The 111,793-nt window shown below is 41.4% G+C and overlaps 2 protein-coding genes and 1 long non-coding RNA gene across 3 annotated transcripts in view; 1 reads left to right on the top strand and 2 right to left on the bottom strand.

Moving 5' to 3' along the window:
- Positions 1-1,422, bottom strand: part of avpr2b.1 (arginine vasopressin receptor 2b, tandem duplicate, 1) — a 10,863-nt gene extending 9,441 nt beyond the window's left edge. Inside the window, exon 1 of the mRNA XM_020523039.2 lies at positions 519-1,422. Within this exon, the coding sequence (XP_020378628.2) occupies positions 519-1,422 (904 nt within the window). The remainder of the gene's footprint in view (positions 1-518) is intronic.
- Positions 1,423-12,532: 11,110 nt separating this feature from the next.
- LOC125485411 lies at positions 12,533-20,125 on the bottom strand. Its single transcript, XR_007264144.1, has 2 exons — positions 20,034-20,125; positions 12,533-12,651 (listed from the first exon to the last, which is right to left on the bottom strand). It is a non-coding gene; the product is annotated as an uncharacterized LOC125485411 (long non-coding RNA).
- pnpla8 (patatin-like phospholipase domain containing 8) lies at positions 19,643-75,701 on the top strand. The gene is made up of 10 exons (XM_020516419.2): positions 19,643-19,835; positions 25,091-26,317; positions 29,215-29,364; positions 35,656-35,807; positions 39,963-40,057; positions 44,339-44,510; positions 46,600-46,657; positions 58,099-58,293; positions 71,286-71,481; positions 74,745-75,701. The coding sequence occupies exons 2-10, from the start codon at positions 25,481-25,483 to the stop codon at positions 75,017-75,019; spliced, it is 2,130 nt and encodes a 709-aa protein (XP_020372008.1). The 5' UTR covers positions 19,643-19,835; positions 25,091-25,480; the 3' UTR covers positions 75,020-75,701.
- Positions 75,702-111,793: the final 36,092 nt, after the last annotated feature.

The following is a 111,793-nucleotide window of genomic DNA, read 5'->3' on the forward strand; positions in this document are numbered from 1 at the left end:
AAGGTCCTTTTGGCACTAATGGAATATCAGTTCTCCTTCCAATACTTAACCCTCGACCAAGGGCAACGATAATCAGCCCTAAACTATGGCAGTGCTGGGATCTTGCTGTGCGCCAATTCCCTGCTCGCTCCCTGCATCACTGCACTTTAAAAGTCATGCTTTGACCTCTGGGCGACTGGCAATGGCGAGAGGCGTTATGTGTCAATGCAAGCTCTTGTTCCCTGCAACCCATCCGAACACCACACTGACCGAGGGATTGCCCAGCACGGGGGTGTGCCCACTTACCCGAGGGCTTCGCGTGGAAAAGTCATACATGGATGAAATTCCCACCAACGCGTGCTCGCCCCATGCTGGCGTCGGTTTATTGAGCGAGTCGTGTTGGACTGAGGTTAAGTGATGGGGAGTTTGGGAAAGATTTGAATTGGAGGCACTGGGGAAAGTGGAACCAGTGTGCGCGCTCAGCGATATTTTCCTGGAAGGGAGGTGGGCTATTTGAGAAAATGAATGGCAGGACTCACCCTCATTGAGGTCACTGGGATACCAGGCGGTGCTAAGCTGCACTGTGAAGTAGGGAGCCCAACACAGCACATAGGCGAGCACGATGACCACAGCCATTTTCACCGTCTTGTTCATCGCCTTTGAGATGCAGTTAACGTTGCTGGCTCTGGAGTGCACTCCCTGGCTCTCTGTCAGCTCGGATTGCTGGTGAGTCTTGGTGTAAATGTTCAGTCGAATCACCGTGCAGATCTTGACCTGGCATATGGTGAGGACGACAGTGGGGATGAAGAAGATGGCCATGAAGATCCAGGTCACGTAAGCCTTGAGTCCCCAGGGCTGGATGAACTCGGCCCAGCATTGCAGCACCCCAGGGGCCACCTCGGTCCTGGAGAAGATGAAGAGTTGGGGGACGCTCAGGGCCAGGGAGAGGAGCCAGCTAGCTCCGATGGCCGGGTTGCAAAACGCCTTTCTCTTCTGGAAGGTCACCATGGGATAGCAAACGGCCTGGAAGCGGTCCACCGTCATCGCCACCGTCACGTAGGTCGAGGCGAACATACCGACCAGCTGCAGGTAAGCCACCGCCCTGCACAGCACATCTGGCCCCAGGAAGACCTCGGTGCTGTCCCAGATGAGCTGCGGGAGGACCTGGAAGACGGCGACCACCAGGTCGGCAATGCTGAGGTGCATGAGGAAGACGTACATGCGGCTCATTCTCCTTCTCCTGCTCCACAGGAGCCGGACCAGCACGCTGTTACCCACCGTGGCCGCTACAAAGATGATAGCCAGCACTGCAATCTCCGCTTGGGCCAACTGGTCGTCCCGCTTCGGGATGCCCCGGGACTCTAAGTCACCTGTGGCGTTCGGGGAGATGTACCACCCGCTGTGGATCGCAGCCTCATTCAGGACCAGGGACAAGTTCTTCATCGCTTCTTGAGATAACTTTATTCCTCTAACTCGGTGTGTGTGTGTGTGTGTTGGTGAGCGCTGGCGACCCTTTCCTCCTCAGCTCGACTGTGAGTGCCCAATATCCATCAATATGGTGTTGCAGTCCCTTCTCCCCATCCGTGATGTTGCAGCGCCGGGCAGCTCCTTCCGTCCCTTCCTCTCACCCAGGGCAGGATGCCAGCAGCTCTGAGGACCAATCATTTTAGTGCCCCCCACCCCCACCTCGATTCTCTTCTCCTGCGGCCGCGAAGGGGTTTTAGAGACACGGCTCCGGATCGAGAGGAAATTTCAGAGCCAAGATGTACCAATCGGCGCGCAGAGTAAACGGGTAATTTAAGCCCCCGGGAACCTCACCTCGGTGTGGGCTGGGGGATATGGGAGGTGGGGGTGGGGGGGAGGTTGGAAATCGCAGATTAACGGGAGAAAACGAACGGATTGATTGGGCACTAATTACTGTTGAATTTCGATCTCATTCCTGCTGATGAATCGCACTCCGGCAGGTTAGCTAGCAGTCCGTGGCATTGAGTTGGTCAGTTTCTTCTTCCCCGTGGGTTTCGCTTCAAATGCAGCCGAAGTGCTCGCAATAATGGCAAATGTACTCACTTTGACTCACGAAAGGTCTGCATTGTAATTTTCACATCTGTGGAAACGGGGTTCTACTTGCGCAGATCATTGCCACAAGTGTACAGCTGATTTCTGCTAAAGCTCCCCAAATAATGGAACTCGTATATCATCTCACTGATTGTGATCGTTTCCTTGCTTCCATAAAATTTTGGGAAATGAAATTAAAATGTTAACTGTGCGTGCGAATAGCCTTTTGCCTTCATCTGTTTTACGCTTCTCTAATGCAAGGATTTAATTCCTTCTTCTTAAAGCTTTTTGGATTACCACTGAGCTTCCGGACAAATATATATTATTGCAGGGACACCGGCCTCAACAAAGTCGGACAAGGCGAGTGGGAATAATGGGCAAACGAAGGATGGCTCAAGTATTACCGAGGAAACAATTTGCAAAACTAAAACCTAGCAAGTGCAGATTAAAATGCAACAGGTTAAGTGCGTGTGCATGCATGTCAGACAGAATTTACAGTGGATCTGGTGTCAGTCAGCGGGCACATTTGAGAGGATTGATTGCTTGTAACGTTATCACATTTAGTCCTTGGTCGTTTTTTTTCCTCCCAATCCTGATCTTGTCTGCAGCAACCCAGCAAAAAGCAAACGGTGGGTCTCTTTGACGGCGTTCCTCGTATTTTGATGAAAATAATTTTTTCCTTCTTCGACGTAAATGAGAAATCCCCCAGAAATGGTAACCACAAACCTAGCATCGACTGGCACAAAATCCCATCTGGTCCACTTACGTCCTTCGGACAAGGAAATCTGCTACAAAAACGAAGTTGCTGGAAAAGCTGAGCAGGTTTGGCAGCATCTGTGAAGGAAAAAAAGAGTTAACGTTTCGGGTCCGGTGACCCTTCCTCAGAACAGTTCTAAAGAAGGGTCACCACACCCGAAATGTTAACTCTGTTTTTTCCTTCACAATGCTGCCAGACCTGCTGAGCTTTTCCAGCAACTTCTGTTTTTGTTCCTGATTCACAACATCCGCAATACTTCCGGTTTTTATTAAGGAAATCTGCTATCCTTGCCTGGCCTGGCCTAGGTGTGACTGCACGACAACAATATGGTTAAGTCTTAACTGTCCTGTGAAATGACACTAGCAAGCCACTCAGTTCAAGGGCACTTAGATAAGGGTAACAAATGCTGGTCTTACCAGCAATACCACATCTCATTAAATAATAAATGTTTTTTAAAAAAGTACAGAACTAGACAATTACTGAAAAAGACATACTTTGACAAGTGTTTTCGTCTTGTACTCATCAGAACAATTCACAAGAATATCAACATAAAGCAGAACTACATTTTATACTGTATGAGACAGTTGGCAAGTGAACTCAGAATGGTAGAGATATGACCAGGCAGAATGCACCCTGAGTGGTGGAGGAAGCAGTCTTGGGGGCTGCTTTGTCCTGGATGGTGTCAAATGTCTTCAGTATTGTTGAAGTTGCACCCATCCAGGCAAGTGGGGAAAATTCCATCATACTTCTGACTTGTGCCTTGTCAGGAGTCAAGAGGTGAGTTACTCACTGCAGGCTTCCTAGCCTCTACCCTGTTCTTGCAGCCACAGGAATTATATGACTAGTCGAGGTCAGTTTCTGGGCAATGTTAACTCCCGGGGTGTTGAGAGAGGGAGATTCATTGATGGTGATTCCATTGTATGTCAAGAGGTGATGATTAGTTTCTCTCATGTAGGAGAAGGGTATTGTCTGGCATTTTGTGTGTCCAAATGTTACTTTTCACTAGTCAGCCCAAGCCTGAATATTACACAGGTCTTCCTGCATTTGGATGTGGACTGCATCAATATAAGGAGTTGCAGATGGTACTGAGATTGTGCAATCATCAGTAAACATCTGACTTTATGACAGAGGGAAGGTAATTAATGAAGCTGATGAAGATGTCCTTGAGCTGAGATGACTATCTTCAATCATCAGAGCCACCTTCCTATGTGCTAGATATGACTCCAAGCACTGGAGAGTTTTTCCTAATTCCTATTGACTCCAGCTGTGCTACAGCTCCTCGATGCCATATTCAGTCAAATGCAGCCTTGATATCAAGGACTGTCAATCCCACCTCACCTCTGCAATTCAGCGCCTTTGTCTATGCTTAGACCAAGGTTGTATTGAGGTCAAGTACTGAGTGGCCTTAGCAGAACCCAAATCAAGTGTCAGTGAGCAGGTTAGTGCTGCTTGATAGCACTGTTCATGCCACTTTCCATCACTTTACTGATTATCAAGCATAGACTGATTGGGCACTAATTGGCCAAGTTGTATTTGTCCTGCTTTTTGTGTACAGGGCATACCTGGGCAATTTTCTACATTACTGGATAGATTGTATCAGCATTGTAGCTGTACTGGAACAGCTTAGCTGGAGGTGTTGAAAGTTCTGGAACACAATTCTTCAGGACTATTGCCAGAGTATTGTCAGACACCATAGCCTTTGCAATATTCAATGCCTCCAATTGTTTCTTGGTATCATGCAGAGTGAATAGAACTGGCTGAAGATTGGCATTTGTAATATTGGGAACTGCTGAAGGAGACTGACATGGATCATCCACTCGGCACTTCTGCCTGAAGATTCATACAAATTCTTGAGCCTTCTCTTCTGCACTGATGTGCTGGGCTCCCCATAATTGAGGATGGGCATGGATGTTTGTGGACCATCCTCCTCCAATGAGTTGTTTAATTGCACTACCATTGATGACTAGATTCAGGATTACAGAGTTTAGGACTGAACTGTTGGTTGCAGACTCGCTTAGCTCTGTCTGTCATTTGCTGCTTATGCTGTTTGGCACATCTAAAGTCCCATTCTGTAGCTTCACCAGGTTGACATCTTATTTTTAGGTATACCTGGTGCTGCTCTTGACAAGCCCTTCTGTAATCTTCATTGATCTCCTAGCTTGATGGCAATGGTAGAGTTGGGAATATGCTGGACCATGAGGTTGCAGATTGTGTCGGTGTATAATTTCCACGTTGCTGATAGCCCACAGTGCTTCATGGAGTTTTGGGTTGCTACCTTTGTTCAAAGTCTATCCCACTTAGCATGATGATAGTGACACATGACATGATGGAAGGTATTCTAAATGTGAAGACAACTTCATCTCCACAAGCATCATGCACTAGTCATTTCGTGTTCAGAGGCAACTGTGGTAGGCAGATTGGTGAGGATGAGGGCAAGTATGTTAACCCATCTTGTTGGATCCTTCACTACCTGTTACAGACCCAGATTAACAGCTATATCCTTTAGAACTTGACCAGCTCATCAGTAGTGATGTTGCTGAGCCACTCTTAGTGGTGGATATTCAAGTACCCCACCCAGAGTGTATTCTGCACTCTTGCCACACTCAGCACTTCCTCTAAGTGCTGTTCAACATGGACTGGTCCTGATTCATCAGCTTGGGAGGGGAGAGGGCAGTATGTGGTATTCAGCAGGAGGTTTCCTTGCCCATGTTACACCTGAACCGTGAAATTTCATAGGGGCCAGAATCAATGTTGAGGACTCATAGAGCAGCTCCCTTCCAATTGTATGGCACTGTGTTGGCACCTCTGCTGGGTCTATCCTGTTGGTAGGATAAGACATACCCAGGGAGGGTGATGGTATTGTCTAGGATTTTGTGTGAAAGGCATGATTCTATGTAAAAGACTCTTTCAATTTTTGCATTTGCCCCTATCCCCCATGTAAATAAGGAACATTTTGCAGGATTAACAGGGCTGTGCTTACCATTGTTGTGCCCAGTGCCTTTTCTATTGCCAGTTGGCCCATCCAGTTCCATTCCTTTTTCCCTTTATGGGAGTTGATCCAACTGAATGGTATGCTGGGCCATTTCAGAGGGCAGTTAAGAGTCAAGACTTTGCTGTGGGTCTGAAGTCACGTGTAGGCTAGACCAGAGGAGAAAAGCAGCCTCCTTCCCTAAAGGATATTTGCGATTGAATCTTAAATAACTTAATAATTCAGTCTCTACAGTTAAGAATTCCACAAATTCATTGCCTCCAAGAGAGGAAATTGCTCCTTGTCAATTGTAAATGGTTGATCTCTTTCTCTGAGATTATGCCCTCTGGTCCTAAATGCTTCTAACTCCCCACATTTATCCTGTCAAACCCTCTAAGAATTTTATATTTCAATAAGGTCTCCTCTCATTTTACTAAATTTCAATGAGTACAAGCCCAACTGACTCAATCTTTCCTCACAAGAAAATCCTTCCAGCCCAGGATCAACCTAGTGAAACTTCTCTGGACTGTCTCCAAAGCTAGGACTTTTTTTCTTTGATAAGGGACCAAAACTGTTCATGGTATACTAGCTGTGGTCTGACCAGTGCCTTGTACAGTTTTAGCCAGACTTCCCTAATTTTCGTACTCTTTGAAATAAAGGCCAACAATCCAGTTGCCTATTGTGTTCTGTTGATTAACCAATGATTCTCATATTGGTGGTTGGGAAACGATTGGAGAGAATTCTTGGGGGTAAGATCTATGCGCATTTGGAAAAGCATGGTCTAATTAGGGACAGTCAGCATGGCTCTGTGCAGGGCAGTTCATGTCTTACTAATTTGACCAAATTTTTCAACGAGGTGACAAAGGTGATTGATGAGAGTACAGCAGTGGATGTTGTCTACGTGGATTTTACTAAGGCTTTCAACAAGCTCCTTCATGGTAGGCTCATCCAGAAGTTTAAGATGCATGGGATCCGCCGTGACTTGGCCACTTGGATTCAGAATTGGCTTGACCGTAGAAGGCAAAGGGTAGCGGTGGAAGGGTGTTTTTCAGGATGAAGGTCCATGACTAGTGGTTTTCCACAGGGATCCATACTAGGACCTCTGCTGTTTTTGATATATATAAATGACCTGAATGAAAACATAGAATGATGGGTTAGTAGGTTTATGGATGTCAAGAAGATTGGTGGAGTTGTGGATAGTATAGAGGATTGTCAAAGGATACAGTGGGATATAGATCAGTTGGAGATATGGGCAGAGAAATGGCAGATGGAGGTTAATCAATGTAAGTGTGAGGTACTGCACTTTGGGAGATCAAATGTTAAGGAAAACTATACTATTACTATTGATTTTATTATCACGTGTACTGAATACAGTGAAAAGCTTTGTTTACGAGCAGTACAGGCAGATCACAGCAAGCAAAGGATGTACAGATCTAAAAGACATAGAGGCATACACATTCCATTGCAGGCCATCTTATGTGAGGATAGAGTCCATTCAACAGTCTGATAATGGCCGGAAAGAAGCTGTTCCTGATCTGCCTGTGCATGTGCTCAGGCTTCTGTATCTTCTGCCTGATGGAAGAGGTTGTAAGAGGTCATTACCAGGGTGCGATGGATCTTTGATGATGTTGGCCGCCTTTCCACGGCAGCGAGCTGTGTAAATAGAGTCCATGGATGAAAGGTTGGCTTCTGTGATGGTCTGGGCTGTGCACACCACCTTCTGCAGTTTCTTAAGGTCCTGGGCAGAGCAGTTGCCATACCAGGCTGTTATGCACCCAGACAGTATGCTTTCAATGGTGCATCTGTAGAAGTTGGTGAGGGACCTTATGGACATGCCAAATTTCCTGAGCCGCCTGAGAAAGAAGAGGTGTTGTTGTGCCTTCTTGACTGTTGCATTTACGTGGGAAGTCCAGGACATTGGTTATCGTCACTCCAAGGAACTTGATGCTGTCCACCCTCTCAACCTCAGTTCTGTTGATGTAGATGGGGGCGTGTTCGCCTCCTTTCTTTCCGCAGTTGATGATCAGTTCTTTAGTTTTGCAAACATTGAGAGATAGATTGTTTTCATTGCATCATAGTATACAGTTAATGGCAGGACCCTGAACAACATTGATGTACAGAGGGATCTTGGGGTTCAAGTCCATAGTCCCTGAAAGTGGCCACACAAGTAGATAGGGTGGTAAAGAAGGCATATGGCATGCTTGCCTTTATTGGTCATGGAATCAAACACAAGAGTCAGGATGTCATGTTGCAGCTTTATGAGACTTTAGTTAGACCACATTTAGAGTATTGCATTCAGTTCTGGTCGCCACATTACAGGAAGGATGCAAATGCTTTAGAGAGTGTTCAGAAGAGGTTTACCAGGATACTGCCCGGATTAGAGGGTATGAGCTAGAAGGAGAGGTGAGAAAAACTTGAGTTGTTTTCTCTGGAGCAGAGGAGGCTGAGGGGAGACTTGACAGAAGTCTATAAAATTATGAGATGCATAGATAGGGTTGATGGTCAGAATATTTTTTCCAGAGTTGAAATTTCTAAGACTAGAGGCATGCATTTAAGGTGAGAGGGGGAATGTTCAAAGGAGATGTAGGGGGCAAGTTTTTTTACACAGAGAGCGGTGGGAGTTTGGAACACTCTGCTAAAGGTAGTGGTAGAGGCAGATACAATGGGGCATTTAAGGGACTTTTGGATAAGCACATGAATATGCAAGGAATGGAGGGATATGGACCAAGGGCAGGCAGAGCGATTAGTTTAATTTGGCATCATGTTCAACACACCATCGTGGGCTGAAGGGCTTGTTCCTGTGCTGTACTGTTCTATGTTCTAGCTAATCATCTATCTAGACTGACATGCCAACCCCAACATCAGAGGCTCTTATTAAGGAACTCCAAATCTACATCTGCTGGTTTCTCTTTACCTATCCTGCTTGCTACTTCCTCAAATAATATCAATAAATTTGTCAGGCATGATTTCTTGTTCATGAAACCATGCTGACCACACTTGATTATATTATGCATTTCCAAGATCATTTCTTGCTTTTCATGTGGTCCATTAACTAGGCCTTTTCTTCCCTGCCTGTCCTTCCAAAAATTCACAAACTCGTGAATGTTTAGTTCTGACTATGATATTCTTGTAACCAAATGTAAATAATGGTTATAAGATCATACAATTAACCTCTATTTCCACTGTTAATCCATTTATTTTGTTCCAAATATTCTGGACACTTAGGAGCCTGTAATGTTACATTTTTACTGCATATTTCCCCTTTGACCCTATGTTTAATATGCTTATAAACTCTGATCTTCCTGTCCCATTCTGCGTATCTATCTAAATAACTGCTCTGCAATGCTGTTACATCCATTTGCTTTGTAAACCAATGTTTCCCTTTTCCCAAAGTCTCCTCTCAAGCCCCCTCATTTAGTTTAGAATCCTCTCTACAGCCTTAGTTACTTCATTTACTAGGACACTGATCCCAGCTTGATTAAAATGAAGCTCGGGCTAACGGTACTGGTATCAGTGCCCCATGAAATGAAACCCATTCCACCCAAACACATCTTTCAGCCATGCATTTAACTCCTTGATTTTATTTACCTTATGTGAGTTTGCAGATGTCACGGGTAGTAAACCTGAGATTATTACCTTAAAATTTCAGTTTTATAATTTAGCGCCTAACTGTTCGGTCTTTCAGCAATATCTCCTTTCTAATCTAATCAATATCACTGGTACCAATGTAGACTGACAACTGGATCCTTCTCATCCCCTCCCATTTCAAGTTCCTCCCAAGTCCAAGGAAATGTCCTTAACCTTGGTGCCAGGCCGACAACACTGCCTTTGGGACTCATGCTTACTGCTCATGGAACGGAATCTATCCCCTTAGTTATATTGCTCCCGAACACCACTACAATTCTATTTCCTCCCCGACTAGAATAGCTCCCAGCACCACAGTGTCATTACCAGTTGGCTCAACTTCCTTGCAGTTCCCACTCATATCCACACAGTTTGCAAAAACACAGCAGTTGGTGGATATTTGCAGGGACTCAGGTACCTTGAGAGTTCCCTTGAGTACACCTGTATCACCTGCAATAACAACATCCTGTCCTTGATCAGCAATCATATTTAAATTGCCTCATTTAAGGGGTATGACCACATCCAGGAGCAAAGTATCCAGGTGACATTCTCCCTCCATGATTTGGAGCAATGTCTACTGCTCAGTCTCCAGCTCATCAACTTGGATCTAAAGTTGCTCAAGCTGCAAACAAACTGTAGAAATGAGAACCGTGGATCACTTTGATGTCCAGCAGCTCTAACACCACATCTGACCTGTCGTCTCTATCATATTTTGTTTGTTATTAATTAATCACTCTGGTATCCAGCTCTTTGTGCATTAAGAATCTGCACTCTTTACACTTTATTGTTATTTTTTATGCTCAGGTATCAATTTTATTCTTAACAAGTTATAGGAAGGATGTGGAAGCTTTAGAGAGGGTGCAGAGGAGATTTACTGGGATGCTGCCTGGACTGGAGGGCAGGTCTTATGAGGAAAGGTTGAGCGAGCTAGAGCTTTTATCATTGGAGCGAAGAAGGATGACAGGTGACTTGATAGAGGTGTACAGGATGATGAGAGGCACAGATAGAGTGGTTAGCCACAGACTTTTTCCCAAGGTGGAAATGGCTATCATGAGAGGGCATAATTTTTAGGTGATTGGAGGAAGAAATAGGGGAGATGTCAGAGGTAGGTTCTTTACACAGAGAGTGCGTGGAATGCACTGCCAGCAGTGATAGTAGAATCAGATACATTAGGGACATTTAAGCGACTCTTGGATAGGCACATGGATCATAGTAAAATGAAAGGTATGCAGGTTAGTTTGATCTTAGAGTAGGATAATAGGTTGGCACAACATCATGGGCCAAAGGACCTGTACTGTGCTGTACTGTTCTATCTTCTTTGTTCTAAGCAATTTGTAAGAACAAGACAAAAAAGAGCAATTGAGAGCTGAGCACAACTGAAGACCTTATTTAAACTTAAAAGACTACAAATACCACCAGTCAGCTACTTTGTTTTGGCAAAAGCAATCCAATACCTCTCTCCTTCCTCTGCTTAACTCCTTGAGATGCTCTGCTCCAAAGTTCTATTGTAAGCCACACTCTCAAGTACTAAATTATATATCATCATCATTGGTGGTCCCTCGCAGACGAGGATGACTCTCTTCCACTCTCAGGCCAAGTCCATAGGTGGCTATACAGACTGATGCAGCTTCCACTGGCTGTGTTATACCTGGGCAGAAAGTGGTCGTGGGAAGGGGTGCGTGGGGCATTGGTGTGGCAGTGTGCTTCCATTTTCTTCCCAACGGCAAGTTTCAAGGTATTTAAATGCCTTCCCGGATGTGCCTCCTCCACTTTGTAAAGTCTTGGGCTAGTGATTCCCAGGTTTCTGAGGCCTTGAGCTTATCAATGAAGCATCATGTCTGTTCACCCGAGGATCCCCTTAAATATACACTTTAAATATACTTAAATACTTGTATATCTACTCAAATATGCACCCAAGAAAAAGGCGCTTTCTGAATCAGTTAATGAGGATTCAGTTTAATCTAGTTCTAAATTAGGCTGCTCCACCAATGGAACCCTTGAAAATAAACCTACTCAAATAACACAATTTACTGAATTTAAACTCCTGATTTCACTTAAAAGCCAACAACATACTACAAACTAAATTAAATGTGCACAAATTAAACATCTAAACATATCTAGACAACAAATGCACACACTCAGTTGAAGCTAACATGATTGTTTCAGAGCACCGTTGCGAAGACTAGCTTTCAATTAATTGAATTCAAATTGATTAATCACCTATCCAGTCACATTACCACTATATGACCACCTTATAATGAATGCACTGGATGTTGAGATGTTTCCATTAATGGGCGACTCTCAAACTAAGGGGCACCATTACAGAACAAGGGGATACACATTTAAAACTGATGTGAAGGAATTTCTTCTCCGAGAGAATAGTGAAAGTCTGGAATTCTGTACTTCAGAGAATTGTGGACGCTAGATCATTAAAAGTATTTAAAGAGGAGAAAGTTGTCTGGGTCTTGCTGCACACTGATATGGACTGCTACAGATCTTTAGTTATTGACTCTTTGCCTGTCATTGTGAAGAAGTGGCTAGGTGGCAACTGACCTGTGAATGGACTGATGCTTGAACTTGTACACGACTTTCCGGTAGCTCAAATAGTCTGTGCTTCCCTTCACATTTTCAGTGAGCATTAAAACTAAGCATTCTGCACGCTGTCTTCTGCACAAGCATGTGTTCAAGACCTGTTTATCAAGTAGGAAATCTGCACTGCCCTGTTAACATAAAGCTGCTTGCTTTTGGAAAATAAATCATCCAATAATTTGAATGAAACAATTTAAGTAAAATGACATTGAGGGCTCTTTGTATGAGAAAAAATGAATTAAATTAATTTAAACTAATTGACTTCCAATTACTATGAGTAAACTGTATGACTGGCTCAAAACCAATAAGTATACTTAATTCAAATTTGAAAGTAGATTGGCAGGTTGCAAATGTGCAGATATCGATGTGTGCAGCCTCTTTCTTCCTGGTCAGATTGTTAAATGAAAAACAGCTTTGTAGTTTGGGTACACTGACCAGGTGGTGTTCTACACCAATGCAGATCAGAATAGCAATATCCTCAGTGTCCAAATGAAGTCAATACAAAAGATAACATGGCCATTTGTGATGGATAGGTGTCTGACATTTCTAGGTCTTGTTTCTTTTTCATTTAATTTTAATCCTTTCCGCCGCAACTCTCCACTATTTAGATTAATCTCAAAGATTCCGTTGTTTGATTCAAAGAAGGGCAGGCTGTTGTGGACAATATTCCTCTGTCAACCTATTTAAACAAGAAAAGGATTAAGCTGACATTCCTTCATGTTGGTGCAGAATGGCTGCTGTGTTTACCTATTTTATAACAATTAGATAGATAGAAATTTATTGTTATTTGTATTGTGAAAATACCATAAAATGGGTATTACTCGCCACAGAAAAGCGCCATTTAATTACATAACTTTGTTCACTGTTTTTACATATAATTTAAGATAAGTATCATTTTTCATTCATTCTATGGATCTTGGGTTCACAAACCAGTTACTGCCAAAGACCGAGGCCTGCCCAACTGCTGAGATCAGCTGCTACAATTGCCAAGGACCAGGGGCTTCTCGAAACTGCCAAGAACCGGGGGGGGCCTATCAAAACTGCCCAGGACCAGGGCCTGTTGAAACCACCGAGGATCAAGGACTTGCTGAAATCATTGAGGACTGAGAGCCCGTCGAAACCACTGAAGACTGGGGCCTACCAAAACTGACAACGACCGGGGGCCTGTTTAAACTGTCAAGGACCAGGGCCTGTCAAAACTGCCAAGAACTGGGGCCTGTTGAAACTGCCAAGGACCCACCAACATTGCCAAGGGTTCAGAGCTGTTCTACCAAAACTGCTGCACCTCAGTCGCAGAAAGGAGATGAATTTGATACAAAAGGTGAAATTAAGATATAATAATAAGAAGAAATAATTACAAAAAAGGATGTGGCCTTTTAGCCAAAAGAGAGTGGGGTGGTTCAGGAGCATGAAGACTACCTAACCTGCTGTCTCCGCCATTAATTTTACTGCATTGTAAAAGTGTTTTGAGATTATTTCATATGATGAATTAAATTCATATTTTCTTCTTGCTAAGTCAGGCTTCTGAAGAATATATTTGGTGAGTAATATGTTTTCATCACTTTTTGTATGGCTGTGAAAAATGAATGACTTACAGCTAGCAATGAAAGAAACTCAGCAGTTTCTATCTTTGCTGTTTGTAGCACACTATGGTGTATCCTGACAAGACAAATTCACAAATGTTTCAGTCCTCTCAAATCCCATGGTTGTTAGCGCTCAACAAAGAGAAGTGGTTTTCTTGGCTTGGGCATGACGTAGGACAGAAGATATTAATGTATCAAAAGAATTTCTGTATGGTGAGGTATGTGCAGCTAAAACACTAGTAGGTCACCCAAAGCTCTGCCTCAAAGAGATTTACAAGCATGACACATGCTCAATGTTGGTTATCTCACTTGGGTGTCACGAGCTGACGACGGAGGAAAATGGTGACAAGGCCTACTCATCACCTCCAATGACCAGTGGCTAGCATGGCTTGGCAACAGACACCGACAGCTGAAAACATTAAACCACAATGATCCTTGGTAGATTCACGTGTGGCACTTGTGGCCGAATCTGCATCTCAAGGATTGGAATCTTCAGTCATCACCAGGGATTCAACACATGAAGACACCTCGTCTGTTTGAAATGAATTGCTTGCTGATTGTCCATCATCTTGTGCAGATTAAAGAATGTCAGCTGAGCTTCCAGTCAACCTGCTTCATTGCCAGTTGCTGTTTACAGCATACTTTCTGATACTTCCTACCAATTACCGAAACACTGTAAAACATGTTCCTAAATGACAGGGGAGTCATTCAAGGCTGCTGAAGTGCTGAGCTGAATTTCTTATGCTACTTTCAATGAAATGTCCTTAAGTAGCTAAACTTAAGGCCTTTGAACTGATCACTTCACCAAAGGTGGAAATACCACAAAGACTCCAAAAGCACTGAACTGTACTTATCTGCCTAGAAAGTCTCACTTCTGCAACGTTCTTCACTTTTCTGTTTCACTGAATGTTGTAATGTTCAGTATAACTGTTATCACAACTGTAAGAGGAACTATTCGGAATTTTATTTGCCCTGAAGGATACAACAGGCCCTTTTTTTATAGGGTTGAGAATTCAAGGCTTTTGAGGCAACAAACAAAAGATAGGAAGGAAGAGTTTCACTATAAATAACTTTGCTTTGAGGGACAAAGATTTGGAAAAAGCTAATATAGCAGACATCTTAAGATTTAACTATATAAGACTGTGACACTAAATTTTTAAACCGCATTTCTCCAAGAAGGTCTGAGGCAATATCCTCAGAGAAAAGAGTTCTCAACGCAAGAAAAAGATTTGTATCAGAAATCAACTACAGTTTTGCCAAAAAGGTGTCTGAGCAATTTGCAAGTGCTTTTACGCCAGAATTAAAAGGGAACAAGAAATTTCCATGTTTAAGTCTGGCTTCTTTCCAACTTTATTGTACAAACAATCTCCAAATATTCAATGATAGAAGCTATTGGACCAGTTGGAGTCTGACTTCAAGTTTTTGACTGTTTCAAGTAGGAAAGTAAATCTTCAAGCAAATAATGGGTCTGCCAAGTTAATGGACTGAACTTTCTTTTGCTTTATAAATATCTTTTATCAATCCCTATCTATACTTTTATCCATAGAAGTGTCTTTTCTCTCCCTAATTATAAACATTGTCTGTATTTTATCTGATAACTCTGTCACATTTGTAACTTAGTAACTTTAGCAATTGTTGTACCATAAATCAAATATTGAACCAGGGTGCAAGGGAGAATACTCCTTCACATCTCCAAAAGAATATTATAGGACCTCTTACATCTGCCAGAGAGGGCAGATGGGATGCGAGTTCATGTGTCAATCAGAATAGGGCACCTCCAACAGTGCAACACCGCCATGGCTAAAAGGTAAGAGCACAAATACTGAACCCTAGTTGACACAGAAACACATACAGTGACTTGTAGTAATTCACACTTACCCAATACATGCTGCTCTAGGTTAGCTCTGGTGAACCAAATGCTCAAATTTAAAACTCTAATCACTGAATAAGATCTGAGCAGATACTATTGAGAATTTGATATAGTTAGATTTTTAAGTGGCAAATTAATTAAAACCAGGAGTTGTATGCTGAAACATTGGATATTTTTTCATCTACTGACAGCGTTTATATTTTCCCCATCAATGCTGCTGCAGATGGTAGCTGCTCCTGCCAGGAGATCTGCTGTCATGTAATGTCACACTTGTCTTACATCATCCTTGCATATCCATTCTAGCTCATCTGCAACTGTTCAGTGACATCCATCATCCATCTATGCCTTGTTCAACCAATCTTTGTGTTGTCCTCCACTCTCTTGAACACATCTGAGGCTCCTAAATACAGTCATCACTGGGATTGATTCATAGTGTCATAGGGTGATCCAGCATGGAAATGGACCCTTTAGTCCAACTAGTCCATGCCGATCAAGTTTTCCAAACTAAACCAATCCCATTTGCCTACATTTAGCCCATATCCCTCCAAATCTTTCCTAATCATGTACCTGTCCAAATGTCTTTTAAATTTTGTAACTGCGCCTGCATCTACCACTTCCTCTGGCCATTCTTTCCACATATGAACCACTCTCTGCATGAAGAAGTTGCCCCTCAGGTCCCTTTTAAATCTTTCTCATCTCACCTTAAAAATATGCCCTCCAGTTTCGGACTTCCCTACACTAGGGAAAGACCTTTGCTATCCACCTTATCTGTGCCCGTCATGATTTTATAAACCTCTATAAGGTCACACCTCGACCTCCTATGATTCAGTGGAAAAATGTCCTGGCCTATCCCGCCTCTCCTTGTAACTCAAACCCTCCAATCCTGGCAACATCCTTGTAGATCTCTTCTGCACTGTCTCCAATTTAGTTATAATCTTCCCATCGCATGGTGGCCAGACTATACACAGAAGCTCCTTATCAATGTCCTGTACAACTGCAACATGACATCCCAACTCCTATACTCAGTGGTCTGAGCAATGAAGGCAAACGTGCCAAGTGCCTTCTTTACCACCCTGTCCACCTGTGATGCAACTTTCAAAGAACTATGTACCGGAACTCCTAGGTCTCTCTGTTCAACAACACTACCCAGAGCCCTACCTTTTAACTGTATTTGTCCTCCCCTTGTTCTTCTTACCAAAAAGCAATATCTTGCATTTGTCCAAAATAAACTCCATCTGCTGCTCCTCAGCCCACTGTCCCAATTGACCAAGATCCCTTTGTAAACTTAGATAACCTTCTTCACGGTCCATTACACCATCAATTTTGGTGGCATCTGCAAAATTACTAACCATGCTTCCTAAATTCTGATCCAAACAGTTTACATAAATGACAAACAACAGTGGACCCAGCACTGATCCATGTGGAACACTGCTGGTCACAGGCTTCCAGTCCAAAAAACAACCCTGCACCACCATTTTCCTACCGTCAACCTAATTTTGTATCCAATTCAATCTCTCTGAATCCCATGTGATCTAACTTTACCAATCAGTCCACCATGCAGAATTTTGTGAAAGGCTTGACTGAAATCCAATTTCTACTGCTCTACCCTCATCCATCTTCTTTGTTGCATCCTCAAAAAAACTTAATCAGGTTTGTGAGACACAATTTCCCATGCACAAAGCCATGTTGACTATCTCTAATCAGTCCTTGCCTCTCCAAATGCATATAAATCCTACCTGTCAGCATTTCATGCAACAACTTACACACCACTGATGTCAGGCTCAGCAGTCTGTAGTTCCTAGGCTTCTCCTTGCAGCCTTTCTTAAAATTTCAGTCAGGTTGGAGCGGAGTAGGACGCTCCAACCGGAGCCCTTCCACTCCTTCTGTTTATTTCTTGTTTCCTTCCCTTTATTCCCCTTGGTTTCTCTTTTTCTCCCTCTTTTTGGTGTTTTCCCCCTCTTGATGTTCATCTCCCCCATGGCAGGTCTTGGCCTGGTCTCTCAGCCTGGACTCTCGGTGGTATGTCAGCTGGTCTCTTGGCGGGCTCATGGCAGTGTCTTGGCTTGGCATGCGAATGGATCCTGGCCAGGCATGTTCCCGAGGCACTGGGGGAGATCGGAGGGGCAGCAGTTTCAGCAGCAGCCATGACATCTGTGGCAGCGGCATTGGGAACAGACAGATGAGGTCTCCCCAGAGAGCGAGATAAGCGGAGAACTCATCAAAGACTGTTGAACTTTTAGCTTATTCCTGTATTTTCATAGTTAAACTACGAAAGACTTAAGTTTAAACTATTACCTATTTCTTTATTTTCTGCTATTCTATGAAGTAATGCTTAACTTTTTAACTCTCGTTTCTCTTACTACTTTGTACCTAAGTGTTTTTTGTACCTAGATACCTTGGTACCTAAGATGGCACTATGTGTGGCGACATTTTACACTTTTCATTGTATTCTTGTACTTGAGTACACGTGACAACACAATCTAAAATCTAAAGGCACAACATTAGCCACCCTCCAGTCCTCTGGCACCTCACCCATGGCTGTAGATGATATAAATGTCTCTGTTAGGAGCCCTGCAATTTCTTTCCTGGCTTCCCACCATGCTCTGGGATACACCTGATCAGGTCCTGGACATTTATCCACCTTTATGTTTTTTAAGACCTCTAGCACCGACTCTTCTGTAATGTGGACTGTTTTCAAGACATAAATATTTATTTCCCAAGTTCCCTAGCCTCCATATCTTTCTCCACAGGAAATACTGATGTGAACTATTTGTTTAGTATCTCTCCCTTCACCTGTGGTTCCTGACATAGACAACCACATCCTCCACACGGTCACCATTGGGTCTGAATTTCTCTTATTCTCCACCAGGTCACCATAGAAAGCAATTCTCCCAAATCCTCCACCCAGCCAGTATTGTCGTGATTGGAATGAGGGTCAGCCAGCTGGACCTCCTAGAATATGAGTTCCCCGATTGGGGCTGTTAAGCTGGTCCAAACAAAGAGTCTGACTAACATAGAGTCATAGCATCATACAGCATGGAAACAGACCCTTCAGTCCACGCATCTGCGCCAACCAGATATCCAAATCATCCGAGTCGCATTTGCCAGCATTTGGCCCATATTACTCTGAACCCTTTCCATTTCATGTACCCAAATTTTACCCACCTGCACCACTTCCTCTGGCAGCTTGTTCCAGACATGCACGACCCTCTGCATGAAAAAGTTACCTCAAGGGTTTTTAAAATTTTTTTCAACTCACCTTACACCTATGCCCTCTACTTTTGGACTCCCCCACCCTAAGAAAAAGACCTTAGTTATTCACCGTATCCATGCTCCTCGTGATGTTATAAACCTCTATAAGGTTACTCCTCAGACAATAATGCTTTAGGGAAAAAAGTCCCAGCCTATTCAGCCTCTCCCTACAACTAAAATCCTCCAGTCTCAGCAACACCCTTGTAAATCTTTTCAGCATCCTCTCAAGTTTAACAACATTCTTCCTGTTGAAGGGTGACTAGAATTGTATGCAGTATTCTATAAGTAGCCTCACCAATGTGTCAGGGCTAATGACAGTCTGGTACCTGACTCTGAATGAGGCAGTACTAAAGTCAAGAATTGTTCGTGTGTAAATAAAGGGTGACTTGGTGATGGATATTGGCCTCTGTGGAGTTATTTCAACTACGGAGAACGACTCCCCCACATCCTCCACCTGCTTACCATGAAGACTGACTGTCCCATATAGAGTCATACAATCCGAAAAGAGACCCTTCGATCCAAACAGTCCATGCTGAACATAATCTCAAACTAAACTAGCTCCACCTGCCTCCTCCAACCAATCATCATGGTGACTGCCTTTCCCCACCTAGTTACCGTGGAGACTGACTCTCCCTCACCTGGTTACCATGGAGACTGACTCTCCCTCACCTGCCACCTGGTTACCATGGAGACTGATTCTCCAACACCCTCCACCTGGTTACCATAGAGACTGACTCACCCACAGCTGCCACCTGGTTACATGGAGACTAACTCTCCCACACACCCCACCTGGTTACCATGGAGACTGACTGTACTGCACACATCACCTAGTTACCATGGAGACCGACTGCCTTCATCCCACAGCGGTGATGTCACAGCCAGCTGATGGGCGTGGCCGGCCGGAAGTCCTCCCCGTCTGTGATTGGAGGAGGCCTGTTGATTCGGGCCAATAGGACAGTGTGTTACGGTGTGATTGACAGGAGGCGGCTCCAGGCCCAGGCCGTGGACCCTCTGGCAGTTTCCAGCGGCAGGAGCTCGTTGCCTCGGCCTGATCGGTTCGAGGAGGCCGCGGATTCCGCACAGGGACGGGGGAGGTCGGACAAGCTGCTAAAAGGCCGTCGGGTGGTGGGACGGTCATGATGTCCGATCACCGAGTGGGTAAGTGTTTTGTCTCGGGCCTTTCTCGGACGGAGGGTTAGTCCGCAGGCCGGGCGGATTTGCTGCCCCTTACCCTGTCAGTGCTCTCCTGTTCCCTGGAATTGTCACACATCAGAGTCTCCGTCTCCTCTGCCAAATCCCCCGAGCCGCTCCCCATTGCCCAGGTACCTTCCAGCCTCTGCCCCCAGTGTCACTTACCCCTCTGCTCAGCGGCGGCCAGAGGCTGCTGGTTCATTGCTCTCCGGGGTTGACGCCGTACCGCGTCCAAGCGCTGTCCCTCCCCCCCCCCCCTTTTTCTCTTCACATCACTTCACTGGCCTGTCCGAGCTCACCGTATCCGTGAACACCTGCCGCCTACATTTCTCAGTATCACTGCCCCTAAACTGCTAAATGTAAAACTTCCGCCCCCCCCCCGCTGACGTTGTAGGAGAAGTCTCTGTGCTCAAACACTGACCCCTCCTAGTTTTCTTTTAACTGCTGTAGTCCCTTCTCTTCCCCCTCCCCAGTCCATCAGTGCAGAGAGTTTTCACTGCCTCTGCAGTTCAGAGCAGCCTGTCTCTGATCTTGCTTCCCAAATTACGAAGAGGCTTTGTCTCCTCTCAAGTTGAAGCACACCTTTGTTGCAGTTCATAAGACTGAAGAGCAGAAGTAGGCTATTCGGTCCATCGAGGCTGCTTCTCCATTCTGCGAGATAAAGGCTGATCTGATCAGTCTCCACTCCATTTTCCTGCTTTTGCCCCATGATCCTAACTGGGTAACCACTGATCTGAGATTAAGACCTCTGGTTCTAGATCCTTCCCAAAGGGGAACAATCTCTTAGCATTTTCGCTGTCAAGGCAGTTAAAGAATCTTGTGCATTTCAGTAACGTCATCTATCTTACTCTTTTGAACTGCAGTGTGAACAGGTCAACTCAACCTCTCTTCATAAAATCATTCCCCAGTTGAGGTAACAGTGAACCTTCTCTGGTCTGTGTCCATATTCTGTATATTTCCACTGATAAAGGGACCAAAACTTTTCATAGCATCTGAGCTGTGGTCGGATTGTTTTGTTTAGTTTTAGCAAGAGCTCCCTATCTTTATACTCCATTTCCTTTGAAATAAAGAGCAACATGCTATTTGCCTTCCTTATGACCCACTGAACTGGTATGCCAGCTTTTTGTGAGAGTACTGTGTACAGTTCTAGTTGCCCTGCTATAGGAAAGATATTATTAAATTGGACAGGGTTCAGAAAAGATTTACTGGAATGTTGCTAGAACTGGAGGTGTTGAGTTACAGGGAGAGGCTGGATTGGCTGGGAGTTTTTTTCCACTAGAAGTCTTTTTGCATTTAAAAAATATTCAGTTCCTCTGTTCTTTCTGCCAAAATGCGTAACCTCACGTTTTCCCCCATATTCCAATAGCCACATATTTGCACACTCACTTAATCTATTTATATCCCTTTGCAGACTGTGTGTATCACCATCACCACACGCCTTCCACCCACTTTTGTGTCGTCCATAAACTTGGCTATAGTGTATTCCTCATCCAAGTCAATTAGATATTGTAAATAATTGTTGCACCAGCACCTAACCCTGCAACACTCCACTCATTGCATGTTGCAGTCTTGAAAATGCCCCCCAATGCCAACTGTGTTTGATTAGTTAGCCTATCTAACAATTCTAGTTTCCTACTCCCATAGCCTTGAACTCTTATTAAATAGCCTTAACAGACTGACTCAAATGCCTTTTGTAAAAAACTTCTTTAATTCTTGGTATTCAGACTTTTGCCACTGCCACAGCATGGGAATGGCTTTGATTAAAGTCACACATGATGTCTCCTGTCACTCATACATTATCGATACTTATCATTTTCATTTGCCTTGCTGCATTTGACAACTGATGAGGCCAATTCATGTCTCATTTGGCTTCCATGCATGCAGGCCTGAGAAAGTAACCCTAGTGGTTCATATCTCCAAGCCCCCCACCCCAACTCCACCCAAACCACCAATCCCTACTAACCAACCACCCACATCCCCCTTTGGTTTGGGAGGGGTGTTGAGATCGATCTCAGTGTCCTAACTGGTACACTTGTTAGTCTGGTTCAGACAGCATATTGAGCATATTTCTAGGAATTAAGGGGACTGTATTTTGCTTTTCATAAATTTTTAAAAATTACTTCTGTTTTTGGGATGATGTTTGAGGTGTATCATCAATATTTCTCTTTTTTTTATTGGAAACCAATTAACAATGAAAATAACCACAACCTTCAGTGTGAATGTACTATATATTTGATATGTTTACTCTCATGTAACAACTTTGATCATGCGCAGTATAATGGAGATCCAGATTTTGTATCTCATTACCTTGTTATATCAGAGGTGGCCTCTTATTGAGGAGTATTGAATCTGCGTCAGGGGAAGATGATAGCCTTGGTGTTCCCAATGTTTAACTCTCAGAAATTATTGAAGACTAGATGTCAGCAAAGTAGCCTGAAATCACAGAAGTCGTGGTCGAAAAATAGACTAGGCTGTTACTGGAAAATGTGGAAGCTAATATTGTCTGTAGATGATGGTATAGATGCGGAGCATTGAAATGAAGGATAGATCATAGAATGACTCCCAGCGTGCTAGTGGGAAGATGCTTTGACTGTGATCCGTTGATATATGAATACATCAGTATTTTGAATTTGTTTTGCCTCCTACAATCAGATTCCATCAAGCTTTTCAACCTAATTTACTACAGTACAATCAGGCATTTGCTGCCTTCAATGTTTTTCTTCATAATCACAAGATATTATGAACTGTAAATTGCTGGTGAATCTCTGAACTATGGAAGATGACTTACAATTTTAATTCTCTTGACAATTTGACTGGATTCAAGATTCATCTCTTGAAAAGGCTGCATTTATGTTGACTTTTATAAACCAGTGGAACTTTGCTCTCATTGTTCACTGATCGCAATCTTATGACAGCATCAAACAAAAACAGAAACTCAGCAGGTCTGGCAGCATCTATGGAGAGAAAATAGTGTTGATGTTTCCAGTCCAGTGACCCTTCTTCAGAACTAGACATCTGGCTGGGGTGGATTTGGACCAGCCTCCCTACCGTGGGGATGTGGGGCTGTAGATTGGACGTGCCCTCGGGCAGCAAGAACTCAAGAAGAAAATGACGCTTGCCTCTGCTGCCTGTTGTGGTGATCACTCCATATGTACTGTGACTCATGAAGGCAAGGGCCATACTCTGGTAGAGTTTATGAGAATGAGTCAGACTCTTGCGGCAATTGAAAGAGGAAAGTTTTAAAGTGAAGGAAGCTTTTTTATAAACTTATCCCAAGCATTAATTATTTTGCAAGCATTACTAAAGACCTGTTCCCTCTAGAGTTCCTGTTTATTGTTCAATGTCATCAAAGCCACTGTTCCATTTCCCTTGTTTGAGGAGCATGAGATGTGTGCCTGAAATGTGAACTAAATATGCTGGAAATGGTCTGAAAAGGTGAACTCTGGTTTCCCTTTGGGGTGGTTGTCAAAAGGAGTTCCAAGTTATTCTGTTCAGTGACTTGTTCTGAATTGTTAACATTTTCTGTTACTATGTTTGATACTCTATTGTTTACAGTCTTGCTTCTGTACTGTGCTTGTATTTTTCTTGTTCAATTCAGCATCAGGAATATGGAGAGCAAAGCACATGATCTCGATGCAAACCAGAACCTTGGATTGGTTTCATTAGGCTTCAGTGCTTTTGTAGAAGTAAAGTTAAAGTCGCCAAAGTTAAGTTGCTCCAGTGATAACGCTGAATATAAGTTTGCATGTTTTAATCCCTTTTACATAACAACCTGAAAGCAGTGATCCATGTGATATAGACTGTAGTGACACGCTGTCATTTGAGAGAGAGAGAGGGGCGACTGACGGTGGTTTAAATTCAGATGAGGGGAGAGATTGAGAAGGAGCGTCCTCAATCTCAGCCAGTTCAGGAATTGATCCCATGCTGTTGGCATCACTCTGCGTTGTAAGTCAGCTGTCCAGCCAACTGAGCTAACCAGTATGAGGTGAAGTAATCAATTAAGTATACGGTGCTTTTTTTTTGTCACCAAATTTCTTATGACTATCTGTATCAGTGCAAAGACTTGTAGCATTTCATTCAATGTGTCCTTCATTAGAGAGTAAGGACTGCTCCAAAGTGCTCTCTCACCAAACAAGTTACAACATTTGTAATTGTACCGCTGGGTGGTATTTGCAGTTCAAAGAGGTATGGTAAGTAAACTTTGTGTATCAAGCACATGCTGGTGAATATCTTACTGGCAGTGCTGATTATATGCATTCTGAACCTCTGCAATGGTATAAGAGCCAGGTTTGAACCTTGAAAATGGAAATCCAGCTGAGGCTGTTTTTCTGCACTAATTTTTGTAAGTTTCTGATGTGAACTGCTATCAAGAACTGGGTTGAAATTTTGTTTTGAGCAATTGAAGCTATAAAAATGAAGTGTCCAAGCTCTCAACCAGTGAGAAATCTAGTTTATAGCCAAAGAAAAATATGTATTACATGTAAGAATGTTAGTATATTTCAAACAAGCTGATTTGCAGTGGCCATTTTTCAATAAGAGCTTTCCTTAATTTATCATCGGGCAATTGGTACACACCATCATTAACAGCAATTCAACTGAGTTTTTCAGTGACCAATCATCAACTAATGTTTGTTCTTAAGGATTGTTACACTGAATTACAAAATGTCCTTCCACAAAGGAGGACTTCAGCAGTCTGCCTAAGACAGAAATGACTTAATACTGTGTTGTGAGAGTTGAGTTCAGTAATGACATGAAGGATTGTAATGGCCGGCACCTTTAAGAAGGGAGAATGTCACTGCAATTTCAGTGAAGCAGAATATTGTGTGTGTAATTCTTGTGTCAGTGTGACTGAGATCAGACATTAAATTACAGCTAGTTTCGGCTCAATGGCACAAAGTTCAGATATCTCTATGTACAGGCTTTACCCAGTGGTGAGAGTATTTTGAGTTTTGTTTTAAAACATGAGAATATATTGACTTGAGATTTTATTCTTTTTCCCTTATTGGTGCCAGCATATTAAGTTGCTCCAGTGTTTTGGTGAACTTAAGTTCACATGTTGTAATCCCGTTAACAAAACAACCTGAAAGCAGTGATCCACGTGCTATTTTTCTATGATTTCAATTACAAAGAGAATTTGCACTTTCGTTAAAGCTATTTTGTAGAGACCATTCTGTTTTATTTAAATAAAACAATCCACAATTGATATTTGTTCTATTTTTCAGAAACAGAGCGCAAGACCAGGTGATGTACAAAGCACAGGATCATTGTGGAAGCTCTGCAGCCTCCCAGTTACGCCTGAGTTTGCATCTTGAAAAACCTATCTGTGTATTCCAAATGGTGCAAAGCCTTCAGTTAGGTTGTTATCTAAGACGACAGCTCACTTGAGACTTACTGTGCAAATAGATAATTCGAGACATTTGAGACTATTTCATTGAAACAGAAACCACATAGTTAAAAAGGGCCCAAGCAATCCTCATGCACATTCACTGAAAATAGAAACAAAGACGCATAGCATTTAATAGAGAACTAGCTTAAAGGCATAGACTTTGTTTTTTTCCTGCACTGCACAACAGTACCTCTCCTCCAAAGGGTATAGCCCCCTGAGGCATCGCATGTCGCGAATCAAGAGCACTTTAGACTCTGTGTCAAAAGCCGTCAGTAACACACACACTGAGCTCATTGGAAAACTTGTACGATTGAAACCAACTCTTAGTATCTCGGAGAAATTTTCAGAAACCCAGGTAGGGGTGCCACGTGAAAACTCAAGGAAAGGAACCACTTCCAAGCCTGGTCAAGTTGAGGACGCTTCAGATCTGAACCGGTTAATAGAGAATTCCGTCCACTCAGTTTCCACATCTTCTCTTAGCCTGGAACCTGAAGATAATTCAAAGGAACCATCCAGTAACTGTGATAAAGAGAATGATGGAAGATCAAATCTTTTCCACATCAGCTATATTGCTACAAATTTTGGAGAAACATATAACTTTTTGGCAAACCATATCAACAGTTATTTTGGGAACGCAGGACAGGCAGATATAGAGAAGCAAGATAAATTTCCTTCGTGTGATCCTGGGACTGGGACTGGGACAGATCCCACATGGACAGCATCTTTTCAATCAAAAGACGATGGAACAGTCAAGCAAAATATTGATCATTTAAATACATGCAGTGCTCATACCACTGTGCTTGGCGAATCTCCTCCAACTCCATCTACAAAAAAGAGTTTTGCTAATTTACTTTCATACCCAACAAACAGTGTCCAAGCATTTGTGGATACTTGCTTTGGCAGTTTTGTCCCCAAGCTGCGTGTTGAAATGAAGGAGAATTCTGAAGTCAAGAATAAAAAGCAGAAAGATGTAAGTGCAGGCAAAGATGTGGAGCAAGCTAATGAGAAAGAAACCAAGCCAATGGATGATAAAGCCAAGCATCTGAGTCTTCAGCGAGAAAAGGTAATGCTCTGAAGTTGCTTCACCTCATCCATACAAAATGATTTTCTTTATCTTGGGCCTGATGATGAAGCCTAAAGGTTGCCCTCTCTTTACTGTCACCTTTCTGTAATTTTGATTTCCAGTTTTCTTGCTGTACTTTTTAACCTTTAACATTTTTAGCATGAATATTGAATTTGCTAAACTACTCAAATTACATTTTCATGATTTATGAACTGGAATATAAAGGCTTGATTGCTCAATCAGTCTCTATTTGCATAGTAAATGTTTTAAATAACTAAATTCAGTTGTCACAGAAGTCAGATGGGTTCTGTTTGGGTTACATAATCGCCACAAAAACATACATGATTCTCCAAAGCAAACAATTGAAATACGCGCACAGGTCAAATTTCAGCTTGTTTTAAATGGGTGACCACTCATTTAGTTTGGACAAACATTATTGACTTGTCTAACGCCAGTGAGCTCTGAGACGCACACCGCCAGAAGCAAATAAGGGCCAATATGGCTATTCAGTCATCATTCACGCTCTGATGGATAGGTGCCCATCTACTTGCCGTACAGTTTCGCTTACATCTGGCATCGCAGGTTGAAGACTCATTCTGTAATCACCCTCAGCTCCAAAAAGAATATGATTTCCTACCACTACACCCTCTTGGTAACTCCCACCCCATGAAGTTTAATCGGACTTCAAATGCATGACTATAATGTGAATTGATACACCCCAAGTTTGATGATAGCGTGGAGAATTCGAGGCTCTTGATTTTGGGAAAAAATATCCGGATGAGTCTATCTGCACCTCGTTCAGCATTTTAAGGATTGTTTCTTTCATAGAATCCCTACAGTGTGGAAGCGGGCCATTCAGCCCATTGAGTCCATACTGACCCTCTGACGAGCATCCTACCCAGATCCACACCTCAACCCTATCCCTGTAATCCTGCATGTCCCATGGCTAATTCAACCAACCGACACATCCCTGGACACTACGGGATAATTTACCATGGGCAATCCACTTAACCCTAACCCTATCCACATCTTTCGACTGTACAAGGAAACTGGAATACCCAGAGGAAACCCACGCTGACGTGGGTGGAATGTGCAAATGCCACACAGATGCCTGAGGCTGGAATCAAATCCAGGTCCCTGGCGCTGTGAGGCAGCAGTGCTAACTGCTGAGCCACCATGCTGCCCTTTGTTATTTTGATCAATCTTGTTATCGCAATGTAATTGCACCACTTCTGTTGCACCAAAGATGTTATCTAACTGCAGCATATATTTCAGTGCTCCATTCACTGTAAAAAGAATTTTACAACTGTTATTCACATGAACTTTTAAATCTCACCTCATGGATGGCACTGCTCCCGTGATCACTTGAGAGGGATGATTCTGCTCAGATTCATCCATGAATGAAATAACTGAAGTCTCTCTTTGCAACAGTAAATGTTTTAAATAAATAAGTTCAACTGTCGTATAAATCAGATGGGTTTTATCACAGTATTATACATCTACCTGACCAGAACTAAGACCGATATTTTTTTTTTTTTTTTTTTTTTTTTTTTTTTAAATTTTGATTACCGAAGAAGTTCAGCTGTAATGTGGTTTCAGTTCTTGGATCCCACCTTCCATTTTACATCGGACTTCCACGATAGTTACTGTAATTGTTCTGGATGATCATTAAATATTCTGAGCTCCATTCAGTGGATGGCATGTTCTAAATTATAAGATTGCAGGTTTGAGCTCATAATCTTGTTTTATTAATGGAATGCAGTGACACTGAGTACTGTATTTGTGGAGAAATCCAGGAATCTGCTTGTAAAGGTAATTATTCTAATCAGAATAATTCTGTTCTGTTCAGACATGTTATGAAACATATTTGTGGCAGGTGGTACTGAACCTGGTCCTTCTGGTGCAGAGGTATGGCCACGACCGCTGTGCCACAAGACTCTAGAGTAAAGTGGACACAGGTGAGAGTTGGAAGGGTGGTGGGGGAAGGGGATTTGGAGGTTGGTCTAATGATGCTGGAGTGACAGTGTACTTTAAGAGGCAGTAGGCCTGGAGCAGGATTTGTGCAAACAAGGAGCATTCCTAAATGATTCTGTAAAAATAGTTGCTGTTGGTACTAGGAAAGCGGTTATGGTCCTCAACAGAATAATCTGTGTGGGTTCACAAGGAGCGATTTCCAGTGTTTTAGTGTAAGCTAGTTCCCTGGCACCTGCTGTGCCGTGGTGGCTGTCAGCAGGGCCTCTGCATTCAACCCTGTGGGGATTGGAAGATCTGTGTTTCCTTTGTGGCTGGGGAAAAGCGCTTGAGACCATCGATGTAAGATAGTCACCAAGAAATACAACGGGGAATTTAAAAAAACAAGCTCTCCACCGGCAAATGGGATTACTGGGTCATAACTATAGCGGTAGCAATCTGTGATTGATTGTAGCAATCTGTCTGTTTATAGCTCCTCCCATGGTTTTGGCTTTCTTGTGCATGGTGCATGGTGCACTCTGTCACTTTGGTTCAGCAGACAATTCAACTTTTGTTTCTAGCAATAAGCCTAAAATTTTCACGTTTAATGATGTCACCGTTTCATTGCCCAGTATTTTGATGCATGTGGGTACATTTTTCCATTTAACATAGTTTGTTTTTTCTGTAGTCAGCTCTATTTGCTATGAGACAATGCATTGACTTAACTCGTTTTGAAGGATCTTCAGCTGTTCCTGTAATTTGATATTGTCTATGACTTTGCTTGATTTGCTTAACTTAAGATTGTCACGATTTTCCAACATTTTAACTTGGGTAAAAATACAGAATAAAGTTACATGACCAAGACCCCCCAAAGTCCAGGAGAATTGCTGTGACATGTTTTTATCTCTCCAGTCATTGCGTTATCACTTTTTTTTTTCCCTTTCTAGATCATCGCTAAGTTCAGTGTAGACAACCGGACAAGAGCTTTGGTGCAAGCGTTACACAGAGCCTCGGATGTCAGGGTGTATATTAATCGAGTTGAAGAGCTGAATTACCACCTCCTGGAATTTCCAGAAACCCGGGCTGTGGCTGTCAAAGTAAATGAGAGGCTGCCATTCTTCTTTGTTTTATTCAAATGAGTTTGTTGAAATTTGCATTGTGGGACTCTTTGAACTCCAACATAAAAGAAACCCTGTAACCCCACCCTCCCAATGCCAACGCCACCACCACCAACTCATTGCTTTGTTCCACTACACACCAGAGAGGAATTGAACACGAAGCCATTTCCCATAGGTGTCAAGTATGCACTAATTGACCTCCTGTGGCATTGTACATAGGGTGTTGAAACAAACTATAGTATTGATTCCAAGCTGGATATTAGCATGGTTGGAGGACTGGTAAACTAATAGAAGACGGGGAGTTGGGATAAAGGGTGCATTTTCAGGATTGGAACGTGTAGCTAGTGGTCTACCACAGGGATCAGTACGGAGGCTGCAATTATTTACAATGTGTATTGATGACATAGATGAAGAAAATGAATGTACTGTGTCACATTTTGTAGATGGCACAAAAATAGGTGGGAAGGCAAGTGGTGATGATAAGAGTCTGCAGAGGGATATAAGAAGATTAAGTAAATGGACAGAACTTGCCAGATGGGATGTAATATGGGACATGTGAGGTTTTGCACATTGGCAGGAAGAAGAGGAGCTGAATATTATATAAATATACAGACAGCTGCACCGCAGAGGGTTTTGGAAGTCTCTTGCATGACTTTCAAAAAGCATACAAGTTCAGCTGGTAATAGGGAAAGTAAATAGAATGTTGACCTTTATTTCAAAGGGAATCTGGCACAAAAATAGGGAAGTTTTGCTAAAACTATACAAAACACTGGTCAGATCAGACCAGAATGAAAAACTTTGGGTCCCTTATCTCAGGAGAAGATCATGGAAATCTCAATGTGCAAGTAGGCCATTCAGCCCGTCAGTCCGCACTGACTTTCTGAAGAGCATCCCTCCCAGGCCCACCCTATCCCTGTAACCCTGCATTTCCCATGGCTAATCCACCTAGCCTGCACATCTTTGGGCTGTGTGAGGAATCTCATACAGATACGGGGAGAATGTGCAAACTCTACACAAACAGTCACCCATGGCTGTGAGACGGTAGTGCTAACCATTGAGACACCGTTGGGTGGGCCTGTACTCATTGAAGTTGAGATGAATAGGAGGCAACCTTATTGAAACATACAAGATTCCTGGGGTCTTAACAGGGAAGATGTGGAAAGGTTGTTTCTCCCTTGTGGGAGAGTCTGGGACCTGAGGGGATAAACTCAGAATAAGGGGTTTATTTTTTTTTTAATCTATGTTGCTTTGCCTTATCAAAAATTCTAATAAGTATGTCAGGCATAATTTCCCTTTCATGGAGCTGTGCTGACTCTGCTTGATCATGCTATGTATTTTAAGTACTCTGCTATTATGTCCTTCGTAATTGACCAACGTTTTCACAATAGTATGTTAAGCTAACTGGCTTGCAGTTACTTTATTTTTGTCTCCTTCCTTTTATAAATAATGGCAGTTTTCCATTCCTGTAAAGACTGTTGGAAGATAGCTACTACTTTTCATATTCTATGATACATCCCATCATGTCATTTCTGTCCCACTTTCTGGCATTTAGCCAATAGCCGTGGATGTTTTGAGTGTTCATCTTAGCTCTTAAAAGTCTTGAGGGCTACTGCCCCTTTTAGGCAGCGCGTGCCAGATACCCAGAACCTTCTGGTTGAATAGTTTTTTGTTGTCCCTCCAATCCTGCTCCTTGCCTTAAAACTGGATTCCCTCCATTATTGTTGCCTCTGCTAAGGGGAAAGGTTTTTCTCTACTTGCCTTGTCTCAGCGCCTCAGAACTTTGTACACCTCAATCGGATTCCTTCTCGGCCTTCTCTACTTTAAGGAAAATACCCTCAATTTATCTATTTGTCGTATAATTGTATAGCATGGAAGCAGACTGCCTTGTCCAACTCGTCAATACCAACTGATATCCTAAATTAATCTCATCCTTTTTGTCAGCATTTGGCCCGTGTCCCTTTAAACCCTTTCTACCCTTTCTATTCATGTGCCCATTCAGATGTCTTTTAAATGTTATAATTGTACCAGCCTCCACTATTTCCTCTAGCAGCTCATGCCATACACACATCACCCTCTGTGTGAAAAAGCTGCCCCTGAGGTCCCAATTAAATCTTTCCCCTCTTATCTTAAACTATGCCCTTTCATTTTGGACTCCCCGACATTGGGGAAAATACCTTGGCTATTCATCCTATCCATGCCCCTGATGATTTTATAAACCTTTATAAGGTAACCCCTCAACCTCCTACTCGGAAGTCCCAGCATATCCAGCCTCTCCTTATGACTCAAACCCTTCAGACCCGGTAACATCCTTGTAGAAGTTTTCTGCACCCTTTCCAATTTAATATCTTGTTTCTCTTCGTAGCTGAATCACTCCAGACCAGGCAACATCCTGGTGAATCTCTTCTGTTCCCTGTCCAGTACATTCACATCCTTCCAGTGACCAGGATTGCACATAGTGCTTCAGCTGTGGCCTAGCTACTATTACATATGTAATTCCATCATTTGCTCCTTGCTCTTATATTCAATTCCCTGATTAATAAAGGCAACTATCCCTTAGTGCCTTAACAATCTTATCTACCTGTCCTGCTGCCTTCAGGAATCGATGGTCATCCACACCAACATCCTTCTGATCCTCTGTACTTCCTAGGGTCCTATCATTAAATGTATACTCCCTTGCCTTGTCACCCTTCCAAAATGCATTATTTCGCACATCTCTGCATTGTTTCATTTTCCACTGTTCGGCCTGTCTATAACATCTCATATCCAAGGCTATAACATCCCATAGTCTAAGTGGAGATTAATCCTACCCCTCTGATTTTTTTCTTTTTGCAGTGGATTCCTTGCCACAGATGTTAGACTCACTAATCTGTAGTTTCCTGGTTTATCTATACCACCTTTTCTTGAATCTTGATGCCACATGAGCTGTCCTGAATCCTCTGACACCCCTCCTGTGACTAAAGAGGATTTGGAAATTAATGACTGTGCCCTTGCAATCTCTCCCTTGCTTCCTTCATCTGGGCCTAGGGATTTAGTCACGTTCAAATCTGATAAAACCTCCTCCCTGTCATGCTAATTCATTCAAATATATAACAGACACCCTCCCTGATTTCTGCACCTACATTTGTCCTTCTCTATTGTGAATGCATATGTAAAGCACTCGTTTAAAACCTCAGCTAAAACCTTTTCTTAAAATTCATTTGTGGGGTGTGGGCATCATTTATTGCCGATCCTTAGTTGCCATTGAGAAGGTGGTGGTAGCTCCCTTGTACCACTTCAGTCTATTTGCTGTGGGTTGACCCGTAATGCCATTAGGGAGGGAATTCCAGAATTTGACTTAATGACAGTGAAGGAACGGCAATATATTTCTGAGTCAGAATGGTGAGTGGCTTGGAGGGGAACTTACGGGTGACGGTGTTCCCATGGATCTGCTGCTCTTATCCTTCTATATGGAAGTGGTTTTGGTTTTGGAAGGTGCTGTCTGAGGATCTTTGAATTTCTGCAGTGCATCTTGTAGATAGTACACGCTGCTGCTACTGAGCGTCAGTGGTGGAGGGAGTGGATGCTTGTGGATTTCGTGCCAATCAAGCGGGCTGCTTTATCCTGGATGGTGTCAAGCTTCTTGAGTGTTGTTGGGGCTGCACCCATCCAGGGCAAGTGAGGAGTATCCCATCACACTCCTGACTTGTTAGTTGGAGCTGGTGGTTGAGTGTCGGGGTGTCAGTAGGTGAGTTACTAATGTAAAATATTAATATGATGCAGACACACTCACTAATTTCAATTCAAATTATATGCATTTTATATTTTAATGTTCGAGTTAATGTGAAAAATATCAAGCTGGGATGAGAATATGAAAACCTGATTGGCTGTGCAAGAAATCAGGGTGGGGAAGTGAACATGCCCCTTACAGAAAGGGAAGGGAAATAAACAAAATTGACAATATCTGTAGATGAAGTATTGTTTTAAACTTTGTTAATGAGTCACTTGTTTGCTCAGTATGTGTTCACATACATTCAGGCCATGTGATTCCAAACTGAGAGGACTCTTGAGTGCTCCACGATGTGGTCAGAATGTGCAACTACAGATAGACCAAAACCACAGTGTGAGATGTGGAAAAAGCGTTTTGAAAAATGAACAGATAGGCATCATCCAGTTAATGTGGGAAAGTTGGTCTAGAACTTTTGAATGGAATGATGACTGCTGATGACATTCTAAACACTGTGAATACTCTCAATTATAATTGCTGTCATTAGGATTTTGATAAATTATAATTCATGAGTTGTGGGTCAGCTGTTTAGTTGAATGAAAGCACCCAACAGTATACTTAATTATATCTTTTGTCCTTTTTTAAAAAAAAAAGTTGAATCCTGTCTTGAAATCAACATTTGAGCTTCATACTGGCAGGGTAAAGTGCAAATGGCTACAAGAACTGCAACTAGTGCACATAATCATCTGAGTAATATGTAGTGATGAAACCAGACTGTTAGATTAGAATCAAGCTGCACATGTTCAAATGTTCTTGATTACAATCTCTTACCCCACTCCTCCTTTTTCACCTTATTACAATGTTCAATAACGTAGAATTTCTTCTCCCTCATATACTCGTCCAACCTCCCTGCAAATACATCTGTTTTAGTTCGCTCAACTTTGTTGGTGAGTTCCATATTCTTGCCACTCTGCTGAGTAAGGTAGGTTCTTGCTCATTTGATTTCTATTTTGGTGACTGCCTCATTTTAGTGGCCTTTAGTTTTCCTTCCCATCCATGAGGGGCAATGCTTGTGCCAATTTATCGGAACCTTTCATAAGTTTCCAGATTTCAATTTGGCTGCTTTTAGCCTTCTCTTCTCGGGTAGAAAGTCCTTTCGTTCATCTTTTGGTGATGGATACAATCTTGCACTGTGGTGTCACGTTTGTAATTCTATTTTACATCTTCTCCACTGCCTCTCCTTATCGTTAAAATAATGAGCAGAACTATACATGGTACTCCCAATATTTGGCATGTATTTAGCAAAGCTATTTTGCTTTTCAATTCTAGAAATAAACCCTGGAACTTTGATTACTTTTGTTATGTCATAATTAACCTGCGTTAAAAGTTTTGTGCATTCGCACTCTCAAATCCTTTTGCATATCCAGTCCAGTTAGTTAATTGTCTTTTTTCTCAAAATGTAACACCTCTCACTTCAAACTGCATTTGACTTTTTTTGCCACTTGTTTGCCCATTCTGCTAGTTTATTAAATATAGATTAATACATGTGTCCATCTGAAGTAGAGAAATTTGAGTCATTTATTTGATATTTCTCCTATATTAATGTAACTATAGAATTTTTAGTGACTATTTCTGATGTCTTCTGCCTCTAAGTCCTGAAAGGAAGTGTTTATTTAATATGTCTGACATTTCACTGTCACTGTTGTTCCTAACAATGGCCCTTTTCCCATCCTGACTTTACATTCATGCATGTGCCTGTGGAATGCCGTATTATTTTGTTTCAAGTTCCTTGCTGAGTGCCAGTGGATTAAATAAATGGGCAAACTTGGAAAAATTGATGATGACTTCAAGCAAAGAGTTGGCTACTTCTAACAAAATAATGATAATAGAGGTTTCAATCTCATTGCCGTATACACCTGACTAATATTTGATTTGCTAGTAATATTTTCAGCGGTTTAGTTAGTTCACAAAAGAACAGCAAATTATACAAGTCTAACTTTTGAAGAAAGAGGCAATTTTTATGACCTTGTTTGAACAGGCTAGTACTCCAAATTTTCCACTGAATATAATGTTCACATACTTTGAAAATGCACGATTTCATCACGTAAACAAAAAGTGATTTATCTTGGATTGTTCAGTTGTAAACAATAGCAAGTTGCAATGTAGCCCTCAGTGGGAATTTCCTGTCAACTTCCTGTCTAGTTGGCTGTCAATGATTGATTAGGCATGGCAGTTAAAATGCTAACATTACTGCTCAATCTGCTCAAAATAGACCTACAGTTAAAGTTGGAATGAGCTTTTAAATATCTTTTCCAGTAAAAAAAAAAGCTAAATTTAATTGTAGTATATTAGATGCTGTTATTACATGCTGCAGAACACATTGGAATACTTAAGTAACTTCCCTGGAGAGCTGACAGTGGGTAAGTACAAGCCACTTTTTTTCATGGATATTTCTATTTTAGCAAGAATTGCTAACCATACTACCTTTTTAATCATGTTAAATATTTGCTTTAAATCTTGTAATGAAGACTTTGAGTTTTTAAGATGGTCTTATCCTTTCAAAACAGGAGAAGATAATTCCTTGCTTGCTACGATTGAGGCAAGCAAATAATGAAACTCTTCAGAACGCAGTCAGGGAGGCCCTGGCTTTGATTGGATATACAGACCCGATAAAAGGCCGTGGCATTAGAGTTCTGACTATTGACGGAGGAGGAACGAGGTAATTGAATTTCTGATTTTAATGTTTCAAGTGAGGCTTTTATATTGCATCAAGATAACTCTCCCATTTGTCTTTGTCAACCATCATAGTAAAGTCCCAGGGCACCATAGGGCTGTTGGTGTGTTTAACCTGAGGGTCTGGAATTCCTGGTACGGGGACGGAACCCACGCCATTGGAGTCATGCTGTATCGCAAACCAGCCATCCAGCCAACTGAGCTAATCAACCCCAGCTAAGGTCACCTTGAAGGTTCTGCCTTCTCAACCTCGCCCCTTGTCTCTGAGGCATAGCAACCCTCCGGTTAAGCTGAACCGCAGTCGTGTGTCTCTAATGAGAGAGCAGCCTAATGGTCCTCTGGGACTCTGGTGACTTTACTGACCTATAATCTGATCATCAAAATGAGCCCTTTGTTCAAGGTTTCTGCTGCTTTCCTGGTTGGCTGCTCAGAGGTGACTTTGAAGATCCACTTGATTTTTCCCTTTGGAGGGTTGGTTGCTACATTCTGAGCTCAGTCACTGCTCAGCTTTTGCGAGGTCCATCCAAAGCAAAATGACTGATTTTAATCTATAGCATTCTGCAACAATATTGTTAGTGAACTGGGGAAGGAATGTTTGTTAGTTGCATTGCATTTTTACTGGCACCTAGATTTAAATCCATTCCACATCTATGGAATGATGATTTCGCGCTAAGGGTGCTGCATGGCAAGATACTGGCCAACCTCAACCTGCTTAAGCAGATGGTGTAGGTTGGTCATTAGGTGTCTGCAATTGAATGCAAGTGGAAGACTTTCTTGAACTCAATAATGCAGGTAGGGAGAGTATAAATATCACACTGGTGCATTGGGAGTTCTGAAGTTCTCTTCCTGGTGAAGAGAGTAAGGTTTGAAAAATCCATTTATTAGGAGTATAAACGAGTCTTAAAGTTCAGAATTTTAATTGATGCAAAACAAATAACACCAATTATAATTACCCATTTGTTCAAAGCAAAGCTAATGGTATTTTTTTAAACAACCACATAGATATTTTAATTCCTTTAAAAAGAACTGGAAACCCATTTGTATTTGGGGTGAGGGATCTAGGCTTTTTTCCATTTCACAGAAACTCTCGCTTTATTTTGTGGGTCTAACAGCAGAAGGACTTTTCAGTCAATGGTCATGCATTGTGAGGGATGGCAGTTCTAGATGCTGACTCGTATGTTCACTGGAAGCTGAAACGTTTACAAATGAAAGATGAGAGAATTTATTTCTTGTTTAAAGGGAAAAGTAATCCTGCTGCTGGTTGTGTTTAGACAAGGTTAAAAGTTGAAATGGTGAATTATGATTGAGCTCAGTTAAACAGAAGGGAGAATCTGCTGCAGCTCCAGTGTTGGAGAATGATGTCAACATGCATTACCGCTGTCAAAGTAGCCACCATGAACTTTCTGGCCCCTTGCACATGCTCTGCCATTTGATAAGAAGGGAGACAATGCTCATTTAAGTCGACAAGAGAGGGGATTTAAAGCTATGTCTGGTCAGTCCTGAGCTTATTGATTCTTATTTCATTTTTATTTTTATTTTTTTACCCTTCATTTTTGTCACATCGACACCAGCATTTGTCACCCATCCTTAACTGCACTTGTACTAAGTGGCTCACTACTCCATTTGAGACAACTGGTAAGTGTCAACCTCATTGCAGTGGGTCCATAGTCACAAGTAGGCCAGATCATATATGGACGGTATGTTTTCCTTTCCTAAAAGACATTAGTTAACCAGGTGGGCTTCTATGACAATAGAACGTCGACAATAGATTATAGTTTTGTGATCACCTTACTGGGACTAACTTTCAATTCCAAATCTAATCAATTATTTTTAAAAATTTCACCAGGGCTACTAGTAGGATTTGAACCAGAATGCCAGCCAACTAATCTAATGGCTTGACCATGACATCATGGTCTCCCCGTGAATGGCAGAGTGAGCTAGATGTCCTATTCCTGTCCTTTTTCAGTTATGTTGATAGGATAGCCATTGTAGTTAGTGGCTCTCTGAATTTTCTCTTCTGACAAATTAATGAATAAATATCGATCTGGTGAAAATGTCGCGTAAGTAGTGGTCCATTCCTTGAAGCATCAGCCTGTATTCAAAACAAGGCCCGTACGTTTTTCGTTTTACCTTATCACGGCAGTTACTACACCCCTGTAGACCTTCAAAGACACTTTTTCTCTCAGGGAATAACTGAGAGAAGCCATCATAAATTTGTATATCATTTTTATTACCTGCAGATTATTTGGGTTTACAGACAAAATGCAATAAACAGGCACATAGCTTCCATTCAGAAAAACATCCAAAGCCACCACCGTTTTACAATTGAGTTAAAACTTGTATCACCAATATATTCTTTATGACCATAAGATATAGCAGCAAAATTAGGCCGTTCTGCCCATTTGAGTCTGCTCTGCTATTCAATCATAGCTGATACGTTTCTCACCCCCGCTCCCTCCCCACCCCCACCCCTTTCTGCTGCCTTCTCCCTGTGATGCTTGATCCTTTTACTCATCAGGAACCTATTTATCTGTTTGCTGTCCATGGCCACTATATCCAGGCATCTCATTGTTCTTTAAGTTTCACTAAGATCTCCATCATCCTTCTAGACTCCATCACACAGATCCAGAGTACTCAGCTGCTGCACATATGACAAGCACTTCATTCTTAGGTCCTCCAAGGCCAGCATACCCTTCCTTAGATACAGGGTTCAAAACTACTCATGATATTCCAAATGCAATCTGACCAGAGCCTTATACAGTCTCAGGAATACATCCCTGCTCTTGTATTCTAGACCTCTTGAAATGAATGCTAACATTGCAGAGTTTGGTAGAGTTCGTGGAACCTCCATTGGTTCCAACAGTTCAGAGAGCAGCTCACCACAAGCAGTTCAAAGCTGATTAGTGACGTTCAATAAATGGTCTAGCCAGCAATACCCCTACCTCCGAAAGAATTTTTAAAAACTGTGTAGAGAGCTGACAGATAAATTTCTGACTTCTGGCTCTCCACTTGAGGTATTAGACTCATTTGAGGCCAAGTTGGTTGTATGTGGTCATTGAATTCTTCACTGGAGCTCTTCTTAACTTACCATGGGTGTTTTGCCTTCTAGATGATGGCACCTTGAGCTATCACTTATTTTAGCAATGTTGATATCAAAAAGTGAGACAAAAATGTAAGAAATTCAAATTTTTTTTTAAACACTTGCATAAAATAGTTTCCCAACTGTGGTTAGCTATTACGTAATAAGTATTTCATTCTCAGCAGGATTTTCACAAATGGCAAATATTCTGCCATTGTAGCAGACTGCTTTATAGAAATTTATCCATTACTTACATTGTGAGCATTAGGAAGTAATTTTTGTGGTGCAGTGAGTAGAATGGAACATTTTGTTTGCAACAACAGTATTTGTTGCACCACCTGACTTAGAATTGGACCGCTTTGCAGAACACCTATGCTCGGTTGGCACTAAACAACTGCACCTCCCAGTCGCGAACCATTTCAACTCCCCCTCCCATTCCTCAGACGACATGTCCATCCTGGGCCTCCTGCAGTGCCACAACGATGCCACCCAAAGGTTGCAGGAACAGCACCTCATATTTCGTTTGGGAACACTGCAGCCCAATGGTATCAATGTGGACTTCACAAGCTTCAAAATCTCCCCTCCCGCTATTGCATCCCAAAACCAGCCCAGCTTGTCCTTGCCTCCCTAACCTGTCCTTCCTCCCACCTATCCCCATCTCCTACCTACTAGCCTCATCCCGCCCCTTGACCTGTCCGTCCTCCCTGGACTGACTTATCCCCTCCCTAACTCCCCACCTACACTCACCTTTACTGGCTCCATCCCCGCCTCTTTGACCTGTCTGTCTCCTCTCCACCTATCTTCTCCTCTCTCCAGCTTCTATCCGCCTCCCCCTCTCTCCCTATTTATTTCAGAACCCCCTTCCCCTCTCCCATTTCTGAAGAAGGGTCTAGGCCTGAAACATCAGCTTTCCTCCTGCTCTGATGCTGCTTGGCCTGCTGTGTTCATCCAGCTCTACACCTTGTTATCTCAGAATTTTCCTTAACGTTTACAGAAAAGGTATGAACTTAGACATATAAGTGGCTCAAACTGGTATTGAGAGAAATGTTTTATTTGTCATAGGGGACTGGTTGCTCTTCAGACCCTTCGTAAACTTGAAGAACTGACAGGAAAACAAGTCTATCAACTCTTTGACTACATCTGTGGGGTTAGCACAGGTAGGTTCTGTGTGACTATAAGACAGAGGAACGGAAGTAGACCATTCGGTCCGTAGCGTTCACTATAACCATTTCATGAGATTGTGGGTGATCTGATAATCCTCTTCACTTTGACTGCACTTTCCTGCCTTTTCCCCATAACCCTTGATTCCCATACTGATTGGAAGCCTGGCTGAGCTTTGAATATATTTAACAATCCAATCTTAACACCCGCTGTGGCAAAGCATTCTACAGCTTCACTACCCTTTGAGAAAAAAGTTTCCTCCTTTGTCTTAAAATGGGAAACTCTACTCTGAGATTATGCCCTGTGGTCCTAGGTTTTCAGGCAAAAGGAAACAATCCCTCCACATCTCCCCTGCTAAGCCCCCCCCACAAGAATCTTGTATGTTCCAATTAGGTCTCCTAATTCTAAACTTGAATGAATACAAGCCCAACCAACTCCACCTCCATTGAAAATCTCTCCATACCCAGTATCAGCCGAGTGAACCTTTGCTGGACTACCTCCTATGCCAGTATATCTGTCCTTCGATAAGGAGATCAAAACAGTTCACAGTATTTCAGCTGTGGTCTTGTTTAATGTGCCTTGTTTAATGAGACCTCCCTATTTCTACACTCCATTCCCTTGAAATAAAGGCCAACATTCCATTTGCCTTCCCTATTGCTTACTAGTCAATATTAATGTCCATACTAGTATTTTGTGATTCATGCGCAAGGACCCCCCAAATCCCTTTGTGCTGCAGCTTTCTGCAGTCTCTTCCCATAGAGGGAAGACTCTAAATAGGCTTAAATTGATATGTGAGCTATTCAGCCCACCGTAGTCTGTTTCATTTCTATTTGCTTCAGAACATTGTATTGATCCTTGCATATGGTTCTGGATAGCCTGCCCTGCCTGCGAGTAGAAGTTTTCTGCCCACCTCTAATTCAACCTAAAAAGGCCCAAAACTCCTACGAAAAGATCAGCTCTAGGAACCTGTAGCCTGTTGTAATTGGTGACCCTGCTGCAGAGTCAAGGCTCTGAGATGAGAAATTGATCTTGCCAGACATCCAACCTATGTGTGCCATACTTAACTTTAACTATTCTTCCAAGTCCTCGCAGCAGTGGAAGCTATAAATGCAATTCAGCACTGAGCTAATGTGCATTCGTGTGGGAGATGGATCTTGACAAAATGTTTAAACAAGCAAGGTCATGCTCCCCTTTCCATTAAGGGAAGAATATTCTTTCATGCAAGAAATTGAGGTTAATGCTTTAAAACATGAATTTACTGATGGAAATATTTGATCAACCTGATGCTGCTGGATGGTTTTACAGAGTTGTTATAGCTCTTATAAATTCTAACTAGTAACTATATTTTACCAATAAATCATTCACAAGTAATTCAACGTTTTTGCATGCAATTGTCAACTGTTGCCAAGTCCTGATCAGTCATTACCAATAAGTAAAATCGGCTGATTACTTACGACTTGGTCAAGAAACACCTTACTTGAAAATAAGGATGAAACTTCTTGCAAGTCCCATTATGTGCTCGTTGTTCCCTATTTCTGTAATCTCCTTCAACAGCCTTTTACAATCTCTGAAACAAAAACAAAGTTGCTGGAAAAGCTCTGCAGGTCTGGCAGCATCTGCGAAGGAAAAAACAAAGTTAACGTTTCAGGTCTGGTGACCCTTCCTCAACCCTTCTGAGCTTTTCCAGCATCTTTGTTTTTGTTCCTGATTTACAGCATCCTCAGTTCTTTCGGTTTTTATTTAGTATTTTACAGTCTCTGGTCTCCAAAATGTTCCTGATTTAATTGCGCTGCCATAGAAGCCAAGCCCTAAGCTCTGAAATTCGCTCTCGTTCTTCACTACATTTTTCTGTTTGAAGACATTCTTTAAATGTACTTTTTTTTTTTAACCTACTTCTCTACCTACTGCTTTCTTGTTCAACTTGGCATCGTATTTTGTTTGATAATGTCCCTGTGAAATATCTTGGAACATGATACTATGCAGAGGTGCTATAGAAGTGCATGTTGCACTTGTTAATCTGGGAAGTATATTCGACCATACTGGTGCCAGTTGCTTTTCATAACCACCAGAGGGCACTGATTGTTAACAATTCGTGTCCATCTGCTATAATGCATTAGAATTGCAGCAATGATTCTACACCCTCTAACAAGGAAAATGAAGCATAAGAAAAGATGGGTGTAATGAGTCCTGATGGTACACTGTTTGGAGAATGCTATTAATTAACAAAGATTTTGATGCCTTTCAAATTTTGAAAGCCTTCAAGTTAGTTTGGATCTTTGGAATGTGGAAGTTCATTAATTAAGGGGGATGAATACTTGCCCTCCTGCCTGCAGGAGTTCTACTTGCAATTAATTGTGGGGTATAATGTAATTTTATTTTCCATTTCTAAAAATTATAGATTAATACATTAATTTACTGATCTGTTTTCTATAGTGATAACTAGGATAAGAAGTGTGTAACAGGAAAGGATGCTTTAGCTTATCAAGTCTGCTCACCCTCAACTTGTGATTGATTATTCTTTAATAATATTCCTCACGGGGCAACAGTTTATGTTTTAGTTTACAAAAAAATGTTTTATTCGTTTATCTCCTCCTGTTTATTATAAAAAATCAAGCAGGACTATCAGTATCTCCATCATTCCCCACAGATCCCCATTCCCTCTCAATCTCCTCGCTGATTACTAATCCACCTCCATTTTAAATATATCGTTTGGTTCAACATCAGCTGTCATTTCTAGGAATCTTTTTCACATATCCATTATTGAGGTTGGGTTGAGTTGAGGGATTGGCTTGCAAGAAAGTAAGTTTATCCTGTTCTGTAACAGAAGTGAATTTTATACTTTTCATCCTGTGCTCGTCAAGTATAGTGCAACTTAGATAATGTCGATTTCAACCTCTAAATCTTTGAAACCTTTGTAAACCTACCTCACATCTATCCTTAATCATGTTCCAAAAAAGATTAATTTTGTTGTGAAAGGCTTTGATGACTTGACTTCTTTCAGTTATGCCGACATTCTGGTAAGTCTTTGAATCCTTTCCGATCTGTTTTCTGTGCTCCAGGCTTGGCCTCGGACTCCTCCATATGAGGATACTATTTATCAGATGCAATGGTGAAGTTTTACAGATGAGTTTAAGGCCAGCTCTGTGCTCCAGTTTTGTCTCTTGTAAAACTGCACCGTGCTGACTGGATGATTTCTTGCTCCTGTCGTTCCTGTGTACTTATTTTTATCTCTAGAAATGAAGCAGGCTTTTTTAATATTGCAATTAGTTTAAGAATATCAACCAGATGCTCTGGAAAATCAGCCGACACTGCTGAAAACTGTTTTGAGATTGAATCCTTCTACAGGAGAGATGGGTGATCCTTCATCCCCTCTGCCTAGGCCGGGTTTCCGTGACATAAAAAAGAAGTGTCTCCTCAGAATAAGATTTTTTTAGTTTAATACACATCCATAGCTATTTTCCCCAAAATACACCAGTTAATATTGTCCAATTACATGGTCTAAAGTTCATCAAGCTCGCCACATAATTGGCTGAAATCAAGAGTCAGAATGTACCATTCTGCTTCGTCCTCATTGTCTCAGCATCATTAAACATGTAAAAATGTGATCATTGATATGATGTCTAAGTCAAAAGATTTTGAGTTTGAATCTGACTCCAGAGACCGGAGTACATTATTTAGGCAGACAATTCAATGTCGCACTTGAGGGAATGTTGCAATGTCAAATGTGCCATCTTTGGTAATATTCATTAAATCAATGTTCCATCTGCCCTTTTACTACCGGTGCAATCACATGACATGATTTGAATAAGAGCAGGAGGTACTCTGTGGTGTTCTGGTCAATAGTTAGTCCTTGAGCAACATTGTTCAACCAGATTGCCTGTTTGATCATTTTCTCACTCCTCGTTATGGGCCTTTGCTTTTGGATGTCCTCATGTGCTGTGTACATGTGTGCAACTACGGATGTTGTGTTACCTGACCGATAATCGCTAAACACCTACTTCATCATCTAATTTTTAGCCAGAATACTTCTTTACTGTAATGAAGTACCAAATTGTCAGTGAGCTCATTTAGCATCTTGATATGTTGTGGTAAATGTAGCACTCCAGTTAATGTAGAATTTCTGTGCTAATTTTGATTATTCAGTTTGTTTCCACCACCTGTTATCAATTCAACAAAGTCCAAATTTAATTGGATGGATAGGTTAACTCCTATAAACAGTGTCAGGTAATTTTTGGTGTGTAAATGGACTTGTGTTAATTTAAAAATTATTATTCCAGGTGCTATACTGGCATTCATGTTGGGATTTTTCCAAATTGCACTGGATGATTGTGAGGAAATGTACCGGAAACTAGGAACTGATGTATTCAAGCAGAATGTGATAGTTGGAACTATGAAAATGGGCTGGAGCCATGCCTTTTATGAAAGCGAGCCCTGGGAAAAAATACTGAAGTAAGTTTATTTTTGGATTTCCTTGATACTTATAATAAAGTGCCCTAAATTCAGAAACTTCAGTAGTTAACTATGATTAAGCACAGGCATTTAGGGATGTACTGGCATCAGTATATCTGCCAGTTCATTGAAAGGAACATGGTTCAAAAGTAGGCTGATTTTTCTGCTAGTTTCAGTCGTATAGAAATTATAGAGTTGTGATAAGGACAGACCAGATTGAAATGATATTATTTGGATAAAAATGGTAAAATGCAAATGTAATGGCCTGTCCTGCTGGAACAGGCTCACTGCTTACTGTCCACTGTTCTGTGCTGTAGATGCACGCGTGATGGTAAAAGCTTCTATTTTGTTAGCTTTTAACATCAATATTTTTTCGTCAAAATCAGTAATCTGCATGACATACAGTGATCTGGAACTTGGAGAATCATATTCCCAGCAAGGTTCATAAAGAGCCTTTTGATGATTAGATGATGTTGATGACAATGGGAATTGTCTTGCCAACACACCATTGTTGCAATTATATTGAAGCCAGAAAACTTGAACCTTGCAGCTGGTATTAAACTGCCTCACTTGATTTATTCTTAAAGAAAAAAACTTGTGTAGCAGACCACTGGACAAATGACTTCAATACAACAGTGAAAGTGATATAGTGAAGGACACAGTGCACTGGATGCGTCATCATTCACAAGTAGAAATTTATTCCAGCAATTCAAACACTGCTGATTGCTACTTTCAAAAGGGCATTGATGGCCCAATTGTAATTCCTATATGTTAATGGATTTGAAATGGGATAAAACCAGATCCATGAGGTCCAGACGCTTTCAGTGGGGAGATAGGATGTGCTAGGTAAGGACTCACATTCCACCTGTAAATGTATCCAGCTATATATTTTGAAGCCTTTTTTGGCAATTGAATGAGAAAAGCAACCTAATTTTTTTCTGTTTGCATGAGGCACAGTCCTAAACGACCAGCGTGAATTGGAATGAATTGTCAAGTTGTCCTTTACAAGGTCCTGATTAGAACCCTATCATGATATTTAACCGTACCCGACCTGCAACATTGTGCTTTGGGCTGGAATGCAAGAGCTTTTTCCTTTCACCTTAACAAGCTACAGTTGTCTAAAATTTCTTAGCAGTGTAGTGATTTACAGGAGACGTTTTTTGAGGATATTGCTGTTCTCTAAGTAATCTAGTTAAAAAAGATTCCTCCAGTGGACCAGAGTTGCTTAACCATAAAGTGGGTCGTGGAAAAGTGCAAGTCCAGAGACTTTTGGTAATGCATTTTCGGTATTCAAGTTGTAGCTTCCAATACAAATAGTTATCCTTAGGTTATTCCTGCTTTAACAATTTTTTGGGATGGAGGAAAAATATGGCTCTCATAGGGCAGCAATCTTTCTCTCTCTCTTCCACCGGATGTCCTAGGTGCTTGTGCATTCCCAAGACGAGAGTCAAATGCTTGCTAAAATTATAAAGTCTTCAATTATGAAAATGCCCTTGAGATTTCTCTTTTAAGAGTTGAGCAACTCTTCTGGAAATTAGTGCATACTTGTTTTAGGTGCAAGGGACTTCCAAGTATTTGAGGCAAAATATGCCATTGAAAATTTCCTTTATTTTCAATATTCTGAACAAGGCCCAGTATTTGTTGCTGACTGGAAAATGTGCACTGTGTAAAAGCTTTCAAAATGAAAGTTATTAACTTTGTTCGACATGTTTAAAACTTTGGGTTTTGCAGTGGAAAATACATTAATGCTAAAGCAAAATTCGAGAATATCGTTTGTTGCGAAAATCAGCATTATAAAGAATGAATAAATAAAATGAAGAAACTCATTGAGCTGTACTGGTTTTACACAAAGGCCACTATTTGTAGAAGTAGACTACTTTTAGCTATTACATTACAATGCAATTGTTTCAACTGCACTTTATGGGCAAAATCTCAATTAACAAATTCATCAAGTGAGTGATTGGAATTTGAGCACATGCTGACAGAGTAATTATCAATGAATCAAATTATAGCAGTTATATTGTTTATTGAGGTCTAACTTACACTTGACATCTTCTATAACTTGGGTTAATAATATTCTCAATTACAGAGAGAGAATGGGTGAAGAACTTTTAATTCAAACTGCAAGGAACCCTAAAAGTCCTAAGGTGAGTTATCCTTTGGCGTTACAGAAATTTACAACACAATGTGCTTGTTGTATTGACTTAATATATTAATTACTGTTGTATTCATTGCCATTAGTCTTTCAGTTTTTAAAAATAAAATTATACTGTAGTCCTTTTGACCCTGAATCCGATCAGTACAAGATTGAAGTGTAATTATTTTTTTCCCTTAGCAGTGATAATTTTGGTAAATGCTCCCCAAGTAGACTTTTACTTCAGTACAATTGATAATGATCAATTTTGCTGGAGAAAATTGACTGTGATAATAGAAGCTTTGAAGCAACCGTGGAATTATGGAACGACAGCTCATTTTCAAATCAATGACAGGTGAAACTGAGCAGAATGTATATTGAATGCACAATTTCCAAAAAAGCCTAAGCTTAAGTTTATGAAGTTAACCCAGATATTTACATAGGCAACAGTAAGTGTCCTTTTTTTTTGCTGAAATACTTGATGTAGTTCTTTGGATGAAAATTGTAATGTAGAAGAATTGATGTGATGATATTCGAGCAGAGAGGATGAGATCCTGACTAAGGGATACAAGAGGAGGGCTGATTAATTCAATTTTGGGATGATTGGAAAAGGGGGATGACTAAAGAGTTGAGGATTAGTGTTTAAAGGTTCATGTTTCATTTTTAATCCTGTATAGTTTGCTTTGTGCGGTAAGGGTTTTGAAATTGAATCTTTTTATGATTGTTGTTTTGTGGAGATATGTGCACTTCTGGGAACAGTACCATTGATATTAATGTAATATTCAAATAATACTTTCCATGTAAGCACCACGATCCAAACTGGAAGTTACTGTTTGAAGGTTCATGTAGACTTTTTTTTTAATCTGTTTAAATTCTTTCTTAGCTTGCCTCCTTTTGAGGCTTTCCTCCTCCTGGAGCATTTTGTTTTGGGATGGTGAACAGAGTCTCAGTGTTATAGCATGTGATAACTTAGTTCTGATATAACGTGCAAATCCAGAAAGGAAAGCACTTAATGAGCTTGATTATGTCATTCTGGTCATTTCCCTGTATGGTTCCTGCATCTCTGCAAATGATGAATAGCTGCTTTAACTATTTGCTGCCGGATCTGGCTGACCATGTAAGACACTATCTGGTCTTGCTGTCATCTGCAAAAGTTGGTCTTTATTCCAGGGTAATCCTGGAATGCAAAGACTGTAAGGTGTAGGAGCAGAAGCAGGATGTTCAAGACCATTGAGTCCGCTTAACCATTCAATGAGATTATGACTGATCTGATAATCCTCAGATCCATTTTCCTGCCGTTTCCCCATAAGCCTTGATTCCCTTACTTATCAACTGGCTGTGTATCTGGCGTCGCAATACACTCAATGACCAACCTTGACGGCATTCTGTACTAAAGAATTCCACGGATTTGCACCCTCGGAGAGAAGAAATTTCTCCTCATCTGCTTCTTAAATTTGCAAGAATTTACATTTGAGAATTTGCCCTAGACTTTCTCTGAATGGGGAAATAAATTTTCTGCATCTACCCTGTCAAATTGCTTAAGAAGCTCGTATCTTTCAATTTGGTTGCTTTTCATTCTTCTAAATTGGAGTAAATGCAGGCCCTACCTGCTCAGTCCCTCCTGTTAAGGTATTTGCTCCATGCCCAAGATTGTCCCAGAACCTCCTTTTGGTCTGCCTCTATATCATAGAATCCCTACAGTGTGGAAACAGGCCCTTCGGCCCAACTCAACCTCAGACCATCCCACCCAGACCCATCCCCCTATAATCCACTTAATCTACACCTGAGCACTACAGGCAATTTAGCATGGCCAATCCACCTGACCTGCACATCTTTGGACTGTGCAAGGAAACCGGAGGAAACCCACGCAGACATGGGGAGAATGTGAAAACTCCACACAGACAGTGCCCCGAGGCTGGAATCGAACCCAGGTCCCTGGCGCTGTGAGGCAGCAGTGCTAACCACTGTGCCACCGTGCCGCCCTATAAAAGCCAATATATAGCACCTTAAATAAGTGGCTGAAAACTTTTCACAGTATTCCAGCTGTGGTCTGACTAGTGCCTTGTATAGTTTTAGCAAAACCTTTGGTACTTTTATGCTCCATTCATTTTGAAATAAAGGCCAAAGATAACCCTTGGTCTCTTCTGCACATTCTATTCTTAAATGTCTCTTTCTTCTGTGTCTCAATTTTTTTACCTCTAAGAAATGTGAGGAACTCGTGAGCTGCTAGCTTTCAAAATTAAGACTATCTTACCAGCTGTGCCACTTCCCTTTCACCCCTCACCAATCCTATTCCCTATTCCCTTTCCCCCAGCCTTCCCAAATTTGCATCTTTCTCTAGTTTCTTTCTGCATCTTTCTTTGCCATACTCCTGTCCAGAGGATCTGTCCTACTCTTTCAACCCTGTTCCCATTAAACCGCCAATGCTGCTCCGCCCACCACCCCCACAGCCAGCAGCTCAACAGTAAACACCAGCCCCCAGCCCTGCCAAGTCTTCTTCACCATCCCCCCCAGACCTCCCCCTTACTGAGGACGAACGGTCAGTCCTCAGTAAAGGCCTCACCTTTATCCCCCTCCCACCCGAACATCAATGAATACCACTCACGCCTGGACATCGAACAGTTTTTCTGCCACTTCCGCCTCCGCGCTTACTACTTTAATTGTGAGCCTAAACCCCCCTCTACTGACCCCGTTCACCTGCCTCCAACACACACACTCCTCCTGGACACCACCCCAAGGCCTCCTACCCTCCCTCGACCTCTTCATCTCCAACTGCCGTCGTGACCCCATCCCTGACCACCAAAACATCACCTCCCAGACCATCCATAACGTCATCACCTCAGGTGACCTCCCTCCCACAGCCTCCAACCTCATCGTTCCCCAACCCGGCACCGCCCATTTCTATCTCCGTCCCAAAATCCATAAACCCAACTGCTGTGGTTGACCCACTGTCTCTGCCTGCTCCTGCCCCACTGAACTTATCTCCACTTATCTTGACTCCATCTTCTCTCCCCGGCCCAGGAACTCCCCACCTACATCCGTGACACCACCCACGCCCTCCACCACCTCCAAAACTTCCAATTCCCTGGCCCTCAACACCTCATCTTCACCTTGGACGTCCAGTCCCTATATACCTGCATTCCCCATGCAGATGGCCTAAAAGCCCTCAGCTTCTTCCTCTCCCACAGGCCTGACCAGTTACCCTCCTCTGATCCTTATCCGCCTAACCGAACTCATCCTTACCCTTAACAACTTCTCCTTCAACTCTTCCCACTTCCTACAGACAAAACGGGTGGCCATGGGTACCCTCATGGGCCGAAGCTATGCCTGTCTCTTTGTAGGATACGTGGAACAGTCCCTCTTCCATTGTTACACTGGCACTATCTCCCACCTCTTCCTCCGTTACTTCGATGACTGTATCGGCACCGCCTCGTGCTCCCACGAGGAGCTCGAATAGTTCATCCACTTCACTAACACCTTCCACCCAACCTTAAGTTCACCTGGACCATCTCTGATACCTCTCTCTCCTTCCTGGTAACCACCTGGAAACTGATACGTATTTCAAGCCCACCGACTCCCACAGCTACCGAGAATACACCTCCTGTCACCCACCTTCCTGCAAGAACGCCATCCCCTACTCCCAATTCCTTCGCCTCCACAGCATCTGCTTCCAAGATGAGGCGTTCCACTCCTGGACACTCCAGATGCCCTCATTTTTCAAGGACTGCGATTTCCCCTCCACAGTGGTTGACCTCGACCACATCTTCCGTGTTTCCCACACCTCAGCCCTCACACCCCCTCCCTGCAATAACAACAAAGACAGAATTCCCCCTTGTCCTCATGTACCACCCCACCAACCTCCGGATTCAATGCATCATTTTCCACCACCTGCAATCTGACCCCGCTACCAAGGATATATTTTCCTCCCCACCCTTATCTGCCTTCCGGAGGGACTGCTCTCTCTGCGACTTCCTCGTCCGCTCCACACTCCCCACTAGTCCCACCACCCCCGGCACTTTTCCCTGCAACCGCAGGAAGTGCTATACTTGCTCGTACACCGCACCATCCCATGCCCCAAGAAGACCTTCCATATTAAACAGATGTTCACCTGCACATCTACTAACGTGGTATATTGTATCCGCTGTTCCCAATGTGGTCTCCTCTACATCGGGGAAACCAAGCGGAGGCTTGGAGACCGCTTTGTGGAACACCAATGCTCGGTTCGTGACAAACAACTGCACCTCCCAGTCGCGACCACTTCAACTCCCCCTCCCACTCCTTGGACGACATGTCCATCCTGGGCCGCCTCCAGTGCCACAACGATGCTACCCAAAGGCTGCAAGAACAGCACCTCATATTTCGCTTGGGACACCTGCAGCCCAATGGTATCAATGTGGACTTCGCAAGCTTCAAAATCTCCCCACCCCCGACCTCATCCCAATACCAGCCCATCTCGTCCCCACCTCCTTGACCTGTCTGTCTTTTCTTCCATCTATCCGCTCCTCCCACCTCACTGACCAACCCCCACCCCCACTTCCTACCTACTAGCCTCATCCCCACCTCTTTGACCTGTCCGTCTTCCCTCCCACCTACCTGCCCCTCCCTCCTCACTGACCAACCCCCATCCCAACTCCCTACCGACACTCACCTGTATTGGCATTATCCCCTCCTCCTTGACCTGTCCGTCTTCTCTCCACCTATCTGCTCTTCTAACATCGCCTCCCCCTCTCTCTTTATTTCGGAGTCCCCTTCCCCTCCCCTATTTCTGAAGAAGGGTCCGGACCTGAAAGGTCAGCTTTCCTGCTCCTCTGGTGCTGCTTGGACTGCTGTGTTCGTCCAGCTGTACACCTTGTTACTCAGACTCCAGTATCGGCAGTTCGTACTATCTCCCGTTAAAATACTGCCCACTTTTCTTCCTGGCTCACAAGTAATCTAACATGGTTAATGGTTCTCTGCTTCCCAAAAAATGTTCCTTCTTCCCTTTCGTTCAAATCTGCTCTCATCAGCCTTCACTTCAAATAACCAAACCTTTGACCACTCCAGCCTTGCAAGTTACTATGCTATCTTGGCACATGTTCAAGTATGTCCACAATGGGCAGTGTAGATGGAACTGTAATTACTACAAACAATTATTGTTAGGCTAAATGAATGAGCAGAACTGTGTTAGAAGTGAGATTATCCACTTTGAACCCATTAATGATAACCAGGTGTTTTTAATTGGCACGAAGTTAGAGGCCTGATGGCCTATTATATCCACATACTTATTGGAATGGTGTAACAGGAGAAACAGATTCATCATGCTCGTCATAATGAGAACTTTTGTGCAGCTAAACTCTGAAAAATCAGAATTGTAACACAGGCTGTAGTCTGGAGTTTAAAGTTTGAAATCTCTAGTTCCAAAGGAGGGTTGGGGTGAGTAATATCTGTTGGATCACATTTTCCCTTCATTTTAAGAAAGCCTTAAGAATGTGGCAAAACCACAATGCTTTCAAAATGACAATTCTTTTTTATTATAAAATTCTGAAAATTCATAGCAATATAATCAAAGCTTGCAGGGCCTATTTGGCTGAACTTGCATTGCATCACGACTTGAATTTACCAGTATTCTAGTCACGTGCCCATACTGAGTGTCTTGACAGATCACAAGGAATAGAACATGAACAGCAATCGAATATAATAACTTCTCACTTTGAGCCAGTTTCACTGATAACTGAGTGAGTTGAATGTAGATGAGGTGAAAATGTAATCAACTGGAAATTTTTCTAATTTTGCTGAGAAGTTGTCAAATAAATTCCTATTCTTAAACTTGCTGAAATTGTCCAGCGTACCAGGTTTTAAAAAGAACTGAATTGGATGACCAAAATGCTGCCACCCTATCATACGCACATGTACAATGATTGATACTACGTTGTTGGTTTCATGTTGTGTTTCTCTTCGTAGTTTTGTATCCTCACAATGAGATTTAAACAAAAATGTCTTCATGTGAAGTATAGGGAAGGTTTGAGAAGAAATTTGGCAAGGGAAACCTGCATAAAAGGATATGGCTTCCACTTAGTGCAAGTTCTTGTTTGAAATCATTGGGAAAGGTGCAATGCAGAGGATAAACCAAGTAGTAAACATGTTTATTGGTCTAGGCAACTGGCATTGTAGAATGGTTCACATCAATCAAAGCATAAGAGTGCAAGCTTAGATTTGACATTAAAGGCATCTGGGCGGAAAAATATGCTGGAGAAAATATTCCATTTTGTCAGAAAATGTATGCAGAGATTGATGCTCAAACGGTGTAGAAATCGTAATGACCACAGCTCTATAATTCCACTGACTTGACTGAATTCCTACTTTTTTTTTTGTTCACGGACTGCCAGAATTCAGCGGTTTATGATCAGGAATTGACAGTTGTCACTTTTTTTTCCCTCTTGAACCTCTTGCTGAAATTGCCAATGCTACACTGACTTTGGAACCTCCCCTGGATCATACATTTCAGAACCACATCACACTGAGCATTGTACCTATTAGGAGGTCCACAGGCAAGCTATGAGATGGTTGGTAAATGGGTGTTCGGCAGGACTGACTGCATTTGGATTATGTAGATTCTTATTAAAATGTTGAGCAGTCTGTGATGCTTTAAAATTGTGCATCTCAGAAGCATCTACAAAGCCTTTCTCGTTACAACTGTCTCAAAATGGGTCTCTGGTGAATATGCAGTGTTGGAAGATGTTACCATTATACATCGATGCAGAGCCAACATGCCACATAAAAATTGCTAGAAAGCTAAAGTGAAGAAACTGAAAATGTTATATACATGCAACATGAAATGGATTACACAGATTTTGAGATCCCTGCATGAACCTTTTAGTATGTTAAATCCAAAAATAGCAGTCTCCAAACGTATGAGAAACCATATTGTCCTTGTAGGAGTTAGACCTTGGTTCAGTAATTGTGTATTTAAATAAACATTTTCCACATCATTGATCAGTATACAAGTGGAACCATCTAACCTCGTAAGTATTGGCATCTATTTGAGAGTCTTTTTTTCTGCTGTTTCTGAAGATTCCTTGGCCTTTTTTTGTTAGGGTAGGCAATTACTTAAACATTGTTTCGATCAATTAAGTTGTAATATGCAAAGCTGCCAACTAAAATTTATGCAATAGTACCTTGATACATTTTTCAGGTTGTGGAGTCATCGATTGAGATTAGCTTAACACACAGTCCAAATTTAATTTTCGTAGGTTTGTAGGTCATGCTTTTTCTTATCTGGCTAATGTAATTAAAATTAGTGCTGGCCAGTAGAAATAAATGGATGAATATAATCAACGACAATCCAATTTCTAAAATAATATAATGGAAAAAATTTCTACAATGCTTTAGTGATAATGAAAGTTATTTTCAGTGCACTTAATGTACCATTTTAAAATATTTTCTTCATATGTTCTGCTGTCTTTCAAATGGGTCCCTTGATATGTTCAGGAGATGAGTTCAGGAGCATCCCTTTTATAAGACAGAGGAGTAAAAGGAAGCCATTCAGTCTATTGATTCTGCTCCACCATTCAGTGAGATCATGGCTGATCTGATAATGGTCAGCTCCTCCACTTTTTAGTTATTTTCCCAGTAACCATTGATTCCCTTAGTAATTTAAAATCTGCCTGTCTTAGCCTTGAATATCGTTAATGATCCAGCCATGACAGCCTTTTGCAGTAAAAAAAAAAATCCACAGATTCACCACACTTTTGAGAGAAGAAATTCCCTCTCATTTATGTCTTAAATGGTGAACCAGTATTTCTGAGATTATTTCCCCAGGTCCTAGACTCCCCCACAAATGGAAACAACCTTTCTGCATCTACCCTGTCTCGTTGCCCCGGGAATCTTCTCTTTTCATAAAGTAATCTCTTATTCTTCTAAATTTCAATGAGTACAAGTCCAAACTACTCAACCAATAGTCATAAGATAGTCACTCCAGATTTGGTAGCAGCCACGTGAACTTTCTCTGGACTGCCTTCAATGCCAGTATACCTTTTCCGAAGACAGGGGACCCAAAACTGTTGGTAGTATTCTTGTTGTGGTGTCTCTCATCTTGTATAGTTTTAGCAAAACCTCCCTACTTTTATACTCCATTCCCTTTGAAATAAAGGCCACATTGCATTTACTTTCTTTATCACCACTAAAGTTTGATCCTAGCTTTTTGTGATTCATGATCCAGGATTTTCAAATTCTTCAGTTCTGTAGCTTTCTGCAATCTTTCTCAGTTTAAATAATTTTCAGCTCCTTCTTTCTTCTTACATGATCTCATGTTTTCTCATATGACATTCCATTAGGCTAGTTTTTGCCCACTCGCTTAACCTGTTTATATCCCTCTGCAGAATCTTTGTGTCATCTTCACCATTTGCCTTCGCAACTCATTTTGTCATCTGCCGACTTGGGTACAGTACATTGACGTCTGTCATCCAAGTCATTAATGTATATTGTTAATAATAGTGTCCCCAGCACGGATTCCCATGGCACTCCACTAGTTTTAGGTCATCATCCTCAAAATACCTTCCCTTATCTTTTTTTTTAATTTAAGTAGCCGAATGTGTGGTGCCGTAACAAACACCTCTTAAAATCTAAATATATTACATCTACTGCCTCTCCTTGATTATGTATTAATTTTGCAATGCTGTTAGTAGTGCTGTTTCTGATCCTAATCTATGGTCCCACAATGTGAAAGTATGACGAGAACTATATTAAGTATATTGATTTTCTTCAATGGCGTTTAATCATAGACAATATATGTTAGGTAATATTGTAAAATCATTCTGTTGTAGAAATTACTTAGAATTACTTAGACACATATATAATCCCTGTTTTATTGTTCTTCTGAAATTAATTAATGGATTAAGGAAGATTATTTTAAATTTAGGAGGTCGGAATATAATGCTGAGGATTCTGTCATTGAAGAATAGTATTCCTGGATATTTCCAACTGAATTTCTTAATACAAAGCAACAAGGTGTAGGTCAGCAGAAAAAATATCTATAGAAGCTGAGGAATACATGAATAATAAAAGTTCTTTTACTGGTTGAGCTTTGAAGTTTGGTCTTTTTTTTTTGCATTTCTGCACCAACCTTTAGTCTCCCACATTTATTCGCTCGTCCACAATTCCTAATGTCTTCCCCCATAGCAAGTATCTCCGTTTTCCCACATTGAAATCCATTTGCCATAGCCTGCCCACCTACTCAGTCTGTGTCACTTTTTAACTTGCCCCATCTCAACAACTCAATGTGGCTCCTAACAGTGTTACCTTGACACTTAATCTCTCAACATACATGTGAAACTTGTGTGAACGATTTCCAGGCAATAAGTTTATCTTGTTAAATTACGTGGTGGCTTTATGTTGCAAGGGCCTTCGTGCTCCTAAGCTAGAAAAGGGAAAAAGAAGCTATGTGTTTGTCCCTAATTGGTATTCTGCAGTAGTCACAAATTTCATTTGTATTCTGCCAATGAGAACATAAAATATGAGTGTAAACCTTGTGACACACAGTAACTTATCTACTTTGTACGCCCATTTTCTAATATGCAACTAAAGTTGTAATATTCCAACATTCCTAACATTTTTGCTTCCATTACTTTAATTCATTATTCCAATATTTAGCATTTTTTCAGTGAATGCGTTTCTTAGATATACATTTAAATGCACTTTTTTGACTAATTTAAATTCTCCCCTTGTCTTAACTTTCCTGCCTAATATGAAGTAAAGTTCTGGGTTCACCTCACCAATATTTGCCATTTAATATTGTGTTTTCTCCAGTGAGGCTTCATTGTCTTCCTTCTAGATTATAATGAAACAACTGGCATATATATAAAGCCTTTAACACAGTAAAATATCTCTCTGTATTTAAGAGCTAAATTGAACTAAAACTGGAAAGGCCGAGCTTTGGTCTTTGTTCGTGGCTCATTGCCATTCCATTTGGGGTTGCTGAGCTACTTTCTCCTACCCTCTCCAACAATTTGTTTTTCTAGCTTAACCAGAGCTGTAATAACATAACTGCAATGACTAGTGCTTTATAAAGTGCTAACCTAACCACTGAAGGTTTACCATCTTGGCAGTATTTCAGGAATCAGTCTGCTTATTTCTTTTCATGTAGAAATTTAATCTATCATCTTTGTTATTTCTTTGACCCTTTGTCAACCACTGAGACTTGCTTATCATATACTTTTCACCAGCCTGTGGGATGTAATTGATCAGTGCTTTCAGGTGTTAACGAACGGCTTGATTTCAGACCATCCAAAGATGAAGCCTACACTGTTTAGGGGAGCTGGTGGCATAGTGGTAGTGGACTAGTAATCCAGAAACCAAGCTAATTCTCTGGGGATACTAGTTTAAATCCCACCACAGCTAGTGGAATTTAAATTCGAGACATTGGATCTTGTGGTACAATGGTGGTGTCCCTACCTCTAGGACAGAAGATCCAAGTTGAAGTCCCACTTGTAACAGATGTCATAACATGTCTGAACAGAGTGATTAAAACACAATTCCTTTCATTTATCCCCAATTAAATTAATACATCATGGCTATCTAAAGTTAACTCACCAATTTAAATCTGATCTGATATTTAACATTGCTGCTGGCTATTGCTTTTACGTTAGATTTTGCTATTCAAATTGCTACTGTAGCTTAGAATTGACAGTAGTCCAAGTACTGAAACTTGCAGAACTTAAAACCATCATGGATGGTGTCACACCCTGTTGTGAATTACAAATGAACCCAAGGTAACGGTTGAATCCATCCTCTTGAGCATGGAACTTGGCTATCAGTTTCTGCTCGATGATTCTATGTTGTGTATCTGGAAGACCGCCTTGGAGGACGCTAAGCTGAATGTCCTTGACTGCTGAAGTGTTCCTCGCCTGGCGATCGTTGCGGGGAGTCTACGAAGGTGCCAGTTTCAAATAGTCATCTTAATGCTGTGTACCATGTTATAGGAGAGCAAGAGTTAAGACAGAACGAGTGCCTTGTGTTACCTAGGAACAAATACAGTCAGTTGATAGTGATAGTGAGTCCACTGTATGTTTGATTGCAGAGGTCACATGGCCCAAGGAGGCTTGTGCTGAAAGAGAAGGAAACTGGGATGGGTGGAATGGAGCAGGCAATTACTAGTTACTAAGTCGTGTGTTGTTTACCTCCACATCATTTTAATAACTTTTATTTCAACTGAGTAAAATTGCAGAATGCGCTTTCTAAATCTATTAAAATATTCAAATCAAGTTCATAGGAATTTTTGTAAGTGACCTTTGAAAATTGAGTTTGCATATGAAGGCTAAAGGAGACCTGGCGGTGGAATATAATGTAAAAACAATGAGTTGAGTTGCATTGTGTACAGGAGTTAATTCTGAACTTGTTACAGTGGCCCCTTATAAAAATGAGGACAAGTATTTCATCTTGAACGATGTGGTTGAATGTTTATCATGCTTTAATTTTCAGGTGGCAGCTGTAAGTACTATTGTAAATAAAGGGACACCACTGAAAGCATTCGTCTTCAGAAACTACAATCACCTTCCCAGTGTACGGTCACGCTATATGGGTGGCTGTAAATATAAGCTATGGCAGGCAATTCGAGCATCCTCGGCAGCACCTGGCTATTTCCAAGAATATGCGATTGGCAATGACCTTCATCAGGTATGGCTAACTGCATTATCCCACGTCTGTGCGTTGCCATTGGTACACCTTTTTTTTTTTGACAGTTATTAAAATTGTATTTAAAACAATACCTTTCATGTCCTGATAGTTTCAAAACAATCTACAAAAGTTAAATACTTTGAACTATAATTACTTCTGTGAAGGCAAATGTGATGGCTAATTTATGTACTCAAGGTTCCACTAACAAAGTTTGTTCACCTGATGTCATAAAATTGGCTAAATATTGGCAGGAAGTGAGTCACCCTGCTTCCCATCAAAAACAGTGGCCTGTAAAGGGCCACATGCCTTTTGTTTTTGGACAATAAACTGGAAGGGATGTCAGACACTGCTATATAGCTAAAATATCTGGAGAAGTTTTCAACTTTGTAAAATCAAGTAATGCACATTTTTAGGTGTCATAGAGAATGTTGCTTTTTTTGCAAAGCAGTGAGTTCTTTTCACCTTGGACTGAGTGGCATCAAGACCTTTTGAGTTCAGGAAAGACTGCCTGATGACAGACCTCAGATTAGTTGAGCTACAGTTTACTCCAAGTCTGTGGTTGCAAGATAGCCAGAGACATGCAGAATTTGCAAATTGAAAATATCTTACTGTCCATTTCTTACTGTGTGAGTGAAAGGGTAAGGACCAAGAAAGTTTGTAAGGGAGAACTCTAACCAGAAAAGACCTAGGTCCACCTGATCAACTCACATCAGAACAATCATCACTTTACAGATAAGTGTGTCATCAGTGATTTTAAAAAATCAAAAGGTTATGTGATGTGGACATTGCTAGCTGGGCCAGCATTCCCATTCCCATTCCCATTCCCATTCCCATTCCCAGATGGCCATGAGGAATGGTGACCTACCCGATTAAACTGCTGTAGTACATCTGCTATAGATACACTGAGATTACCACGAGGAGAGAATTTGAGGATTTTGACCAAACAGCAAAACGGAAACATTGACATATTTCCAAGTCATGATGGTGAATGGCTTGGAGGGGATCTCTCACATTGTTGTGTTACCATGTATCTGCTGTATTTGCCCATCTACATGAAAGTAGTCATGCGTATGGAAGGTGGTGGAAAATGAGCTTGGGTGAATTTCTGCAGTGCTATGGTTAGATGCACTGAGCATCGGTGGTGGAAGAAGTGAGTGGCACCACATCCACAAACTATTATCCAGCTGTTTTGTCCTGGATGGTATCGAGCTTCTCGAGTTTTGTTGGAGTTGCAATCATCCAAGCAAGTGGGGAGTATTTCACCACATCCCTGACTTGTGCCTTTTGTAGATGGTGGACAGGCTTTGGGGAGTCGGGAGGTGAATTACTGCAGTTACTCAGTAGTTTCTGCCTTGATCTTGTAGCTACAGTATTTATGTGGTCAGTCCAGCTCAGTTTCTGGTCATTGGTAACCGCTAGGAATTTAATAGTGCGGTGTTCAGTGGTGCTCATGCCATTAAATGTCAAAGATGATAGTTAGGGCCATTGCCTGGCACTTGTGGGGTGGAAATATTACTTGTCAACTCAAACCTGGAAACTGTCTATGTCTTTGGATGTGGACTGCTTCAGTCCCTGAGGAATTGTGAATGGTGATGAACATTGTGCAATAATCAGCAAGCACCACCACTTTTGACCTTATGAAGGCTATTGAAGAAGCGGTCAAAGATGGTTGGCTGAGGACACTATCCTGAGGAACTCCTGCAGAGATATCCTGAAGTTGAGGTGACTGACTTCCAACAATCACAGCCATCTTCCTTTGTACCAGGTATGACTCAAACCAGTAGAGTTTCCCCGATTCCTGTTGACTCCAGATTTGTTCGGGCTCCTTGACACCACCCATTCAAATGCGGCCTTAAAGTCAGAATGTTGTCTGTGTGAGATTATTTAATGCACTTTTGTCACCTGGAGTTTTTATCCTCAAAATTTTGTTCTCTATCTATAGTTTCTATTCCACCCTTAGTATCTGTGTCAAATCATTTGCCTTTTGCCTGTGTTAATTGTGAGCGTGTGTGCGCTTGAACTTTTTTAAAGGGGGAATAGTTTAAGTCACTTTAAATTACAATAAATTGTTATTTTCTGTTAGTGGCAGAAACTGGTGTTAATTGCTTTCATCTGCAATAGCAGCGAGTCAGCTAACTGATCAACTTGGAGGTCCAACTGGGTTTTTAGCATTTTGTGTCAGCTTGTGGAACAGTGGGACCTGTGGATTATCAGTGTAATCTTCCCAGTTAAATCACAACAACTGCATATTACGTGCCTCCATAAGGTGTGTAAAATGGGTCAGGGCGCCTTCTCGTGGCAAGAATACGAAAAATGATCTGGTGATGAAATCAGAAGCACTCCAACAAATGTAAATAACAATTTGGTCTTGTGCCTCCTTATCTCCAATCACCTTCAGCTCAACAATGTTTAGAGAATTGTGTTCCTTCTGTGCTAAAACCTTATCCATTCCTCTTCCTTTCGTTCAATCATCGGCCTCAGTTATCTCGGCCCTTAGATCTAAAATTGCTTTTACAGACCTCTCTGCCACTCTTCCTTTTAAGGTACTGCCTAAAATTTACCTTTTAGGAAATGACTTATTTGTCTGCACCAACGCCTGCTCCTTCGGCCCAACAACATTTTTTGTCTTGTGGGCATGACTTGATGCCAACTACTTACATTTGGCCAAGACTTGCTGCCGAGAGTCATGAATGAAGGCTGCAAGTGTAGTTGAGATATTAAACCAATGTAAGTCAGCACCCTAATACAAAACAGACCCTGGAAATGGAAAATAAAAATTAGGGGAAAATGGAGAATTGTATATCACGAACCAAAATTCTCCATTATTTTCACTTCATGTCACTGCTGTTGTACTAATAGCTTTGTTCTTTCGTAACCCCAAAAAGACTTTTGATTACTCCTGTTAGATGAGAAGATTGGAAGCATGTTTTTCTTTCTTATAAAATAGTGCAGGACTGAGACCAATTGTCATAGATTCACTGGGATTAGTGAAAACACATTTAGATATATCCCAGCTTTAATGAAGCTTTAACTGTGAGTTCCCTGGGACTGCCAACCCTTAAGGACAGAATCCCTGACAATCCTGTGTAGCAAGCAGCTTTGTTTCCAGAGAAATAGGAGCCTGGTTGAGACTGACGTTACTGTACTCTACTGACGCTCTCTCTGATCCTGTCCTCTGGAATCAGCACAAGAAAGGCCTCTGCATTTCAACACTTACTCTGTTCTAGGATCAGCACCCAGATATCATGACAGAAACACGTCTGGTTTTCAGCTGACTAGATTTTAAATCCTGTTCCTTATATTCACAACAGTCAATATACAATGACAACTGAGGCTTTGCCTTTCATAAAGATAACATTTTTCTCAATTTCAATCTGGAAGTCAGGTAGTGAATTTTCTAAATAGGTTTCAGATTATAATTTATTTGTGAGCTAGTTTTGAAAATGAAAGAGCACAAATGAAAAGTCATAGTTAGGTTGTCTCTTCCAGTCCAAGTTATGAGTTTTCAAAGGAAAGATTCAGTCAGCTGTGATTAAAAAGTGATTGATCAAAAATTATTACAGTAGCCTTGAGCGACCTATTTTGAACTTTTGAATTCACCATATAGAGGACTGAACAAAAGCAGAGCTGTTCTTAGGTTACTGAAATCTTTTCTGCCAGTGTTTAAAGTCATTGATAAATGCCAGTGTGCTTACAACTGTTGTTGCAGAATAGTTATTATGGGTTCAACTGAGTCATTTCCTAAGCATTGAGACCAGCTCCAAGATAATATAGCATCCTCATAGTTTTCTCTGTCTACAATCATATGAAGAATTCTGTTTTTTAACCTAACATTATGAAATAAACAAGACCATTGTATTCACTTTCTAAAAATGTCATACATTCAAAGCTACTTTCTTGATTGTGGGCACGTGCACATCGGAGTGTGTTCTCGGGATAATTTTATGCTTCTATATTACTGGCTGTGTCTGTATTACTGCACATATATTGAATAAGCTTTGTTTTGATAATAAACTGATTACTGTGTTTAATAAGAAGCCAAGTTGGCAGATCTTTTTGTTTTAAAACGTGACGCAGACCATATGTATTAGTTGAACAGCTGCAGGAATCAGAGCTGGGGCTGCAATTATTTACAATCTGTGGTGATGGGTTTAAAAAGACACAAATTATGGTACAAACCAAAGTTTGTGGATGACACAAAAATAGGTGGGAAGGCAAGTGATAAGGATAACAAAAGAGTCTGCAGAGGGATATGGACCAGTTTGGGGTATCAAGTATACAAAATAGGGAGGTCTTGCTAAAATTACACAAGACACTACTCCGACCACACTGGAACTGCTGTGTCCCTTAGCTTTGAGTCCCTTATCTAAGGAAAAGAAAAACTAGCATTGGGGTTAGTCCTGAGGGGGTTCACTCGGCTGATCTGGGGTATGTACGGACTGTCTTGCGTGCAGTGGTTGAATAGGTTGGGTCTGTACTCAGTGGAGTTTAGAAGATTGAGAGGCAACCTTGTTGACACACACAAAAAATCCTTGGGGGGTCTTGACAGGGTTGATGTGAAAACGTTGCTTCACTTTGTGGGAGACTTAGGAGCCGAGCATGTAATCTCAGACCAAGAGGTCTCCTGTTGAAGACAGACATCAGGAGGAATTTCTTCTCTGAGGGTAGTGAATCTGTGAATTCTCTGTTGCAGAGGACTGTTGAGGTTGGTTTGTTTAGTGTAATCGAAGCTCTTAGCCTAAAAGGAGAAATAGATATTGAAATTTCAATAAGAAAGCTCTAATTAGTTTGTTGCTGAGTGATCCCTATTTGAGTACCGTTCAGAACTTGCTCGCAAACTAAACAATGATTTTATTCCTTCCTTAGAAACGAACATTAGTGTAAAGCAAGCTCCATTTTTTTTTTTTGAAAGGTTAACTGATGTAGAATGATTAATCTTCTGAATAATTTAATCCAGAAACATGCAATAAATTATCCTGCAGTCGGCAAGTTCAATTAATAAACACACGTAAGTAGTCGGAGCTTGCAGCATCAAAGCAAAAATAACCATTTGAGTTACCAAGACATGGTTCTGTTTCTGACTTGGATAGATTGCTATTCTATGTATTCAGTAAATAGAAAACTGTAGACTCTATAAAACTGTGCAGTTGAAAAACAGTTATTAAAAATATAAACGGAACATGCTTGCATTACACAACAGGATTGACAGTATCTAAAATGTAGCATCAAAGTAATGTTTGGGTAGAATAGTAGCATCAGACAATTAGAGGTTTTCTCAGATGTAGATCCATCCTCTGTTTCCAGGTGGGTAGAGGCCATTTCTCTTTACAGGTCAGGTTTCCTGAATTTTAACTAGCGTCTCCCTACATTGTGCATCTTCATTTTGATTTAAAATGTTTTCCCATAAGGATTAACACTTCAGAATAAACAAAATTTTTGAGTCTGAGAATGTATGACAGATAAGACATAAAATGCTGTTAATGTGGGAAGTTTATAGATTCATAATCTTGTTTTGCACACTACAAGTTTATTTATAGCTTGGTTAGAGGAGATTTAGAATAGTGGTATGGAAATATTTATCTATTTATATATCATATATATTATTAAGGTGTGTTGGGCTAATTCTACTCTGGTTTTTCAGTATTTGTCCTGTAGGTAAATGGCATGTTTTAGATTGGGTTTATTGTGGCACAGTGATTTCCATTCTGTGTGTAGCGTTGCTTTAGACCCGATAGAAAATCATTTTGGCTTTTCCTTTTGTAATTTGTCACAACTGGCGTTTTGTTTATATGGATAGATCTTTCATTTTCTCTTTATACGAGTTGTATGCATGGTGTCAGTGAGCACGAAACTCGTCCTTCAGAATCATTAATCAGTCCCTGTTACAGTTCATTTGCTAGACGCTTTAGCATTTTATAATCCGTGTTACATTTAAATGAAGTCCTGGAGTCATCTTTGTGACGTTTTTTGACCCTCTCGTTCCCTTTACCTTAATTAGTTTTAGGTGACACTTGGCAGGTAAACCATAAATGTAAAGATGGATAAGTACCTCAGAGCTATAATAAACTCAATCTACAAAATTAATAATTAATTCAGCAAAGAAATGATAAATTCATCATTCATTAGGCTTTTTAAATATATTGTAAGGAACCTCCTTATGGTCAAAGAAACTTGTCATTATGACACATGTCATTCAGAATGCTTTTGTGACAAAATTTCACTTTATTTAAAACCTATTAATTACTTGGAATGCTCATACTTGGATAGGTGCAAACTGCATTTTAAACCAGAGATACTCCGGTTGTGATCCAGTGTTACATGGTCAGACCTTCCCGTGAGCAACCTTCTAGGAATGCCTCCAGCCAGGATGTGCAACCGTACTCCATCAGAACAGCTGAGAAGACAACGCCCACAATGCACTGCTACAAAAGTTAGTAGCTACAGCATGTGAAGAGTAGCACTGAGTAGAGATCTGCAGGAACTTAATTTAGCTTCACATCAACCCATTTCAACCTCCAATCAGCCAGACTTTCAGTGCTACAACAGTCATTTTCTCCTTTTACAAACTGTCGTAACAAATACCAGAATCAGGACATCCCTTTGTCAATAGAAAATGATCTTATAGCCATGAGCAAGTAAGCATAACAATTGGAAATTAAACAAAATACAATTGCACTTCCTGGGTCCTAGAATTTGGTGCTGCTTCAAGTGAGGATGAGAAACAGAAATGCTGAAGGTGGTATAACTAATTCTGTATTATTTGGCTTGTCTGATCTACTAAATCTAGAAACATCATTATTAAAGCAAGGGTGCCTGTGAATAAAGGATATTTGATCGAACCCTTTGATGTCCCCGGTTTATAGGTTTCCACCTAGTCCTGCGTTTAAATGCAGGATGACTTTTTAAACAAGTTTTTTTTTATTGTAGGAAGTAGGATTTTGGTTAGAACGTTGATAGGGACGTTACCTTTTCACTTTTTGAGGTTTGCATCCAGCTCAGGTTAATGCAATGAAGGGACATCATCATCTCTCTCTATAGCTAAAAAGCTCCCTCTTGAACCATGTAAAGATTACATGGTTTTTCTTTTTTGTACTTTTGATTGTGAATGGAAATGGGAAGGAGGCTGCTTTAAAATCAAAAATTGCAGAAGTGGTTGCTGCACTTCTTAAAAACAAGCTGTTGAAATGTATTGTAAATGATGTTTACACTGCTGCTTTGCTCAACCAGTCGGGGAGGCTTGATGCAGATGGAAAGGCACCAGAGGGTGTGTACAAATTGAGATTTGACCAGCAACATGCAGCTGATTGATTTGTGAAGTTGTGACTAGCTGTGGTTGACCAAGACTACCTGCTGGCAACAACAATCACAGAAGCCTTTAGACTTCCAGAGGGAGGTGTCTCTCTGCAGTAGAAAATACTAAAAGCCTGAAGAAAGCCAGTGTGTTCTTTTCACCGGTTGATGTCAGCCATTGGTTTTAACCAATAAGTCAGAATTTTGGGAACCTGGTTCTCTGTGTGCCTTCTGCAAGGAAATGAAAAGTGACTGAGAAAAGAGCTTGAAAAGAAGCAAGCCCTGTTTGGCAAAAGGATCATCTCTGTGAACCTTGTGGACAGGTGCCATTGTGGGGACTTTTTCCTCCCCCACACAATGCCTTTTCTTTCTTTAAAACAAAAAACTGCAGGTGCTGAAAGTCTGAAATAAAAACAGAAATTATTGGAGACACTCAGTAAGTCTGGTCCATTGACCCTTCACTTATTTTTGTCTGTGCCTGTTTGTATGTACGTATTGGGGGGATTTTAAAAGCAATTTTTAAATTAAAGAGTTGTATGTGAATAGTTCATAGATCTAGCTACAGTTAAACAAGTATCTATTTCTAATAAATTGGTAATTTTTCTAAGTACAGGTAAATCAGGTCCGTGTTTTCTGTTTGCCTGGGTCTAAATGGACAGGAAAGTTGGGGGACTTTTTGCATATCTTGCTGAAATAGTTAATTTTTAATAATGATTCCAGGAATACCAGCCTTTTAGTTCCAGTCAGTGAGGATAGCAATTACAAGTAGTTTCAATCTAAGATAACAAGGTGTACAGCTGGATGAACACAGCAGGCCAAGCAGCATCAGAGGAGCAGGAAAGCTGACGTTTCGGGTCTCGACCCTTCTTCAGAAATGGGGGAGGGGAAGGGGATTCTGAAATAAAAGGGAGAGGGGGGAGGCAGATAGAAGATGGATAAAGGAGAAGATAGATGGAGAGGAGACAGACAGGTCAAAAAGGCTGGGATGGAGCCAGTAAAGGTGAGCGTAGGTGGGGAGTTAGGGAGGGGATATGTCGGTCCAGGGAGGACGGACAGGTCAAGGAAACGGGATGAGGCTAACAGGTAGGAGATGGGGGTGGGGCTTGAGGTGGGAGGAGTGGATAGGTGGGAGTACAGGTTAGGGAGGCGGGGACGAGCTGAGCTGATTTTGGGATGCAATCGGGGGAGGGGAGATTTTGAAGCTTGTGAAGTCCACGTTGATACCATTGGGCTGCAGGATTCCCAAGCGAAATATGAGATGCTGGTCCTGCAACCTTCAGGTGGCATCGTTGTGGCACTGCAGGAGGCCCAGGATGGACATGTCGTCTGAGGAATGGGAGGGGGAGTTGAAATGGTTTGCGACTGGGAGGTGTAGTTGTTTGTTGCGAACCGAGCATAGGTGTTCCACAAAGCGGTCCCCAAGCCTCCGCTTGGTTTCCCCGATGTAGAGGAGGCCACAATCTAGTCTGGTGACACAAAACCATTTGTAACTTTTCTTTGTTTGGCCTCAATTAGATGGACTTTCATAAAAGTTGCTTGAATAATAGCCAACATGGTAGATGGAAGTATTTTACCAATGCAGTCAGAACATTCTTCTGAAGTTGAGGTAAAAAACATGATTGGTTGTAGGACAAAAGTAGCTTTTCCTTGGGTTCCTGCTGATCTGATATGCCAAGCATGATGATTTAATGTAAAATGTGGCTGCATTCCCTTTCTTATAGCTGTTGGGTATCAATTTGATGAAAATTGACAACACCTTATCTCTCTCTCTTTCTGTGGCTCATATATAAAGGCGACAGTGTTGAATGAAGCTAATATGACATGAGCCTCTGATGGTTGAGTCACTGGGTGGAATTGAATTGCTTCCTACTAGAAGAGGAGATTAGAAGATGCACGGTGCTGGAAATATTTAGCAGATTGGGCAATATTTGTATGAAGAAAAATAGAGTTTAAAGAAAAAAAGACAAAAACTTTTCATTGAACAGTTCAGGTATAAGTTTTATTTACACTTGCAACAAAGCTGCCTGAACTGGTGCTATCAGACTTGCTGAATATTTCCAGCATTTTTCTTTTATTTTCAGATTTCCAGTATCTGTACTATTTTGCTTCAGTGTTGCACTGAAAGGCAAGTCAACCTCATCATAACTTTAGTAATGTGACTAAGGCTTCATATTCTTGTATGTGTATTTTGTCAATTTCTTATTTGCCCCTCATTTGTCTCTTGAGTGACTTCCATCTTTCTTTTTCTGAGAAGTTAGTTTGAAGTTAAAATAGAAGCAAAGTTTTTTTTCGTTACATCCTTGGCGAAGCAGTTTATGTTGTCTGAAGGATAGCCTAAAATGTCCAATGTTTGTTGCAACCATGCAGTAATGTTTGCATTAAGTTGTAAGGTTTTGTAGTTTTGGTTGAGTGAGCAACATTTTTCAGGATGTGCAGAGTTTCCATTTGCTATCTATTAAGAAGGTTGCCCTCGTGATACACTCGGTCAATACGGAGATGTAGCCAAGGTTTGAACCCATAGCTTTCTGATTGAGATGAATGTTACCCAATGAGCCATGTTGATGTTCTGTACAACAGGCTTATCAGGCAAGTTGACAACTTTTACGCCCTTTTTTGGGTGATGTGGAAGTTGCATTGTGTCTTGCCTGTTTACACCTGCGAAATGCATCACAAGCAATTGTTCAGAAGAATTTTCCCTTGCCAAGGAATGGGGTATGGAAGAGAAACATTATGAAGTATGAACAATTGATATTGTTCTTTTAAAATGGTTAAATTGGACATTGGGAGCCACACTTAAAGTGAGTGTTATCAACTAAGCAAAGTTGCTGAATAAATATTGAAAGAAAAATCCTTAACGTGTCACGAACTGACCTTGAGAGCAGCTCTGAATTGAAATTGTTAATCAGGACTTGCAGAAACTTTCATTGAGAAGATGAGTTTCATTAAGTTCATAATTATTATGTTTTGTGAAGGCCATTTCAGGTGGAAAATGAAGAAGCTTGATCACATTCTTAATGTGATGTACTGTGTAAATTGTCATAAAATATTCATTAATTTTATTGTCTTTTATTGGTGCCTTTTTTAACACTTCTAAAATATTAGATCGAGAGAGCATTTAAAAAATAAGGGCAACCATTTAATACACTAACAAGGAACGTTCTTTTCTGAGGGTGTTGAGCAACTCTTCCACTGCTTTTCAAGGGAGGGAGCCTTTGAATATTTTTAAGGCAGAGGTAGAAAAGTTCTAGATGGGCACAGGACAGGAGTGAAATATGGGGCGAAGTGGGAGTAATCGAATCAGCCATGATCTTATTGAACGATGAACTTGGTCCAAAGGGCCTACTACCACAACGTTGAATGTTCCTATTCGTTTTGTTTGAAACAGGTAAATTGGAGAATATTGCTTTGTTGTTTCCATGTTTTATATTTGATGGGGAGACATAAAGTCTCTTTTTTTAAATGGATCCTGCAGGGTCATTGCGTGACAATATTGTCTTTGGTTACTTGCCATAAGTTCTTTTCCCATGCTTTCAACTTCACGCTTTTCACTGGTCACTGTAATCTGAACCAAACTGTTTGCACCCTTGGCATCCTGTTTGACCCTGATTTGGGTTTCTGGCACAAATTCATCTATTTCCATTTCCAGTACATTGCTGCAGTCTCATCATTGCCATTATCATTTCTAGACTTGCCTCTGGTCCTGACTGGCCTCACTGTTCCAGCCTTCCTTAAACTTGAACTTATCCAAATCTCTGCTGCTCATATTTAAAATTGCACCAAGTCCTGTTCACCCGTCAGTCTCGTACACACTGGCTTGCGTTCATCTTCAGTCGGGAAATACCTCTTAAAATTATCATCATTGTTCACTCATCCCCTCCATGGCCTTTCCCGTCCCTATCTCTAACTTCCTCCAGCCTCCCAACCTTCCAAGATTTCTCCACTTCTGGCCTCATGTGAACCTCAATTGAATTTGGTTTTCAGCTGTCCACAACTTTTGTCCTCTTTTAGTCTCTCGGCCTCTTTATCCCCTCTTTACACCTTTTAAAATGCTCTGTAAAATATACCTCATTTTAGCTGACCTACTATCTCTTTGTGTGACTTGAGTGTAAATTTTTGATGTTGCTTCTGTGAGCCATCTTGGGTTGTTTAATTGTGTTAAAGATGCTCTGTAAATGCAAGCTGATGTTGTGTTTTGTCAATTAGCAATGTGTCTTGTGTGACTATAATTCTAAAGCTGTGTTAGTCTAGTGTTCAGTTCTAAGGGGGAAAAATAAAGTGTTTATCCGACACTCTTCACTGCCCCTGTTTCAAGCTAAAGTTTTATGCTGCAGTCAGGAACATACTTTGCTGGAAGTAATTTACAATCCAAATTTAATGTCACTTTATCATTGTCGCCTGATGTAACATTTTTCCAAGTCTTGGTGCTTTGCGTTATGGACTATATCCTACCACCTTGGTTTTTCAATTTGATTTGATTTTTAACCTGTTATCGTCTGTCTTTATTTGAATACATTAATGAAGGCAATTCAAATTTGAGCTTTGGAATGAGAAGTCCCAAGTTTGACTTTCAATGTGCAGATTTAGTCAGTCTCAACTTGAATACCAATATAGGCTATAATTGTTCTCCCATTGCTTATCAGGGGATGGATGGAGAGAATAATAAGGAAATTTTGGCTGTTTCCCTCTCTGGTGAGGGTGTGGAGGTGCCAGTGTTGAACTGAGCTTTTATTTATACATTGTGTCTGATCCTACCTCTCTCACTAACACCTGAAGAAGGACTGAGGCTCCGAAAGCTTGTGTTTTCAAATAGAGCTGTTGGACTGTAACCTGGTGTCATGTGATTTCTGACCTTCTCTGGTTAGATAATTAGTGTGACTGACAAGAATGGAAAAGCAGTGAAGTAATTTTCTGTTGTTAGAATTTGATGTGTCACAATGTACCAAGACTCACTGGGGAGTGAAAGATTAACCATTTTGCCAGTTACAACAGGATAACTGGTGCCACCGGAATTGCAGTTATTTTGTCCAAATTATTCAGACCTGTGTTGCCCACTTCTGAGAGATAATAGAATATACTTAGACCAAGTTAGAGCCCGGGATGCTTGGAGCTCTATAAAACTCAATTAACTTGTTAAGTACTTGAACGAATAACACATGCTTTTCAGTGCTAGAGATATCTGAATCACTGTCTTTCGCTAGCCTGGGTTCTGAAATTAATCCCAAATGTTGTTACCCAGGAGAGTTTGCAGCTTGCCAGCCTAGAACTACACTTGATGTCTTCACGACACCTTCTGACCTAGGGTAACTCCCGCAGTGTTAATCTTTGAAGTTCTGCTGAAAGAATTTTCTCAAGCTACTTTATACACAGGTCTCTGTGCCAAGTGCATGCATTATTTGGAATTATCCATACATGTGACCGATCCTGAATGTTTCGTCCTTATTTCGTAGAGACTGCAGTCACTAATTTCTTGGAATCTGGACAGACCTGAATGATCCAGCATAATTCCACTCACTTAAAAATCCATTGTAAAGCTTCTTTTCAGTTCAGACTTGGACCTCCTAGTCCAGAGGCAGAGGCACTACTGCTGCACACAACCCCATACCAGTGGAATTCTAACTCTACAAAGTTAATGCCTTCGGAATAAGAGAAATTGATAAATTGCCAAAACGATTAACTAATTTGTTTGTTTTTCTCTCCTATAGGACGGTGGGTTGCTTATTAACAACCCTTGTGCATTGGCTCTACATGAGTGCAAACGTCTGTGGCCAAACACACCATTTCAGTGTGTAATCTCTCTAGGAACAGGCCGCTATGAAGCACTGGGGAAAAATAATGTGACCTACACAAGCCTCAAAGCAAAACTGACTAATGTTATCAGCAGCGCCACAGATACAGAAGGTTAGTTATTGTAGGATGAACATTTTAAACATTTTTCTATATTGACTCCTGCCACAAATTCTTTTTTCGCCACCAGTTCAGCTCCCATGTTCTGAATTTACACTGTCCCGATTTAGAAATAATAGTCAAGATAATGCTTTGAAAGATCAGATTAAAGAAACTGGATCAGTTCTAAAATTGGTGAAATTAAAATGAATTTGGCAGTTGTCAGGGCAAGAACTGAAAATTGAGGGATACTAAAATGTATGCCCTATCTGTGAACATGTTGCCATGATTTAAATCGGGTCTTGTGGCCTTCCAACCTGCAGACTTCACTTGGGCTGTTCTACACATGACTCAGCCAGAGATGATTAATGAGAACATTAGTGACTAAACGTGGTAAAGACGTATTGAATGATGTACACAACCATCTTTGTTGAAGGGATGAAAGACCCAGCATTAATTGACTTTTAATATTAGAAATGTTTTTTAAAGTTAGGCACCTCTTTCATACATTATGGAGCTTGACATCTTCTTTGGAATTAATTCAAATAGTTTTGTTTTTAAAAGACCTTTCATGTGGAGTATCCACCCACCCCTTAGGAGAATATATTTGGGATCCCTGTATGCACATTTTTATAACAGGCACATTTTTTTTTAAAAAGAGCAGTCTCTTTTAAATCCTGTGTGACGTAACATAAACCAAGTATAATTCATGTATTTGTCTTTATAAATCATGAAGACCTCACAAGCTGCACAGAAATGTTCATTTGGTGTTCGTGTATATGTCAGATGCTACTGACACTAACATACTGTCGTGTTCTAATTTGGGATTAGTCCATCAATAAGGCAGCAACACCAAAAAAGAAGCCCTTTTGAAACCTGTAGTCTGCAAAAATTCAAATAGAGCAAATCAGCCAACGAGAAATGTAAGGATAAATAGACATGATGTAATTGGCCAGTTTGTCAGTGCAACAGGGTTAAATACCCCACTTTAAACCAACGTCACATTGACCCTTCTTGGAGGGAGTTCCTTGACTCATTGTCTGCTGATGCTTCATCCTGGACCATTTTCTCGAACCAATTTTTTATCCCCTCTGATGGTTTGCCATTGCCTACCATTCCCGGGGCAAATCCTAGGACTACCTCAGCTGGAACAACAGTCTCACCTGCACAGATATTATTCTGAATCACTGAACTCTGTACCTAGCCAGCTAAGCTAACTGCAGGCTTTCACTTGTACAAGTGCCTGCCTCCATTTATTTTGACTTTTTATTTGAGACCTGAGTACCACTTTAATCTTCTACAAAACCTCAGTTATGCCTGATCGCCTCTCTAAAGCTGGTGCTGTCAGTTCAAAAATCATTCTATAACGTTCTGTGTTAAATAGAAACTGATTGAGGTCCCCTATAAATCAGTGACTAAAGGAGGTGAAAAATAATCATAGTTTGATTTAAAATACCTGTCCCACGAGAGCTGTTTGTGATATCTTAAAGACCATTTTCCCAGGCTTCCAACAGAATACAGATGATACTGTAAATTGCTCCCTATGTGACATAAATATCAATAAATAAAAACAACTCAATATTGATAATTGGATGCTGAAGTAAAAGAAATATCAGCTGCTTGATAGGCGTTTAGCAGTTGTGCTACTGGCTGCAGTTCATGTCGTCCCGATAATCTCTGAAGTTTCTAATTTCCTCAACAACAGTGGATTTTCCAATTGTGATCTGGCACCAGTGTTTATAGGAATGCCGTCCATTCGTAACAAGATAATTTAGTCATAAGTACTTTAATAATAGTCTAAAATAGCCTAATGCAATTCAGTTGAGATCATGCATTGAGTAATACCTCATCAAATCAGAGTCCTAATGACTTGTGCTAAATCACTTTACAACATATATTGCTCTTGATAACACGTTTCAGATGGAAAAGTATCCTTTGCAATCAAGAACTATACCTTCCACAATTTTGTGGTTTCAGTGATTATTTGTAGGTCATCGTAAAATGTATGTTTTGAGTTGAAAACCTGATGATTGAAATTGGAATAGAGAATGAGTCCAATAAAATCTATTAGGCTCATCTATTGACCGAGTGCTGCATTGATCTGGTACTCTTATGAATAAGCAACAGAAACTTCTTTTCTGACTAAAAAATTGAATATACCTGTAATACTGGGTTTAAGATACACTTACAATTTGTCATTTATTGTTCACAAATGTATTTTTCCAATGCTAATTGTTAGTTTGGCATCTGTAATGTTGAGAAATTAAGCTGCTTACTAGACCTGACTGCCTTAAGATCAGAATTGTAAATGGCCAAATTGAAGTGAATGTTACTGCTAATAACCTACTGGTGTAACTCAGCACAATTGTAACTGCTTATAAATTTTGGCCTTTAGGACAGTAATTGGTTTTCATTATTTTGCATATGTACCAAGAACAGTACTTTGACATGCACTTTCAAGTTTAATCAATTTTTAAATTGAATTGAATCCCAGCTGCTGTAATCAATGCTGCAAATAACTTGGGACTTTGCAAATGGTTGCCATTAATTGCTTTATCGCTCCATATCCACCTGCCTCTGCAGTACCATTTGCCTTTAACTCCTGCAGTCTAGATCAGCTGACGTTGCAACATTCAATAAATCAACACATTTGCTTGCCCATGGATTCTCACACTTTATCAGTGTTTTAAGTGTGATATGAGCATGAAATGGTACATCAGTGGGTTCAAATCTTCTTTTACCTCTGGAAGCTGTTAGGATTTTGATCTAGGCAGAGGTGCTGAGATATCCTGATGGTTGCAAAGGGTTTATGTGTACTTAGCACCGGTTGATAGTGGGTGTAGGTTCACAGCTCAAAATGCTGTACAACATGACACAAAAATCACACTTGAATGTCATGACAACTGTTGTCAAAAATGAATGCTGAACCATCACAGCAAGTTGGTTGTAACGCTAAGGTCAGCATATTGTTGAAAAACTAGCCGATGACCCTGAGCAAAGCATGGCCTCGGAGGCGTTCATTCTGACAGTGTAGAACATGTTTGCATAAAACCTGAAGAAAAGTTAGTTTGCTCAGCAAACCCATTCATTCAGTACGTAGGTTCTATGATCAACTTGTATCCCTTAGTTTGAATCTCCAAACACTGAGAAATGATGTACATAAAATAATACAATGTTCACACCTGCCTTCAGCTTTCCCATATCTACTACATGTTTAATTTTATTTTGAGAATCCTTGAGCTCTCCTAAGCAGTTTTTCTTGGAAACATTTATTTCAGAAGTTCACACCATGCTTGACGCACTTCTGCCTCCTGACACGTACTTCAGGTTCAATCCTTTCATGAGTGAAGACATAGTCTTGGATGAAAACCGTAAGGAGAAGCTGAATCAATTGCAAATGGATGGAAGCCGGTACCTGGAACGCAATGAACCGAAACTTAAAAGGGCTGCTCAGATACTTGGTCAGGAGAAGGGCGTGCTTCAGAAAGTATCTGATTGGTGTAAATTAAAGATAGACATGTATGATGGCCTCCCTCTTATTTCCAAATTGTAAAACGAAAGTGTCTATTTCCAGAATCTGGTCAGTCACTATATCAGTGTGATTTCATCAGTCTGATTAAATTGATCTGTAACCGCTGCAAAATTTGAAAAGCGATACTAAATTTGAGTTAATACTTGAACCATGTAATTTTCTTTTTTTAAAGAAGTACCAATGCTGCTTATTTTACAGATTTACTCAAGTTCCAATGTCATCATGTTTGTAAATTGCTGTTTCCTTTGTCTTCAGCTGAAATCTGGCGATGCTGAGTACATTTCCATGGACACAGCGTGTCTATTTCGTACTGAGTTTTGGTTTGGATTATTTATTTTGCCAGAAATCAGATATCATCTTTGTGCAAAATAAGATTTTTATTGATGTGAAAATATCAACATGGTTTTAAACATGATCATGCTCGTTGAAGATGTAATTAACTAACTTAAGCCCCCAATCCCCAAATAAATTGCTTTTGCCATACCATCTAATTTTCACTCAAACGCTTCAAGATGTTTGTGATGAGGACCGTTTGAAAGCTGTTCAGTCATCTTAATAAAGGCATCTGAACATGCTATGTTTATACAATGAATAATGTCTGCTGTTTAAGTATACTCTTTATCCTATTTCCTGATAAACTGTAACATGCTACTACATTTCCATTTTCTCTTGTATATCAATAAACCTTGTGGTTTAACACTAATGCATAATATTTTTTTCTTTCTTAGACAGTAGTTGCACCCTTCCCAGTGTGTTTTTTTTTGCCTTTCCTCATGCTGTTGCATCCCTGTTCTCAAAGATACTGCACACTCTTTTATGTCATCCAAATTTTCTCGAGTCACAACAGTTAGCCTTGACATTATCTGCAGATATTTAACTGAAGGGGCTTTCAGAATTTGATGATCCAGTTTTGCAATCGTCCGTGTGATTTTTAAATTTTGTTCTTGAGTTGTGTGTGTCACTGGCAAGACCACAACTTTTATTGAAGGTGAAGTTGTATGGATTCCAGAGACCTGAAATGAAGACAAAGTGCTGGAGAAACTCAACAGGTCTGGAAGCATCTGAGGAGGAATGGTCTCGAGATCGAGAAGACCCTTCTTCAGAACCAGCAGATGATGCTAGATCTGCGCAGTTTCTCCAGCACATTCTGTATTTAATTCAAAATTTTTATTGACCATTCTTAATTGTCTTTGAGAAGCCACCAGATTGTGATTCAAAATTGGAATTCTGCTTGGTTTTTACGTTTATGTTTGTCAGAATGTTAGAACCAGTTAAATTCGGGAGAATGGAAATCAGCTAACCACATGTCAGCAAACATGCATCAGCGTATTCTGGTCTGCACAGCTCAGTTGCTGATCAGAAAATTGAGTCTTTTAATATAACTTTTTTAAATCAATTATATGTATTTTATATTTTCTTTTAATTTTGAAGCACTTGGAGTGACCTGAAGTACAAAAGTTCTGATGAAGGGTCTAGGCCCTAAACGTTGACTGTCCTGGTCCTCTGATGCTGCCTGACCTGCTGTGTTCCTCCAGCTCCACACTGTATGGGCTACACACTTGCTTTACAGGGAGTAAATGAAGAATAAATTCCCAGGATCCAGTCAAGTGAACATTCACTTATGATGCAAGAGGATAAATTCAGGAGAGTAGGCCAAGATTGCCTGGAATTTGAAAGGATGGGATTAAGCTAATTGAAATATTTAAAATTCTTAAGGAGCACACCAGGATAGATGCTCAGTAAATATTTCTTCTGGCTGTGGATCTAGAGCACAGGGCCATAGTCTGTCAGTGGCCCTGGTCAAAGAATGGGCTACATTGGGTCTGTGCTCAGCCTCAGTCATGGGCCACAGTCACAACAGGCAGAAATTGTCTTAAGCATCTGCACTATGAAGAAACAGTAGGAACATGAGAGTTCTCAAGAATATAGGAAGCATGGCACCTTGCAGCCATTGCCATGGAGTTAGACTCTGTCGAAAATGATTGACAGTTAACTGCCAAGCTTTTTAAAAAATTTTAAACCTTGCAGGTTGGCTCTGGTTGGTAGTGACAAATTGATAGTGTCCCTACCTCCAAGGCAGGAGGCTTGTTTTAAAGTCCCACCTGCTCCAAAAGTGTCTCGTCAAAACTCTGAAAAGATTAATTAGAAAATAGCTTGACTCTTACTGGTTAGGGCTTTGCCCTGAGAAATGAACCAACAAATGGTTGTGACCAATATTGTTGAGTTGAAACAGGTGTAGTGCGTGTTCATGTTATTTCTCTCTAGAAAGATAAAGGCACTGTATATTATATGTAGGTTCCAATATATTCAAATGTGTGAGCCCGCTTGCCGATTAACCAGCACTGTTCTGCAATGCAGTATAAATGTTGGTTTTCCTACTGGTATTCTCGTGAAATGTCCTGAAGAGTGCAATATAAAAAGTTTCAATGGAATGTGTTGTTTTTAGTGATTTTTTTTTTTTTCCCTTGGTTTTTTTTTCCATGAAATAAGTTGGCCTGAGTTCTTAGCTGGCATTTTGCCTCTTCCGGCTGATTGAATGATTTGCAGATGAGAGGTGAATGTTTATTATCATAAATGATGCATTGCAGTTCTGCCGAACAAGCTAGGTGGACCCGACAGCTGTTTCCTGGCTGTCGGTATTTATAGGTAAATCCTCTTGATGAAAAGACAGCAAGAGCAGAACTATACTTGAATAACTGTGCCACGGATGGGAAGGTTGAATTAAAACTTCTTAATTTTATCTTCTGTGAATTATCCTCTTTGTGCCATCCTCTCAGCAGTGTAACCATAGTCGCTGAACACGCGTAGTTCAATGATGTGGAAAGTCGATAGGGATTTATATTGTGATCCACAGCTGTCTAGCAGAAACTTAACAATGGATGGTAAGTTAAAGTAACAAGAATTTACACCTGCAGAGTTGGATCTGAAACTCCATAGTAAGAGTGTAACCTCTTCCCATCCCCACCCTACCAACGAACTACCCTGAACCACTCTTCTCCCAATTCAAGAACAGCGTAATTCAAAGAATTTGCCACCAACTCATTCTGCAAATACTGGACTCTGTCAAATAGCTTATCTTCTGTTTCTCTCTCCCACCCCCATCTGTTCCCAAGAAATTTGACCTCATTCATCAGTCATATGTAGTGCCTTGTTGAAGACCTTTTGGAAACCTAATTACCTTAATCGTACTGAATTTTCTTTGTCTGTCTTGGATATCTCTTTGAAGAATTCAATAAGGTTGGTCAGACTTGCCCGTTTTGAATCTATGCTTATCACTTATTCATAATATTTTTGATTTTTAGGTGTTTTACTGTTTGCCATTTAATAGGGATTCCGATCCTGGTCTGTCTTCGATAAACTGACTGGTCTGTAATTCCTGGACATTTTCTATTTCGATTCTTCAATAACTTAGCCATCTGACAGTCCTCAGACACACTTCACCTTTTTCTGTGAATTATAGAGTATGTGTATTAGTGTTTCAGCACTTTTTTGTCTTGATCCTTTTAAAATGGATAGAGGTAATCTGCTCAGTTTTTATCCTCTTTGAACATGATTTCTTGAATATTCTTCTTCTATTTGTTTTACTAAGGTTATATCCTTTCCAATCATCATCCGATTCCATACTTGCTTGATTGGCTCCCTGCTACATATTGAAACAAAGTAATTACTTGTGTTCTTGTCTATGATTGTATCCATACACCTTTTCAATGGTCCCGTTGCCATTCCTGAATTCCCCTTTTCCACTTGTGCATTAATAGAATGTTTTGTTGTCCTTTGCAATTTAATTACACTGTTTTTCTTTGCCTTCCTAATTATTTGTTTAACTTACCTCCTAGTCTCTTTTGTATTTCCTTCTTACCTTCCATTTACAGGAGAGGAGAATATGTTTTAACGAAGATCTGTAGCTCAGGTTGTGGTTGGAGTTGTTGGCTGGCTCGTCAGGCTGACTGGTTTTCGTGCTAATGTTTCGTCTCCCATCTAGGTGACATCTTCAGTGCTGTCTAGCTTGCGTTAAAGCACTTGTTCTGTCCTGCTCTGAATTTATATGGTCCAGCGCACAAACCAACAGCCACACTTCACCCGTTACACTCAAAGACGAAAGACCCCATACCAACAATGAGCAGGACAAATGTGATATACAAAATACCATGCAGCGACTGTGAGAAACACTACATAGGACAGATGGGCAGTAAACTCGCCACCAGGATACGTGAACACCGACTAGCAGCCAAACAGCACAACCAACTCTGCTTCATTTCGATACACTCCGACATAGAAAGACATCAGTTTAACAACATAACAGTACTGGGACAAGCAAAATAAAGACCAGCGCAAGAATTCCTGGAGGCCTGGTTTTGAACCACCAATGTGATAAACGTTGAAATAGACCTTATCTACATACCAGTATGGTACAAAACAGGAAACGAGACTATCCACCATGACAGACTGGACCAAATAAATTCAGAGCGGGACAGAACAACAGCGCTTCAATGGAGGCTAGACAGCACTGAAGGAAGACAAAACATTTACACAAAAACCAGTCAGCTCGGCGAACCAACCAACAACTGCAGGAGAATATGTCCCTTTCCTCACCGTCAGTTATTCCTTTGTTGTTATTCATCCAGGATGATGCATCTGTGTTTAGCTTGCCTTTGTATTTTTGCAGAATATAGTTTTCCTGCACTCTGGATAATGTGTTGAATATTTCCTGTTGCTGTTTTACATCATTGTTTGCTAATATTGTTGGGGTTTTTTTTACTCCACAAATTCTACTCTTAACCCCTCAATCTTTTTTCTGAATGGCAATTCTGGACTTTGTCATGCTTATTTCCTTCTTAATTATTATCTTAAATTGTCTTTTCTTATAACCAGTCTTGCCTAGATGCTCCCTCACTTATGAATTTATGATCAGCTCAGCTTCCTGCCCCACGTTGGAGATTGAGTGAGTAGCTCAGCCGGCTGGTTTGCAATACAGAGTGTTGCTAACAGCGTAAGTTCAGTCCCCTCACCGACTGACCATGAAGCTCCTACCTCTCAACTTCACCCCTGGCCTGAGGCAGAGTGACCCTCAGGTTAAACTCATCACCAGTCATGTCTCTGTAATGAGACAGCGGCCCTATGGTTTTGTAAGGTTATGGCGACTTGATCTTTACAAGATTCAGTGGTAAGTCCACCCACTTCTAGGTTTCCTTAAATGCTGAATTAGAAAGGAGTCCTATGCACACCATTCTCTTGTCTTGCCTTTACTAGGTAATTAATTCTGAGCTTAATCCTTTTTAACAATTACTCCTATGTTTGCTTCTCATTTCTCTAATTTGTTTACATATTTCTTCCTCTACCATAAGACTTTAGATCATTCAGCCCATCGAGTCTGTTCCACCATTCGATCATGTCTGATATGTTTCTCTGCCTCGTTTTCCTGCCTTCTCCTTGACCCCTTGCCAATCAAGAGCCCACATATCTCTGTCTTAAATACACTCATTGACTTAGCCTCCACTGCCATCTGCGGCAATAAGTTCCATAGATTCACAACCCTTTGGCTAAAGAAATTCCTCCTCATCTCGGTTCTAAAAGGTTGACCCTTTAGTCTGAAGCTGTGCCCTCAGGTCTTAATCTCTCCAGCTAGTGGAAATGACTTCTCCATGTCCACTCTTTCCAGGCCCCTCAGTATTCTGTAAGTTTTAATCAGATCCCCATCTCACTCTTCTAAACTCCAAGTACAAACCTCAACCACTCCTCTTACGACAAACCCTTCATCCGTGGGATCAGTCTTGTGAACCTCTGCTGGAATTCCAATGCCAGTACATCAGTTTTGGGCCTGTATCTAAGAAATGTTCACACTATTCAAATGTGGTCTAATCAGAACCTTATACAGTCTCAGTAGTATTACCTCTGCTCTTGTATTCAGCCCTATAAAAGAATGTTAACATTACATTTGCCTTCCTAACTGCTAACAGGTTAACCTAAGAGAATCCTGAACTAGAACACCAAAGTCCCTTTGTACTCCATAGCCTCTCCCCATTTAGGAAATAGCCTATGGCTCTGTAATTCCTACCAAAGTCTACAACCTCACACTTATCCTCATTTGTATTCCATCTGCCACTTTTTCTCCCCCTCTCCCAGCCTGTCCAAGTGCTTCTACAGCTTCCCCGCTTCCTCAACACTTACCTGTCCCTCCACCTATCTTTGTGTTATCTGCAATCTTAACGAAAAGGCCCCCAGTTCCTTTGTCCAGATCATCCAAGTATAGCACGAATAGTTGTGATCCCAACACGGATCCCTGCAGAATTCCACTCGTCTGACTGCCATCCGAAGAAAAACCCTTTTTTATCCCTGCCTGCTGCTTTGTCAGTCAGCTAATCCTCTACCCATTGCCAGCACCTTGCCCCTAACACCATGGGCCCTTATTTAGCAGTGTCCTGTCGAAGGCCATCTGGAAAGCCAAATTCATCGCATTCACTGGTTCTCCTTTCTCTAACTTGCTCGTTGCCTCCTCAAAGAATTCTAACAGGTTTGTCAGGCATGACCTCCCTTTGACAGAGCCATTCTGACCCAGCTCTATTTTACCCTGCATTTCCAACTACTCCACAATCTAATCCTTAATTATGAACTCTCAAATCTTACCTAGGACGAAGGTCAGGCTAACCAGCCTATAGTTTGCCGACTTCAGCCTCCTTCCCTCCTTAAACAAAGGTGTTGCATAAGCCATTTTCCAGTTCCTCTGGGACCCTACTTTACTCCAGTGTTTTCTAAAAGATCACAACTAATGGATTGACAATCTCCTCCCCGTTTCCTTTGGACCTCTAGGGTGCAATCCATCTGTTTCGGGTGATTTATCTACCTTCAGAACTTTCGGTTTCCCCAGTCCCTCCTTCGTGATGACCACAATGCTTACCTTTGCCCCCTGACTCTGTCTTGAAGTTACTGGTGTCTTCCTATTCAGTTCCTCCACCACTTTGTTCCTTATTAATACTTCTGCAGCCTCATTTCCCAGTGGTCCAACATGCACTCTTACCTCTCTCTCACCTTTCAGATATCCAAATAAATTCTTCTCCCCATTGCGTTTTTAGTTATCTTCTGATTTTTAAAAGGTTTCCCAAGCCGCTGGCTTCCTACTTATCATGACCACATTGTGTGCTTTTTCTTTTTGTTTTTATACTGTTCCTGACTTCCCTTACCAACTGTGGCTGCCTAGTCTTCCCCTTTAGTATGTTACTTCTTCCTTGGGATGAGTTTCTGCTGTGCCTCCCAAACTACCCCAGAAATCCCTGCCATTGCTGCTCCATCTTCTCCCTTGCTCGGCTCCCCTGCCAATCAACTGTGTTCATCTCCCCTGTCATGTCATCGAGTCATAAAATCATACAGCATGAAAACAGACCTTTCGGTCCAACCAGTCCACGCCGACCATAATCCCAAACCAACCTAGACCCACATGTCTGCACTTGGCACATATATCCCTCCAAGCATTTCCTATTCATGTACTTATCCAAATATCTTTTAAATGTTGTAACTGTACCCACATCCACCATTTTCTCTGGAAATTCATTCCACACACGAACCACTCTCAGTTTATAAAAAGTTGCCTCCCGTGTCTTTTTTAAATCTTTCTCCTATCAGCTTAAAAGTATTCCGCTTGTTTTGAAATCCCTATCCTGGGGAAAAGACTCCCTCCATTCACCTTATCTCTACTCCTCGTGATTTTATAAGCCTCTATAAGGTTACCCCTCAACTTCCTATGCTCCAGTGGAAAGAAGTCCCAGCCTCTCCTTCCAATTTAAATCCTCCCTTCCCAGCACAATCCTGGTAAATCTTTTCTGAACCTTCTCCGACTTAATAATATCCTTCCTATAACAAGGCGACCAGAACTGTACACCGTACTCCAGAAGAGGCCTTGGCAATGTCTTATTCAACCTGAACATAACGTCTCAACTCATGTATTCCAAGGTCTGAGCAATGAATGCAAGTGTGCTGAACACCCTCTTAACCTCCCTGCCTACATCTGAGACAAGTTATGTACCTGAATCCCTAGGTTACCTTCATCTTGTTACATTTGCTCAAGTGTACATCCAATTCAAGCTTCTCCCTCTCAAAATGCAGAGTGAATTCTATCATATTATGGTTACTGCCCTCTAAGGGTTCCCCTCACCTTAAGCGCCCTAGTCAAATCTGCCTCATTACACATCATCAAATCCAGAATTGCCAGTTCCCTACTGCTGCTGCAAAAAACCATCTCGTAGACATTCCATGAATTCCTTTTCTCGAGCTCTGCTACCAAGCTGATTTACCCAGTCCATCTCCATATTGAAGTCCTCCAAGAATATTGTAATAGTGCCTCTCTTACAAGTCTTTTCTGTATCCTGATTTATTATCTTCCCCACATCCTCACTACTGCTAGGAGGCCTGTACGCAACTCCCATCAGGGTCTTTTTTCCTTTACAGTCCCTCAACTCGACCCCCACAGATTCTCTGCCTTCTGACTCTATATCACTTCTTGCTGTCAACTTAATTTCATTTCTTACTAAAAAGGCAGTCCTACCTCCTCTGCCCATCATTTTGACAGATTGTATCCTCGAGGATACAATCTGGTAAAGAGACATGATCAAAGAAGATGACAAGATAATCAATCTTCTTAAATTTTCTCCCAGGTTGCTCTGAGCAGTACTTGCAGATTGATCGTCCATTCTTGGAGATACCAATCCAAACCTGTTGGGTTGATAACCCTAGTGCCCACGAGAAGAAACTCCCTCTGACAGTCTAGCCTTCCAGCCAGATCTTAGCTCACTGGATTCCTTTGCTTCAGTTGCACTTGGCTTGGGACTTAATCCAGAGATGATTATCCTCAAGATTCTGCTTTTGAGTTTAGATTTTAACCTCCTGTACTCACATGGCAGGACCTCCTCCCTTTAGCTACTTCTGTTGCTTATTCCACAACAACAAGATTTCCTCTCCTACTACCTTGAAATATCCTTTCTCTTGCAACTTATCCTCCAAGATAATTGGACATGGAATCCCTGTCACTACTACATTTTTATTGTGCACTTCTACTCCGTCCCACACCTTGGCCAACCAAATAGTGCCTTGCATTGCCTTGTGGCTACCTTCATCCTTATCCTTGCAGTTAGAGAGTGTACCTCCTATATGTTGGATAGGACTAGTGTTTGCAGGACTTCCTTCTCACTTCTTCTAAATTCCCTCTATCTCCAGACAATCTCGAAATCCATGTTTGGAACCTGTGCTTTTAAAACTGTTCAGGAATTCTTACAATGCAGGAGCAAAGTACTGCCAGTGCTGGAATCTGTACTAAAAACAAAACAATGCTGGAAATCACGCTGGTTCAGGCAGCATCCGTGGAGAGACGGCAAGCTCACGTTTTGAGCCTAGATGACTCTTTGAAGGCAGAGACATCACCCGTAGATGCTTGAATCTAAGCTACACTATTCTCACTGCCCACAAAATCTCAAGTGATGCAGCACTGACGCAAAGCTCACCGTGCCCTTTCTAGTCTGTTTATTTCCATGTTTACTGGTGATTTAAATTGACACTTTGTTGATCATTTTTGTTGAATTTAGAAGCACATTACTTTCTGTTTACTTGCCTAAAGTAGTCTACCTGTGATGCCAGTGTTTCAGATTCTCTGTATTTGTTTCACTTCCTGCTCTTTTTAAACAATTATTTCTATTAGCTCTTCATTATTCTGAATGTTATTTACAAGCGTTTTCACAGTCAAGTTGCCAAGTGTATGTAATAAATGAATATGTAAATATTCAATTTCCTCCAATTCATGAATGTAGACATGCTGATTATGGGCCCTATTATGTGATTTTTTTTTCTTTTTATTTGATTTATTGTTGTCATATGTACCTAAGTACAGTGAAAAATTTTAATTTGCATGCAGTACAGGCAGGTCATAACATACAAAATTCATAGTATTCCTTACTCTGTTCTATTACCCTATGTTATGGCTGCACAAAAGATGTACAAAAGGCAAGATCAACATTAATTTTGAAATTTGAGAGGTCCATTCAGAAGTGTAAGAACAGTGGGGAAGAAGCTGTTGTTGAACTTGCTGGTACATGTGTTTTAAGTTTTTATATCTTCTGCCTGACGGAAGAGTTTGGAAGAGGTTATAACTGGGGTGGGACGGGTCTTTGTTGGCTGTGTTTCCGAGGCAGCGAGAAGTGTAGATGGAGTCAATTGATAGAAGGTTGGCTTGTGTGATGGACTGTGCTGTGTTCACAACTTTCTGTAGTTTCTTACGGTCCTGGCCAGAGCAGTTGCCCTACCAAGCCACGATGCATCCAGACAGAATGCTTTCTATGGTGCATCTGTAAAAGTTTGAGAGGGTCCTCATGAACATGTTGAATTTTCTTAGCCTCTTGAGGAAGCGGAGGCGTTGTTGTGCCTTCTTGATTATCACATCAACGTGAGTGGTCCAGGATAAGATTGTTGGTGATCGTCACTCCTAGAAACTTGACTCTCTAGACCATCTCCATCTCCGCTCCATTGATGAAGATAGGGGTGTGTCCTCCTCCTTGCTTCATGAAGTCGATGATCAGCTCTTTAGCTTTGTTGATACTGAGGGAGAGATTTGCACCACATCACCGAGTACTCTATCTCTTTTCTGTATTCTGTCTTTTATGTTTAATTAATGGCTGTACTGCCGCAAGTGTCCCTTTATGAACTGCTGTGATACTGCACCTTTTCACTGATGAACTGTGTTGCCCCTACCCTCGTTTAAAACTGCCCTGGTTTCTTTTCTTTTCCACTCAATGCGCTGTTTGTGGGAGCTTGCTGTGCACGGATTGGTTTTCCTAAAATACAACAGGGACTACACTTTGGGAACAAAAACAAAGTTGCTGGAAAAGAACTTCTGAGGACGGGTCACCAGACCCGAAATGTTAACTCTGTTTTTTCCTTCACAGATGCTGCCAGACCTGCTGAACTTTTCCAGTAACTTTGTTTTTGTTCCTGATTTACAGCATCCGCAGCTCTTTTGGTTTAGGGACAACACTTCATTGTCTACTGAAAGTTTTGAGATGTCAAGTGGTGCAAATCAAGTGTTGCCTTGAGCAATGCCAGCAGAATTCTACTGTTGTACATTTCGGGCAACTGCCTGTCATACTGTGAAATGATAGATGTATTTTTTAAAAGGAAGCTGGCGATTTCTTTCTGACCTTGAAAAGGGAGCTACGGACTTTGCACGTTCCCATCAATTCAACAATCCAGGCTTGGTTGGTGCTGATATCGATTCCTACACCTCACTGCTCAGCAAACCCCTGAATATCGGTCTTGAAGAGGTAGGAATGTTTTACATTACTCATTCTTTGCAGCAATAACATTTCAATGATGGTTCAGACCCCAGACTCGCTGTGAATGTGGTCTAAGAGGATCAGTCAGCCGTCATCCAAGTACAGTATTTTAAATATGATCCAGCCACACAATGATTGAATTTCAGAGCGGTTGAGTCTCCTGGTTCTCTTGACCTTTATTTTTCCAATAAAATTCAAAGTGTTTCCACTCAACCAGTTTTCAATTTCTTCACTTCTTTGGCTCTCCACATACTGCTGTAGTCATGCACGTCTTTGTGTCTGAAAGATCTACTTTTAAATTCAGGCACATTTACTATAAGCACTTTACACAGCTACATCATAGTGTTCCAAGTTAACATAGATCTTTAGCATTGTGCATTCTATGCCCGTTCAAACCTTTAGATTATATATAGGGTGGGTCCCTCATTACTGTGCAGGGGTGCAGCGTTTACTGATACAATTATGCCTCATTGTTTGTCTGAAAGACAATAGCTGGGGAAGGGGTGGAGTGCATCAGGGAGAGGGAATAAAGTAAGGTGGAGAGTTGGCAGAAGCTTTCGTTAAAAAATTGTGGAAATATCTTTGATATTTTATCCCAAATTAAAAGTGTATGTGTCCTGCAGATTACACCCTTTTTGCTGTCAATATTGTTACTTGTTTACTTTCTACCATTCAGAATTTACCAAACTTGGAACTGTGGCAGACACATTGAGGGTGGTACTGTTTGCCTGCAACAGGATAACAGATCTGTTAGCAGAATGAGCAGACAAATGGCAAATATAGCTTCATGTTAAAAAGAGTCAAGTTTAGCATAAGGGATAATGAGAGGCAATGTAGATGTGAGGTTACATTTCGAAAAAAGTGTACAGGGACAGAGGGGCCTGGGCTTTCATGTGCATTGATCTTTGAAGGTGACAAATTGTTCTAGCCTCTCACCTCAGCCTCTCTCTCCATTCCCACTCTTCCTTTGCGGTCCTCACTCCCTCTGACTGCTTCCCCCATCTTCATTCCTGCTGAATCAACTCCCCGCCCACTAATCTCCCCATCCTCACCCGTGCCCCCTCTAATGCCCTCATTCTTGCCCTCCCCCCCCCAACCCCTGTATTCACTCTCCCCACCCTTGTCTTCACTGTCCCCCTCAATCCTGTCCTCAATCCCCTCCTCACCCCCACAACACCATCCTCAGTCTCCAACCTCCACCATCCCCCATCCAATCCCCACTGAACTCTGTTTCAATTGTCTGCTTCTTTTAGGCACATGTGCAGTTTCTTGGCTTGTGGTGCTATCAGCTATCAATATGATGATGGGCTGTTTCTCGAACGGTGACTCTGTGCAGTTGCATGTAACACCAACATAACAGAATTACATTGTGTTTGTTGGCCTTCCTGCATATTCTGAGCCTGTCCCCACTCTACAAAACCCACTAGCTCGCCCACCCTGAGGCATATTCAGGTCTGAAATGGTCAACCTTTAAGGTTCTTGGCTTGCCTCATTGCTAAAATTAGCTGGTGAGTGCATGGCCTGTAACAAATTTAGTAGAGATTAAGAGGGTAACACCCCTCTTCCCCCATTCACAAGGATTTTTCCAGTCTTTGTGCCTCCCCTCCTGGCCTCTGAAACGCACCCTTTCTGCTACCTATGATGCCCAATTTCTAACTGCCCAAAGAGCTTGGGATTTAACCTGTCTCTGGCTCCAAGAGATATATTCATGGGCTACTTGCCATTTCAGAAGCAGATGGTTTGAAACATGAACCATGCCTTTAGAACACCCACTCCCCCCTCCTTCCATACCCACCTGTAAAAGTCACCCTATTGATTAAATGGACCGAATGGTCACCCTCTGTGCGGTAATGAATTTATGGCTCTTGTCATTCTGTTTGTTCCAACGATGGAGCCTATTTTCTCCTCCCTGTCCGAACCATAGCTCACTCCAGTTGCTACAAACAGGTCTTATAACATTCAGGTCTAGTGACTGACCATGATAAATGGGCACTAACTTTGAAGACCAGCACCGCTTGTTGAGTTGCATGCTAATTTATCCCAGCGTTGTTTAAAAAGCCTCCAGTTGCGAATAACAGATTTCCTGTCAGCTGTGTAACTTTGAGATATCATTGATTCTAAATAGATTCCGGGTCCTACCTACACAGCAGTCTTTGTTCCCACTGAGGCTTGTGTGACCCTCGACGTGGTGAGGAGACCCACGGGAACTTCATAAAATGGGACTTCAGGTTAATAAATGATTGGAATAGAAGGGTGGCAATGAGGGTAAGTAATGGTGGTCTTTAAACGTGTGAGAAAATCCACAGGAGGCACCTGTGTGGAAGGCAGAATGATAGGATTGATGTGATCAAGGTTGTTGGCACAAAGGCAAGATCTGGTTTTTGAAGCATTCCTATATGAAACTGTTGAATTCAGTGAGTTTAATGGGTCACTTCTTTTATCCATTAACTGGCTGCTGTGATCTTACAGTGACTCCCATTCAGAAATATTTAATTGGCTGTTAAGCAATGTGATATCCTGGGGCTATGAAACGCATTATATTAATGCAAGTTAGTTGTTTCTGTTCAACAGAGAAAATTTATTCTTAAATATTCATTCCTGCGAACTTTGATTCTTTCTTTTCTAAGTTTATATGTGCAACTGTGAAACGTTCCAGTTAGTGTTTAGATGTCAAAAAATATCTTGGGGGAGGGGGGAGGTTCGGTGGTGAGATATTAATCTCTTCTTGGGATGAGATTCAAATACATTAGTCAGTGCTAAATAAAACTGACGAGGTGAATGCAAGATGTGTGTTAGAGCAAGATAAAATAATGGAAAGGTATATTGTAATAAAATATTGGGCACTTCTGCTTTTCCACTTTTTGATTTGGGGACATGGAGGAAATGAAAATAGCGAATAATACTGTTATTTTAAAAGGTGCAAACTAGTAAATTCATTAAACCATATGTGTAAATGAGATGGATTCAAGAGTGGAGAAAGAAATGAGGATGGATCCTAAAAAACTCTAGGGAAAGTATTTTGTGATTTATTGAAGACAGTTCATAGAGTCCCTACAGTGTAGAAACAAGCTGTTTGGCCCAACAAGTCCACACTGACCCTCCGAAGGGAATCCCACCCAGACCCATTCCCCTTCCCTATCCCTGTAACCCTGCATTTCTCATTGCTAATGCACCTAACCTACACATCCCTGCACACTATGGGTAATTTAGCATGGCCAATCCACCTAACCTGCATATCTTTGGACTGTGGGAGGAAACCGGAGCACCCGGAGGAAACCCACGCAGACACGGGGAGAATGTGCACACTCCACACAGACAGTCGCCCGAGGGTGGAATCGAACACTGGTCCCTGGTGCTGTGAGGCAGCAGTGCTAACCACTGAGCCATTGTTATTGTATTAAACTTTACTTAAATCTGTAATTTTAAAAAGCAAGCAGCCGTGGGTTGTCTTGAATGAAGAATATTGGTATTTATTAGAGGTTCCACATTTAGTTCCAGCTTTTTGTCAGTTATCCAAAGCCAAATGATGACAATAATTGATTACTGACCCTGGTTTCAAGGTTTCTGGGGCAGAGAAGAATTAAACCGAAGAACTTGCTCCTGATAACAGTGCACTGTTTGTTCATGCCACATTAGTTATGTGGTTAAGATTAAGGGAAAGGCAGTGACTGATTTATTGAGAGGGGCCTCGTGTAATACAGCGGTGTTGACCCTACTGCTGAGCCAGGAAGTTGCACCTCATGGCCAAAGAGATGTTAATGGTCTGCTTTTTGAAAAGTGGAAGCATTATGTGCGAGCTGATCCCTGTAGAGACAGAATTCCAAATTGGCCCATGGGCCCAAACCTTTCCTTGGGAACCGTAACCCCATAAATTGAGCCATCTTGTTGCAATTCCTTCTGTGACATTCTACCCTGCAAGGAGCAGTTTCCTGTAGGGGTCGCTGTTGCACACTTTCCAGTATATTGTCATTGTCCTTGTCCACTATCCAGACCCAGCATTCCATCCTGCCATAGGGAGGTGCTGGGGGTCCCCAGTGTGAATCTCTTCACATGGGGTCCTACCCTTTCCCATCTGGGATTTGGCATGGAGCCTGTTGCATACAGCTAATGACAAGTTTCCAGAAAATGGTCACTAATAGATTGAGACATGGACCACGGAAGTGGATCATTAGACCTGACTCCTCGCTTCTCTCCCGTGGTTACGTCAGTCCCTGGAGAGGGAGCCCATGCTTTCAGTGGGCACACTTGAGACCTTCTGCTATTGGTCGGCACTGCAGGGGCTGGAATGCATCATCACTGCCGCAAAACCAAATTTTAAGGCTCCTTTCACAATTTGACTTTTGCGACAGTGTTTTCACTCATCAATTTTCTTGAATTAGTAAGACTACATTCTGTGAACAAACCTAGCATCTGGGGAGGGAGGTGAGAAAAACTTTGCATTCTGGTTCATGTTTTCACCATTCGGTTTGGATCCATTTAACCGGATCACAGAATAGTGACAAAGCAGGAGGAGACCATTCAGCCTGTTCTGTCTGTGCTAGCCTTCAAACTGATTGTCTCACCGAGCGTCATTCTTCTGCCTTCTGCACAACAATGATACACATTGTCCCTTTTCAAATGACCATCTAATTCATTTTGAATGCCTTAATTGAACCTTTCTCCACCACACTCTCAGGTACTGACGTGCAGTGAAAGGTTTGTGGATGTTGGCTGAGGAATAGGAATGGATCAGACTGTGACGGCCTCTGAAATCAAGTAATACCCTCAGTCGGGTAAGATGTCCTGAACCTGTATCCACATACTGGGAAATATGGTCGAATAAATCCAATGAGAATGTTGAATGAGAATAAGTGCAAGTTAATGTGTGTCTAACAAATAAATTTATCGGGTTCCTTTGAGATACAATGGATGAAAATTGAATTTGCAGAAAGAAGAAACATAACCAAAGGCTTGCACCATAAGTGACAGCTAATTGAGCTGTCAAGAAGCCTTTGGTGAAGGTGGGAATTCAGTGCAGAGAGGGAAGAAGGTTTGCTCCTCTTAATGTCGTCTTTTGCAATTTCCAGTGCTTAGTGTTCATCTTTAGTTTGCAAACTAGGAGATTGTAACTTGACTATTGTTTTAGCCAGCCCAGTTAATATCTAGCTACAATAAATGCTGGTCCTTAAGAAGCATAAATAGGTGTGAAATTATTGGGGAAAACGAAGAAATGGTGGGGATCAATGGTTCCATCCTCATTGTATGCATACAAGACATAAGAGGGTAAACTAGGGGCTAAGAGGAATCCGGAAGTTAAGGTAATTAATATTAGCAGAGAAAACTATTGGAGATGTTTCGGGGATTATAAAATCTAACAAAACCTCCAGAGCTTGATGGACTATTTTCAGGGTTTAAAAGAGAGAGCTGCAAAGATAGTGGGTGCACTGACTAAGATTAACCAAAATTGCCTTGCTTCTGGAACAGACCAAGTTGATTGGAAATGAGCAAATGGAGCAACATTATTCAAGAAAGCAAGGAGAGAGAAATATACAGGGAACCACAAGCCAATTAGCTTGACATCAGCTGTTGAAAAAGTGCTAGAATCTATTATTAAAGAATGCAATATAAAATCATAGAATGAACAGACAAAGTTGGCAGGCTTTTCTGAAGAGAAATCATCTTCGACAAACAGTTTTGGCAATTTTTTACTGTTGTTTTTATTTGTTTGTGGGATGTGGGCATCACTGGTTGGTCAGCATTTTATTGCCTGTCCCTAGTTGCCCTTGAGAAGGTGGTGGTGAGCTGCCTTCTTGAACCGCTGCAGTCCTCCAGCTGTGGGTTGACCCACAATGCTATTAGGGAGGAAATTCCAGGATTTTGACCCAGTGACAGTGAAGGAACGGCGATATATTTCCAAGTCAGGATGGTGAGTGGCTTGGAGGGGAACTTGGAGGTGGTGGTGTTCCCAAATATCTGCTGCCCTTGTCCTTCTAGCTGGAAATGGTCGTGTGTTTGGAAGGTGCTGACTAGAGATCTTTGGTGAGTTTCTGCAGTGCTGGTACCAAGCGTCAGTGATGGATATAGGGCCAATCAAGCGGGCTGCTTTGACCTGGATGGTGTCAAGCTTCTTGAGTGTTGTTGGGGCTGCACTCATCCAGGCAAGTGGGGAGTATTCCATCACACTCCTGACTTGTGCCTTGCAGATGGTGGACAGGCTTTGAGGAGTCAGGAGGTGAGTTACTCGCCAATGTATTCCTAGCTTCTGACTTGCACCTGTAGCCACTGAGTTTATGTGGTGAGTCCAGTTGAGTTTCTGGTCAATGATAACCCCTAGGGTGTTGATAGCGGGGGATTCAGTGATGGTCACACTGTTGAATGCCAAAAGGTGGTGGTTACACTCTTATTGTGATGGTCATAGCCTGGCATTCGTGTCGTGTGAATATTACTTGCCACTTGTCAACCCAAGCCCGGATATTTTCCAGATCTTGTTGTGTTTGAACGTGGACTGGTTCAGTATCTGAGGAGTCATGGATGGTGTTGAACATTGTGCAATCATCGGCGAACATCCCCACCTCTGGCCTTATGAAGGAGGGAAGGTCATTGATGAAGCAGCTGAAGCTGGTTGGGCCTAGGACACTACCCTGAGGAACTCCTGCAGAGATGTCCTGGATCTGAGATGATTGACTTCCCACAACCACAACCATCTTCCTATGTGTCAGGTATGACTCCAACCACTGGAGAGTTTGCCCGCTGATGCCCATTGATTCCAGTTTTCCTAGGGCTCCTTGATGCCACACTCGGTTGAATGCAGCCATGATTCCAAGGGCTGTCACTCTCACCTCACCTCTGGGATTCAGCTCTTTTGTCCATGTTTGAACCAAGGCTGTAATGAGGTCGGGAGCTGAGTGGCCCTGGCAGAACCCAAACTGGGCATCACCTGAGCAGGTGCTGCTTGATAGCACTGCTGATGACACCTTCCATCACTTTACTGATGATCGAGAGGAAACTAATGGGGCGGTAATTGGCCGGGTTGGATTTGTCCTGCTTTTTTTGTACAGGACATACTTGGGCAATTTTCCGCGTTGTTGGGTAGATACCAGTGTTGTAACCGTACTGGAACAGCTTGGCTGGTGGAGCAGCAATTCTGGAGCACAAGTCTTCAGGATTATTGCCGGAATGTTGTCAGGGCCTGTCGTCTTTGCCGTATCCAATGTTTCCAATGTTTCTTGATATCACATGGAGTGAATTGAATTGGCTGAAGACTGGTATCTGTAATGCTGGGGACCACTGGAAGATTGCTGCGAATGCTTCAGCCTTATCTTTTGCACTAATGTGCTGGGCTCTTCCATCATTGAGGATGGGGATATTTGTGGAGCCTCCTCCTCCAGTGAGTTGTTTAATTGTCCACCACCATTCACGACCGGATGTGGCAAGACTGCAGAGTTTAGATCTGATCTGTTGGTTGTGGGATCGCTTAACTCTATCATTTGCTGCTTATGCTGTTTGGAATGCAAGTAGTCCTGATTGGTGGCTTCACCACATCATCATCAGGTATGCCTGGTGCTGCTCCTGGCATGCCCTCCTGCACTGTCCATTGAACCAGGGTTGATCCCCTGGCTTGATGGTAATGGTTGAGTGGGGGATATGCCGAGCCATGAGGTCACAGATTGTGCTGGAGTACAATTCTGCTGCTGTTGATGGCCCACAGCGCCTCATGGATGCCCAGTCTTGAGTTGCTAAAGCTGGGCAAAATCTGTCCATTTAGCACAGTGATAGTGCCACACAACACGATGGAAGTTATTCTCAATGTGAAGGCGGGACTTTGTCTCCACAAGGACTGTGCGATGGTCACTCTTACTGATACTGTCATGGGCAGATGCAAATGCAGCTGGCAGATTGGTAAGGATGGGGTCAGGTATGTTTTTCCCTCTTGTTGGTACCCTCACCACCTGCTGCAGACCAAGTCTAGCAGTTATGTCCTTTAGGACCTGACCAGCTCGATCTATAGTACTGTTGCTGAGCCATGCTTGCTGGTGGACATTGAAGTTCCCCACCCAGAGTATATTTTGTGCCCTTGCCATCCTCAGTGCTTCCTCTAAGTGTTGTTCGTCAGCTGAGGGAGCACAGTACGTGATAATCAGTAGGAGGTTTCCTTGACCACGTTTAACCTGAAGCCATGAGACTTCATGGGGTCCGGACCCCATGTTGAGGACTCCCAGAACAACTCCCTCCCAACTGTTTATCACTGCCACCACCTCTGCTGGGTCTGTCCTGCCCGTGAGACAGGACATATCTAGGGATGGTGATGGTGGTGTCCGGGACATTGTCTGTAAGGTATGATTCTGTGAGTATGGCTATGTCAGTCTGTCTGTCAGACAGCCCTCCCAAATTTGGCACTGACACCCAGATGTCAGTGAGGAGGACTTTGCAGGGTCAACAGGGCAGTTTCTGCTGTTGTCTTTGGTGCCTAGGCTGATGCCAGGTGATCCGTCCAATTTCATTTCTTGGAGACTTTGTAGTGATTGATACAACTGAATGGTTTGCTCGGCCATTTCAGAGGGCAATTGAGAGTCAACCACATTGCTTGCTGTGCGTCTGGAGTCACATGTAGGGCAGACCAGGTAAGGATGGCAGATTTCCTTCCTTGAAGGACATTAATGGACCGGATGAGATTTTCCGTCAATGATTTCATGGTGATCCGTAGTTTCTTAATTCCAGACATTTTTTTGTTGAATTCAAATTCCACAATCCGCTGTGGCGGGATTCGAATCCGAAATTTGAATTCTGGGTTCCCAGAACATTAGCTGTGTTTCTGGACTGATAGTCCAGCAATAATACCCCATCGCCTACCCCTGTACCTCAATGTACCTCGTAGAGTCGGCATAGGGGATCCATGAGAAGACGTAGCAGTGCATTACAGCTCACTGATTCCAAGTTGCTGTAGATATATATTCCCGTCTGTTGTTGTATGGAGTTTTGGATAGTCATGGAACAGGCTGCTTCTTTCTTTTCATTGTATTGTTTAACCAAGAACCTTTCCCACTCTTTGCATCTGCCATTGGTGTGCATTAGTAGGATTTTCAAGTTAGTCCTCAGCTCAGTTCTACCGGCTGTACTGTGAATATCCTTGCCATAATCATCAAGTCTTGGAAAGGGGCTATAACCCAGAGCTCCTGGCTCAAAGGCAGGGATACAATCCACTCCGTCATGAGACATCACCTCTAAAAAGTAGTACACTTGAATTTCCAGAAGGCATTTGGTAAATTGCTGCACCAAAGGTTGGCAGACAAGAGAATGGTTCATGAAGTTGGAGATAATATATTAGCACAGACAGAAAATTGGGTAATAGACACGAAACAAAGAGTCGGGATAAATTTTGTGTTTCCAATGCTGCAAGCTGCAACTAGTGCAGTAATGATTAGTTATGGGTCCTTAGCTATTTATAATCAATACCACTGTCATAAACTCTCCCAGAAGTTACAAATAGATTCTACTCTTATCGGCATTGGACTGTAATAATCTCAAATAGAAATCACAAGAGACCATTTGAAATTCAGTGAATATGTCTGAGGGTTAATAATTGTCAATGGTTTCTCTGGAGGTGTCAATATTTCTGTTTCACTGAGAAACTTGATAATATGAACCATCCAAGAGAATGGCTGAGAAACGTTTTTTAAAAAAAAAAGTCAGTTACCTTGATTAAAAGGCAATGAATGAATATGTGCTCCAGATTAGGCCTATCTAATACCTAATATGGAATTAAAGGAAAATGCTGCAGATGTTGGAAATTTGTTATAAAAACAAAAACTGTGCCAGAGAAACTCAGCCAGTGTGGCAGCCTCAATGGACAGAGAAATATAGTTGATGCTTCAAGTCCACTGTATTGTTCAGAACTGGAAGAAGCTGAAAAATGATGTTCAATTTATGCTGAGGAGGAAGGAGGAGCAAATGGAACAGATCATGAGCATGCCCAGAGTAAAAGACAAAGCAATGACAGTGGTGGTAAAGGAATGATAGAGGTGTTAAATAGGTGTAAATATTAGTTGTCATAGAATCATAGAATTCTTACAGTGTGGAAACAGGCCCTTCGGCACAACAAATCCACACTGACCCTCGGAGCATCCCACCCAGATCCATCCCCCTAATCTATACATCCCTGAACACTTTGGGCAATTTAGCATGGCCAATCCACCTAGCCTGTACATCTTTGGAGTGTGGGAGGAAACCGGAGCACCCGGAGGAAACCCACACAGACACGGGAGAATGCGCAAACTCCACACAGACAGTCGCCCGAGGGTGGAATCGAACCTGGGTCCCTGACACTGTAAGGCAGCAGTGCTAACCACTGAGCCACCGTGAGAAAAATGTTGTTTTCTATTCATTAATGGGATGAGGGTGCCACTGGCTAGGCAGCATTTATTGCCCATCCCTAATTTCCCAGAGGGCAGTTCAACCACATTGCTGTGGGTCTGGAATCACATGTAGGTCTGACCAGGTAAGGATGGCAGTTTCCCTCCCTAAAGGACATTAGTAAACCAGATGAATTTCTCCAACAATCAACAATGGATTCATGGCCATCGTTAGACTCTTAATTGCAGATATTTTATTGAATTCAAATTCCACCATCTGCTGTGGCGGAATTCGAACCCAAATTCCCAGAACATTATCTGGATCTCTGGATTTACAGTCCAGCAATAATACCACTAGGTCATCGCCACCCCTCATGGGTCTGCTGTGCAGAGAGCATAGCCACTAAGACTTGAACAAGACAGCCAGCAAGGGTGGAGGAAATGAGAAAAGTGGAGCAGAGAGGTCATACTCTGAAGTTCTAATGTGGAAGTACAGTTCACTGGTTTGGGGATGGAGACCATTTGAGGCTTGATCTGTAAAAGATGGCTAAGAACAAACATCTTATGCTGAACCTCAACTTCCACTGTCCCAGAAAGGACCTGTACACACTCTGACATCTTAAGGCTCACTAGAATGAGAGGACTGACTTGATACAAGAGGTGTTAAAACTTAAGTTAGTCCTTCGTTTCTGGATTTTAGTTGAATGAGAGGTGATTTCACTGAAGTGTACATGATACTGAAGGGGCTTGGTAAGATAAATGCTGAGAGATTGTTTACGCTGGCTGGGGTAGATAGAAGACAGAGCACAGCCTCAGGATAGGGGCCCAATCATTTGGGACTGAGATGAGGAGTAAATATTTCTCTCTAAGGGTTGTGAATCTTTGTAATTGTCCAGAGAGATACTCCATTATTAAATAAACGTAAGGCTGAAATAGACAGATTTCTCAGGGAATCAAGAGGCATGGGAAGCAAGTTAGAAAGTGGAGTTGGAATTGAAGATCGCCATGATATTGAATGGTGGAGCCACTTTGAGTTATAAGGTCATTTTCTGATCCTTTTGTTTTGTTCAACTGCACAGTTGTCAGTATCATATTCCCTTGGAGTCACAACTGTGAATTGCCAACGCCTTAGGTCTGAGTTTAAGCAGAGCATGAGCAAAACACCGAGGTTGTACAGAATTGTCTTTTGGAAGTCTGTAGCTGTGCAGTCAAAAAAAGAGCTGGGCAATGTCAAGCGTATGTTATGGAATGTGAATGATGCAAACTATACTGCACTCCTGAGGACAGATATCTGTGCTCGCATGCTGGGCACTATTTTTTAAAAATATTCAGAAATTGTATTTAACTATTTAACCTGATAGAGATTCCGCAATAAGATTGAAATCTCCAGGAGCTCTAGTTGTGCCATCTCAGCACTTTGAATCCAGTTTCACAGTGAATTGTAAAGAGCTCCACATTCTGCCTTACCCAAGTGTTGGAGGATACTTCCTAGGAGGAGCTGGTGGCCTGATAACACTTGGCTTTTTGGTATTTGAGGCTCCAGCTAGACTCTGATGCCAAAGTTCTGCCATGTTTGCAATGGTTTCATACAATCCAACCTAAGCATCCTGAGATCAGGATATTTCAATTACTTTTACCAATATGTATTGCTCATGTCCATTTACAGTACTTCCATTGACAGATGACTTCTTGGGGATCTATCCCAATATTACTGCAGCTGTTATTTTCTGAATAACTCATTGCAATTTTGTTGTCATAAATGTTCAAATTCTACATGTTCATATGCAACCTTGTGCCTCTTAAAATGCACACAAAAATGCACAGGTCTGTGCATAAACACGAGTAGATATGCATATGAAGATGTGCACACATGTACATGTGCACATGCTCCAACACAACTTATTTCCTTAACCGATCCATCTCACAGCAGCAAACATGAAACAACCTGAACAAGGTAATTTCAATGCAGCGTACCTTGCCATTAGGCCTGTCTGGACACTGAGGAGATATTTTCATCTGTGTTAAAAGCTCAATGTTAGTGGATTCGTTCCTTTGTTTTCTTGACAGTTCTGTTTTAAGGTGATCTTCTGTTTTAATAATTACTGAACTGCACAAATTAATTAACAATAGAGAAAATGTGGAATCTTTCAAACACATGATGGGTTTATTTGCTTAGGGACTGTCTAGGGTCATCAGGATGATCCCAATTTTATGGTTCCTTGGTAAGCCCACAAAACTGAATCCACAGTTGTCATCATTCTGATCAAAACAGAAACTTTATCTGATTTACTGTGAAAGAGTACATTTACTAATCCATCAATATACAATTTCATCTGTGAAATAAGATTTAGTTCCTAAATAATTTGCAGCGCTGCCAAATCATTCTTCAGATTACACCTTCAATTTAAAATCTATTGATTAGTTTTGTTTTTTTTAATGATCTGTATAGCTGCGCTGTAGTGTAAAATGTGAATTTGGAAACAAAAGGTGGCAGTTCTAGTTGAGCTAGAACAACTGCAGTGTAAAATGTAATTTTATCTTTAGTGGAATAGAATTCTATCCTTTCAGTGTGGGGAAAAAAAATGAAATATTAACAGTCTCACCGCCTGCTGAGTATTTTCTCATGGTTAAAGCTCCCAAATAAGGTTAGGGCAACTAAATTAGAGCATGCAAAATCAAAAAGAACGTTAAGAAATGTGGATGTTCGCTGAGTCAAGTATATAGAGAGTCTAACTGAGCCCCAGATTTGAAAGAAGCCATTTGATTTAACACCTTGTTGAACGGTTCTGAAAAGTGCAGAGCGAAGCAATTCACGAGAATAACTTGAACCACAGAAACCATGGGGCTTTGAATTCTTCAGATTGTGAGCCCTAACTCACCTCCAACTCTCTGATGTCCAGCATTAAGTGTGGCAGGACACTGGGCAGTTGGCTGCGGGGGCAAATTGGTACCTGAACATTGTCGTTCATTGTTTCAAATTGACCTCTCTCGTTGACTGTATTTCCCAAGGCAGCTGCATTGAGACCAGCACTGGTGAGTGTTATGCCAACCTCCTTGAATCCAGCATGCAGCTACCCAAGGAAGCGCTGAATTCTTGCATTTGAGCCAAAATCCCCTGACCTTCCTCATAAGTCCTCAAATAATAAGGTGTCTCCTCGAACCTCTGATTCCCACCCTGCTGAGGCCTCTGACCTGCCCCTTGGTTCTTTGACCCTATGCCTGAGCCTCCAATTCCACCTTGCAGGTTGGTGTTTGCCCTGACTAAGGTTGCTAACACCTAGAATTGATGTGGACTTCACAGAACACTGTCATGTGCATCCCTGGAGAAGAATCATCAGGATGTTTTAAAAAATACTATTGGGCATGTTTTGACATTTTTTTTAACATTTCCGTTCACCAAATATATAGGTAGAAAAGAAAGCCTTTATGTCTGATCGTCACACATAATACAATTAAGGAATCTCTGCTTTCTAGTCAGCATAAAAAGTTAACATAGCAGAAGAATGGATGTTTTGGCCATCTAATGGCTAAGGCATGGGACAAGATGTGATGCAATATCCAGCAATACATATAATCACTGTTGGCAACTCCCCTCTAACCATTTCCTCCCCAAATATCCAATTCTGTAGATCAAGACCAATAACATTAACACCAGAATTAACCCAGCACTGTGCCCCAAAACAGATTCCTCTGATCCTGTCACTGGTCAATCAAGCTGAGTTTCAGGCTGGGAACTGATGAGCGATAGCATGTGAACACCAGAGTTAATGTTCTGTGGCATTCTGGAATCCTGATATTTTCAGATTGCCTCCAAATTTTCCAGTAGAGCAGGTAGGCAAAAATCTAGTGCTCCCTATAACTGAACTGAAAGGTGATTGTTACGTTATTTCTCACAGGCAACATATCGTTATGACTAATGTACTTTTAAGACACATTCTCATGGTATCATCACTGTATACAGCCTATGACCTAGGAGTATAAACATTTTCTGAAGAAAGATCCGGACCCAAAAGATCAATTTTCCTGCTCCTCTGATGCTGCCTGGCCTGCTGTGTTCCTCCAGCTCCACACTGTGTTATCTCATTCTTCCACTTACCTTTAATCAGGTGAAGCATGACCCTCTGCTAAAAGTACACTCCTCTGTTGAAAACTAATTGCTAAAAATTAACCCAGACACTTGAGTGCCTGATGAATGTAATATATGCATATAATAGTTAACTGTAACAAGTGTCTGTTGGATTTTTCAATACCACGATATCCATTCTCAGTTTCTTATGATTTTGGAGATAACATAATCATTGCCACATTGGGTAAAATACCATGTCGTAGACAAAATCTATCACTGGTTGGCACTGCTGTCTCATAGTGCCAGGACCTGGGTGACTGTCTGTGTGGAATTTGCACATTCTCCTTGTGTCTGCGAGGATTTCCTCCCATATTTCCAACAATGTGCAGGTTAGGTGGATTGGCTATGCTAAATTGGCCAGAGTGTGCAGGCATGTGCAGGCTAGGTGGGTTAGCCATGGGAAATGCATCGTTATAGGTATAGGGTAGAGGGGTGGGTCTGGGTGGGATGCTGTTCAGACGGCCTCTGTTAACTCGATGGGCCAAATGGCCTGCTTCCACACTATAGGATTCTATGATTCTATGAAAATCACACTAGTGATTAATCAGAATTATGTACAGTGACATATTTAATGCGTCCTAATCTCCTTTTACATAAGGTAAAATGAAGAGTGTTAATGAAGGCCTGAGAGCAGCAGACATCAGCTGAACAATCTAGAAACTAAAAGCCCCCCATTACTGATATACCATCTAGTGGAAACAGAATATCCTCCTTTACCCTGTCAAAATTGTTCATAATTGTGAACCCCTTAACAAGGTCATTTTTTTTAAATCTCTTTTTCTAAGGAGAATACACCTAATCTCTCTTAGCTTTCCTTGTATCTGAAATCTTTCATTGCTGGTATCATTCTAGAAAACCTCTTTCATAATCTTTCATAATCTCTCCAGATCTTTAACATCCTCAAATAAGGTGCCCAGAACTAAACACAATCCTCCAAATGTGGTCTGACCAATGATTTGTAGAGATGTACCATCATTTCCTTTTTTTTCTCATTATTCATTCATGGGATGAGGGTGTCACTGGCTAGGCCAGCATTTATTGCCCATCCCTAATTGCCCAGAGGGAAGTTAAGAGTCAACTACATTGCTGTGGGTCTGGAGTCACATGTAGACCAGACCAGGTAAGGTTGGCAGTTTCCTTCCCTAAAGAACGTTTCCTGTCAAACAACAATGGATTCATGGTCATCATTAGACTCTTAATTCTAGATTATTATTGAATTCAAATTCCTCCATCTGCCATGGCAGGCTTCAAACCCGGGACCCCAGTACATTATCTGGGTTTCTGGATTAACAGTTCTGGGGAAGGGTCCCTCAAACTAAAATGTTAACTCTGATTTTTCTCTACAGATGCTGCCAGACCTGCTGAGCTTTTCCAGCAATGTCTGTTTTTGTCTTTTGATTAACAGTCCTATGATAATACCATGCGGCCATTTCCTCCTTGTTTTATACTCTATGCCTCAATGATAAACCCAAAGATCCTATAAGGCTTCTTGAAACTGTTTCAACTTACCTTCTTCCACCCACCTTCAAAGAATTATGTTCTCAAACCCTGAGGTCCCTTTACTGCTGTACACCCCACGACGTTACACCATTGAGCCTGTATTATCTCTGCATGACACCAAAATGCATTACCTCACGTTTCTTTTCGTTGCAATTCACCTGCCAGGAGTCTGCCCATTTGGCCAACTTGTCAATGCTCTTCAGCTGCTCTTCTTCCTAAGGGGTTTTCCCTCCAAGGGAGGGTCTTTGACAGAAGAGCCATCAAAAACTGTCAAACATGTTCAGCAGGCCTGTTCTGTTGAAGTGGAGCAAGAAACCTTCACAGATAATCATCACCTCCTTTACCACCCACAACTTATTTTACAGGACGTCCCCCAATTGGAAGCATTTATAAACAATAGGAACTTGTGTTTCTATAGCCTCTTCATGACCTCAAGATATTCCATAGTTCATTGCAGCCAATAAAGTATCTTTGAAATGTGGCCATGTTTTAATTTAGGAAATATTTTGCACACAGAGAGGTCTCACACTGTCAATAGGCAACTGCCCAGACAATCTGGAGTGGGCATGTTAATTCAGGGATAAATATTGGTCAAGTAGGCAACAGAGCTGTTGTAAAATTCTTTACATCCATCTGAGAAGGAAGCTAGGGCCTCAAATTCTGTCTTAGATCATGTCTGCCAGGCACCACCCCCTCCCTATATTGGAATTTCAGCCTGGATTATGCCGTGGGGTGGGATGTGGTGAGTTAATGCACAAAGTTGGCTGGACCAGCTGGATAAGATATAACAGGTCTTCATGCTTGATATTATAGGGAGCTGCAATTTTGTGAACTTCAATGCAACAGGCATTGGACTTTGTGTTGTCAAACATGAAGACTCATTACAGACAAGGCAGCCTCTTTTTATAAAGCAGACATCTTTCAATATGGATTTGTGGAACCCTTCATTCAATGAAAGAAAGCAATGCATTTCTTGACATGCCATTGGTGTAATCATGCCCAAGTTCAATGGGCCACTTCCACTAAAGTAATGTGGAATCTGAGTTAACCAATTGCTTACAACCCCATTTTCAATGCTGAAGGGAGCATTGTCTCATCTTCCAGCTTAATCTGACCAATGCTTCTTAAAATGCATTCTTCTCTAAGCCACTGCTTCTGGATGTGACCTGGATGAAGTTCCAATATTTGTCCAGCTGTTTGATTTCCATTCCAGTGTGTTAATCTCCCAATACAGTCAAGATCACCTGACCGTGCTTTCTAAATCCCATCAAAAGAAGAACAAGGCCTTGTGTTTGAGCTGTCAGACTTCAACACCATGCGTTCAACACAAATTCCAATGACATGCAACACTGTACTTTAAAAGGTACCGAATGATTCTGCTGGAGACTTTATATTCTGAACGGAAAACTTTTACCCTTGCCTTTTTTGTGAGATTCAGTTTCTAACACCTCCATCGTTTCATGTAGGTTCTTTTAACTTTAAGTAATGTGCATTCAAACCTCATTTTAAAAATCAGAACAAAAGACACTGATGACAATAACTTATGGAGGGACCCTTAAACTCTATGAAAGTAGGTACAAGGCTTATATTATTTTCAGCATAAAATTAATGATCATTTCGTTCAGTGTTTTGATGTTACTTGTGATTTGCGACAAGGATTAAGGATTTAGTGGGCTGATATTGGGATAAGGTACATTTTTCTGAAATGTGAGCGTATTCATTTCTCCTCAAACTTCACATATTTCTTAAAAATATTGCTGGTTTACCAAGTCAATCAGTTATATCAGAAATTACAATAATGTCTTGGGATAGATTTTCTTAAAGTAGATTTGGAGGGATATGGGCCAGCAGCACGCAGATCGGGATAGTTTAGTTTGGGATTATGTTCAGCATGGACTGGTTGGGTCTGTTTCTGTGTCATGTGACTCTATGACTCTAGAGCCCAAGTGAAAGGGAGAAGGGAAAATGTAGTGAGAAGATAGACATGACCTTTATTTCTGTTCATTTCAGTCACTAATAATATTATTCAAATTCACACAATTCAGTCCAATGGCTCAAACTAGAATCGGAACCAAACAGATTGATGGTACAGTTAAAAATCAATGGACTTGGAAAATTTGGCCGAAGTGGAAGCAAAGGAGTTGCCTGTGAATAAAAGGATAAAGACATGAGATTGGGTGAAGCTCAGCAACAAGACACGGCAGAAAAAATTGGTGTAATTAGTTCATAGGCTTCCTAACAGGGGTTGAATTGTCAGCCAGGGAATGCATCAAGTCATTTGTGGTACATATATCAAGAATAAGACAAATCATGTTGGAATTTAGTTTCCATATGCACTCAGAAAACCAACTTTGTCATAATGGTGTGAAGAACAAGTTCATGGAATGCATGTAGAATCATTTTCTAGAATGGTAAGTTGAAAGCCAATGAAGAAACACTTTTCTTTTCAGATGTAATGTTGTGCAAACAGAGCAGGTTAATTAATAAGATTGCACCAAAAGAAACTCTTGGGAAGAGAGATCGCAATATCATGGAATTCTAAAATTTTGTTTTAAGAGCAATTAGGTTAGTCTGAAATAAGTGACTTAAGTTTGAAGTAAATCAGTTATGTTAGTATTGGGAAAATTAGCTAAAATAGATTGGGAAATTTGGTTAAAAGATATGGTAGATAAGCAAAGGTTAACATTTCACTCATAATTCACAGCAAATATATAGCTTCTTAAGGAATAAAAACCTCACAGAAAATGTGTTCCAATTGTGGGGAACAAGAGAAGTGAAATATAATTTAGATTTAAGGTTGAGGTTTATAATAAGCCAAGTAAACTTAGGTATTAGAAAAATTTTAGAATTAAACAAATGGTGATCAAGAAATTGACTAAGGCAGAGAAATGAGAATATGAGAGTAAACCAGTCAGTCAAAGACATAAAAACAAATTACACAAACTGATACAGGTGAAATTATAATGGGGAGCAAGGAAATGACAGAGACATTGCACAAATACTTTGTGTCTGTCTTCATAGCAGAAGACAAAATAAAACATTTCAAGAGATGTCTAAGTGTCTAGTGAAAATTAAATAAATGCGCCTCAGTTCAGTTCATCGGTTCAAAGAAATTGACCTGGAGAAATAAATTAATCAAAAACTTGACAAAGGCCTGATGGCCCATATCGGAGAGCTTCAAAAGAAGCAGCCACAGAGGTAGCTAATACATTGATTTTGATCTCACAAAATTTCTTGGCATCTAGAATAGTTCCCAATGATTGGAATGTAACCTTCAAAGAAGGAAGGAGGGAGAAAATGGGGAACAGAAGGCTGTTAAGTTTGTTGTCAGTAATAATGGTAGAAACTCTTACTAGGCACATGATAACAGGGATTTTATGAAATTATGATCAGATGGACAAAGTCAACTCATAAAAGGGAAGTCACAGTTGACAAATCTGTTTTGATTTTTTCCAGGGTTTGGCTAGTAGGTTGGAAAGCTGGAAATCAATAGGTGTAGTGCATTATATTTGTATTTTCAATTAAACATATCTGATTCATTTTCACACAATAAAGAAAAGTAAGTCTCATGAGATTGGGGATAATACATCAGAACAGTTTGGATTAGGAATTGAGAAAAAGGCAGCAGCAATAAATGGGTTGCTTTTGGGTTGTAACTGGTGAGATACCGTAAGAATTAGTACTTGGCCCTCAGCTATTTAAAATCTGTACATTAACACTTCTACTGTGAGTAACATCCAGATTTGCTCATGATATAAAGTTAGATGGGAAGTTCATTAGATGGCAGTTCATTCCACATCCTGTGTGAAAAAGTTACCCCTCAGGTCCCCTTTAAATCTTTCTCCTTTCACCTTAAAGTATGCCCTCCAGTTTTGAACTTTCCTACCCTAGGGAAAAGACCTTTGTTATTCACCTCATCTGTGTCCCTCATGATTTTAAAAACCCCTGTAAGTCACCCCTCAACCTCCTATGCTCCAGTGAAAATATTCCTAGCCTATCCAGCCTCTCCCTATGTTGAATAGACTTCTCTTATATCGACATTTTTATGTTGCTTGGAGAGGATAAAAAGAGACAGAGTTGTATGAATGAATTGTATCTCTGAGAAACAAAAAGTGATGGTTATAGTGTTACATAATTCAAAGACAGATGGAATATGTGTAGACAAATTTCTATTGGTTGCTTCACCAATTGAATATGTTCTCATCAACTTATGGGTCGAGCTGGGCAATAAAAGATGGAGTTGTTTTGAGGACAAGCAGAAACACAGGTCCAATTAGTCAATTCTTTTGGGGTCTTATCAAGTTTAGTTTCAGATTATTATTCCTCTTCAAGAGAAAGTCTTAATTGGTTTGTTCATCTTGACATATATGGAGTGTGCAATTCATTGTAACGCTTGCTCAAGGAAACCAGTCACAATGATACATCTCTTCATTGCTGTTCTGTATCTGGCCACTATAAGCCATTCAATTTAAAGCATGGTTTTTGCAGTCGACACTCAGTTGAACTCATGAATAATTGCTTGGAAGTGGTAATTATTACTGTTCGTAACCAAGTGATTAGTCATGGGAATTTAGGCAACAACAATGTAAGGTGAAAGAGGGAAACTGATTTGAATTCATCCCTCATCTTGAATCCCACAGTACATGTGAGCACATGCATCAAACCAGTACTTTGATGCCTTCACTGGTTGAGGTAAATATGGACAGAATGTCACATGGAATCATTGAACTGGCACAGTGTGAATTAGTCACATCTTTTTGTCAAAATGAGGCAGGAATGCAGTGCTATGAAGTATGGGTTGACACAAGGAGAGACAAGGGGATTGTTTCCATTCTCCTCCTCTTTTGTACTCCAAAATCGGAAGAAGAAATGAGAACAAAATATCAGATCCAAAACTCCATTCACTGTCTAATTGCTCCCTTTAACATTCTTTGAACAGCAACTTAATTACACTATTTCTACACACCATTTCTCAGCCCCATCTTCTAACTGATTGCATTCATCTCCAGCCAGACCAACTGAAATTCATTGCAAACTAACGTTGCACTAATTAAAGTCCTAATCATTGTTCCTCTGCCTCTCTGTAATTTTGGCGACCACCAGAAAAGAAAATGAAAGACACAACAGTGGAATCTCCCCCCTTTCTTGTAAGATTTGCATTTAGACAGAATTAATTAGTAAGAAGAGATGGAGAGGATACGTGGGTGTGATTTTGAGTGTGCAATCTTAGCCGAGGACTTAGGTAACAAGTGTAAGCGTTCGGGCAAAACCTACACATATATGTCGTGGAGTCGGATGACTTGAATCTCAGAACTGGCTACAACTGCAATCATGGCAACTGACCTGCGACCGCATGAAAAATACTATAGAAAATGAACACATTATTTATAAAGAACAGAAACCACAACGGATCGCAGCCCAGTTGCAAAGTGCGAGCTAATCAGGTTCAACTCATGTTTGTAAATTATCTGAGTTCGTTCACAATTGAACCTATAAATTAAATTTCTGTTTTGTAATCATTCCAAATACTTGCTATTCTCTGATGCCCTGAAGCAACAATGACAGATAAAATGCTTCATGTAATCATATGAATTTTTTTCTCTCTATTGGAAACATTAAGCTGTCTGAAACAAAACAGATTGACACATTTGCCAGACTATTGGAGAGCAGGCTTTCAGATGGATTTATTTTTATTCTTAATTCCCGGATGTGAGCCTTACTAGCAACACTGGTATTTACTTTCCATCCATACACACCCTGACTGAGTGGTCTGTTATACCAATTCAGAGGACAGCTAGAAACCAGCCATCCAGTCTCAGTCTGGTGTCAAGTGTAGGCCAGACCAAGTAAAGATGTCAGGTAAGGACCAGTCTGGTTTCTCCGAAAATCCAACACTTTCACAGTCACTTTTATTGATACCAGATTTTTACTTTCAATTTCTTTCAGTGAGTTTAATTTCAGGACCTGAGCTACTGTAGTAACAAAACTCATAGAATTCCTACAGTGCGCAAAGAGACCATTTGGCCCATTGAGTTTGCACTGACCATCCAAAGGGCACCCTGGTCAGACTCAGCCACCACCCTATCCCCAAAGCCCTGCATTTAGTATAGTTAATCCACCTAGACTGCGTATCTTTGGACTGTGAGAGGAAATTGGAACACCCGGCAGAAACTCACACAGATACGAAGAATGTGCAAACTGCACACAGACAGTCACCAGAGGATGGAATCGAACCCAGGTCCCTGGCACTGTGTGGCAGCATTGCTAATCACTTAGCTACTATACCATCTTAAGACCGAACATTTCTTATGGTTTGGGGACATAATGAAGGTAATATAAATAAAACTACAGGTGGATTTATGATAAAATGTAGAGCAATGCTGAGATAAAAGTCAGTATTTGAAAAGAAGACCTACCAACTTGATTTGAACATGCATTAGAGTTAGGTCAAAGTCACTGGGTCAAAATCTTGGAATTCTGTCAATGCGTTGGTATACCTTCATGATAAAGATCACCATTATTTCCCAAGGACAACTGCCAGCATAGACTGAGGATGCAAATATATTGAGAATTTCTTTGAAATGAGGAGCACATTTGGAATGGAGAATTGTACAGCTCTACTGGAAGACTTTTGTGTTCATTCACAGGTTATAGATGTCAGTGGCAAGGCCAGAACCTACCGCCCATTCCTAATTTTCTGAACTGATTTGCTTCTGTGGCTATTTCAAAGGACATGCAAGAGCAAACCATATTATTATGGTTTGGAGTCACATGTATGCCTAACTAGGTAATGGCAATGAAATTTCCTTTCCAAAATGACAAAGGTGAACGTTTAGTATTTTATGACAAACTGGTGGTTTCATGGTCACCATGATTGATATTTTTTTTAAAATTCAAATTTATATAAGTAATAGTTTCAATTTCCCAACCTGCCTGTGATAAGGGGGTATCAAGCTTGTTTCTCTGGATTATCAGTCCAGGCCTGTGCAATGGAACAGCTATGCTACTCTGCCATAATATAAATAAATTGCGGAACAAGGAACCAGCTTGGCGAGACAACCAACCACAACATCCACAACCCGAGCTACAAATCTCCTGTAAAACCTTAGATAATATAAAGCCCTTCATTCTGTGGTGCCCAAACATCTATTGATCTCAGAGAGAGTAGGAACTGCAGATGCTGGAGAATCCGAGACAACAAGTTGCAGGGTTGGATGAACACAGCAGGCCAAACAGCATCAAAGGAGCAGAATATTGATCTCAGTCTTGGTTGAGGACTCACAGATCTCTCAAGTAGACAATTCCAACATAATGAGGCATGAGGCATATTTATAGACTGCTCTATGAGACAGGCATTACTGGGGCCCATGCACGTGCCTGTCTCTTCGTGGGGTACGTGGAACATTCCTTGTTCCAGTCCTATTCCAACCCCCACCCACAACTCTTTCCTGATATATCAATGATATCATCGGTGCTGCTTCCCTCTCTCATCCGGAATTGGAAAAGTTCTTTGATTTCGCTTCGAGTTTCCACCCTGCCCTCACTTTCACCTGGTCTATCTCTGACTCCTCCCTTCCCTTCCTCGACATCTCTGTTTTCATTTCTGGGAATAGACTGGCCACTAATATCCATTACAAACCCACTGACTCCTACAGCTACCTGGACTATACATCCTCACACCCTGCTTCCTGTAAAGACTCCATCCCATTCTCTCAGTTCCTCCGTCTCTGACGCGTATGTTCAGATGAGGCCAACTTCGACAAGGGAGCCTCCGACATGTCCACCTTCTTCCTCAACCGAGGATTCCCCAGCACCATTGTCAACAGGGCCCTCAATCGAGTCCAACCCATCTCCCGCACTTCCGCCCTCACCCCTTCTCTTCCCTCCTGCAACAGCGATAGGGTTCTCCTTATCCTTATCTATCATCCCACCAGCATCCACATCCAGAAGATCATCAGACACCATTTCTGCCACCTCCAGTGAGATTCCACCACCAGAAACATATTCCCCTCCCCTCCCTTGTCTGCCTTCCGCAGGGACTGTTCCCTCAGGGACATCCTGGTCCACTCTTCCTTCACCCCCAACACACTCCCACAGCCCCACGGCACCTTCCCCTGTAACCGGCGAAGGTACGACACCTGCCCATTTACCTCCTCCTTCCACAATATCCAAGGGCCCAAACATACCTTCCAGGTGAAGCAACACTTAACCTGCACTTCCCAGAATCTTGTCTACTGCACTCGCTGCTCACAATGTGGTCTCCTCTACATTGGGGAAACGAAGCATAGACTTGGCGACCGCTTTGCAGAACATCTACGTTCTGCTCGCAAAAAAGACCCTGAACTACCTGTTGCCTGTCACTTTAACACACCAGCCCGTTCCCTGGCCCACATCCCTGTCTCTGGCTTGCTGCAGTGTTCCAGCGAAGCTCAATGCAAGCTGGAAGAACAACACCTCATTTTCCACCTGGGGACCCTGCAGCCCTCTGGATTCAATATCGAATTCAATAATTTTAGGACACAAAACCTCCCATGTCCCAGCTCCCTACCCCTCGCACCAGGCCTTGTTACCACATAGCCTGCCATTACACACCTCCTGTTGTTAGCCACTAACAGTGCCCATTAACAAATACTCACCCTCCCAGCCTGATCGTTAGCAACTCCTTTGTCTATCCAACTGTTCTTCTCTGTCTTCAGGCTCTATCCTATTGTTTACTCCCTACTCCACCCCCTCCCTAGTTTCTGCATATAAACCGATGTTTTCCCAGCTATCATCAGTTCTGAGGAAGGGTGACCGGACCCGAACGTTAACTCAGTTTTTTCTTTCACAGATGCTGCCAGACCTGCTGAGCTTTTCCAACAACTTCTGTTTTTGTTCCTGATTTACAACATCCGCAGTTCTTTATGACCTCTGTTCACCCATTGTAATTACATACCACCACCACCACATCACACACACACACTTAACTGTACCTTGGTTGTGTCTCATGGCTTTGTTCTCAATAGAGTCTCCCCATTTTCTCCTTTTCAAACAAAGCATTTCCTTTCTTTATGACCATTAGCACTCTTTTTGTCTTTTACTCTGGGCACCCTCACCATGTGCTCCTTTCTCTCTTCCTCCCCCTCTGACAATGGTATAAGAGCCATTTTCCTTTCAGCGCTGAAGTGGGGGCATACTCGATTCAAAACATCAACTCTGTTTCTCTCTCCACAGATGTTTTAAGACATGCTGAGTTTCCCTTATTTCACATTTCCAGCATGTGCAGTAATTTGTTTTTAATAGATTTGTCAAACATGGTTTCCCTTCTATAAAATTCTACTGATCCTTCCTAATCATGTTGTGATTTACCAAGGGCCTTGTTATTACCATGTGCTCACTGACAGACTCGCTGGTACTGATGTTAGTCAAGTAGACTCTTGTTTCTGGTTTACTATAACAAGGTGTAGAACTGGATGAACACAGCAGGCCAAGCAGCATCAGAGGAGCAGGAAAGCTGACGTTTCGGGTCTAGACCCTTCTTCAGAAAATTTCT

Source organism: Rhincodon typus, chromosome 18 (assembly GCF_021869965.1).
Source record: "Rhincodon typus isolate 14 chromosome 18, sRhiTyp1.1, whole genome shotgun sequence".
Classification (NCBI taxonomy): Eukaryota; Metazoa; Chordata; class Chondrichthyes; order Orectolobiformes; family Rhincodontidae; genus Rhincodon; species Rhincodon typus.

Excerpts from the sequence above, each read along its gene's own strand:
- pnpla8 (XM_020516419.2), top strand. The coding sequence starts at position 25,481 with ATGTCGCGAATCAAGAGCACTTTAGACTCTGTGTCAAAAGCCGTCAGT. Across the intron at positions 44,511-46,599 it reads CCCTGGGAAAAAATACTGAA|AGAGAGAATGGGTGAAGAAC; the intron begins GTAAGTTTATTT and ends TCTCAATTACAG. Across the intron at positions 46,658-58,098 it reads GGAACCCTAAAAGTCCTAAG|GTGGCAGCTGTAAGTACTAT; the intron begins GTGAGTTATCCT and ends TTTAATTTTCAG.